This window comes from Sphaeramia orbicularis, chromosome 1, assembly GCF_902148855.1.
Source record: "Sphaeramia orbicularis chromosome 1, fSphaOr1.1, whole genome shotgun sequence".
Lineage (NCBI taxonomy): Eukaryota > Metazoa > Chordata > Actinopteri > Kurtiformes > Apogonidae > Sphaeramia > Sphaeramia orbicularis.
In genome coordinates, this window is record NC_043957.1 from 7,239,516 (window position 1) to 7,381,277 (window position 141,762).

Consider the following 141,762-nt stretch of genomic DNA (forward strand, 5'->3'; position numbering starts at 1 on the left):
ATACAGTTATTCATCTTTTCATGGTCATCAGATATGATGGGTTGGTAATGGTACGGTGGACAGAGCCGGGGGGGGGGGGCAGGCACAGCATCTCCTCACTCCATCGTGTCAGGTAAGGATACAAAGTCAGAAATGCGCATTTCTTCTAAACTGCCCCTCTTCAGATCCATTTTTTTTTACCTCCGCCAAGGAGGTTATGTTTTTGCCGGCGTTGGTTTGTCTCTCTGTCTGTTTATTTGTCTGTCCGTGTGCAAGATAACTCAAAAAGTTATGGACTGATGTGGATGAAAATTTGCAGGAAATGTTGATACTGGCACAAGAAACAAATGATTAAATTTTGGTGGTGATTGGGGGGAGGGACTTATCTGCCTCGGCGGAGGTCTGCACTCTCCGAGTGCTTTTCTAGTTTTACATGATTTCTCTGTTGATTTTCTTTAGTTCTACTCCATAAATGTCATTGTCTGTTCTGTATCTAATGGTTCAATAAATCAGTCATTAAGGAATACAACATGCTTTTATCACAAAGTATATAAACAATATTTAGCTTTTATTCTTACAGACCTTATTGAAAGAGAAATTCGGGTTCTCAGGAAAAGCACCACTTATCAATTAATCATTAATCGATCAACAAGGTCAACCAACTAATGATTAATGGATTAATCAATAATTTGCATCCCTAGTCCCTACCCAATAGTAAAGAAATGATAAACAACAGGCAAATGAACGTATTGACATGGCATGGAACTACTCACATAAAGCTGCTCATCATCTGTTTGGTGTCCTCTGAACTTCTGGAGTTGGCAAAGCTGATGAAAGAGCAGTAGACGGCGATCCAGGCACACCACTTCAACTGAAAGGAACAAAAAAAAACCCACCAGGTCCACACATCAGCTGGAATATACAAGGATCAGCAGAACGTCTGTTTCATAACATCACTGAATGGAAGTGAGAAGAAGGACTTTCCACTTGGCGGTGGGGTAAAAATTCAGTCGGACTTGAATCCTACTTGTGATGGTTGTGAAGCTGAACCGGCCACACTGTCTCATATGTTCTGGTTTTATTCCAAACTGAAAAACTTTTGGCAGTCTATATTTAAATTTCTTTCTCATGAATCAGGGCCTCATATTGAACCTGAGGCAACAATTGCAATATTTGGCATGACATCACATTCTTTTCATTTTAACCAAAAACATAAAAATCTAATTGCCTTCACCACTCTTCTAGCTCGTAGACTAATACTACTAAAATGGAAAGATAAACAACCTCCAGCATTTAAATCTTGGTTTCTGGATCTTTTACATCATTTAACATGAGAAAAAAATCAGATATTCTATAAGAGGATGTGCCACTAAGTTTATCAGTACCTGGCAACCTGTTCTGAATCATATAAAAGAGGTAGATCCCTCACTTATTCCACAGTAGTCCGATTAATACGAGTCTTTGACTAATATCTCTGTTCCTTATTTATTTATTTTTTATTATTGTTATTGTCAATTATCTCTTTTTTTTTTTTTTTTTAAATGGTGCCACAGGGTGGGAATGTTCATGGGTTTGAATACAAAAAACAACGACTGTATTATGCTTTTCTGTGACTCGATATGTAATAAAAACACTTTTAACACTTGGCGGTGAGGACAGCGCACGCAAATACACAACCTGGACATGACAAACGAATGGGGGGGGGGGGTTCTGCTTCCCAGTGCAGGACAATGGTGTCATTAGAGAAGCACTCAAACAAACAGATCTGTTTTTGTCAATGCTACACATGAAGGATTTAAAAGAATTCATGGTATTTCAACACTTTTCTCATACTTGTGTGGAGCACTATTTATCTATATTGTCATCTGCCCATTTTTACATTTTGCTGTTTTAACTGTATTTATGTGAAGCACTGAAGCTGCTTTTGTATGACATGTTACCGAACAAATCAATCTGAAATCAACTGAAGTGGATGAGGTTTCCATGTACCTCAGAGAGTCATTTAGAGTCTGAATGAATTTAGATTCAACACTGAGACAATCAACATAAATTTACCAAACTATATTATCAAAATGATGCCTTGTAAAATAAATTAACAGTTTAATATCCTCCTGAGACCCAACAATGCATTTTTGTCCTCTGTAGTTGACAAGTGTTTCACAGATTTACTTTAAAATAATAAAAAAAAAAAACATAATGTCCACTGAAAAGGACATTATATAAAAAAAAAAATGTATCTGAAAAAACTGTTGCATCATGCTGTTTCCAATTAAGGCAATTATTTAATGTAAAATAGCAAAAATGTTTACTTACTGGATGTCAGGAGGAGGATATAAGTGTAACAAAACCAATGCAGAATGAACACCGTTACCATGGCTACCATGGGTTTTTGTTTTACATTTTGTCATATTTTCCCAAAAGATTCAACAGCAGAGGAGTTAAAAAAGTCTCTGTGTAGGACAGTGGTGGCCAACCCTGGTCCCGGAGAGCCACTATCCTGCATGTTTTATTTAGATGTTCCCTCTTCCAGTCCACCTGACGGTCATTATCAGTCTTCTGCAGAGCTTGATGACAGGTTTTTCATTTCAATCAGGTGTGCTGGAAGAGGGATACATCTAAAACATGCAGGATAGTGGATCTCCCGGACCTGGTGTAGGATCATCACATACAATCACTTATAGGCCAATATTCAAGACTATCATGTTAACTTTACCTCTTCCATGTTTTACATAAAGTACTTTTAAGCTTGAAGAGGGGGGGGGGGGTCAGGGGGAGGCCCATGGATGCATAGCCAACTGCTCTACAACTGTTAAACACTAAAACATCATACTTGCAGTTGTATTTGTAGTAGTAGTATTAACAGTTATGGACGTTTGTTCTAGCTATTGGTAATTATATAAGCACCAAGTATTAACAGTGGATACACTTTGCTGAGTAAAGCAGTTAATTAAATTAAATACTTGCATGAGCTACATTTGTGTATTAAACTTACTTAAAACATATTTGTAATTGTATTCTCAGATAAGACACAGTTTTATCGCCAGACTAAAGCTGTTGAAACCTTGCGTGTATTCAGCAGTGTCTTTTACCTCTCACTGCTCTGCTAGTCTTATGTTTCTAAAGTTCTTTATGTGTAGAGCAATGACGGAATGCATTCTGTACAATGTAGTGAATTAACCCTCTGAGCCAACACAGCTATGAATGACGACTTAAAGTTTGTTCAGAATGGAGTTAAATGATCGAAAAATAAAATCAGTTGTATTTTAATCAAATACATTCTCTGATACAGACAGATTAATGCTCCTGACCAAGGTACTGATGAAGACCTGGTAACTGATCCTGATATGTGCTAATACTAGGTACTGTATGTGTGTGTGTGTGTGTGTGTGTGTGTGTGTGTATATCAGGGGACAATAAAGTGCCTTAACCTTAATACCAGTATTCTCTAGTTTACTCTGCTACATTTTATGTGTAAAGATACTTCACGAGGCACTTTTTATTTGCTCATGTCTGCTAACAAACCACACTCTTAAGATCCCACAGGACTCAAAAGTATGCAAGTAAATTAAAAAAATGTTTGTTGAAGCCCAGCGTCAGGAGTTTTCACTTTGTGCACCATGATCACTATAGTGCATGAGTGCAAACATATCACCAGTGTTTCCTACAAAGAAAAATGCCAACATGACATCGAGGTTTGTGGAGGTTAATACTTACCACAAACAGGTAAAACGACTATTTTCTGTTGGAGATACAATTACTTACTCAGCGTATACACTCCTCAGCCCAGTGGCCACAAAAGCCCCCCCAACCCCCTCTCTCTCTTTGTTAGTTTGTCTTGTCCTGCTTTGAAAAGCAAAAGCTGCCCTTCAGCTTTCTATCTTAAAAGGTGAGTTTACCTTTAATCTTCTAAATGGAACAATTGAGGTGGACCAAGGTCTGCCCTTCAGGGGCAAAACCCCTTTAGGATAGACACACAAACCAAAACACACACACACACACACATACACACACACACACACACACACACACACACACACACACACAGGCAAACACAGGAGACACAGCAGCATCAGTATGAACGTGTGCATTTGTCTGTTCTGTCAGTCACCTTGAGCATCAGCCCACACATGCTGAAGATCATTCCAAGCAGGTTCATGTAGTCTGGTGTGGGATCCTCCAGGGTGGGGTTGGTCTCTGTACTGGGGGGCTTGTACCTAAAACATCATAACACAGACATTAAACATTAGTTTAAAAAAAAAAAAGACATCTGAAGTACAAATTTGCTCATAATAGCGTGTTGGTCTTTTGTCTATGGAGGTATTCACCAACCCAACCAAAACAATCCACTGATGCACTGGTGAACACCCTTCATAATCTTACTAGCTCATGTTCTTCACATTCTGAGGCTCAAGGTCCTCCCAAATGGTACAGATCAATAAGCAGGTTCTATGATCCTCAGCAGATTAGTTTCCATAGTGATGCGTTTCCACAATGCCAGAATAGAGAAGTGCTCCGGCCCCCAGAGATACTCCAAACATCTTAGAGAGGTTTGGTCAGTCTTTTCTATCCCAGATGTCTGAGACTGCAGCCTGTGTTAGATCCATGTTTATGAGTCCTGGTCCCTGTTTTAGCCTCAAGAGCTTCAGCCAAGTCAGACAGTGATGACAGACACCACAGCCAGGCTGGTTTTCCCGAGAGTTTTTGTTTTCTAATTCATTCCAAAGGTGTAAAAATGCGACCAAACTAGCCAAGTCTGGGATATCGAACTCTAACCCAAACTAATGAGACTGAAGACTTTTACATCAAGATTTCAAAATAACAATGACAGTAGTGTGTATTTATTCCAAACAACTCCACTGTCATGAGTAAAGGTTTACAAAATCATTGTCACATGTCCCTATAAGTATGTCATCTCACCTCTACATGAAGGGTGATCACACTGTGTACAGTGTTCACTGTATGCACTGCTGTGACATGATCTCATACAATGAATAAAGTACATTTCTGTATAAGTCTGTCTCTCTAAAATAAGGGGCGTGTCCTCATGTTAGAGTTACACCTTTAAAATACATACCTTTAAGATGATTACTAATTATTACACAGTCTCAGAAGATTAGAAAAACACATCTGCGACTTAGACAGGACTTTATAATCGTTATATTTTATATAACAGAGATACAACCGCTATATATTAAATATTTGTGCTGAATAAACGTCCCAAATGACAGATAATCCGTTTAGGCTTTACTACCGAAACGTGTTAAAAGATTGACGCTAGCTTGTTAGCATCCCTAACTAATGCTAATATCTTTAGATAAACGTGTCTACCTGAACAAAACACTCACCTCAGTATCTTATTTTGTCTCCTCGGATCTGCCATGTTGTTTGAGGACATAATATGTACAAAAAATACTCCTTTAAATGACTTTTAATAACGTGTAAACTCTGGTGACCGACACACAGCTGATTCGCTTCCGGACGAATGGAGTAAAAGCGGAAAAGGGGTTTTAATTTCCGAAAAGTGTTTTTCAAAATAAAAGCATGGTATATTCAATGGACCCAGATAATACGAGGCTATAATAGTAAAACTTTTATTTTGATAGAAGTGTGTACTCCCAGCGTTCATTGCGTGCACCGGCTAACATGCTAGTTTAATTGAATGGGAGAGTCTGTTGGTGTAAATAAATGTTTATACAAAGCTTAAAAAGTACGAATGAATGTTTTCTACAACAGGGCACTCAAGATGATATGCTGCTGAAACTGGACCGGTTGGTACAAAGAGTGAGTGAGCGAATTAATTAGTACGAAAGGCTGACGTTAGTAGAAATTATAAAGCTAACACATGCTGTCAATACAAATATAATAGTCTTCAAATATAAGTGTTGATGTTTTCTGTCTTATTTAGTTAGAAATATAAATCATAGTTAAACCTAGATTTAACAAATATATACTTAAAAACTTTAAAATGAAATGCGAATGGTAAACTGTATAAACCTGTGGCATGATCAGCATGTGCACAGCTGGATATAGTATATATAGCTTTGTTGAGTTGTGTTTATTTTGATTTTGCACTTCTTTTTGCTCTGTGTGCTTTTGTACTTTGCTGCTGTAAACCTGGAATTTCCGTCTATGCGACTAATAAAGGCACATCATGTTTATGGAAGTAAATCTGTGTCATCAGATTTAGAATTATAAAAGACATTGAATTTGTAGCATTGAATTTTTTTAGCACTGAAATTAAGTATCTGATTTTTTTTTTTTTTTTTTGCACTGAAATTAAGTATCTGGATTTTTTTTGCACTGAAATTAAGTATCTGAATTTGATTTTGCACTGAATTCTGCTCCCTTCCGAAAGCTGCATCCCCAGCCAAAGGTGATATAGTTTTCGGCAATATCTGTTTTTATTGTTATTTATTTTGTGTGTTGTCTATTTAAGATTTAACTTCTGAAAGTTTTATATGCCTTACAGTTTGCACATTCTTTAATATTTAACAGATTAAAACAAAAAACAAAAAAAAAAAACGTAACTGCAGTATCTTACAATATTATTAATTACTTAATTGCTACACAGCTATGATGGTGTTAAGAGGTTGAATAATGCACAATTAATTTCATACCCTACAGCAGGGCTCTCAAACTCATTTTCTTTCAGGTTCCACATTCAGCCCAAGTTCATCTCCAGTGGGCCGAACAAGTAAAATAATAACAGAATAACCCATAAATCATGACAACTCCAAACTTTTGTCTTTGTTTTAGTGCAACCCCCCCCCCATTAAATTATGAAAATACTTACTTTTATAAACTATTCAAACAAAAAAGATGTGAATAACCTGACAAAACTGAAATTTCTCAAGAAAAATACGTACAATTTTAACAATATTCTGCCTCAACTTATCATTTATATATCTTCATTATGGATCAGATCTACAAAGACACTAAACACTGAAGAACAGGCAGAAAATTGTCAAAACTGTGCTTAATTTTCTTTAGACATTTCAGGTTGTTCATATTTGTTCAGGTTATTCACATTTTATTGTTACAGGATAGTTTGTAAAAGTAAATATTTTCATAATTTAATGTTATTTTTTGCATTAAAACAAAGACAAAAATTTGAAGTTGTCATTTTTATAGACATAATGTAATAAAAAAAATTCACATCAAACCCAGAAGAAAATCTGGAGTCATTCTTTTTTGTCGGTTATTCTGCTGTTATTATTTGACTGTAGATCATATTGGTCTGTATGTGGAACCTGAACTAAAATGAGTTCCACAGTCTTGACTGTGGAATTTTTGCACTTTGCAATTTCATCCCAGGGGCCGGATTGGAACCTTTGGTGGGATGCATTTGGTCCCCGGGACACATGTTTGAGACCCCTGCCCTACAGTCAGAAAAGAGAAAAATTAATGAACCAGAGTGAGCAGGGAACATTTCTCAGCAAATTGCGACTCGATGAATTTGGTACACATTCTCCTCTTCATGGCTGACATGTCTTATCTTATCTTATCTTATCTTATCTTATCTTATCTTATCTTATCTTATCTAACTCGCAAGTGGAAATTGTTATTTACATATGTTGTTGATATTTGTCGGTGCAGGCTGTTCCATGGCGTTTCCTCAGCCCAGACCTCAGGCTCCGCAGCTTCCTCAACATCTCCTGAGGACCATAGACTGTCAGCAAGGAGCCGTCAGAGCTGTCCGCTTCAACGGTAAAAGCCTGAATGTGTATCACAAGATGAGATGAAACCCAACAAAACTGAGAGAACATGAAGATAAACTCTGTTGGAGGTTTTTTTCTTCTCTTTACAAAGGAAAAAACCTCCAACAGGAGTGGGATCAAAGTAGGCATCCATCAGCCTAGACCAGTTGGACTGAGTGGAAAGAGAATGGAAATGAAGAAAAGAAAAAAGAACAAACGGCAGTGTGGAAAAACCTGTGGACACATGTGAAGTAAACTAGTGCATTGACCCACTGCGGTCAAACCAGCTCTGACTCTCTGTTTATTACCTTAGATATATATATATTTATCACAAACACTAAAAACTACTTTTACTGTGTACTTTTGGAGTAATCATACTCCAAACTCCCTTCCAGGCAACATTAAGTGTTTTCCTTTAAAGTAGTGTCAAAGATTAAATTTAATGATGAATAAAATACTTTTCTCCAATAATTACCTCATGAATCTAGTATATTTGGTATTAGTACTTAATATATTATTATCACAAACGCTATGAACTACTTTTAAAAATTAATTTTCAGAACGTTTTTTTTTCTCCTGCGACGTATAATAAAATATAAAAAATTAAGGTAGCTTATGGTTGTATTTGAATATCTATAATATTTTTATTTATCTCATCTAACATTTATTTTCTTTTGCACTGACAGTAAGACAGTGAAATGATGTTGTGTTCATGTGAGGAGTGAGGTGGGGTGGGGGTACAGACTATGGATTTTAGTTCAAACCAACACTGTACAAATGAATATTGAATGTTTAATATGTACAAAAAAGTCCATTAAACATATAGTTCTAAAATAAATTGTCACAGACTTTTAAACGGCAGCATCCTCCAGATTTCAAACTAACACTTTGCTCTTTCTTGTTCTGTTTTGGTCAGTTGATGGAAACTACCTTCTTTCCTGCGGCAGTGATAAGTCTCTAAAGCTGTGGACTGTGAGTCGAGGGACGTTACTGAAGACGTACAGTGGCCATGGATACGAGGTTCTGGATGCTGACGGGTGAGGAACTTAACACCGTCTCTTCACTCATTTCAGCGTAGTTTACAAACTCTGCAGCAAAGATAAACTGATGACACAGGTAGAAGCACAGATTCAAAATGACAGGTTTGCACAAATATCAGGTGTCTTGTTTCTTTGTCAGTGCTTGAAAAAAACAGAAAACCTTAAGGATGCAGTGACAGTCGGGAAAACCGTGAACTGTTTGGTCTACCCTCCATGGGACAATCTGCCTTTATGGACCACGGGTTTTCAGTTTTACAATTGATTTCTCTCTCTCTCTCTCTCTCTCTCTCTCTCTCTCTCTCTCTCTCTTTTGTTCACTCGACATGCATGTGAGCACGCAGCACAGGGAAGCCCCGCCCCCCCGTGAGAGACAGCGGACAGACAAGTGGCTTTAACAATAATAATAATAATAATAATATAATAAATAGCATTTATAAAGCACTTTTCATTCAGCAGAATCTCAAAGTGCTACAGAGAGAAGACAGTCTAATAAAAAATAAAATACTACACTACCGGTCAAAAGTTTTACAACACCCCAATTTTTCCAGTTTTGTATTGAAATTCCAGCAGTTCCAGTCCAATGAACAGCTTGAAATGGTAGAGAGGTAAGCGGTGAACTGCCAGAGGTAAAAAAAAAAAAAAAAAAAAAAAAGGTAAGGTTAAACAAAACTGAAAAATAATTTCAGAATTATACAAAAACGCGAACAAGAAATGGGTTAACAACTTAAAGCAGTTCTGCAGCAATGGAGGTTGATCAAGCCTCGAAAGGCTTTAGGTTATGAGAAAGGTTATAGGTTATGAGACAGACAGATAAGGTGGGGGGGCATTGCCTTGATTCTCCTGAATATAGCAGAAATGTGTAAAACTGTTCATGCATGGACTCCTTCCAAGTTCCCGTTCAAATGTTCTTGGCTCTTATATGCCACAACACATTCCTGTTATGTCTAAATTGTAAATTCTGAAACTTACAGCTGCCAAAGTTCAGTTGCACAGCAAAAAGGCAATGTTTATGCCTTTTGTATTTATTTATTTATTAATGCCCTTATATTTTTGGTACTTACAAGACATACTAAGTTGAAAGTAATTAAATTTTATTTATTTTTATTTGTGTTTTATTTATTTTTATTTGTGTTTGCAATTGCCTCTCCGGAAATGTTTCTAGTCAAGAAAATACATTTTGTTGTATATGCACAATATGAATTTAAGAAATAAAACTGTTAATTATCACACAAAAAAAGGAAACCAGTTGATCCTTCATTATTAAGCGAAATACCTTATTTCCTCTTGTGTGTTTATAATTGCTCTTTAACTAAGCAAAAATAAGTTTTAATCCGATTTCTTGATTAATCAAAGGAATTTTCAGTAGAATGCTCGAATACTAAAATACTCGATAGCTGCAGCCCTAATCATAACACTGAAAAATGTAGGTCTGTCCTACAGAGAAATGTCCAAGAAAGTCCAGGTGTCAGTAAGTCCAGTTTCCTTCACCATCCAAAGGCACTCAGAAACTGGACTGGGAAATGCAGACAGGAGGAGGTCCAGCAGAGCCCTGTAGGAACTGGTAGCACCAACTTTCGAGGCTTAATCAACCTCCATTGCTGCAGAACTGCTTTAAGTTGTTAACCCATTTCTTGTTGGCCTTTTTGTATAATTCTGAAATGTACATTATTTTTTAGTTTGTTTAACCTTACCTTTTTTTTTTTTTTTTTTTTTTTTTACCTCTGGCAGTTCACCGCTTACCTTTGTACCATTTCAAGCTGTTCATTGGACTGGAATTGCTGGAATTTCAATACAAAACTGGAAACATTTGAGTGTTGTAAAATTTTTGACTGGTAGTGTACATCAAGAATAAAGGACTTCAGCGAATGAAACAGAGCATCATGGTGGGTCATAAAAAGCCGGTCTAAACGGGAATGTTTTTAGCCCCTTTTTGAAGGAGTCCAGTGACTGAGGAGGTCTGAGGTGGTCAGGGAGGGAGGTCAAGATATGGGGGGGGGGCAGAGGAGAAGAGGGAGGTCCTGGAGGTAGTCGGGGGCGTTTCTATGGAAGCAATTGAAGGTGATGAGGGTGGTCTTATAATTAATTCTGAAGGGGATTAGTAGCCAGTGGAGGTTCTGGAGAACGGGACTGATGTGTTCCAGTTTATGGGTCCGTTTGAGGCTTCTGGAAGCGCTGTTTTGGATGGACTGGAGTTTTTGTAGCTGTTTTTTGGGGATCCCATAAAGAAGGGCGTTACAGTAGTCAAGCCTTGAGGAGACAATAACATGGACAAGTTTGTCTGTGTCTGTGTCACTGGCTTTAGACTCAACACACATCAGAGTCCTGCACAGATCCACCACTTTTCCAAAACCCAGCCGTACCCGCGTGCATTCAGTTTTTGCTGACAAACAAAATAAAAAATATAACTTTGGGAGAAAAAAAACTGTTCTCCAAACACAAACCGAAACTGAATTGAAACGGTGGCCCAAAAACCTTGGTCCCGACCGAACCGTGGACTACCTGTACCGTTGGACCTCTCGTATAATTTGTGTTTATTTCTCATTGTGCTTGTTTCCACAGTTCCTACGACAACAGTCAGCTCTGCTCCTGCAGCTCAGATAAAACTGTCATCTTATGGGACGTCGCCACAGGACAAGTCACACGGAAACTCAGAGGTCACGCAGGGGTCAGTTTTCCTCTTCATTAGTTTAATAGAAGTGAAGTAGTAGTTTTATTCGGTCATTAATTATATGGAAGTAAATCTGTGTCATTGACATTGAATTTGTAGCACTGATTTTTTTTTTTTTTTTTTCACTGAAATTAAGTATCTGAATTTTTTTTGCACTGAAATTAAGTATCTGAATTGTTTGTCTCTGAATTCAACTATGTTCATAAATTTAGAATAAAAAAAAAAATTCAAATGGAAAAAATTCAGATACTTAATTTCAGTGCAAAAAAAAAAATCAGTGCTAGAAATTCAATGTCTTTTATAATTCAAAATCTGATGACACAGATTTACTTCCATACAAACCAAACCAACATATCCGTTGTTCCATATATAATACAACTGAAAGGGTTCAGGCTGAAGTTCAGACTTATTTTGCCGAACCATATTTACAATTAACACACTGTTTACACATGAAAACAAACAAACAAACAAAAAAAAAAGTTCAATGTAATCATTGCTAAATATACAACAGAAGAGAAAACTTAATTTAATTCAAGTAAATCATGTTTTGCACTTGGTTTTGTTTTCATTTTGTATTATCTTTGGATGTATTTTGTTTGGTTTGTCTGACTTTATACAATATGATTTTGTAGCTAGTTGTGTATAGATAACCATTAAGGCTATTATTATTTAGAAAGGGGCAGGAAATACAAGATTTTCTTCATCCTGCTCCTTTTAAAGCATGGGTGTGTACATGTTTGTTCACCTGATGATTAGTGAATGTCTGCTGATGAAATGCACAACCATGAACGAAATGAAATGAAATGAAATGTCCTTATCTCAACTACCAATATTGATCCTAGTCTTTTAAACAGCAACATATATACAGCATTCATCCATGTTTGTTCATCTTTTTTATCCGTCTTTTTCATCCCAGAAAGTCAACTGCGTCCAATTTAATGAGGAAGCAACTGTCATCCTGTCTGGTGAGTCAGTGTTCACCTATTATAACTACAACTACTATGGAAGTAAATCTGTGTCATCAGATTTTGAATTATAAACGACATTGAATTTCTGGCACTGATTTTTTTTTTTTTGCACTGAAATTAAGTATCAGAATTTTTGCACCTGAATTTTTTGCACCTGAATTTTTTTAATTCTAAATTTATGAACATAGTTGAATTCAGAGACAAACAATTCAGATACTTAATTTCATTGCAAAAAAAAATTCAGATACTTAATTCCAGTGCAAAAAAGTTCAGATACTTAATTTCAGTGCAAAAAAAAATCCAGATCCTTAATTTCAGTGCAAACAAAATCAAACACTTAATTTCAGTGCAAAAAAAATGCAGATGCTTAATTTCAGTGATAAAAAAGAATCAGTGCTACAAATTCTATGTCTTTTATAATTCAAAATCTGATGACACAGATTTACAACACAAAACCCTCCTGTTACTGTGTCAGGACACATTTACTTGTGTGTCTACCTGGTGCAGGGTCCATAGATGGGACAGTGCGGTGCTGGGACACCAGGTCCCGCAGGTTTGAGCCCATCCAGGTTTTAGACGAGGCCCGGGACAGCATCAGCAGTCTGAAGGTGGCGCAACATGAGCTGCTAACAGGGTCAGTGGATGGAAGAGTGAGGCGCTACGACCTGAGGATGGGACAGCTGCATGTGGACTTCATCGACAGTAGGTTTTCCTTTCCATTTTCAGCTTTTACAGCATTCAACATGAATAATCTCTTTAGCCTCATATATGGAAGTACATCTGTGTCATCAGATTTTGAATTATAAAAGACAATGAATTTTGTAGCACTGAATTTTTTTTTTTGCACTGAAATTAAGTATCTGTCTTGTTTGTCTCTGAATTCAACTATGTTCATTTAAAAATGCTTGAATTTGACCTTGAAAAATGTGTCAGAACCCTGGAGTTATCACACAGTCCTAGTCACAAACCCACAAACCACATGTGTACGTAGCTTTCCCTCCGTACAGTCAGAGTGGTACTGTTCTACTGGACCCCCCCCCACAGTGGGAGCCCAGCCCTAACGGTGTCTGTGTGTGTGTGTTTCAGGTCCCATCACCTGTGTGTGTTTCAGTCAGGATGGACAGTGCACACTGAGCTCCAGTCTGGACTCAGCAGTCCGACTGTTGGATAAAAGCACCGGAGAAATGTTGGGAGAGTGAGTGGCCTTCAGTCCTACGTACAACATGATGTGCTCCTCAGCTTTCATTTTACTTTTGTTTTTAAAAAGTGGTATAGGTCGTATATTCCTATCTTTCAACAGCAGAACACATTGTACCAAACCACACTTACGCCGCGTTTCCACTACGTGGAACCGGCTCGGCTCGACTCGGTATTCCTGGAGACCGTTTCCATTACAAGATACTACCGACTTTACAGTACCTGGATGCGGTGCGTTACTTCCATGTCGTCTGTTCAGAGAGTTGCTGATAAAGTCGCTCGTTGCGTTGTCTCGTCTGAATTTTTACGTTAGCCACCAAAGACTGAATCTCCTGGCCCGACCATGGTGTAGTTTTGGGCTGTTATCATGTGGATTAACGTACCGACATATTTACTGTCCACTTCTGCATCTGTTTTTTGTAAAACGACAGGTCACAGAGAAAACTGTCTGACCAATCAGTGGTCTGCAGTGTGTACACGTCACGTTTTAGTATCTGGTCCCCAGTCCTGGAACCTCGGTGGAGGTGGTACCAAAAAAGTAGTACTGGGTACCAGATTCCAGGTCTTTTTTTGTAATGGAATCGCAAAAAGGCTGAGCTGAGTCGAATTGAGTCGAGCCGATACCACACAGTGGAAACGGGGCATTAGACACACCGGATTCACACCGACTTCCTTTGGTTCGCTTAAAACGGACCAGAGTTCATTTCCCCTGAAAGTCCAGACTTTTTTTAGGTGTGAACACAAACAAGCGAACTCTGATTGGAACCAAACAAGTGGACCAGGACCACCTAGAAAAGGTGGACCTAGGTGGACCCGGAACATCTAGAAGAGGTGGACCCAGACCACCTAGAAGAGGTGGACCCGGAACATCTAGAAGAGGTGGACCCAGACCACCTAGAAGAGGTGGTCTGGGTCCACCTCTTCTGCTTCCAAACGGACTCTGGGTCGGTTCAGTTCTGCTGTGAACAGAACCGTCCTCCAGCCCAAACAAACCAAGAGACCATGAGCCTTTTTGTTCTTGCTGAGCCACCGTAGCCTCTGGAAGGCGCCGAGCCTCATGGGTAGTCAGAGCTAACAGCAGCACCCATGAGTCATGGACAGACGTGGACCAATGAGGACGCTGAATGTCTCATGGACATTTGGTCCCATGTCCATTTGACCAAACCGGCTCCAATCAGCTGATCTGGACAGTTCACATTATTTTCAGACATTTGTGTCTGTAAAAATAGAAGACATATTCCGAAAACGATAACTGTACGTAGGACCTCCATGTTTGTTTTCATCAACACCCACCGTCTCTGACTGACCCCACCCCCGACTTTTCTGTCCAGTGCCAGCGCAGTTTGTCACATGCTTCTGTTTACGGGTCAAAACACAGTAATGTCCCGTCAGAGAGCGAACTTTAATTAATTTCCATTCCAACATTTATTTCAATATAAAGTAGCTCGTTGTTTTGGATAATCCCTTATGGTCCAACTAAAGCAAAAATGAATTTAAAAGTGAAAATGTGGGTCATTTAGCAACACTAATCAGTCAAATTGTCTCTAAAATGTCCCATCAGAGAGATTTCAAATACTGTGTTTGACCCTTACGCATTTTGGTCCAATAGTAAAAAGAGCAATGAGCATGTGATCGAACCAAATGAAAAAAATAAAGTCCAAATTTGATCCAAATCAGATAACTGGACCAAAGGACTTTCCAGGTGTGAATACAGTTTTAGATCTACTAACACCATGGCCTAATCCCAGTTCGCCCCTTGGCCCCTCCCCCTGAACCCTCCATTTTGCACATTCATATGAAGAGGAAAGGGTGTCCCAATTCTCAATGAGTTGGAGGGGAGGGGCTAAGGGGGAGGGGCCAAGGGGTGAACTGCGATTGGGCCTTAGTATGTTGTTCAAATTCAAGTGTATACGTATCTAACAGGAAGGTTTCTAAGACATTTATTGAACTTTTATTGAGACCATACTTTTTTTGTGATGTTAATGCTGCTGGTAGAATTTCACTAATTTGTGTTTTTTGTTTGTTCAGGTACAAAGGACACAAGATGAAGGGCTACAAGCTGGACTGTTGTCTGTCCAGTAAAGACACTCATGTGTTGAGCTGCTCAGAGGACGGTCACGTCTACTGCTGGGACCTGGTCGAGGTCAGGCTCATTTACAGATGCATCTTACACACAGCCTCAGGTTTACTTGTTTTTTTGTTTGTTTTTTTTACTTTGATTATCTACATTTAAAAAACAAAAACGACAAAGAAAACAAGTGTTCAGAGAACGCAAACCTCCGCCAAGCACCCCGAACGGTGTGCATGTGTTGATCGACAATTTCTTTTTAAATTAAACAGTTTCCAGGTTGTTCCATACAGCAGAAAAAGTTGAAGTTTGGTACCAGTCATGTGTATGTCCAATTATATTCAATTCCAATCAATATTTGTTGAGTTATAATGAAAAATATGTGGTAAATGGGATTTTCAGTGTTAAATGTAAATGTCCACAGAGTCCACATTCCACAGTGGATGTGGACAATTTTGTGCCAGATACAAGATATTGTTCTAAGCTACGGGTGGATCAAATTGGAGGCTAATCGGAGTCGTTTTGAATTTTTGATGAATTTTGGGAAAATTGCTCAATGATGACAGATAGGAAAATGGTAGATTTTGTGACCTTGCTGTGACCTTGAACTTTGGCCTACTTGGCCCAAAATTTAATGGGTTGGTCCCAGGGCCTAGGCCTATCTGTGGGGACAATTTGGGAAAAGTGGTTGGAAGAGTTTTCCCGTAAAGTTGCTAACAAACAAACAAACACGCAAACAAACAAACAAACAAAGCAAAGTGATCACAATACCTCCTGACGGAGGTAAACATAAAAGAAACATATTGGTAAAGGAGCTGGATTGAGTGTGACTTGTAGCCTCCCGTCCCCTTATCCCAGTGGTTTCCAACCTTTTTTTTACTCCTGACCCCATTTTAATGTCACAAATTTCTGGTGACCCCAGACATTCAAAACAGAGACTTTTTTTTTGGCTAAAATTAATTAGTTTTTGATCCTGTAATAGTTTTCTGTCCTCTGTTTCAAATCCAGGTTAATGTTAGAGGACATTTAGTCTATATAATGTATATTATTGTGGATGGAGGCAGTAAATCTAGGTGTAGATTACTGCACAAAGGGAGAATTGGATTTTCCTTGGTCAGGATATGTACAGTCAGTCCATCTTGGATTTACAAGGCTGACAGTTAATACTGAACAAACAATGACTCAAACTATGAATTATGAAAGAGCTGCAGCATCTGAAAGCGACCACAATGAACCTTTGACAGATAAACAGAACCACAGTGCTGCAGTTTCACAACCACAGTTTGTCTGATATGGACTGGGATTGGCTCTGTCAACCCAACACAGATTTTTTATTAGTAAGTTTTTATTTTTATCAATTACTAGAAATTTCAGGCGACCCGATGTGGCATCCTGACCCCAAGGTTGAAAAACACTGCTTTATCCCATCTTCTTCTACTGACCACGAAGTCCCATTAACCTCCACAAAATAACTCCCAAAAATCTTACACATATCCAAATAAACCCAGTCCATTTTATAGCAGCATTCTTAAAGCTCTTCATTTCTCCCATATTACATATCACACTGGGAGAACATGCAGACTCCACACAGAAACAGTGTTGAGAATAACAGTGTTAAAAATAGCTGTGTTACTAACGCTGTTGTTATTTTCCAGTAACGGTTAATCTAACGAATTACTATTTGAAACGTTACAACACCGTTACTGTTACCGATAGTAAAATGCGGTGCGTTACTTTTTACTGATATCAGCTGTTATCCGTCCTGGCTCGCTCAGCCAGGCACAAGAGATGTGACGTTCACAGACGAGTCAAGTCTTTTGAGCGGCTCTTTTCAGTGAATGATAAGAACCGATTCGTTGCGAGCCGTTCATTAGCGAGCCGTTCTTCTATTCAAATTACCCACACCGTCTTCACCTGAACGACTAATGACATCTACAAGTTTGAGTTGTCCACAGCACACCACATTCAATTGAACACAGCAACGTGCGCAGCTAATTTAGGGGAGGAGTTATCAGCTAATTTAGGGGAGGAGTTATCAGTGACAGTCTGACTGACTGGACTGAAGACATTTACTGCTGGATCAGAGAGGAGCGACTGAAAAAAGTGGAGATGTGGGATTAACTGGAGGAGCATCTTCTTCCTATAAATGCAGATCCCCTTATGTGGTGGAAAAGCCGGGCCCTGGTGGACCCCAGCTTTACAAAAGTCACGGTGTAGAAGATCTGTTTAGTGGGAACATCGGTTCCATCTGAATGAGTATTTTCTCTACGACAGGACCAATATAATCAGACAGAAGTCGCCTCAAGTTAGATTGCTTGTCTTCATTAACTTAAATTTGCAAAAGGATAAGGAGAGGCAGTAGAACCCATAAAGGATGACACTGCTTTATTATTTCAGGGATGTTTTTAATTTTGTTCACACTCCAATAAATATGAAGTTAAATGAATTACCTGTCTGCTGTTCTACTCTATGCAAGTGGCCCATGAAACACGCTCAAAAATCAGTTTTCTTTTACATATTTGAAGGTTTTTCAAAAAAGTAACACAATAATTACTTACCTTTATGAAGGAGTAATTCCATTACTAATTCAATTACTTTTTTGGGAAAGTAACTAGTAACTATAACTAATTACTTTTTAAAAATAATTTGCCCAACACTGCACAGAAAGGTCCCACCCCTTAACCCACAGGTGTCAAACATGCAGCTCGGGGGCCAAATCCGGCCCGCCAAAGGGTCCAGTCCGGCCCCTGGGATGAATTTGTGCAAAAATTGCACTAAAGATATTAACAATCATTTTAGTTCAGGTTCCACATTCAGACCAATTCAGTCTCAGGTGGGTCATAATAACCTTTAAATACTCACGACTCCAAATTTTTCTCTTTGTAAATGTAAATATTTTCATGTATTTACACTAAAACAAAGTATAATATTGCAAAAATATCTGAATAACCTGAACAAATAGGAACAACCTGAAATGTCTTAAGAGAAGTAATTGTAATTTTAATAATATTCCACCTGTTACTAAATGTTTTGTGTGTTTGTAGATCCACTGTGATCTGTAATTGCATAATGTACATGTGGAAATGATAAACTGAGGCAGAATATTGTTGTGTTCATACTGTGGTTCGTACTCCTCTGCTTCCAGGGGTCTTTGTCGTTGAAACTGCCCGTGGGAAAAGCTGTGGTCCAGTCACTGTCGTTCCACCCGTCAGAGACCCGCCTCCTGACGGCCATGGAGGGCCGGGTCCAGGTCTGGGGTTCAGAACCAGAGGAGACGATGGACGATCCGACGCAAACGTAGAAACGGTGGAAGTAGATGAGACGCATTCACTGCAAACACCCAAAAGGACGGTTTCCTATTTCCCCTTATGCATATGTGAGTGCAAACGTCACTGAGGCTGAAAATATCTGGTGTTTTATGTCAAAGGGACAAAGAAAAGAACACATTCATGAGAAATCTGGTCATTAATCAGAAAAAAGAACTGTCACTGTTTGAGGGAAAATCCTAACACAGAACTACAGCCACACAAACACTGGTCAGTTTGATTAGTTTTATTGTTTTTTTGTTGTTGTTGTTAGTTTAATAGATAATTGGTTCTGTTTACACGAATGCTAAATATGCATGATCAAAGTCCTTTAATTATAATTAAACCAGTTAATTAGACGTCAGCTCCACATACAGTGTTTGTTTTGCGGCAGAGATGTATTTTTATACAAACTAAATAAACATTATCATTTAAATAATATTATAATGATGTCATTTGTCTCTTTATGTAGATGACACTCAACAAGAAACTGTAGTTTTGTCAGGTTTGGATTTATTAGGAATTGTACAAACAATGAAAAAAAGAGATAAAAACATAAAATAATTTAATCAGCACGGCAATAGAATGGCATCAAATAAATAAATAACTTATCTTACATAAATACAATCTTGGATGGACCGGGTCTGCAGAGTGGAGCTACATGGATTCCAACACAAACACAATCTACGTTTGTATTTTCCTCCAAAAATTGCACAAAAGACAAATACAGATTCAAATAAATACATGTCAGCTTATTGGCAACGTCAAGTAGTTTCTTGTCGACTCATGTATTTACATTTGAAGAGCTCATTTCTGACACTTTATCTGCATCTTTTATCAGACAAAATAAAACTCACGTCAGAAATCTGTCAAGTCTCATGAGATCTTCAGTCTGAGTCCAAACAAACCTACGGAAGTAAATCTGTGTCATCAGATACTGAATTATAAAAGCCATTGAATTTCTAACACTGATTTTTTTTTTTTTTTTGCACTGAAATTAAGTATCTGAATTTTTGCACCTGAAAGTTTGCATCTGAATTTATTGCATCTGAATTTTTTTAATTCTAAATTTATGAACATAGTTGAATTCAGAGACAAACAATTCAGATACTTAATTTCAGTGCGAAAAAAAAAAAAAATCCAGATACTTAATTTCAGTGAAAAAAAAAAAAGTTCAGATACTTAATTTCAGTGCAAAAAAATTCAAATACTTAATTTCAGTGGAAAAAAAAATTTAAATACTTAATTTCAGCGAAAAAAAAAAACCCAGACACCTAATTTCTGTAAAAAAAAAAAAAAAAAAATCCAGATACTTAATTTCAGTGCAAAACAATTCAGATACTTAATTTAAGTGCCAAAAAAAAAATCCAGATACTTAATTTTAGTGAAAAAAATAATTCAGATACTTAATTTCAGTGAAAAAAATGCAGTGCTACAAATTCAATGTCTTTTATAATTCAAAATCTGATGATACAGATTTACTTCCATACAGATCACCCAGCGTGAGGGGAAAGTAGCTTAATTTTGTGCTGTTAGAATAGTTGTCGGCCTTGTCAGCAGTTATGGATGTGGAAATAACCTTGTGGTTTCTCAGAGACTGGACCTGCAGACCTGTCCAATAGAACGGCTGTTTGGCCCGGTTCAGCCCACGCAGCTGCAGGCGGACGCAGACAGCTGCTCCACCTTGTGCCAACGGTGCGAGTTATCCAGGAAGGCCATGTCTTCGTGGTGGGTGGGCCTGCAGCAGGGGGCGTGGTGCCACAGTTCCCCTGGCGCCGGTGCCGGCAGCACGCCGCTCAGCAGCAGGTTGGAGAGGGTGAGGTCGTGGTTGGAGCGGGCGCGCGGACACGTCCCGCCGCAGTACTTGAACAGGACGCTTTCGTCCGAGTCGTAGCCCAGGCCCAGGTCTCGAACCTGCAGCAGGACGGAGCGCAGGCCGCACTGGGAGTCCGGCGTGGAGCGACGATGCCGGAGCGGGACCACGACGGCTGAGGGACCTTTGACCCCCCTTTGGGTTCCGTCCTCAACTGCCCCCACATGTCTGTTCTCATCTGCAGACATCAGCGCTGATGTCCATTCTGTTTTCTGATCTGGAAAGAAAAGAAGGATTCTCTGTTTAATGAAGCCATGAACCCTTTACAGGACACTCACAGAAATACTCTGAAACTCAACAGTTCAACCTTCAGTCAATCAATCAAACTTCATTTATTTAACACCAAATCATAACAAAAATTATCTCCTGACACTTTACGTATAGAGCTGGAATAACCCAGACTCTCCACCTTTGAACCTTAGTGTGTTATTGGAGGACAAAACAAGACTTCAGTTCATTTGTGTATTTTATTTATTTATTTATTCCATGTAGAAAATCAAGGTCAGTGAAGTTACCATATTTGGTTCCTTGCCCATAAGTGGCAAAAATAAATCCAAGAAGTGAATATAAAAAAATACAAGAAAAACACATGTAAGGTGAAAGGAACCTGTATTTGATCCCATTACAACCTGCCTTTGGTCCCATTAGAAAAGTTCAGATACTTAATTTCACTGCAAAAAAAGTTCAGATACTTCATTACAGATCCTAAACTATGATAACCTTGATCTACATCCTCCCCACAGCCATCAGACTGTAGAAGACACTAGAATAAATAAAGTCTTATCTTGTATCAGTCTTAGGGCTGTGTATCAGCAAGAATCTTTTTTTTGCACTGAAATTAAGTATCTGAACTTTTTTGTCTCTGAATTCAATTGTTCATAAATTGAATTCATTTGTTCATAAATTTAGAATTAAAAAAATTCAGGTGCAAACATTCAGGTGCAAAAAATTCAGATACTTAATTTTAGTGCAAAAAAAAAAAATCAGTGCTAGAAATTCAATGTCTTTTATAATTCAAAATCTGATGACACAGATTTACTTCCATAAACATCCTTTACCCAGTTGTAGAATTGGCGTTTGAACCAGGGGTCATAGGTCATGGCCCTGTCTGTATGGTGCCCTACTCACCAGTCAGGGGCCTCAGCCTTCGGCCTCGTCCCGTCTGGAGGCAGAACAGGATCAGGATCAGCTTCAGCGTGGACGTTGTCATCTCTACGCTCTGCTCTGCGTTTGTGCGTCTGCGGGTGCGAGTGATGCTGAAGATGCAGGCGAGTCGCGACCTCCGATATATAGCCCTCTGAGGTGAAGGGGGGAGTTTGGGGGGGATGAAGGGATGAGACGAGGAGGTGAAGGGGGGAGACAGACACTAACCCGTTACTTGCCAACAGTCTTTCCCACTCACCTGGGTCTGGTCTGACAGGCAGCGTAGGAGGGGGGGGCGGGCGGGCGTTTGACCCAGAATTCGTCCTGTTTGGGATTATCAAATTGGTGTAAATCACAGGTTTATTGTTGAATTTCCCCCCCAGATGTTTTTCCAAAAGGATGTTGGCCCTGGCAGTATGGATCCACAGAGGTTTGGGGTTTTAAAACCTTACTTTTAAAGGAGCGGATGCAGTGATGTCACTTTGACGACGCTTGGAGGTATGTGGGATGAATGAATCAGAACTGACACAGAAAGAGCAGAAGGAGGCCAGAAGACCAAGAGCCTTTATCAGTACGTGAACACAACATGGTGTCATCCATAAAGAAAGACGAAGATAAGGGATAAACATGTCAGATGAGTCAGAGCGAAAGTATCTTAACCATTTAAACCATGAGACATTGCTTTTTGACGCCTGGTTGAACTCCAAAAACAGTTCCACGGTCAAAACTTGGAAAAACAAAAAAAAAACAAGAAAAGGACTGGCACAGATCTGTGTCGTACCCCCCCCCCCCCCCCGATCACCACCAAAATGTAATCATTTCTTCCTTGTGCCAGTATCAGCATTTCCTGAAAATTTCAGGAAAATCCGTCAACTTTTTGAGTTATCTTGCTAACAGACAAACAAACACGCAAACACACAAAGCAAAGCAATCACAACACCCCCAGGCAGAGGTAACAAGTGTTCAGAGAACGCAAACCTCTGCCAAGCACCCCGAACGGTGTGCATGTGTGGATCAACTATTTCTTTTTAAATTCAACAGTTTCAAGGTTGTTCCAAACAGCAGAAAAAGCTGAAGCTTGGTACCAGTCATGTGTCTGTCAAATTATATTCAATTCCAATCAATATTTGTTGAGTTATAATGAAACGTGTGGTAAATGGGATTTTCAATGTTAAATGTAAATGCCCACAGAGTCCACATTCCACAGTGGATGTGGACAATTTTGTGCCTGATATAAGATATTGTTCTAAGCTACGGGTGGATCCAATTGGAGGCTAATCAGAGTCACTCTGATTTTTTTTATGAATTTTGGAAAATTGCTCAATAATGAGAGATAGGAAAATCGTGGATTTTGTGACCTTGCTGTGACCTTGAACTTTGGCCTACTTGGCCCAAAATTTAATGGGTTGGTCCCAGGGCCTAGAGAAGATTTGGGAAAGGTGGTTGTAGCAGTTTTCCTGTAAAGTTGCTAACAAACAAACAAAGCAATGTGATCACAATACCTCCTGGTGGAGGTACTAAAAAAATTAAGGAAAATCATGACAATGAAAACGACAGTAAAAACAAATGTTTTTTTAGTTGATTTATTACCTCCGCCAAGGAGGTTATGTTTTTGCCAGAGTTTGTTTGTTTGTTTGTTGGTCTGTCTGTTTGTTTGTCTGTCCGTTAGTGTGCAACATAACTCAAAAAGTTATGGACAGATTTTGATGAAATTTTCAGGGTTTGTTGGAAATGGGATAAGGAAGAAATGATTAAATTTTGGTGGTGATCGGGGGTGGGGGATCCACGGGGGGGCCCATTTCCAACAAACCCTGAAAATTTCATCAAAATCTGTCCATAACTTTTTGAGTTATGTTGCACACTAACGGACAGACAGACAGACAGACAAACAAACAAACAAACCCTGGCAAAAACATAACCTCCTTGGCGTGGGGGGGCCCACGGGGGGGGTGGGGGGGGGCACTGATCAGCCTTGGTGGAGGTCTGCGCTCTCCGAGTGCTTCTAGTTTCAAATATGGAAATGATACAAGCTTCCTGATTGCTACTAATTGACTTCTTTGCACAACATAATATAGAAATGGAAATTCAAGGAAGCATAAAATAATGATACACACAAAAAGAAAAAGAAAAAAAGTCATATTCGAAAAGGAGTGAGAAGCACAGTTTATTAGCTCTCACCCCTTTGTCTAAACCAACAATATGTACAGATATACATACATATATACACCCATATATGTACACATCTATCTATCTATCTATCTACACATATATGTATCAGTACGTGAACACAACACAGTGTCATCCACGGAGGAAACATAAAGAAAGACGCAGATAAGGGATAAACATGTCAGATGAGTCATAGAGAAAGCATCTTTACCCTTTAAACCCTGAGACATTGCTTTTTGATTCCTGGTTGAACTCCAATAAACAGTTCTTAGACTTGGAAACTTGGAAAAACATTTTAAAAAAATAATAATAATAAGGAAAATCATGACAATGAAAACGACAGTAAGAACAAAAATGGACAGGAAAACAATGTAAAATACATAAATAAATACATAAATTGTGAGTCGGTCTCACTCACTGCTCTGTGTTTTATCCCCCATCATTCCACAGGCGTTGGGGGTGAACTGAGCATGCTCAGATGTCTATGGAAAGAACAAGGTGTGTTCTATCAGCACAATTCGAAAATGTTCTTATTGAGCAAATGGTTTAATTTTTATGAATATTTAAAATGAATCCTACACTCAGAACGTGTCAGCACCAAGATTATTATCATTAACGAAAACTAACGAAATGACGAAAACTAGAATTGAAAAAACCATTTTCGTTAACTGAAATAAATAAAAACTATAATTAAAAGAAAAAAACAATAACTAACTGAAACTGTATTGTGTGTTTACAAAACTAACTAAAACGGATAAAAATTATGGATAAAATTCCCTTCATTTTTGTCTTTGTCAATGTCGGATTGATACGAAATCGATTTATTTTGCTCAAGCAATTTTAGCTAGCAGCACCATACGACACTTGACGGTCCGTCACTTGTGTTCACTTGTGGTTTCCAGTCGTCTTCTGGTCCCCACTCTACCTGCAAACATAGAGACTAAAGTTGGGAGAAAGCAGCAGAGTCCTGTCTGGGATTTATTTGAATACGACGGAGAAGAAGAGAAAAGATATGACAAAACTAAAATTAATACTAAAACTAAACTAAAACTAAGCATTTAGAAAAAAATGAAAACTAATAAAAACTAGCAAACCTGCTCTAAAAACAAATTAAAATGAACTGAATTAGAGAAAAAAAAAGTCAAAACTAAATAAAACTAAACTATAATGAAAAATCCAAAACTATTAGAACCTCGGTCAGCACAGACACATCAGGGCTTAAAGGGTTCATTTAACGTCTGATTACTTTACATTACTCTGTTATTGGAACGTGTCTAATTCAGGTTTGATAGCGACAAACGTAAAAAAGGAAAAAAAAAAATACAAAAGGGAAATCGGGTTATAAATAGAACAAAACAGGGCCTGTTTGAGCAGACATTCCACAGTAGGTGCCTGAAAAGAAGACAGAGCCGCTCCATAAATTCAGGGATTTCATCAGCAATGTGTGTCTGACAGTTGGAGTCTGTAGAATCTGCATCATGTAAGGAATGAGGGGGCATGTGTGAGTGAATGAATAATGGGTCAATAATGTAAAGCACTTTGAAAAAAGCGCAATAGAAATCTAATCCATTATCATTATTCTACGCAGGTGCTTGGTCTTGGTGGTGCTGATGCCACCTGGCGTTCATACTCCATCCATAAATGGGACATTTCACACACTGTTGCGTGTACGTCTGCATGCAGATTTTTCCCCCAAAACACACATCTAAACGCAGAAATAGAAGCGAGAACTCAACCCCACTTTTGCATTTTCTGAAAATTACAACAAACGTCACACCACGACATGACAGAGCTAAACCTTTATGACAAACACACACACGTGCGTGGACAGTGCTCATGTCCGTTCATTTAACCCTATTATCCAGGGCTGTCAAACTCATTTTAGTTCAGGGGCCATATTCAGCCCAATTTGATGTCAAGCAGGCTAGGCCAGTAAAATAATGACTTAATAACCTATAAATAATGACAAATCCAAGTTTTTCTTTTTGTTTTAGTACAAAAAAACCCCAATTAAATTATGAAAATATTTACATTTTACAAAAAGGAGGTGAATGACCTGAAAAAACAGAAATTTCATTTGAAAGATGAATGCAGTTTTAACAATATTATGCCTCGACATATTATTTATGCATGTGCATTACACACTGTTCCATAAACATTTGGTAACAGGCAGAATACTGTTAAAATTTTGGAGTTTGGAACTGAAATTTGAACAATTTCTACAATATTCCGTCTGTTATTATTAACACAACTCCAGATCACAGTGGATCCATAAATGCACCAAACATTTAGTAACAGGCAGAATATTGTTCAAATTGCACATTTCAGGATGTTCATCTTTGTTTATATTTAAGTATTTATTTGCATTTTATTGTGAAAGAATAGTTTTGTAAATGTAAATATTTTCACAGTGTAATGTTATTTTTTTCACTGAAATTTTTTCCACATAATTTTTCATAAAGAAAATTTGTCGTTGTCATTATTTATGGGTTATTGTGTTGGTATTTTGACTGTAGATCACATTGGTCTGTATGTGTAACTGGAAGTAAAATGATTTGGACGACCTGGACTGTTCAGGTTCATTTTTGCACTTTCATCCTGTGGGCCGGAATGGAACCTTTGGCTGGGGGGGGGGGGGGGGGGGGGCAGATTTGGCCCCCAGGATGCATGTTTGACACCTGTGGTATTATCAAAAGTTTCTCTTCCTTCTGTTCATGCTCTGCTCCTGTTTCATTCTCCGTTGCGTTTAGAGGAGTGTGTCCAGTCCAGTCTTTGGTTTATTTATCACTGTTTAAAGCCTCATTTCTCATGGATTATGGCTCCGTTGAGATGAATTACAAGGGAATTGTCTCTAAATCTTGAACTAATAATGGTTTCGGGAAATTTACTGCAGAGAATTTCAATAATTCTTTCCAGGTTAAAGCTTTGGAGACACAAAAAAAATCTATGGTATTTTCCATGGAAAATAAATGTTTTTTTTTTGTTTTTTTTTAAACGCCAGCTTCCTCTGATTGCCTGGTCTGTTCGACAAATCAGTGTCTAATTTAAGAAAGTTGTCTGTAAAATGGTGGACGTTGTGACGCCTTCCTTTAACCCAGGGCTCTCCAACTCATGTTCTTTCAGGTTCCACATTCAGCCAGATTTGATCTCCAGTGGGCCGGACCAGTAAAATAACAACAGAATAACCTAGAAATAATGACAACTGACAATTTTTGTCTTTGTTTTAGTGCAAAAAACCCCATTAAATGATGGACATACTTACTTCTATGAACTATCCAAACAAAAAAATGTGAATAACCTGAAAGAACTGAAATTTCTTAAGAAAAATCAGTGTAATTTTAACAATATTCTGCCTCAATTTATCATTTCTCCATGTGCATTCTGGATCAGATCTACAAAGACACTAAACACTGAGGAACAGGCAGAAAAGAGTTCAAACTGGGCTGAATTTTCTTTCGACATTTCAGGTTGTTCATATTTGTTCAGGTTATTCACATTTTATTGTTACAGGATAGTTTGTAAATATAAACATTTTCATAATTTAATGTTAGTTTTTGCACTAAAAGACAAAAATTGAAGTTGTCATTATTTATAGACATAGTGTAAAAAAATTTTCACATCAAACCGCGAAGAAAATCTGCAGTCATTATTTTTTGTCGGTTATTCTGCTGTTATTATTTGACTGTAAATCATATTGGTCTGAAGCCACATTGGAAAATATCAGATCTGGATCAGATTCAGGACCACATATGAAAGTGATCTGGGTCAGATTTAGGACCACATATGAAAGTGGTCTGGGTCAGATTTAGGACCACATATGAAAGTGGTCTGGGTCAGATTTAGGACCACATATGAAAGTGGTCTGGGTCAGATTTAGGACCACATATGAAAGTGGTCTGGGTCAGATTAGTGCTGTTCAAACTGCCTTTAACTGATCAGATCCAGGTCACATATGGACACAAACATCAGATTTTTGCCACATTTGTCTGCAGCGTGAACGGAGCCATAGTTTCCCATGATGCATCAGGTTTTTCTTGCTCCATCAGCCTTTAACGCAGTCCAGTTTGGAAACAGGAAATGGTTCCATGTTCTTTCAAACTGTATGAATCCTTTGTGGATGAGCTCTTCTGTACATTCCTGGATGAGCTGGTCAAGCAGCCGCTCCATATAGGGCTCGTCTGAGCTCAAACGGGGCAGGAATGTCGAGAGACGCCTTCTTGTAATGATGGGAAATATTCCGAGAGGATTTAACCTCGGAATCTGAAACATTGCTCTGAGTTGCTCCTGTTTATGCCATAAATCTGTTGGTCCGAGCAGAGCTCTTCAGCTGTGTATTAACCCTGCTCCAAGAATCTGCAGGCTTTTCATTCCAGCTTTTCTCTGCATCAGGTGATTGGATTGATATGAAAACAATTTGTTTCATTTTAGCTAGTGGCACCATACGGTACTTCACGGTCCATCATTTGGTTTAGAGCTGAAAACATGGAGACCAAAGCAGCAGAGTCCTGTCTGGGATTTATGTGAATACGACAGTGAAGAAGAGAAAAGACACGACAAAACTAAAATTAATACTAAAACTAAAACTAAGCATTTAGAAAAAAAATGAAAACTAATAAAAACTATCAAACCTGCTCTAAAAATTAATTAAAATGAACTGAATTAGAGACAAAAAAGTCAAAACTAAATAAAACTAAACCATAATGAAAACTCCAAAACTATTAGAACCTTGATTTGGCTGACAGTCAGGTTTCCACTCTGGACTCCTGGAATGAGACCAAACCAGGCTTCTCTGCTGTAGCTCATTTAAGGGTTTATTTACTTCATCTACTAACTCCTCTAATTCTGTAGGGCTGAATTTAGCTTTGTGCTTTTGTCTCTCCAAAGTCTTCATGCTGCAAACCAACAAAAAACATGTAAAACCCTCATTTAAATAGGGCAGTCTCCAACACGTTTGCACCTGTCGTCATTTTCGCAGTCACTCTTAATCACCCGTAAACCACAGTTCAACCCCACAGGCAAAATTCTAGTTTGCACACGCAAAATTTGTACCATTAACTGTTAGAGTTAATAGTGCATTTAAATATTTTAGTCCTTTTTAGGTTTCAGTTTATATTGATTATATCTTTTTTTATACCAGTGATACTGAAATGTTGTCAACAGTTCCATAAAATAGAGTTCCTAAGTTAAAAAAATGAGCCTATTTGAGAAATGATCGATGAAAGTTTAATGTTTGACACTGGTGTGGACTTTGGGTTTGGTCTGACCCACATGTGTGAGGAACAGGTCCAGGGTCGGTACCAGGACCAGCTCCAGCAGGACCAAGCAGTCTGGAAAATGACTGAAAAGAAAAGACTGTAATCAGGTCTAAAATAAACCAAACTGATGTAATTATAAGACCTGATGCCTCTGTGAGTGCATCCACTGCTTTTATTCAATACAGCCATGTAGTAATTACACTACAAATATACTGAGGATACTGTACAATATAGAAAATGTACTTTAACATACAAATGGCACAGGGAGTTAACGGTCCAGAGGCCATGTGAAAAAGACAAAAAAAGTCATTAAGATACAACAAAGGCAGGAAAAACATCTTCTGCTGCTTCAACGATGGCTTCATGTTTTTTTTTTTTCAGATATGAAAAATAAAAGACTGTGTATAAATAAGTGACTTTGAATCCGTAGCTCCATTAGAACAGTGCTTCAAGACTTTGAACTAGGGTTGTTAGAAAATATCACTTCTACAATATATTGTGATATTTCATTCCCAATACTGTATCGATATTAAAAAAGTACTGTATCAATATTTTTAGGTATTTATTCAAATGCAGATATTGTGGAGGTTCATTGTAGGTTTTTTGGTGTTCTTTTTTGTTTATATTGTATTTATTCTTATTTAACACTTTTATTAAATCATGTTCGTTCCTTTATCGGGATTGAACTAAAATACTGTTGTGATGTTAGTTCTGAACTAATAGAATATGAACATTTGAACAGGATCTGAAACTAATGTCTGTAAAACAGAATTTCAGTTTAAACACAGGAACATTTTGTGATATAGCATTAGATCCTGTTGGGATCAAATAAAAATGTGTTTAGTGTTTGTGCAGATTTCTGGTGTAATTCAATTTTTCAAGGAAATAATAAAAAAAAAAATAAAATAAAAAATTGCCTTTTTAACAGTATCATGATACATTGTATTGTGATCCTAGTATTGTGATTTGTATCATATCACCAGATTCTTGCTGATACACAGTCCTTTTTGTCATACTGCGGGCTGGATTGGAACCTTTGGTGGGCCAGTTTGGGCCCACGGGCCGCATGTTTGACACCTGTGCTTTAGGCTGACGCCATTTGGAATAGGGCTGTGTATCGGCAAGAATCTGGTGATACGATACAAATCACAATACTAGGATCACAACACGATATATCACGATACTGTTAAAAAGGCAATTTTTTCTTTGTTTCTTTTTACCTCCGCCAGGAGGTATTTTGATCACTTTGCTTTGTGTGTTTGCTTGTTTGTTTGTTAGCAAGATAACTCAAAAAGTTATGGACAGATTTTCAGGAAATTTCCAGGAAACGTTGATTCAGGCACAAGAAACCAATGATTAAATTTTGGTGGTGATTGAGGGGGGTGGGGGGTAGAGGGCAGATCTGTCTTGGGTGCTTTTCTTGTTTTTAAATGATTATTTCCTTGAAGAAATTAATTACACCAGAAATATGCACATATACTAAACACATTATGCACATATACTAAACACATTTTTATTTGATCCCAACAGGATCTAATGCTATATCACAAAATGTTCCTGTGTTCAAACTGAAATTCAGTTTTACAGACATTACAGTTTCAGATCCTGTTCAAATGTTCATATTCTATTAGTTCAGAACTAACATAAGAACAGTATTTTAGTTCAATCCCAACAAAGGAACTAACATTATTTAATAAAAGACTGTTAAATAATAATAAAATATAAACAAAAAAGAAAAACTAAAAACTAAAATGAACCTCCACAATATCTGCATTTGAATAAATACCTAAAAATATCCACACAGTACTTTTTAATATCATTACAGTATCGTGAAATGAAATATCGCAATATATTGCACAACTGGTATTTTCTCACAGCCCCAGTTTGGACTCTACACGGTCAGAGGTGTATTCAGGGTGTGCGTCATGTGTCCATGAGCGTCCACCGCCGCTGTGCTGTGCAGTAAGGACGTGTCCTGCAGCAGAGACACCAGCTCCACTGGACCGGGCAGCTCCGCCTTCTGCGGACACTCTTTCTCTTTAACCCGTTTGCTCGTCGCTGCCTTGGCTTCGCTGTAGCCGCTTAACCTGGACGCCAGGGATCGTTTGGGTCGGGCTCTCCTGGGCTGCTTCCTGTCCGGATTGTGGGTGGCGGCGTGGCGCTGGAGGCCCTGCTTCATCGCAAATGTCTTCCCGCAGCCTTCGTGGGAGCAGGCGAAGGGGCGGAGCTCCTCGTGGAAGGAGTTGATGTGGCTCTGCAGGTTAAACACGGTGGTGAAGGACCGCTCACAGCTGTCCCTGGGGCACTTGAAGACCCTGCGGGTGTCGGAGTGGACCTGCTGGTGCTGCTTCAGGAACCAGGAGTCCTTGAACACTTTGTTGCACTGGTCACATTTGAAGACAGGCCTGTGCTGCTCCTGTCTGTGCTTCAGGTACTCAGTCCAGGTCTTTCCAGTGAAGGTGCAGCCCTGCTCTTTACAGGGGTAACCTCTGTGCACCTGGGAGGGGAGGGGGGGGTTGCAAAAAAAAAAAAATTCAGATACTTAACTTCAGTGCATGTGTATGTGCATATATAATTTTATTTATTTTCAGACTGCTCCCAGCCTGTTTTGTTTTATTCTTTTGTTTTATGTGTTTAAAAAAGAAAAAAAACAATAAATAAACACACATTGTACATACACACACACACACATATATATATATATATATATATATATATATATATATAAATAAAGGATATTTGACAAAACTGCCCCACAATATAAAACAGACTGATACATGTGTATTGTCATCCTGTCACCCCACACACACACACACCTGGTATATTCTAGGTGTTATTATTCCTCTAACCCACTGACAGTTGGAACCATGCTTTCATTTCCACATGTTCGGACCCATGTGGCCCCTCTGGGACCAGCTGCTCCTCCTAACCCACCCCATGTGGCCCCTCTGGGACTAGCTGCTCCTCCTAACCCACCCCATGTGGCCCCTCTGGGACTAGCTGCTCCTCCTAACCCACCTTCTCGTGTCTCTTCAGTTTGCTGGGGACCGTGAAGCTCATGGTGCACCCTTCTGCGGTGCACCGGTAGGGGGGGGGCAGCCGGCTGTGCTGCTCACACATGTGCGCCTTCAGCTGGTGGTTCTTCCGGAACTCCAGGCCGCAGCCGTCCCACTTGCACGCGTACTTCTTGGGCTCGTGCACGTGGACGCGGCTGACGTGTCGGACCCGGTTGGCGTTGGTGGTGAAGGCCTCGGTGCATCCGTCCTCGGAGCAGACGAACGGTTTGACCCCGGTGTGGCTGAGCTCGTGCCTGGCCAGGTGGTAGGGGCGGCAGAAGGACTTCCCGCAGCCGGGGTGTGCGCATGCGTGAGGCCTGACGCCAGTGTGTTTGCATAAATGCGCGTCCAGTTTCCACTGTTTGTTGTAAGCGGCCGAACAGCCCGAGAACGAACAGATGAACCGTTTATGAGGCTCCGGTTTGGACTCCATGTCTGCGGAATCCAACAGGTAGAACAGAACCGGAACAGAGGAGTTAACACCGAGTGGAGCCGAACACGTTTCTTTCGGCTTCTTCTTCTTCTTCTGCTTGTTTTTCTCTCCGTCTATTGGCAGATCATAACCACAGTTACAGGTGAATACCGCCACCTACTGTACGGAGTGTACATCATCAGGGTTTAGTTCAGTGGTTCCAACCTTTTTTTTTTTCTTTTTCACATTTTTTTCCTCCAACATATTTATTTGTTTAATGTTGTACAAAGTACAGTAAGGACATGACAAGTACAATGCAATATTAATATACTAACATGACATGAACAGAACATAGCCAGTGGACAAAACATACAAATAAAAATAATATATCAAATTACACAAAGTTCAAATCTGTCACATAAATCAGTGGTTTTGATGGCTTTTCTATTTTTAGAGTACTGAATATTTGAAATATTCTGGGTAAGCTCAGTTTTAAAAATTAAAAAAGAAGGTTTGAGATTTGAGAATTTGGATTAGTGAATATGGTATTTTGCCAAAAATATAATTAGATTGATTATGTAATATTGATCTGATTTGTTAGCAGGATATGAGAAGATACCAAACAATATTTTTGAATAAGTAAAAGAAAAATCAGAAATTACATTTTGACAAATAAAAAAATAGACATCTTGCCAGAAAATATTTGAGAAGGGACAGGACCAAAAGAGATGATATACATTTTTGTCTGATTGATTACAAAAGGAGCAATCCACACTGATATCCTTTTTATATCTTTGCAAGAACAGTTTGCAAGGACAGAAATGATTAATTAATTTGAAAGAAACTTCTTTTATCTTGTTTATTATTAAATATTTAGTGGGTAAACACCAGATTTTCTTCCATTTTAGGTTTGGAAAGAGATTATTCCAATAAGGTACCACATTTGGAACAGAGACAACATTTTTTTGGAATACACAGAGGTTTCCAACCTTTTTTTTTTTTTTTTTTACTCCAGACCCCATTTTAACGTCACACATTTCTGGCGACCCCAGAATTTTTTCTGTATTACTCTTCTTTAATATTTTCCCATTCTTGATGTGTAAATTTGCTTTGTGCCAAAAAAACAAAACAAAACAAACAAACAAAAAAATTCCCTGCAACATAACGCCATTTCATCCTTAATATAATTTTATTATTGGGTAATTATCATATACACTGTGCAAAATGGAGAAATAACAAGCCCTCTTTTTCTGGATTTACAAACAAATTTAAAATGTTTATCTTTTCCCTAAGAAAATTAGAAAAAAAGCAAAACTGCAGTGAAAATAAGCCAGGACATTGCTTGTTATCTATTATTTTAATTTAAAAAGTCTTCTCTGTTGCATCTCTACTTCTATATGTTAATTTAAAATGTCTAATGATTTGCACTGTATTGTATTTGAATGTATTTTTACTCTTGCCCTACATATCCCCATGATTTTTGTACTTTATTTGATTTATGTTGATTTGTATTACTGTATTATTACCATCGTTGAAAGTTTGTAATTTTCACAAGTTCAATTAAATTTAAAAATAAATAAATAAATAAATAAATAAATAAAAACGCCATTTCCGGAAGCTGTTATCTCACTTCCTGTACCCATCAGCCCTCTTATGTTTGGATGTTGTTGTACAGACGCTGCAAAAGATTTAGTAAGTAACCTGTATTTTACTGTTAATAAAATCCTGGTCAACTCAGACAAATACACGTTTATGAATTTTAATACAAAAAGTATTTGATTACAGTTGTAACCCAACCATGCGCCGCTTCTTTTTGTAAGAATTAGCCGAATAGTGGTGCATACGTAGCTAGGTGGCTAGTGCTAATGTTGGCTTGGCTGCAGACTAGACTGAGACATGTCACCACACTGAGCAAAAATCTGAATAACTGTATCGTTAAAAACATCCAACAGATGTTTCGCTTTTGTAAGAGACTGTAGTATTTCAGTCAAAGAAAATTCGGGACTGTCTGAATCGAATGACAAATGACAGTAGTGGTTTTGGTGCCGGTCTACAGGTGTTGTGCCAAGGTCCGGATCCCCACTCAATATTGTTTCCCCTGGTCACAGGAGCACAAATGAGATAAAAAGTTTGACTCGTGAGATACTAAGTCACAATTATGAGATAGAAAGTCATAATTATGAGATAAAAAGTTTAAATCATGAGATAAAAAGTTTAAATTATGAGATTAAAAAGTCATAATTATGATTATGAGATTAAAAAGTCATACTTATGAGATTAAAAAGTTTAACCAACTAACTCAGGGACTGTTTCTTTGTGTATCATGCAAATAGATGTTTCATTTTACAAACTGTTGGTGATATTAAAGTTCGTCACAATTTTCTGTTTTGTTTAGTATAAACGGTTGAATCCTTCTCTATTGATAAGAGCCACAACGCACCACTATGGTAAGTTTGTTTTTTTATTATATCAGTTTTGTTTATCTGTTTATATCTGTTTGTCTGTGCAATAAATGTTTTTATATGTTTTAACTGTGTTTATGTTTTGTCTTTTTTTTTTTAACTCTGTGACCCAGGGAAACGCACAAAAATTTGATTGTACCTATACTGCAATGTATCTGTGCAAATGGCAAAAAAAAGTCTACTCTATTCTATTCTGTTCTATTCTATTCTATTCTATTCTGTTCTGTTCTGTTCTATTCTATTCTACCTGATATGATGTGTACATTGTAATATTTTCACTCTCAATAGACTTAAATGTCACAACATTAACATTAACAAAATTGCTTTAATTTATGTTTTTATTTACTTTAACAGGGTGAAAGAAAAGGAACAAACAAATACTATCCTCCGGATTTTGATCCGGCAAAGGTTTGTACTCCCACAAGCTCTAGTAGCGGCCTGCCAGAAAAATATTATTTTTTTACCTTGGCTTCTGTATTAACATGATAATGAACTTCTGTCACTACTGTTTTGTAGCATGGCTCCCTCAATGGCTACCATAAAACTCACGCCCTTCGGGAGAGAGCCAGGAAACTGTCCCAGGGCATCCTCATCATCAGGTTAGATATGGACTCGTATTCACTGAAAGGAGGAATGGAAAATAATAGGGGATAATAGGGAGAATGTTGAACGAAAACGAAGACTCACTTGTATAAACTGAGATATCGTAGAATATTTATGGCTCTTTATTTGAGTTTAAGTTAGTAATTGATACACTAAAGCAGTGATTTTCAACCTTGGGGTCGGGACCCCACGTGGGGGTCACCTGGAATTCAAATGGGGTCACCTGAAATTTCTAGTAATTGATAAAAAATTTAAACTTACTAATAAAAATTTACATTATATAGCCTAAATGTTGCCTAAAATTAACGTTTATTTGCAACAGATTATAGCAAACTATTACACGATCAAAAACAAATTAATTTTAGCAAATAAAATGTCTCCGTTTTGAATGTCTGGGGTCGCTTGAAATTTCTAATAATTTATTTTAAAAATTTAAAAATTAGAACTAATAAAAATTTACATTATATAGTCTAAATGTTGTCTAAAATTAATGTTTATTTGCAACATAGCATAGCAAACTATTACATGATCAAAAACAAATTAATTTTAGCCAAAAAAAAGTCTCTGCTTTGAATGTCTGGGGTCAACAGAAATGTGTGATGTTAAAATGGGGTCAGAAGCCAAAAAAGGTTGGGAGCCACTGCACTAAGGCCTAGTCAATTAGGGGCCAAAATATGTTAGAGCCATTTTTTGTGCTTCAGTTAAAAAGTCATATTTATATTTGATTTCTTATGTATAATTTATGTATATTATATGAATGTTAAGTAATAGTAGCATAAGTCTTGACATCATTGTGTGATGCAATCCTGTTGGCTGCTAAGATTATAAAACGTAAAGAAAGACAAGCGGAACCGGAAGCCTGGAGCCCAGGAGCATCACAGTCTTTTTTACCATCATGTAATTTAGGAATTAATCTTTCGTTTGTACAAATTTAAGTTTTAAGTAAAGACAAGAATAGAGCTGAAACGATTAATTGACTGTTCCAAAAAAAATCATTCAACCACAATTCTCCTGAATCACAGCTTTGTTTCCTTCATTTCTTTGCTGTTAAACATTGGTTCCACTGTTGTGTTTCACACAGATGCTTATTGTTACGCACAAAGAAGCTTCAGTTCAGGAAAACTGCAATAGAATATTTCCCTTCAATCAATTGGAGTTGATTAATCGAGTCATGAATTTCTGCATTCACTTCAAGCACCTAATCGATTAATCGTTTCAGCTTTAGACAAGAAACAGAAAACTTGGAATTCCAGACCCTTTGTTTACTGATATGTGACGCGTACAGAAGAACTCCGAGGTTCACAGCTAGTGAGTTATACGCCACACTCACAATAAGAATAATAATAATAATAATACATTTTATTTGTATAGTGCTTTTCATGGAACTCAAAGACGCTTTACGTACAGCAGATAAAAACAGAAACCAAGCACATTAAAAACAGATAAAAGCAGGTGCAAAAGGCAGGTATACGGATATAAAACAAGTAAACATTAAAATTAAACATTTAAAAGCGATCTTAAATAAATTAGTTTTTAAAAGGGATTTAAAGGTGTTGAAGTCAGAGCAGTGTCGGATAGAAGGTGGAAAGGAGTTCCAGAGGGTTGCAGCAGCAATAGAAAAAACTCTGTAAATAAAATAATGAAAAATAATGACAGGATCTGACAATATCTGAGTTATTTTAAGACGCTTTAATAAATAAACCTAAAACATATTGGTAATGCATTTATGATAAAGTTAAGGTTGTGGATAGTTTTAATTCCAACACAAGTGTTCAGAGAACGCAAACATCCGCCAAGCACCCTGAACGGTGTGCATGTGTGGATCGACTATTTCTTTTTAAATTCAACAGTTTCAAGGTTGTTCCAAACAGCAGAAAAAGCTGAAGCTTGGTACCAGTCATGTGTATGTCAAATTATATTCAATTCCAATCAATATTTGTTGAGTTCTAATGAAAAATGTGTGGTAAATGGGATTTTTAATGTAAAATTGAAATGTCCACAGAGTCCACATTCCACAGTGGATGCGGACAATTTTGTGCCAGATACAAGATGTTGTTCTAAGCTATGAGTGGATCAAATTGGAGGCTAATCAGAGTCTTTTTGAATTTTTGATGAATTTTGGAAAATTGCTCAGTGATGACAGATAGGAAAATGGTAGATTTTGTGACCTTGCTGTGACCTTGAACTTTGGCCTACTTGGCCCAAAATTTAATGGGTTGGTCTCAGGGCCAAGCCTTATCTGTGGGTACAGTTTGGTTAAGATGGTTGGAATAATTTTCCCATAAAGTTGCTAACAAACAAACACGCAAACAAAGACACAAAGCAAAGTGATCACAATACCTCCTGGCGGAGGTAAAAACGAAAATATGAAGTTGATATAAAGTCAAGTATCCAGTCCCGAAGTGTAATTGAACTCCACATGTTTGTCTGTGAAGGTTTGAGATGCCCTACAACATCTGGTGTGATGGCTGCAAAAATCACATTGGCATGGGTAAGTTTGGAGAAAGCTATGCTCCAAGTCATCATCATCATCATAATAATAATAATAAGTTTGGTCCAGTCGGATATGACATCATAACACCGTTGTTGCATTTGTACAGGGGTTCGATACAATGCAGAGAAGAAGAAAGTGGGGAACTACTACACCACGCCAATCTACAGGTAAACTCACACCAACCAGACCGTCTGCTCAAGCCATGAACATTTACTGTGGTCCAACATAATCAAAATGATGTTGGTTTTATGAACAGTTCATGTACAGCTGAATGTCATGAGTCATATTTACGTCAAGAGGCTTTTCAATTATGGCAACCTTTAACTGTAGACCAGGGGTCTCAAACTCATTTTCTCCCTCCCCCCATTTGTTCCCTGCACCAGTATCAACATTTCCTGAAATTTTCATCCAAATCTGTCCATAACTTTTTGAGTTATCTTGCACACACACACACAGACAGACAGACAAACCAAAAACATAACCTCCTTGGCAGAGGTAAAAACAAAGATGAACAACCTGAAGTGTGCAATTTGAACAATATTCTGCCTGTTCCTAAATGTTTTGTGCATTTATGGATCCACTGTGATCTGGAGTTGTGTTAATAATAACTGATGTAATATTGTAGAAATTGTTCAAATTTTAGTTCCAAACTCCAAAATTTTAACAATATTCTGCCTGTTACCAAATGTTTATGTAACACTGTGTGTAAATGTACATGTATAAATAATAAGTCAAAGCATAATATTGTTAAAATTGCACTAATTTTTCAAATGAAATTTAATTTTTTTTTCAGGTTATTCACATCTTTTTTTGTAAAATGTAAATATTTTCATAATTTAATTGTTTTTTGTTTTTTTTTACTAAAACAAAAAGAAAAACTTAGATTTGTCATTATTTATAGGTTATTGAGTCATTATTTTACTGGTCTGGCTCACTTGAGATCAAATTGGGACTAAATATGGCCCCTGAACCAAAATGAGTTTGACAGCCCTGCTCTTGGCTGTTAATATCTCCAGTGTAATTTTTGCACTTTGTCATACCGTGGGCTGGATTGGAACCTTTGGAGGGCCACTTTTGGCCCACGGGCCACATGATTGACACCTGTGATCTAAACGTAGCCTCAGCAGAAAACAGAAGACACATTGTAAAATATGAAGTATATACTCCTAAACATCACAACAATCCTATTACAGAATGTTTCCTTTTTAATTTTTTTTTTTGTTTGTTTACATGTGTTCAATTAACCACCAGGTTTAGGATGAAGTGCCACCTTTGTGTCAACTACATTGAAATGCAGACCGATCCACAGACCTGTGACTACGTCATAGTGAGTGGAGCCCGAAGGAAGGAGGAGCGCTGGGACATGGCGGAAAACGAACAGATCCTCACCACAGGTATGCACTCCTGTTCTGTTCAAGAACAAGTAGTTTGACGTACAGATACAGTTTAGTGTTCATCAGCTGAGGAAAAGAAGAAAGCAAAATGATTTAGGACCACATATGACAGTGGTCTGGGTCAGATTTAGGACCACATATGACAGTGGTCTGGGTCAGATTTAGGACCACATATGACAGTGGTCTGGGTCAGATTTAGGACCACATATGAAAGTGATTTGGGTCAGATTTAGGACCACATACGAAAGCGGTCCGGGTCAGATTTATAAAATACAATAAAATACAATTAAAATACCATTAGAAATACAATAAAATACAATTAAAATATCATTAGAAATACAATAAAATAAAATTAAAATACCATTAAAAATATTATTAAAATACCATTAAGAATACAATTCAAATACCATTAAAATGCTATACATACATAAAGTGCAGTCAGTTGTAGCAGACTTTGTCAGTTCGGAATTCAAAAGCCTGCTTGAACAACAGTGTCTTAAGCTTTTTTTTTTTTTTTTTAAAGTCTCCACAAAGTCCACAACTTGTTCAGAGTCCATTCCAGCTTTAGTGACAGTGTGTGTTCATGGGCCCATTCACTACAATTCACTACTTTGTAATATTAGGGGGTTTTTTTGTGTGTGTTTTTTCTACGATCCTCATGAATGTTGTCTTAAATGTGTTTTGTTCAGAGCGAACAGAGAAGGAGAAACTGGAGACAGATGCCATGTACAAGTTGGACCACGGTGGGAAAGACAAGGAGAAACTGACGAAGGCCCTGCCCTCTCTGTCAGAGATTCAGGACCATCAGTCTGGATGGAAGGATGACTTCCACCTGAACAGCACCCTCCGCAGGAAGTTCAGGGTAGGGCACTGATCTGTCCAGGAGGCAACTGCATTAATACTTAACTTTGTCGTCACTACAGGGAGATTTGCATTAATATGCCTAATAATAAAAATAATAATAAATAAAAAAAAACTTACTGTGAAATAATAACAGGGTTTGTACGGGTGCTTGAAATCCTTGAAAAGTGCTTGAATTTCAGTTGAAGTGCTTGAAAGTACTTACAATTCTAACTCTGATGTGATTTATTTCTTTCTTTATTTTTTTATTGCAACTTTATTTATAATTTTTCCATATCAACAACATTGACATCATTAAAGCATATCTTATAAAAGTTGTGTTGGAGGTTTTTTGTCCCAAGGTGCAGGACACAGTTTTATAAAAACAGCTTTGTTCCTGTTGCCGTCACTGAGCTCAATAGGAAATAGTGACATTGCCCTTTATTTACTTATTTTAGTTATTTATCCTATTTCTTTGCTCTCTTTATTATTATTGTGACATCTAATTTTTAAATTTTATGTTCTTATCCTGGTTTTTATCCCAGAGACTGTTTTTATCTTCTTGAGGTTTTTTATTGTGTTTTATTGCATCTTGTTTTTATTTATTTGATCTTATTTATTCATTTTATTCTTTTACTTCTCCATGCTGCTATACTGATGAATGATGGAACGCTGAGCACTTTCTGTCTTGACACTTGATCAAGTACCTGCTGAACAGGTTCAATTAATGCCAAAGCAATCACTATGTCTGCAAAACAAATCTACCCATGGGTAGAAATAAAGTAACCTTGAACCTTAAACATCCAGGTGGCATCCCCACAAAACACATCCACATAAACAGTCAGGTATCAAACAGGCAAACAGAACACCAAAAGAAGAAAACAAATATACACAAGTCCAAAAAACAGACAGACCAAAACAAAAAAGACTCAAACCAATCTGTGTTGATCACTCTGGTGATAACACCAACATTCTGGACCTCAGGCATAAGAAAACAGTCCCAGCAGTCAGACTGTGGGCTGTGAGAAGACTAGGATGGCATTCAATCAGAGTTATTGATGTATTTTTAATATGAACTCTGCCAGGTTAGATGCCAAGTCAAAGCTGCTTACAGAGAGGTGAAGCATTTTGAACATGTGGTGCCAGGCACAACAAGCCCTGCCCCTCAAACATATGTCACCCATTATAAGTAAATGGGAAGATTTTAAAAAATCATGTAAAATTTGAACTTTCACCTTCTTTTTCCAAAATGTAATGACATTTATTCTGGGTCAGTGGTAATCTATAAACCCAATTAGGTATGAATTCAACCAATAGTTTTACTGCTACAGTGTAAAACCTTGCTTGTTAGTTTTCTTTTTTTTTTGTAAATGCTTAGTTTTAGTTTAGTTTTAGTATTAATTTTAGTTTTGTCATATCTTTTCTCTTCTTCTCCGTCGTATTCAAATAAATCCCAGACAGGACTCTGCTGCTTTCTCCCAACTTTAGTCTCCATGTTTCCAGGTAGAGTGGGGACCAGAAGACGACTGGAAACCACAAGTGACGGACCGTCAAGTGTCGTATGGTGCCGCTAGCTAAAATTGCTAGAGCGAAATAAATCAATTTTGTATCAATCTGACAGTGACAAAGATGAAAACAAAGGGAATTTTATCCATAACTTTAATCCATTTTAGTTAGTTTTGTAAACACACAATACAGTTTCAGTTAGTTATCATTTTTTCTTTTAATTATAGTTTTTATTTATTTCAGTTAACGAAAGTGTTTTTTTTTTTCAATTCTAGTTTTTGTCATTTCATTAGTTTTCGTTAATGATAATAACCTTGGTGATAAGGCACTGTGCTGGAAAAATCTGAAAAGGACCCTTAGAAGTGCTTGAATTTGACCTTGAAAAATGTGTGGGAATCCTGTAATAAGATTAGAAAACCTGACTGTTGCTTATGAATGATGGTGTATTTGTCACCAATCGAGCCGTTTTGCTTGACCTGCTGTTCCAGACAGAGAAGAAAGTTCTGGCTGAGCAGGAGGAGAAGGACGACGCTGTGAGAATGCGAACCAACCTGTCCATCCCACTGCTGCCGGAGAAGGAGGAGGACAAGAAACTGGCCTCACTGCTCACCTACCAGGCCCCCGACTGTGAGCATGTGCACTGCTGTTCCACACACATTCACTGAACACATGCGTCAGGGTTAGGGTTACGCATTTACTGTTGGAAACGGAGGCTCGGGATTGTTTTGGAAACAGACTATTTTAGAATCAGCAATCAAACAGCAAGGCCTTTTAAACATGTCGACTTCAGAAAGATGTGTTTGAGGGTGTTTGTGTTTTGAAATCACACAAAATAGAAGGTCTGAGTTTATTTATAATGACAATTCTGTTTCATATGTTGTTTTGTCAATGGTAACACCAGTCTACAAGTCAAATGCTTCCAGAATAAAAGCAGTTCAACTGGACCAAATTTCAGTCACTAATAAAGAAACATCCATAGGCCTAAATGTTGGTTGGTTGTACTTTCACAGATACAGTCTGGGGCCAAAATTGGAAATTCTGACAATGAATGGCCTTGACCTGGTTGTACTACGACCTATACCAGCAAGGGCTCTGTATTGGCAAGAAACTGGTGATGCGATACAAATCACAATAGTAGGATCACAATACGATATATCACAATATATCATGATACTGTTAAAAAGGCAGTTTTTTATTTTATTTTTTTTAAATGATTATTTCCTTGAAGAATTGAATTACAGCAGAAATCTGCACAAATACTAAACACATTTTTAGTTGATCCAACCAGGATCTAATGTTAGATCACAAAATGTTCCTGTGTTCAAACTGAAATTCTGTTTTACAGACATTCCAGTTTCAGATCCTGTTCAAATGTTCATATTCTATTAGTTCACAACTAACATCAGAACAGGATTTTAGTTCAATCCCAACAAAGGAACTAACATTATTTAACCCTTTCATGCATGAATTATGAGAACCTTAATCAAGATTTTTTTCCTGAGTGTTTTTATTCCTTTTTAGGCATGAAAAAACAATGTTATTGTAATTGTATTTTTTTATGAACCTATTTTTCACGGATTAACAAAAATATCCACTCAGCTGGACACCATGCATTTAATTTTTGAAGCAAAGAAACATGCATTTACTGTCATACTGTGTGAAAACTATGAAATAAATGTTTTTTTTAATGTCGCTAATCTGATGTTTTCTCACATTTTAACATACTATAATAGTGGTTATTACTCACTCAAATAATATGCAAAAAACAACAAAACACAACATTTTTTTAAACTGTTAATTACAGTCTAATAACAATTAGCAACTGATGTACACTCAAATATGTTGCTACAGTTCCACTGTGTTGGTTGATATGCAACTACAACAACAAAACCCATGAATGTACAAGAGAACAGCTGTAGAGTAACTGTCCTCTGCAGTGACCACTATACATGAAAGGGTTAATACAAGAGTGTTTAATAATAAACAAAATATAAATAAAAAAGAAAAACTAAAAAACTAAAATGAACTTCCACAATATCTGCATTTGAATAAATGCCTAAAAATATCAATACAGTAGTTTTTAATATCGATATAGTATTGTGAAATGAAATATCGCGACATATTGCAGAACCGATACTTTCTTTTACCCCTAATTTCAGCGTGCTCTGAACTTATACAAAACTCATCCATATCCTATTTGCTGTACACCAACGTATTCACCAAATTTGTCATACGTCAGCATACGCTGCCTAAATCATCCAGGTGTGACAGGGCCTTAAGATGTATCACATTTAACATCTGAAGCAGATATTTTCTAAGAAATTGTCAAGCAGTGTTAATTATTAGTGTTCCAAATATTGAACTAATGTTGCAAAAACATACACTCAACTTGACACCATGTCCTTAATATTTGAAGCTTTACTGATATCACTGGTCTACAATTTTTTAGAAATGATTTACTTCAGACATTAAATGTGCTAAATGTTGTGTATTTTAATAAGATTAATTGGAAAATAAATGACAAAAGTGCCGGTTTGCTGATGTTTTCAAGGTATATGATTAAGTGTTATTACACATATATATTGGTTTATGTACATTTATAAAATAGTTTTAGAAATCTTGCACTAAATAGAACCTATAAAGTGAATGTATTCTAATGTGCAGACAGTGTTTTGAAGTAGATCTTGTAGCTCTGAGACAAATATTCCTTTTGAGTCAAACCCATTCTCTCGTTAATTCTTGAATTTCACATTTTGACCCAAGGCTGTATCTTGGAAAGTTCAGCCAACCAGCATTTTTGACTTGATTTTTCTTTATCAGTGACTCTCATGTGGTAAAATTTCATTACTTTTATTCTGGAAGCATTTTCCTTGTAGACCAGTGTATTCAGACTTGCACGTACTTGGAGGTAGATTCTGTTAATTTAAAAGTTATTTTGTTTTTGTCTTAATTTGCTTTGTTTTGTTTTATTTTGTTTCTTTGCACATTCTAAATAAATAAATAAATGAATAAATAAATAAATTTTAAAAAATGTCTATGAAGTAAAAACTTTTTTAAGGCTGCTAATCTGTTGTTTTCTCACATTTTATTATACTCTAATACTAGTCACTACTCAATTCATGGAGATAAAAAAAAAAAAAATCTGTTAATTACAGTCTAACAATAACAAGCCACTGATTTACACTCAAACATGTTAGTGCAGATCAGGTTTATCGAGAACAGCAAAGTTACAGTAATGGTATGAATTGCAGTGTATGAGATGATGCATAAGTGTCCACTAGGGATGTAACAATTACTGGTATAACGATAACCCGCTGTAAAATTGCAGACAGTTAGTATTACTGTTTAAATTCTAATTATCATGATAACCGTGTTTGATTACTGCACTTTTCCAGAGAAAACACCTAAGTAAAGATCTGCTTTTATGTCAAATATTTGAGTATAGTTTTAATTTATTACAATTTTAATTTTCTATACCTAATATTTGGAACCAATATTCACTTTTAAAGTCTGTGAAAAGGTTCGTTAAGCATCTGTGTGTTATTTATGCAATAAATTATATACATTTTTCAAATCGGATTTTATATTTTTTTGTTTTTTGTCCTTTTATGGTTTTGTAGTAGGCTAAAGTGAAAAAAATAATAGACAGATGATATAGATGAAGTTGTGCTGAAAAAAAGATACTGAACATGGGTATAGTAAACATTTGTTTATATAGTATATAAAGGCAAAATCAAAAGGACTGAAAAACGGACAAAATAGGCTCAGACCACTAAGGGTTAATATTTGAATGTTTCTGTAACAGAAGGTACATTGTGCCTATATTTTATTTGTTTGTTTTTTTTGTTTGTTTGTTTGTTTTTTTTTCAAAATACAACTTGGTTAAATTATTTCAGTGTGTGTACCAGTACGTTTTGAACATTTTGAGCACAATTTCAACAATACCACGGTAATCAATCATAAGTCAATCTTTATTTATATAGCACTTTTCATACACTGAGGATGTAGCACAAAGTGCTTTACATATAAGTTTAAACATCAGTACCACCCAACTACCCACTCACACACTTAAAAAGACTGACTGAGCACAAGAGGACCAGAAAGTAAAAGTAAAGGAAGAGGCGCTGTCTCAGGGAGCCATCCGCACCAGGAATAATGATAACCGTGATAATTTTGGTCACAATAACTGTGATATGAAATTTTCATATCGTTACATTCCTAGCGTCCACAAAATCCATGAATACACAAGTGAACATCTTTGAATAGCTGTCCACTTTAGTGACCACTATGCATGAAAGGGTTAAACAGTGTCAATATTTAATACTTCAAAATGTCGTCTTTTATTCCCTTCCTTTCTCAGCCTTCGAGGACAAACAGCACAGCAAACGTCAGGAGATCTCCAGTCGGTCGTGGTTCAACCCCTCCTCAGCTCCACTCGGGGTGGGGGGGGCTGCAGGCGGTCTGCTCCAGCGGCTGGGTCTGCAGGGCAAAGAGGCAGCGGTGGCCAAAGCGCTGGGCTCCACCCACAGCCCTCTGATCCGCAAACGCACAGGGCCCTCAGAAGTCAAAGGCCAACCCTGTGCTGCTGTCACCAGAAGGAGGTCAGACCCCGAGGTCAACGCACGCGACGGACAGAGGTCAAAGGTCACTCCCGCACAGGAAGCCTCAGACGTAGCGGTCGGCTTATCACCGGTCGGACAGGAAGCGACGGGCGGGCAGGCGGACGAAGAACCGCGGAAGGATCCAGACCGAGGGTTTGGAGGAGTCCCGTCCCTGGTGGCAGACTACAGTGACTCCGAGTCCGATTCCGAACAATGACCAGGCTCTAAATGGGACAGTTTGGGTGGTTTAGGACAGGGGTGTCAAAGTCATTTTAGCTCAGTTCCACATTCACCCCAATTTGATCTGCAGTGGGTTGGACCAGTAAAATAATAACAGAATAACCCATAAATAATGACAACTGCAAATTTTTGTCTTTGTTTTAGTGCAAAAAACCTATTAATATTGTTAATATTGCACTTATTTTTCTTAAGAAATGTCAGTTTTTTCAGGTTATTCACATCTTTGTTGTTTGGATGGTTTATAAAACTAAGTATTTTCATAATTTAATGAGTTTTTTTTTCACTAAAACAAAAACAAAAAATTGTAGTTGTCATTATTTATAGGTTATTCTGTTATTATTTTACTGGTCTGACCCACTGCAGATCAAATCAGGCTTAATGTGGAACCAGAAAGAAAATGAGTTTGAGAGCCCTGGTTTATGACACACACATGTTCGTGGACGGTGCTCATGTCAGTTCATTTCATCCTATTATCAAAAGTTTCTCTTTCTTCTGTTGATGCTCTACTTCTGTTTGGTTCTCCAAGTGTGTCCAGTCCAGTCTTCGGTTTATTTATCACTGTTTAAAGCCTCATTTCTCATGGATTATGGCTCCGTTGAGATGAATTACAAGGGAATCGTCTCTAAATCTTGAACTAATAATGGTTTTGTGAAATTTACTGCAGAGAATTTCAATAATTCTTTCCAGGTTAAAGCTTTGGAGACACAAAAAAAATCTACGGTATTTTCCATGGAAAATAAATGTTTTGTTTTTTTTGTAAAACACCAGCTTCCTCTGATTGCCTGGTCTGTTCAACAAATCAGTGTCTAATTTAAGAAAGTTGTCAGGAAAATGGTGGATGTTTTGATGCCTTTTCTGTAAACCAGGGCTCTCAAACTCATTTTCTTTCAGGTTTCCACATTCAGCCTGATTTGATCTGCAGTGGGTCGGACCAGTAAAATAATAACAGAATAACCTAGAAATAATGACAACTACAAATTTTTGTATTTGTTTTAGTGCAAAAGAACCCCATTAAATTATGAAAATACTCACTTTTATAAACTATCCAAACAAAAAAGATGTGAATAACCTGAAAAAACTGAAATTTCTTAAGAAAAATAAGTGCAATTTTAACAATATTCTGCCTCAACTTATCATTTATACATGTGCATTATGGATCAAATTGTTAAAATTGTGCTTAATTTTCTTTACACATTTCAGGTTGTTCATATTCAGATTATTCACATTTTATTGCTATTGAAAATATTTACATCAACAAAGTTTCCTTACAAATCTGAATAACATGAACAATCTGAAATGTCTTGTTTTTTTTAGTTTATTGATTTATTCAGAACATGCAATGAAATTTAACAAATATGTGAACCTGCAAAATATACATAATAGTACAAAAATAAAGAATCATAACAGTCTTAGACAGAAGAATAGCACAATAGTTCCATTTACATTTACCCAAAAAGAAAATTAAGCACAATTTTAACAATTCGGTCCATAATGCACACGTATAAATGATCAGTTGAGGCATGATAGTTAAAATTGCACTTATTTTTCTCAAGAAATTTCAGTTTTTTTCAGGTTATTCAGTTTTGTTTTGTTTTTGGATAGTTTATAAAAGTGAGCATTTTCATAATTTAATGGGAAGAAGTGCAGTTTAAGAAAAATAAGTGCAATTTTAACGATATTCTGCTTCAGTTTATCATTTACACATGTACATTACAATTTACATTACAGTTACAAATACACAAAACATTTAGGAACAAGCAGAATGTTGTTAAAATGGCATTTGCTTCTCTAAAGACATTTCAGGTTGTTCATATTTCTTTGGGTTTTTCCTATTTTTTGTAGAAGGATAGTTTGTAAATGTAAACATTTTCATGTAATTTTACTTTTTTTTTTACACTTAAAAAAAAGAGAAGATTTGACATTTTCAATATTTATAGGTTATTATGAGACTATTTTACTGGTTCTGACCCACTTTAGATTGAATTGGCCTGGATGTGGAACCTAAATTAAAACTATGTTGACTCCATTGATTTTCAAAGATCTACTGTGTAATTTTTGCATTTCACAAATTCATCCCACAGGCCAGATTGGGCCCCTTGGCGGGCCAGATTTGCCCCCAGGCCGCATGTTTGACACCTGTGGTTTAAGATTAATTAAAGGAGATTATCTTCATGTCACTGATGTTGTGTTAAATGTGTTGGTCAACACATCCGGCTACAATGGAACTATTGTGTTTTTATTTGACAAAACTTGTAAAATAAATGAATATGCAATATATGTAAAGATGTAAATTATAAGTGAGAATGGGGTTATGTTTTGAAACAGTAACTTCAGATGTCTTTCACATGGCCACAACAACAATAGAATAGAATGTCTTTATTGTTGTACAGGTACAACGAAATGAAAAAAGTGCAACTGTCCTAGGTGCCATAAAAAAGTATCAATGTATATAAAAGAGTATAAAAACTAAAATATAAAAGAAAAACCCTGACAGCCGCTTAAAAATAAAATGTGAAATACAATACAATGCCATGTTCAGGTGAATGTTTTCTGAGGGATAATTGAAACTAATTGAACCCCCCCATCACCACCAAAATGTAATCATTTGTTTCTTTTGCCAGTATCAACATTTCCTGAAAATTTCATCCAAATCCTTGCTAACAGACAAAGCCCAATGAAATCATAATAAACTGTGAAATACAATACAATGCCATGTCCAGGTGAATGTTTTCTGAGGGATCATTGAAACTATGTTTGCATCCAGTGGTGACCATCAGGTTTCAGCTGTCATGATGAATCAACAAAAACACCGACAGATTTTTAAGAATCCTAACATTTTGGAACAGTTACTGGATGGGGTCATTTTTCTTGAACAACCCTTCAAAAATGTCACTGATTTTGTTTGAAAATCATCCAATTTGTAAAGAAACAATCAATGAAATTTGTTAAACATAAAATACTTAAGACAAATTCTGTATAAAAATCCAAACATGCTCCTATTTTCCTAAAACAAACATTGCCAAGGTCTGCTCTGCTGATAACACACACACAATGGATGGCTAGCATAGCGGCGAACTTAGCATGCTAGCGTTAGCACGGACGATAAACTCATTAAAAACTCAACATTAGGACACTCAAAACTTCAGAGAATTCCTATAGGATGAGTGGGATTTTACAAAATACAAGTTCCAGAAGTTTGGCCTCCTTTGACTCATGAATAATATCTTGAATGAACTTTTATTAGAAGAGCTGGGCTCTACCACTCACTTCCGGTGTTCTGTGGAGTTGAGCGCATGCTCAGTAGCGCTAGGGAGCTCCACCCTTGTGGTTGTGCAGCCAGCAGCACTTGGACCTCCACTCCATTTTCACTTCCCGGGGTCGACTGAATCCGACGCCGTGTAAACGGCCCCTAAATGTGGTGTAGCAAGGCAGGGAGGAAACCGACAGTTTTCAAATTCGAACCTCATAATGAGGCTACTGCAACACACACTATTATAAGAAAACTTTCACAAAGTGAGATTTGCATAATACGGGACCTTTAACTCTGCAGAAGAAACTGTGGAGTTGTAAACACTGCAGTGTTTCATCACCTGATGGGATACAGTATGTAACAGACTGTCAATAATATACATGGAAACCAAAAATCCACATGAAGGAAGTCTGCTCTGACTTTTAAAGTAATACTTTCTGCGTTGTCCCTCATAAAAACAGCAAAGATCAGCTCAAACAAAATGTAAAATGTGGTACAAGAAGAGAGTTTAACATTTGGTTGATGTGTGCAGTGAAACATTTAGAAGGGCCTTAATGTTTATAAGTCGCAGTTGAAGGTTTGATGGGTTGAATGGCAGCAAGAAAGCCATTGCTGAGACTTCAGAAACAGAAACAGAGGCTTGTCTGGGCCATGGAACAGCACCAGTGGACTACTGAAGACTGGAAGAAGGGGTTCTGGACTGATCAAACCTGACACTGTTCAGTCTTCTGTTCCCAGTGTAAACTCAGACTCGTTTACTCCTCCACTATCTTCTCTGTGCTTTCAGCTGTTGTCCTGTCAGTCTCCTCTCACTCCAGCTGTTGACTCTCATAAACTTGTCTTCTGGTTCTGTTGTGTCTTTGGCTCTGCCACACCTCTTCTGTCTGCATTTCCCAGTCCAGTTTCTGAGTGCCTTTGGATGGTGAAGGAAACTGGACTGACTGACACCTGGACTTTCTTGGACATTTCTCTGTAGGACAGACCTACATTTTTCAGCGTTCTGATGCTCTGTGTCTCTTCTATCGTTAATCACCTTTTCTTCTTTTCCATTTTTATAGTAACACTCTACTTTCTGCAGTCCAGTACTGTTCAAATAATGCTCCAACGGTATGGTACCAAAGTGTGTTCAACACTACTTTTCTGCAGACACAGGGGGTTGAAGGAAGTCACAAACGTTGAGACACCTGGAGGAATTGGTAGCACCAACTTTCCAGGTTTGATCAACCTCTGTTGCTGCAGAACTGCTTTAAGTTGTTAACCCATTTCTTGTTCACCTTTCTGTATAATTCTAAAATGTACATTATTTTTCAGTTTTGTTTGACCTTACCCTTTTTTTTTTTTTTTTTTTACCTCTGGCAGTTCACCGCTTACCTTTGTACCATTTCAAGCTGTTCATTGGACTGGAACTGCTGGAATTTCAATAGAAAACTGGAAAAATTGGGGTGTTCTAAAACTTTTGACCAGTAGTGTATCTGGATTTTTAGCTTACCAGCCGACAGGCTGTTAGCTATTGTCGTCGTGCGGCGTCTGTCGTCCGTTACAAAAATTTCAATCATCTTCTTCTCTGAAACTACAACTCCGATTGACTTCAAACTTGGTAAACAGCTTCTTTATGATGATGTCAACAAAAGTTAGTGAAATTATTTGGATCCGGATCTGATTCTGGATTTGGTGCGACTTTGAAAAATGTCCCCATTATAAGAGATTGGAAGTGGATCGATGCAATAACTCAGTAAATATAAATGATATCCAGTGTAAATTTCTACAGTCCAGCCCTGATGGGGAGATGACCCAAACATAATGTCCACATGCTGATCAGGATCTTCTTCTGGATCCGAGAACTAACAGAAAATTTAACATGGGCTCTTATGGGGAAAAAATTACAATCGTCTTTTTCTCCCAAACTCCAGTTCTGATTGACTTCAAACTTGGTATACAGCTTCTGTATGATGATGTCAACACAAGGTATTGAAATTATTTCGATTCGGATCTGATTCTGGATTTGGTGCGACTTTGAAAAATTTTCCCATTATAAGAGATAGGAAGTGGATTGATCCAATAAATCAGTATCAATGATATCAGCTTGGAATTTACATTTTTTACAGATCTGATTGGAATATGACCAAAACATGGGCTATTTCTGTAAAATAATAAATACACATAACTGGGTGATAATAAATGGCATCTGGATACATTTCATTTCGAAGCTACAGGGCCATTGGTCCTATTTTTTTCTTTTTTTTTGCACTGAAATTAAGTATCTGAATTGTTTGTCTCTGAATTCAGCTATGTTCATAAATTCAGAATTAAAAAAATCAGGTGCAAAAATTCAGATACTTAATTTCAGTGCAAAAAAAAAAAAATCAGTGCTAGAAATTCAATGGCTTTCATAATTCAGAATCTGATGACACAGATACTTCCACAGTTGTACCACACAACTCCCAGTTTCCATTGTCCAATAATAACCCTGTCCACCATGAACAGAAAATGTCTTTAAAAAAGCCACACAGGTGGGTTTCATTCATTCTTTATTTGTTTGTATTAATCATTCATACTCCAGCAGGTACTTTTTTTGCTCTATTTACACTTTGCTTTCTCTGTCTGTGTGTCGGATGTTCTGTCTCTTGTACGTTGCCTGCATGTCACACAGACGTTTCAGTTCCCCCACAGGCATTTGGAAGGAGACACTCATGGAAAACTCTACCTTCAGTAGGAAATGGAAACCAACAATGGAAGGAAGTGCAGTTTAGGAAAAACATGGCTTTAAACACAACATAGGATAAAGAAAAAGCACTGACACCAACAGCGTCCTCTAATCAAGATGTCAACGACCTCTATGAGAGTAAATCTGTGTCATCAGATTTAGAATTATAAAAAGACATTGAATTTGTAGTGCTGATTTTTTTTGCACTGAAATTAAGTATCTGAATTTTTTTTTGCATTGAAATTAAGTATCTGAATTATTTTTGCACTGAAATTAAGTACACTGAACAAAAATATAAATGCAACACTTGTTTTTGCTTCCATTTTTCATGAGCTGAACTCAATCTAAAACTTTTTCTATGTACACAAAAGGCCTATTTCTCTCAAATATCATTCAGAAATGTGTCTAAATCTGTGTTAGTGAGCACTTCTCCTTTGTCCTTTGCTGAGATAATCCATCCACCTCACAGGTGTGGCAGATCAAGATGCTGATTAGACAGCAGGATTATTGCGCAGGTGTGCCTTAGGCTGGCCACAATAAAAGGCCACTCTAAAATGTGCACTTTTACTGTATTGGGTGGTCCAGGGGGGTCAGAAAACCAGTCAGTATTTGGTGTGACCACCATTTTCCTCACACAGTCTTCTTCATGAATTCTCTGAAACACCTTTGGAGATGGTTTATGGTAGACAAATGAACATTCAATTCACAGGCAAAAGCTCTGGTGGAGATTCCTGAAGTCAGCATGACCACTGCATATTCCCTCAAAACTTGTAACATCTGTGGCATTGTGCTGTGTGATAAAAGTGCACATTTTAGAGTGGCCTTTTATTGTGGCCAGCCTAAGTCACACCTGTGCAATAATCATGCTGTCTAATCAGCATCTGGATCTGCCACACCTGTGAAGTGGATGGATTATCTCAGCAAAAAAGAAGTGTTCACTAACACACATTTAGACAGATTTGTGAACAATATTTGAGAGAAATAAACCTTTGTGTACACAGAAAAAGTTTTAGATCTTTGAGTTCAGCTCATGACAAATGGGAGCAAAAACAAGTGTTGCATTTATATTTTAGTTCAGTGTATCTGGATTTTTTAGCAATGAAATAAAATATCTGGATTTTTTTTTTTTTTGCACTGAAATTAAGTATCTGATTTTTTTTTTTTTGTACTGAAATGAGGTATCTGAATTGTTTGTCTCTGAAATCAACTATGTTTATGAATTTAGAAGTAAAAAAATTCAGACGCAATAAATTCAGATGCAAACATTCAGGTGCAAAAAATTCAGATACTTAATTTCAGTGCAAAAAAAAAAAAAAAAAAATCAGTGCTACAAATTCAATGTCTTTTATAATTCAAAATCTGATGACACAGATTTACTTCTATAGACCACTGTCTCCCAGAAGGACGTAGAATTTATCACACTCAAATCAAGGTAATGCTAATTCATAAAATGACTTTTTAATGTTTGCTTCACTTTTCAGAATGAAACCCCAATGTTTGAATGACACAATTAAAAAAAAAAAAAAAACAACTTTCAAAACAAGGGACAAATGTTTTATCATTGTGCAGCATTACTACCACAGCCAACTGTGATTGACACCAGTTTGAACAGAATTATTTCCACTCAGCCGCCTGCACTTCAACCACTGGAGGACAGAAAAGGAGGATCCAAAGGTCCATTCCAGAGCAGAACATTTGGACACATGGTATTGGGATTATTCACCTACAAACACACTCACAGAAGTCTACCAGCAGATTCCTTTTCCAAAGAAAAGAGCGTACAGATCAGACTGTACACAGTTCAAAAAGACGTATCTTAGAATACTGTCTTTGCATAACAATGGAAACAAATGAAAAGTCAAAGTAAAAAAACAAATGTACAAAGTGAAACAAATGTAAACTATGATAAGTGTCAAAAAGAAATGCTATTTAAAGCATTATAGTATAACTGCCTCAAACCCCCACCCCCCCACCCCCGGGATATGTGTGGAACTTTACAGTTGGCCCTGGGGGAAAAAATTAAAGACTAAAGACTTAGCCAATTATGCTACGAGGCTGACAAGATTTTACATGTATAAAAAAAAAGCCAAATGGTAAAAGGAGTTACCATAGTGACCACCATCAACATCATCATCATCATCATGTGGGATAGGATGATGTAATATTCATGAACCAGACATGTACTCTGCACTGTTGGTAGTATACACAGTACTACACAGTACCTGTCAGTACACACACACACACACAGGGTTTTGTACGACAGTGTTCCAGGGTCAGACTCAGACCGGACCCACATGGAAGCTCCTTCCAAACAGGTGTGACTGTTACTGATCCCAGTAGAATTAAACTGGACAGTACAGACTCCATCAGAATCCAAAAGGAAGGGTTTGTTCAAGGCTTTGCAGAATGAAAAGGAGACCATCTGAGACCGCCTGAGCCAGTTCTGCTGACCCCAGGGGGGCCACTCTCTGCTCTAATGCAGTCTCTCATGGCTTTCTTTCCTTCCATGCAAACCCAAACTCAGAGGTCAAAGGTTAAAGCCATGGGTTTGGTTTTTGCAGACCCAGCTGTAAATATTCCTGTGGTTAACTGTGCACAAAGACAAACCCCCACCTCAGTTTGTCCTGTGGTTTGTGATAAAACACAGTGATGTACAAACTTCCCCCTCCTCTATTATTGTTGTCCTGTGTTTGGTGGCCATGTCCGTACTCTGTCTGTCTACTGCAGCTCTGCTAACCCCACCCCAAACTAACTGACCCTACCCCTTCCCCAAACCCTATCCCTTCCCTAACCCCTGACCCGAACTAACCCCAACTTGTCTAAAACTCTACCCAATCTGAGGGTCTCTGGGCATCAGATGGATCCTCAGGCTCTCAGGCCTCATATTTACTGCTCAGATGTTCCTTTTAGTGTCTGGCTGCGTAGATCCCTTACAAAATTAGAGAACGAATATTTCTTTTTTGATAACGCCCCATTGCCCAACGCAATACAGAAGTAACCATGGAGGTCACTGAAGGCAGCATTTGATTTTTCATGAATAAGCTGAGGTTCTTTAAGGGTCATGTCAGTTCTCTGACACTGCAGCCTTCTTCATTTGAAACAGACGATTGGTCTGCTCCAGGTTTAATGTGTGTACAAACGTCACCCAAAATGCATCAAGAGAGTAAAAGCTGTAGATGAACTGATGACTGTTCCGACCTGTGTCTGGTTTAAGACAGAATATTATGGAAGTAAATCGGTCATCAGATTTTGAATTATAAAAGACAATGAATTTGTAGCACTGAATTTTTTTTGCACTGAAATTAAGTATCTGAATTTTTTTTTGCACTGAAATTAAGTATCTGAATTTTTTTTTGCACTGAAATTAAGTATCTGAATTTTTTTTTTTGCACTGAAATTAAGTATCTGAATTTTTTTTGCACTGAAAATAAGTATCTGAATTGTTTGTCTCTGAATTCAACTATGTTCATAAATTTACAGGGTGGGGAAGCAAAATTTACAATATTTTGAGGCAGGGATTGAAAGACAGTGTATGACCAATTAGTTTATTGAAAGTCATGAGAATTTATTTGCCACAAGAAAATGTACATCATAGAAAATGTTTTTATTCTATGTGTCCTCCTTCTTTCTCATTAACTGCCTTCACACACTTCCTGAAACTTGCAAAGTGTTCCTCAAATATTCGGGTGACAACTTCTCCCATTCTTCTTTAATAGTATCTTTAAGAAAGTCGACATTGCTGGGTGATGTTCTATTGGTAGCATGTTCTAAAACACCCCAAATAGCAGAATCCAGAGGGTTTAGATCTGGGCTGGAAGGCGGCCATAAACATGATTCCCAAAAATTGCTAAAGTTGGATTTGTTGCTGTTGTCAACAAGTGTTTTGGTGTTCTTGTGTAACATTTTAACTTCAAATCATATTTTACTGCATTTCTAATGGTCTTGTTGTCTAACTCAAGTTCATTTGCCATTTTTCTCATGGATTTGGTTGGATCCTTTAGGATTTTGGATTTGAGAGCTTTAATAAAAGTTTTGGTACATTTTTTGTTGTTTCCTCCACTTCCAGGCTTTCTCCTAATAGTTTTGCTCATAGTCATTCTCTTCTTTCCATTATAAACAGTCTTTATGGACACTCCAACTATTTTTGAAATCTCCTTTGGTGTGATGAGTGCATTCAGCAAATCACACACTCTTTGACGTTTGCTTTCCTGATTACTCATATGGGCAAAAGTTTCTGAAAATGTATGGATAATAGTGTTAGGTATGATTATGACATCAATATATGTTTGGTTTCAAAACAACTGACATAGTGTCTGCTGAGAAAAAACAACTAAATGTTCATTGTAAATTTTGCTTCCCCACCCTGTAGAATAAAAAAAATTCAGATCCAAACATTCAGGTGCAAAAATTCAGATGCAAAAAATTCAGATAATTTCAGTGCAAAAAAAAAAAAAAAAAAATCAGTGCTAGAAATTCAATGGCTTTTATAATTCAAAATCTGATGACACAGATTTACTTCCATAGGATATGGAAGTGGACTCAACCCAGGACTGCAAAGACCACATTATGTGCAATGTCCACTATTCACACCGTTATGAAAAACAAAAAAAAAAATAGACAGATCACATATGAGCAACAGATCTGCTTTGACACACTGTGAATGTAGCCTTTGTTTTTGGCATTAAGCACTGACGGTGAGGCTTTAAGGTCAAGAATCACCACTTCAGCACTTAATTCCACAACTGTCTTCAATTTTTTTTTGTTTATTCACATACACTCACTTTTGTTACTGGTGCCCCGCTGTAAACAGAAAAATACAGCATTTACATCCAAATAAACCATGTCAGCCATTAAAAGGGAAAAAAAATAAAATACAAATAAAGTAAATACTGGTACCTGTAATATCAAGGGTTAACTTTGACCACAGTGGCTCAACTATAAGACGTCAAAAAGGCCTCAATGAAGAGGCCGTCGTTTGGTCTTTTGTCATTTTTCGCACACATTATGAACAAACCTAACGTACCGAAAAGAAATCCAGTCAATGCTCAGATGCAAAAGAATGGGATGATGGTGCAACAGGTGGAGAACCAGCATTAACATTTGGATTCAGAGGTTTCACTGAGCACATACACCACCAGGGGGAGCAAGAGCAGCAGACAAAGCAGACACAAGCAGGAGACCGAGGCAACACACTCCTGCTGCCTCCTCTGGAGTACCACTGAAGTACTGCTGAAGTATGCCTGAAGTACCGCTAATGTACCACTGAAATACTGCTGAAGAACCACTGGAGCACCACTGAAGTACTGCTGAAGTAGCACTGAAGTACTGCTGAAGTAGCACTGGAGTACCACTGAAGTACTGCCAAAGTAGCACTGGAGTACCACTGAAGTACTGCTGAAGTAGCACTGAAGTACTGCTGAAGTAGCACTGGAGTACCACTGAAGTACTGCTGAAGTAGCACTGGAGTACCACTGAAGTACTGCTGAAGTAGCACTGAAGTACTGCTGAAGTACCACTGAAGTACCGCTGAAGCAGCACTGAAGTACTGCTAATGTACCACTGAAGTATGCCTGACATACGCCTGAAATATGCCTAAAGTACCACTAATGTACCGCTGAAGTACTGCTGAAGTTGGTTGTACTCTACTCCAGCTCTACGCTACATTCCCAAACCTTCTTTCCTTCTTTCTCTCTTTCTTCTGGTTTTTCCTCTCCTGCTTTCAAAGCCATCGGACATCTCTTCTCTCTTGGTTCTTTCTCACCCAGTTTGAACTGAACTGCTCTAACATTTCCCATCTTATTTCCCCTCTTTCTCACAGTAAAGTCAACTTGTTTTGGTTCTAAATATTAGTACCGACTCACTCTCCCTTGTGGACATTTAGTACCTGTAGTTAAAGCTAACCTCTGTTCCTCTGCTGCTGCTGCTTCCACCAGCTCCCTTCCACATTTGTTTACGTGTCGGCTGATGTTTGAACCGGCAGCAGTGACTCAATAATCGACTCCTTGAAAAGTGGTTATCCCCACAAAATTAAAATTAAAAGAAAAGAACAAAAACCAATGTCCTCTACAAGCCCAAACGTCCCTTTGCACCTCCTGGAAGTGCTGGAGGAATCTGGTCCTGATGCTCCTTTTGTCTTCCACCACCATCACGTCTTCTTCTCCGCTCTGCTTCATGCCAGTCATGCCTCTTTTTCTCTGCTTCTCTTCTCTGGTCCTGTCACTTTTCCGTCAGTCCGTCGTCCTCTGTGATGCCCTGAGCTCGGAGCTCTTCCAGGACGTTGTCCAGGTGTCCAGGGTCAGGGAAGCCGTGGCCCGTCAGGTTTGAGCCGAACTCTGTCTTATGGTGGACCTATGGCGTGGAAAACAAGCCGTTTAATTTCACTCACACAAAAAAGTGGCGAACGGTGGTGGAAGTACGCAGGACCTGAAGTGGAAGTGTGACAGCAGGAGGTACTCCAAAGTATTGTGTAGTAAAACAGTCCCTGTCTATTTTTACTGTTCTATCTGAGGATTGGCTGTTATTATTTGTGTGTGTTACATTTGACTGATGGACATGTTTAAGGTGGAGCTCATCTGAGCTACTGGTAGTTTGACCGACTACATATGCCGCGGTTTCCACTACATTATCGGTCAGAAGTTTTAGAACACCCCAATTTTTCCAGTTTTGTATTGATATTCACGCAGTTCAAGTCCAATGAACAGCTTGAAATTGTACAAAGGTAAACTGTGAACTACCAGAGGTAAGAAAAAAAGGTAAGGTTAAACAAAACTGAAAAATAATGTACATTTCAGAATTATACAAAACAGCCAACAAGAAAAAGCAGTTCTGCAGCAATGGAGGTTGATTAAGCCTCGAAAGTTGGTGCTACCAATTCCTACAGGTGTCCCAATGGTTGTGAATTCCTTCCAACCCCCTGTGTCTGCAGACAAGTAGTGTTGGAACACACTTTGGTACCATACTGTTGGGAGCATTATTTGAACAGTATTGGACAGCAGAAAGCAGGGTGTTTACCTCTGGCAGTTCACTGCTGACCTTTGTACCATTTCAAGCTGTTCATTGGACTTGAACTGCTTGAATTTTGATAAAAAACTGGAAAAATTGGGGTGTTCTAAACTTTTGACTGGTAGTGTACGTGGTATCGGCTCGACTTGACTCGGCCTTTTTGCGTTTCCATTATGAAAAAGGACCTGGAATCTGGTACTAGTTTTTTGGCATCACCTCCGCCGAGGTTCCAGGACTGGGGACCAGATACTAAAAGGTGTAAACACTGCAGACCACTGATTGGTCAGAGTTGTCTCTGTGACCCGCCGTTTTACAAAAAACAGATGCGGAAGTTGACAGTAAATATAGCGATAGGTGAATCCACATGATGACAGTCTGTAAAACAGGGGTCACCAATCCTAGTCCTCGAGGGCCGGAATCCTGCATGTTTTAGATGTATCCCTCTTCCAACACAATTGATTCAAATGCTAAGCCTATCATCAAGCTCTGCAGAAGCCTGATAATGACCGTCACATGTGCTGGAAGAGGGAAACATCTAAAACATGCAGGATACCGGCCCTCGAGGACCAGGATTGGTGACCCCTGCTGTAAAACTACACCATGGTCGGTTGAGGAGGTTCAGACGTAAAAATTCAGCATGGGCTTCACGAGACAGCATGCAACAAGCGAATTTATCAGCGACTGAGCAGACGACACGGAAGTAACGCACCACATCACTATGACGACCAGGTACTGTAAAGTTGGTAGTATCCTGTAATGGAAATGGTCTCCAGGAATAGGACCTGGTACCATAGTCGTATCGAGCAGAGTTAGTTCCACGTAGTGGAAAAGCAGCATTATACTACAACATTACCACCATCATCACTGTCCTGTGAGAACTAAGCATCCCTAATAAGATACACCTCGTCCTTCAGTTTTTTTCACTTTCAAGACCAACAAATTAGTGGTTTCACTGAAAACCAAGGAGAACTGTAATGTGTAAACTAACTACAACGGTCAGACAAACCTAGTAGAGGAAAGAGAACAGTATCTGTCTTTCAGATTCTGTGGAGTAGAGGAACAAAGTCACATCGAATGGGCAAACTCAGTTGAAGGAGATGTAGTCGACCTCAAACATGCATTTCAGTTGCGCACTTGACAGAAATGGGGACTGGCACTTGTGACTTGAATTTGAGTCGCCACTAAGTTGCACATACCATGCTGTGTTCAAAGCAGAACCATGGGCACGGAGCACACATGAACCCCATTATAGACCTGAGACTGGACTTTGACTCAAAAACTTGTGAGCATCTCTGGTACTTTAAATATTCCGCTGCTGTGTTATATTCATTTTGAGCCCCAGTTAGTGTCTTGTCCTGGTGGGAGCGTACCTCATTCCAGATGACGGTGTCCGACTCTCCTGTAGTGCTGGAAGTACCGACTGAGAAGATCAACCTCCGGTCCCACGCCACCAGTAACAGTCTCAGCACCTGACGTACAACCAACACAGATGTATGTGAAAATCTCTTTGGAACATTTTTCAAAATGGACGTACACAGCTGACGGTTATCTCTGACGGGGGGCGGGGGTTACCTTGCGTCCTTTCTCACTGTCGGGGAGGTAGCAGTGTCGGGGGAAGCCTCTGGCCGTGTAGGGCTTCCCGGGGTTCGGATGCTCTGGTCCCTAATCAAAGGGAGGGAGGCGCAGAGTTTACATTCATTTCTGTGGGCATTAATGTTTGACTGAATGGAACTTCGAGCAACAAAATCTAAACAAGTGTGTGGATTTCTTCTGAGCACCTGAATGCCTGGTGGGATGTTGTAGATGATGCGTATGGTTTTGCAGTCAGGATGCCCAGGTAGAGAATGGGGGATGACGTGATACTCCATTTTCCCTGCTGGTTGATTTCCTGTCTTCACGCCATAGATGGTTTTACATGTGGGACATTGGAGACTGAAAGGCAACAAATATATATTTGTCAGCGAAAAACCATCAAACCTTGAGGAAAACAATGTTCAAAACAAAGACAACTTGAAGTTTTTGCATTTACAGTGTTGTATTTCACAGTGAATTCCAATTGTTTTGATGTGCTAAATTACAATATCAGAATGGTTAATAAAATCCATCTTCTAATATCTTTCCCGGGACTTTTCCAAGATTGATCCCAGAAATTTTAATACTGATTAAAACCACAAGCGGTATGAAGGACCTCGCCCGACCACCTCCCCACGCGACCGCCAAGGCCACCGACAGTGAGAGGATGCCGTACTGCGAGATACACACAGTTTTATACTTATGAAAATGAACGCTTCATCACAGGCTCGTCACAGCCACCACACCCAACATTTGATCAAAAATGCCGCTGATAACTTTTGATCACACGTGTGTAGGTGATTTTCACCAAGTTTGTTCCAAATTGGATGTAAACCCTAGGACGAGATGATGAAAGTATGAGGGGTGGGATTTTATAGGTCCACACTTCCTCCCAAAATAGCCGACTTCCTGTTGGGTTGAGCGCGGGGCCATAATGTAATTTTTTTTTTACTTGTCCTACCATGGGCTACATCTTTACCAAGTTTCATGTTTGTACGATGAAAAAAATTTGGGGAGGGCTCCCATCCACGTAATGTATTTTGATTTTTGAGGGGGGCGCTACTGAGTCATTTTGTGATATTTTTTTTGGCGGCTTCATACAAAAAAAATTTTCGCCGGGCTTGAATTTTTGGTCAAATAAAATTGACTTTTTGTTAACGTTAAGGGGGTCAAATATGTGTTCAAAGTGGCCAGGAAAAATGATAATAATAACTAGAAAAGCACTCAGAGTGCAGACCTCCGTCAAGGCAGATCAACACCCCCCCACCCAATCATTACCAAAATTTAATCATTTTTTCCTTGTGCCAGTATCAACACTTCCTGAAAATTTCCTGAAAATCTGTCCATAACTTTTTGAGTTATCCTGCTAACAAACAAACAAACAAACCCTGGCAAAAACATAACCTCCTTGGCGGAGGTAATTTAAGCCATCATTTCAAATCAATACATTAACTGCTGACTTTTTAGCGTTCTGCAGAAATGTTCAAAAATGTGCCTACCTACTGACTTTCTCAGACCAGAGTAACAACAGTGTCTGTGTGAAAACACGAACCCACCTGCCATCCTTGTTGCCATTGTTATACATGGCCACCAGGCACTGGAAATGGTACTGGTGTCCACACTGTGCAAGACGTCCAACCGACTCAGCCCTGGAAACAGGTCCCACACCGGGACCTTTGTATCCAGATGGACCCACCAACGGTTCCATACAGATGGTACAGTCCTAGGAAAGAAAAGGCATGGAAGGAATCACTGTCAACAGCCACTCTTACGCAGAGATCCCAGAAAAAAAAGGCCGCGGCCACCTTCGTGCCCACTGCAGTTGGTTTCATTCCAGCCCAGCTTCGGGCCTGGTATGGCCGGCTTCATGCCCAGAGGTGTTCCTTTTACACAGCAAATCGTGATCCCACCTTATTCACAGCTCTGTTACTACCTCCAGAGGCGTTACAAAGCCGTGATAAAGGTGGGACCAAACGATTCCACCATTTCCTTTACACAGACATTCCAGGTTAAAGGTAAAATATTCCTGCAACGGAAGTGCTGCGTAAAAGGGGCTAACATGTTCTCTCTTTCTGTAAATCTTATAATATGAAGCCAACTTCATGAAAAACAAGTATCAAAGTGTCATACCTCCTCTGGGGGACTTTTGACTTTCTGTAGATATTTCTTTACAACCTCCTCGGGAGTTTTTCCTGCACACAGATACAACAAACAAGTGGACAGATGAAAGTCTGCATGTATGTAAGCCCTGTGTGGGCTGATAACGCACGTATGAACCATATGAGGTCAGTGCTGCTGGTTGTTGGCTTAGGGGTTTGGGGATAGGGTTAGTCGTTGGCTCCCACCTTTACGAGCCTGTTTTTTGGTTAGGGTCAGGGTTAGTCATTGGCTCCCACCTTTACAAGCCTGTTGCTTGGTTAGGGTCAGGGTTAGGGTTAGTCGTTGGCTCCCACCTTTACGAGCCTGTTTCTTGGTGGTCTTCCTGCAGCAGTGGCCAAAGCCCGGTACAGGTTTGATGTCACTCTTGCTGACAGGTGGAGGATGCAGCACCAGTTTGGGAGGCCTGGTCAGACAAACGGGCAGAGCTGCAGCACTCATCAGGATGCCTGTGATCCCTGAACACACAAACGCAGCCTGGTTAGCGGACTGTGCTAAAAAGGACTTCAAATGGACTCACCAAAACCTCCTCAAACAACTGAAAAAGAAGGCAGAGTTTACAAATGCTACGTTTCCAGTACGTGGAACCTGCTTGACTCGACTCTGGTACCAGGTCCTATTCCTGGAGACCGTTTCCATTACAGGATACTACTGACTTTAGAGTACCTGGATGTCATAGCGATGCGGTGCGTTACTTCCATGTCGTCTGCTCAGATTTGCTGATAAACTCACTTGTTGCGTGTTGTCTCGTCAAGCCCATGTTGAATTTTTACGTCGGCCACCAAAGGCTAAATCTCCACTGACCATGGTGTAGTTTTACAGGCTGTCATCATGTGTATTAACCTACCGCTATATTTACTGTCAACTTCCGCATCTGTTTTTTGGAAAACGGCAGGTCACAGAGACAACTCTGACCAATCAGAGGTCTGCAGTGTTTACACGTCACCTTTTAGTATCTGGTTCCCAGTCCTGGAACCTCGGCGGAGGTGATACCAAAAAACTAGTACCGGGTACCAGATTCCAGGTCCTTTTTCGTAATGGAAACGCTAAAAGGCCAAGTCGAGTCAAGTCGATTTGAGTTAAGCTGGTACCACATAGTAGAAACGCAGCATAATACCCTGTCCCGTTGCACAGCACTTTGCCCCTCCTGCTCACTGATACACTGTACACCCAGAGATTAATGTTGAGTCTTCACTTTCAATCTTTTTGAACACTTAAAGATTTTGTGAAAAATGCAAAAAATTGACAGAAAGGCACATGTGTGTGAAATTTGTGAAAAAGCATGTGTGTGAAATTTGATAAGAATGGGCTGAATATGAGCTGTGACAGTGGTCTGACTGCTGCTCTGGGTTGACTATGTTCAGTGTCTTCTGTCCCTTTGGTTCTGTGTCCACTATTGACACATTCAGAATCCAAACCACAATAATAAAACCCTAATGAAAGACTCCTAACTGTGGACGTGTGTCCTCTGGTTGAGTGGGTTCTTACCAAGGTTACCATTAACGAAAACTAACGAAATGACGAAAACTAGAATGGTAAAAACATTTTCATTAACTGAAATAATTAAAAACTATAATTAAAAGAAAAAAACATAACTAACTGAAATTGTATTGTGTGCTTACAAAACTAACTAAAACGTATAAAAATCATGGATAAAATTCCCTTCATTTTTGTCTCTGTCAACGTCGGATTGATACGAAATGGATTTATTTCCCTCAAGCAATTTTATCTAGCGGCACTATACGATATTTAACAGTCCGTCACTTGTGTTCACTTGTGGTTTCCAGTCGTCTTCTGGTCCCCACTCTACCTGGAAACATGGAGACTAAAGTTGGGAGAAAGCAGCAGAGTCCTGTCTGGGATTTATTTGAATACGACGGAGAAGAAGAGTAAAGATACGACAAAACTAAAATTAATACTAAAACTAAACTAAAACTAAGCATTTAGAAAAAAAATGAAAACTAATAAAAACTAGCAAACCTGCTCTAAAAACTAATTAAAACTAACTGAATTAGAGAAAAAAAAAGTTTGAACTAAATAAAACTAAACTAGAATGAAAAATCCACAACTATTAGAACCTTGGTTCTTACCAGCCAGTGCAGGGTGAACAGGACTGGATCCATTCAGGTTCTTTACTGGGACGGTGGGAACGCTGCAAAAAAGAACAACAAACGATTTCATTGAGTGTTTTTCCAGAATTCCAACAAGTCACCTACGGTATGAAGGTGCAGTCGACTGGTCTCACTTTGACAAACTGAGGACTGTCATTGATGCAAAGAAAAACTATCCACTGATGCACACAAATGTTCTGAAGACACACCGAAGCAGCCTGTGATCCGTTCCTCTGTGTCGTACGTATCTGTCCACGTATCCGGACTGGACTGTCAGTGGGTGAGTGTATAAATGACCCCCCCCCCCCCGTCAGCCTGTGGGCTAATCCACAGACTTTCCATCTGCTCACAGCCATGTACGTCACAGCTGCTCACTCTGGATTACCTGCTTGGTTATAAAGCTCATCATCATTATCATCATCATCATCAACACACCCACACATTCAACTTCAGATCAGCATTTATACACTAGGACAGAGGTCGCCTTGACCCAAAATATTCCATCACACATTTTTTTTTTAAACATGATGGAAAATTTTGAAGGCCATCCGTCATTTTGACGGATTAAAAAACTGAGGGTAATCTACCAAAGAAAGGTTCCATACAACACTGAACAGAACCCGGACCAGGATCGCTGGTCTGTTCATAACAGCATCCTACCTTTGACCAGGACATGTCTTTAGAATTCTACTCCAAACACCTAGTTAAAAACTGTTTCTTCCAACTATGCAACATCTCCAAACTCAGATCTATGGTGTCCATCAATGAGCTTGAGATGATTGTTCACGCTTTTGTGTCTTCTGGCTTAGACTACTGCAACAGCCTGTTCACATGCTTAAACAAGGAGCTGGCCCGTCTACAGTTTGTCCAGAACTCTGCTGCCAGGCTCCTGACCCACACAAACAGGAGAACCCACATCACTCCCATTCTTAAATCTCTCCACTGGCTCCCTGTTCTATATCGTCTTCATTTCAAAATTCTTGTGCTAACTTTCCGGGCCCTACATGGCCAGGCCCCTGCATACATTGCTTCCCTGATCCAGCCCTACAGCTGGGCTCGTAGCTTGAGGTCTTCAGGACAACACCTGCTGATGGTTCCACACACCTGTTTTAGCACACGCGGTGACAGGTCTTTTAAAGCTGTGGCACCACGTCTATGGAATGACCTGCCTCTACATCTACGGTCCATGGACTCTGTAGAGAGCTTTAAGAAACACCTCCAAACCCTCCTGTTCAAAAAGGCTTTTCAGTCTCCCACCTGACCCAGGGCCACCACAAACTGATTACACTCTATGTATTCATCATAAAGTACTCCATGTGTCGTCCCCCACCCCCCCCAGTCTCTCTATATCTCTATCGCTCTCTCTTTTCTCCTCCTTTACTCTCTCTCTTTAACCCCAACTGGTCAAGGCAGAGAGCCATCCTTCAGGAGTCTGGGTCTGCTCGAGGTTTCCGCCCGTTAAAGGGAAGTTTTTCCTTCCACTGTCACCAATCACAAGTGTTTGCTCCTGAAGGATTCTGCTGGGTCTCTGTAAACTTAATTTGATTCTGATTTGAATTGATAAAGCACTTTGTGACTCTGTCTGTGAAAAGTGCTCTACAAATAAAATTTACTTACTTACTTACCTGTATAGAACCTACAGTGCCTGTGTGTGTGTGTGTGTGTGTGTATATATATATATATATATATATATATATATATATATATATAAATAAATGATTTATTGATTACACTGGTATGCACATTTTTGGAAATTGTCTGCTTCCGAGATAAAATTGGCTAAATCTTACATCTTTTGATAAGATGAACTGGAAAACAAATGATTAAACTGCTGACTGGCTAATGCTTCCAATATATTTAATGACACAGTTTGATCATGTACGTACATGAACAGAAATGTTGCGATGGACAGAATCCTTCTATCTGAAGTGTCCAGTGTTACCCTGGGAACCATTAAACTGAAGAAGTCTCATGACTTATTGGAACTAAATGTATAATGAAAATATAAACTGAAACATCCCTTAAACCACAGTTGTTCAGTCTGTGCGTGGTGCTGTTTGGTTTGGCTCTGGTCTCTTATTTGTGTTGTTTCCATAGTTTGGCTCCATCTCTGGTTCCTCAGGTCAAAAATATGAGACCATTGGATCCAAGTGTCACTCACTGACACTGATAAAAGCTGCTACATATGACTCAGATCACTGCTGGCTGTGGTTTATCCAGTGGAACAGAGTGTAGAATCCACTGGTTCAGTGGAACAGAGTGTAGAATACACTGGGTTCCAACCTGTTTTTACTACCGACTCCATTTTAACATCACACATTTCTGTGACAGTCAATCCCAAACTGTGGTTGTGAAACTGAAGCACTGTGGTTCTGTTTCTCTGTGGTTCTGTTTCTCTGTTAAATGTTCATTGTGGTCAGGTTCAGATGCTGCAGCTCTTTCATAATTCATAGTTTGAGTTCTCGTTTCTTCAGTATTAATTGTCAGCCTTGTAAATCCAAGGTGGACTGACTGTACATATCCTGACCAAGGAAAATCTAGTTCTCCCTTTGTGCAGTAATCTACACCTGGATTTACTGCCTCCGTCCACAATAATATACATTATATAGACTAAATGTTGTCTAGCATTAACCTGGATTTGAAACAGAGGATAGAAAACTATTACAGGATCAAAAACTAATTAATTTTAGCAAAAAAAAAAAAAAAAAAAGTCGCCATTTTGAATGTCTGGGGTCAGCAGAAATTTGTGATGTTAAAATGGGGTCACGAGCCAAAAAAGGTTGGAAACCACTGCCCTAACCCTAACCCATTCATCATGTCAGTCATATCATCTACCTGTGTGAATGTCTGAAAAGATTTCCTGTAAAAACCTACTGTTATTCAGTCCTATTCACAACAGCGTTGGCTGGCGTTACAACATGACTGAGCTCATGTTTCAATTCCAAAAATATTCCAGCATTTGTTCAGATTAATGCATTAAAGGAGTTTCAGATTCTAAAGTCTTCATACAGTTTGATTCACCAGCTGAATGCTGGCTATAAATAAATATGTGTGTCAGCTGATGACGGCAGGAAACCACCTGTATTAGATCTGTGACGACCATGTGACCTCACACACACTAAGCACCTGTTGCCAGTGACTAGATCTGTTGATGTTGACTGGGCTGCTGTGTTAGCAGGAAGCATCTTACAACGGGAGGTAGGGTTAGGGTTAGGTAGAAGAGCAACCAGTGGGATGAGTCAGCTGGGATCCTGGATAAGCTCCACACAGCTCAGTAACACACTGTCCAAGTGCCCCACTGATGGACAACCCTAACCCCACTGATGGACACATGACAACCCCATCCCTAACCCCACTGACGGACACATGACAACCAGAACCCCAACACCAACCCTAACCCTAACCCTGTTCCTAACCCTAACCCTGTTCCTGCAAAAAGAAGAAAAAGAAGAAGATGAAGAAAAAGAAGAAAAAAAGAAGAAAAAAGAAGAAGAATTACTTGGCTTGGGCCTAAAAAGAGGAGAAGCCTGAGAGCTTTAGGGCTGGGATGACCCCTCCCCTTCTGCTGGGGGAGGGTCTCTTAACCTCCCACGACCCCAGCTCCTCCCTCCTCCTGGATCACACAGTCCTTCCCTGGAGCCCAGATGGACATCAGCTGGACCATTGACACACCACACAATAACACACACCCACACAAAGACCCACAACCTCACACACACTCACACACAGTCACACAAAGACCAACACAACTGGTTTTCCCACTTTCCCATGCTGTGTTTCTTCACTAATTTATGGATCAACCCTTCAATGGGACATCCAGCGGGTTGTGACGTGCACTTTTCCAGGCCTGTGTTCAACAAACAAGACACTTTAAAAACCCTTGATGCAAATTCATGCAGCGGACAAACAGACGGGAAGGAACCCAAACACAAACACAACACTGTGTGGTCAGTCTGTCTGCTTTAGGACACAAACACACAGATTCAACAGGACTTCCAACAGTTCAGTCATAGTAGAGATGGACCTGTATGTTTTTATCCACAACTAAGACCAAACCCCTAAGCCTAACCCAAACACCAAACCCCAACCCAAACACCAAACCCCTAACCCAAACACCAAACACCAACCCAAACACCAAACCCCTAGCCCTAACCCTCTAACCCACAGGTGCCAAACATGTGGCCCGGGGGCCAAATCCGGCCCGCCAAAGGGTCCAGTTAGGCCCTTGGGATTAATTTGTGAGATGCAAAAATAGATATTAAGAAATTAACAATCACTTTGGTTCAGGTTCCACATTCAGACCAATTCAATCTCCAGTGGGTCAGACCAGTAAAGTTCTATCATAATAATCTATAAATACTCACAACTCCAAATTTTTCTCTTTGTAAATGTAAATATTTTCATGTATTTACACTAAAACAAAGTGTAATTTCACAAAAAATGTGAATAATCTGAACAAATGTGAAGAACCTGAAATGTCTTAAGAAAAATTAGTGCAATTTTAACAATATTCAGCCTTATACTAAATGTTGTGTGTATTTGTAGACCCGCTGTGATCTGTACGTTATAATGAACATGTGGAAATGATAAACTGAGGCAGAATATTATTAAAATTACACTTATTCTTTCAGTTTGTCCAAGTAATTCACATTGTTTGAAAGGACAGTTTGTAGATGTAAACATTTTCATTGTTTAATTTTACTTTTTTCACTGTAAAATACGGAGAAAAGTTTGGAGTTGACATTATTTACATATTATTATGTTATTATTTTAGTGGTTCGGCCCACTGCAGATCAAATTTAGCTGAATGTGGTCTCTGAACTAAAATGAGTTTGAAACCCCTGCTCTAACTCTAACCCTCTAACTCTCTACCCCTCTACCCCTCTAACCCTCCAACCCTCTAAGTCTAACTCTCTAACTCTGGTTTTTCTTCACCACACTGTGATCAGTTTGCTGACTTGGAACAGTTTGCTGACTTGTTCCTTTGTCTCCCCCCCCCCCATCACCACCACCCATTCATTCCCATCTGCCCCCCTGCTCCATCTTGGGTCCTGTCTGGGTCTGAGACTCTGCACACACATATCTTCAAACCCCCCCCCCGACATCGTCTGGGAGTAATAACAATGACTGAACCAGTGTCATTGTCTCCATCAGCCCTTTCACACACCAGTCACATTATGAATATGACATCTGGATCAGTTATTATGCTGATCAAAACTATGTTAGGGACTAAAACTATCACCAAACAAACACTTATTTTAGTTTTACTAAGTGTGCTTTATGTGAAATTGTACACCTTGTCAATCAAATCAATCAAATTTTATTTATATAGCGCCAAATCATAAACATAAAGTTATCTCATGACACTTTACATATCGAGTTGGTCAAAACCAGACTTTAAACTCTAAGCTTATTATGTCTATAATGCCATTTTCGTCTTGTTTTTTTCTTTTCCAAATATTTTAAACCACAAATAACTGTCTGGTTTGTCTACATACTAAAATATCAAAACAGTGAAAACAAAACTATGTGTACAATTATAAACTAAAACTTCCAGAATTAAAGGCCAAACCAAAACAATCAAAACTTACTGAATTAACTAAGACAACTGGGTGGTTCAACATAAGAGTGTTAGCAATAAAGAGAGAGAAATGTAACCTTAAGCCAAAAAAACAAGAGTCAGAACTAATAAAAATCAACAGACTACGAAGTAACAGAAGTAGAAGAAAAAATATTGAAGGGAAAGTCTTCAGAAGGATTCGTGAACAGAGAGGGGGAGGAGAAGGCTCAGCTTTGTGCTGCTAATGTGGTTACCGTGGCGACCGACAATGAAGTTTAGAGGGGCCCGATCTGCTGAGACGCCACGGCAAGGGGGGGGGGGGGGCAGGGAACAGCAAATCTACCAAACAGTTGGAGCATGGTTTTGTCCAAAAGTCCCATTGTCTGTGTTTCTAAACTGAAACAGAAAAAAAACAACCCTGGCTGTAGTTCGACTCACTGACGTATGACGGCATCGGAAACCTTTTGTTTTCTTTGAGAATCAACATTTTCTACAGGACACTATTGTAATGGCAAGTACACATATATTCCATATAAGTTTACATATATTCTATATTTCATATAAGATTGTTTGAATTTGTCTGTATTATATGAGACTTGTTAGACAAAATGCTCATATTGTACTTTGTGTTTTGTCGAATGATGACACCTGTGTGGAGGAGAGGTGCTTTCTCACAGACATTTATCATGGTCACCTTATCTCTTTCCTGTACTCCCAGACACCAGCCCGACAACTTTTTTAACTAGTTTTCTTATAAGAGACAAAGACTTAGTGTAATTTTTTGTACATTTGTGCAGACAGCTTGCCTCTGTACGATCTGTACCTGGAGCTCTAATTAAAATTGCACTAAAAAGACACTGATAGTCTAAATGACCATTTCTTATTTTGAGGATGAATGAGCAGAGAATTTTTTTTCCATAACACTATATAACAAAATACTCCCACAAATGTGGGCCATTGATTGCAAACAAGATTTGTTCATTTGCACTAGGGATACACCAATACCACTTTTTTTCCAGACCGAGTACAAGTACGAGTACTTATATTTGAGTACTTGCCGATACCGAGTACCGATACTAGTCCTTAATAATCCCATTCCAGTTGTTAGTTCCTTTTGTAAATGTGCTTTATTGTTGTTGTCATTAGTCTGACTGGAACAAAGTGCTGCTACTGACATTTAATGTGTTGGAATGAGCGTTTGTCAATTAATCCACCAGGGGGCACCACTCTGAATTAACCATCCTGGACAAATACCACGAAGAAGAGTAAAGTTTCATGAAGAAGAAAGTCAGTAATAACAAACATGGAGTCGACAGAGGTAACACTAATCTGATACTAATATTGCAGCGTTTTCTCTGGTAAGGTTTAAAAGCTTAGTTTCAGCAGGTAGAGAAAAGAGAAATGAGCCATAAGTTTGGTTTTTACTTCTGCTGGCGGCGGTCCGCACCGCTCCGTACCTCCATAGTATTATCAGTAGGATGGAAACCGGCCCTGCTCTGGGTAGTTGTCCTAAATGTGTCAGTAGTTTTCTTCTAACTCACACAGTGGCTCTTTGAACAGATCCTCTACCTCCACCGCTGGTATTCTCCATCTGGGTGCTCATCCGCCAGCACCTGGAAAATGGATGGAATGTACGCAGAGGATGGACAGAACGCTGCGTCCGTATCTGTCTGAGTCTTTAACGCTACTTGCAGTCAGTGTTACTTTTATCACTGTCATTTATTTGGTTAAATCTCCACACTCTTCACGCTCCCCACACATTATTCCTCCTCCTCGTAGCTGCTGCACTGAACTGTGAATGTCACACGGCCGTAAGTGGTATCAGTGCAGTTGTATCGGATTACTTTTGCGAGTACAAGTACACACACTGAGTATTGGAGCCAATGCCCGATACTGGTATCGGATTGGTGCATCCTTAATTTGCACACACAAAAAGTAATTTTCCTAATAAATTCATTCAAGACCATGTTGCAAAAATTAGTACACCCCAATGAAAGTCTTAGGAGCAAAGCTAGACTTTAAACTCCAAAATTATAAAGAACAGGAATTCAATCACAGGTGAGTCTAATTACTCATTAAACAGGTGTCAAACAGACAGCTGACTATAAAAAGGTAGTGCTTCACAAAGAAAACCCCATTCCATTTAATGTGATCAGCCATGGCACCACATGGAAGAGAAATGGCACAAGACCTGAGAAAGAAAATAGTTTCTTTACACAAAGGTGAAGGCTACAAGAAGATCAGCAAAGCTATAGTCATCAGTCCGAATACTGTAGCAAAAGTGATCCGAAAATTTAACAAAGATGGAACTTCAACAGAAGTTAACACCTCGACAGGAGCGTCTTCTGATGAGAAGGGTTGAAGAAAATGGCCATGCAAGTTCACTGCAGTTAGCTAAAGAGGTAGAAAGCCAAACTGGGGTGACTGTTTCCCATGACGCAATACGGCGCGTCCCACTGTGTCCCTGTGTGTCCCAGTGTATCCCACTGTGTCCCTGTGTGTCCCACTGTGTCCTGATGTGTCCCTGTGTATCCCACTGTGTCCCTGTGTGTCCCACTGTGTCCCGTCTGTCCCACTGTGTCCTGATGTGTCTTGTGTGTCCCAGTGTGCCCTGTGTGTCCCACTGTCTTCCAGTGTGTCCTGTGTGTCCCACTGTGTTCTAGTGTGTCCCTGTGTGTTCTGCCTGTGGTGGAGGATTTCTACTCACCCTGATGCTATGAGTGCTCTGGACTGGGCCATGGCGATCCGCTGTAGCGCTGGTCTACTCAGCCCTGCTAAGCTAGATCTCTGTGGTAAAGGGGCGTGGCACATTGTTGCCGTGGACAATGATGAGTGCTGTGGCTTCATCACCACGGGCGACGGAGATGGCACTGGAGAAGGAGGCGTGGTCACGCTGCTGGCGGGGGTAATTAATGTGGCAGTTGGCACCGACTCACCGGCTGACAAGGAGGAGTGTTTGGCTGAAAGAGGCGGAGGGTTGACACCAGGGTTGGATGATGGCGGCTGAGGGGGCGGGAGGGACGGGGGAGGCGGCCTGTTGGAAGACGAGCTGATACCCAGGGAGGAGGTGCCAGCGGTGAGGGCGGCCAGCGACTGAGCAAAGAGCTGTGCGTTCCTTCTGGGAGAGGCGGTGTTTTTAGAGATGGCTAGGCCGTGCGGCAGCGTTTGGTAGTAGTTGGAGTTGGAGTTGGAGTTCTGCTGCTGCCCTCGTCCCAGAGTGGCCGACTTAGACGGACTCGCGGAGCTAGAAGGCGTGGCTACGGCGTTCTTGGGCCTCTGCATGGTTAATGAGCGTCTGCCCAGAGTCTGCAGCCCTGCTCCTCCGCCACCTCCTCCTCCTGTGGTGGTCTTCACACTGAGGACCAGCATGCACTGCTGGCAGGAACAGGGCTGGCCAAGTCCACTAACTGACACCCCCCCATTGGGGTAGATGGCGTTTCCCACTCCCAAGGTGGCACCGGACACTCCAACACCAAGCAGGGCTCCAGTGAGGCCTCCCCCTCCTGCGCCTCCTTTTGGTAAAGGCAGAGGTCCGGACACTAAAGGGTAGGCCATGTCTGCACGCCTCTGGATCCTCCGACACCTCTGGCTCTGTCTGTTGACCTGCAGCAGCACATCACACAAAACCTCCTCAAGTCTCATCAAATAAATCGATCCAGATACAAAATGGGATTCTGCTGAGATTGTCTGCCAGTAGAACCTATGCCACGTTTCCACTATGTAGTATCAACTCAACTCGACTTGGCCTTTTTGCGTTTCCATTACGAAAAAGGACCTGGAATCTGGTACCCTGTACTAGTTTTTTGGTATCACCTCTGCTGAAGTTCCAGGACTGGGGACCAGATACTAAAAGGTGACGTGTAAACACTGCAGACCACTGATTGGTCAGACAGTTGTCTCTGTGACCGGCCGTTTTAAAAAAAAAAAAAAACACAGATGCAGGAGTTTACAGTAAACATAGCGGTAGGTTAATCCACATGATGACAGTCTTCAAAACTATACCATTAGTCAGGAGATTCAGTCTTTGGTGGCCAACATAAAAATTCAGCATGAGTTTGATGAGCAAACACACAACAAGCGAGTTTATCAGCAACTCTCTGAGCAGACGACACAGAAGTAACGTGCCGCATTGCTATGATGTCCAGGTACTGTAAAGTCGGTAGTATCCTGTAATGGAAACGGTCTCCAGGAATAGGACCTGGTACCAGAGTTGCGTCGAGTCGAGCCGGTTCCACGTAGTGGAAATGCGGCACTAGATTCATGGAATACTGCACATACCTGTGTCATGTTCTGATAATCGATGAGGTAGCAGAAGCCGAGCGGTGTGAGGTCCAGGCACGTCTGCTGGCGGTTGTGAGCGCTCTCGATGGCGATGGCCACCTCCATGTCGTAGGGCGTCCACGTGCCTGCGTCGTTCTCCCATTCCCACTGCCAACCCTGACCCGGGGCTGACGCTGGGTCATAAAAACTCCTCCGCACAGGACGGATGGTTCCTGAAAATAAAATGGGAAGGTCACCACCAAGAATTAGGAACTCTACTGTACGTGGGCTCAGGATAAATGTCATGTGGTGGTGTGTGGAAGTGCCTTTGCCTAACATTAGTGCAGGTCTGCTTGTGACCATGTGCACAATACAATATAATACAATACAGTACAATAACCAGAAGTAGGGATGCACCGATCCCATACCAGTATTGCGCATTGGCTCCGATACTCAGTGTGTGTACTCGTATTCGTACTCATAAAAGTAACCCAATACAACCGCACCGATACCACTTACGGCCGTGTGACATTCCCAGTTCAGTGCAGCAGGTACGAGGAGGAGGAATAATGTGTGTGGAGTGTGAAGAGTGTGGAGATTGAACCAAATAAATGACGGTGATAAAAGTAATGCTGACTGCAAGTAACATTAAAGACTCAGACAGAAACGGACGCAGTGTTCTGTCTGTCCTCTGCGTACATTCCATCCGTTTTCCAGGTGCTGGTGGATGAGTACCCAGACGGAGAATACCAGCGGAACTGTGGAGGTAGAGAATCTGTTCAAAGAGCCACTGTGTGAGTTAGAGAAAAACTACTGACACATTTAGGACAACTACCCAGAGCTGGGCCGGTTTCCATCCTACTGATAATACTATGGAGGTACGAAGCGCTGCAGACCGCTGCCAGCGGAAGTAAAAACCAAACTTATGGCTCACTTATCTTTTCTTTTCCTGCTGAAACTAAGCTTTTAAACCTTACCAGTGAAAACGCTGCAACATTAGTATCACATTAGTGTTACCTCTGTCGTCTCCATGTTTGTTATTACTGACTTTCTTCTTCTCTAAAAACTTTCTTCTTCTTTGTGGTATTTGTCCAGTATGGTTCATTCAGAGTGGCGCTCTCTGGTGGATTAATTGACAAACGCTCATTCCAACACATTAAATGTCAGTAGCAGCACTTTGTTCCAGTCAGACTAATGACAACGACAATAAAGCACATTTACAAAAGGAACTAACAACTGGAATGGGATTATTAAGGACTCTTATTGGTACTCAGTATCAGCAAGTACACAAATGTAAGTACTTGTACTCGGTCTGGAAAAAAGTGGTATTGACGCTTCCCTAACCAGAATATCAGAGCTCTTATGAGGACAATGAAACATAATGCTCCTCTTGTTCAATGATCAAGGTTCACTACGTTTTAAATGGTCTAACTGAAGTTTAACAAGTGAAAAAGTAGGTGGAGCTGACTAATACCCCTGCCCTGTCACACAACACTGGGCCCCTCCTGCTCACTAATACCCTGCCAACCAAGGGATTCATTTAGTCATAATTTTCAATCTTTTCAAAAACTTTTCAAAAATGTGTAAAAAATTTTTTTTTTAAATTTATCAAAAGGCATATGTAAAGAATGTGTGTGAAATTTGAAAAGGTCGTGACAAAATTCCTCAGATGCCCGAGTTCCCTCCCGACTCTGAATGTAAACACATGGTTTATGGTGGATGGAACTAAGAAACTGTTCACCGAAATGCAAGAGATTCAGCTGAGTAACGACAGACAGACTTACAGATTCATGATACTGAGGATATGACTGAGGTTTGACAGATTGGATGAAAAATTGGTCACAAAAGTCTCCTGCACCTTTAATCTGATGAACCAGGCTCTGACTCCATTCATTAATGCTTTAAAATCAAATAAACAAAACTTGCAAATTGTTGCTGCATTGGAAGTTTGGTTTTGTAGTGACAAAGCATTGGCTATGTCCATCAATTACCCTACATCCAACAAATCTTTTTTATTTGTAACATCACCACTCGTTGATAGTAAATGCTTAAAACATATACTAATGACACAGCCTAACAATGTTTTCACCACAGCAGCGAAGCAGCCTTATACGTTGTCCCAGTGGTGCATTTGAGGGCGTGATCTTAAGAGATTACACACAAAACACCTACAGAGCTAATGTCAGGCTTTTCTGGGGACAAAGATAGGTTGTCCTCTATGAGATACAATCTTGGTTTGACTTAGAGTCAAACACAGGACATAGATAAAAACATTTAACTACACACAAAATACAATAATGCCATTTGTCACTCTCAACACCCACATCTCTTGGTCTCCTGGTTTATTCATACATTCACAAAGAAATGTCCCTTTAGGGATCAATACGGCTTTGCATCAATCCTTTTATTGTTCACATAATGGAACGAGCATTTCTTCCTTCTTTAGTGAACACCTTCATTGCTGTGGTTTACTATGGAAGTAAATCTGTGTCATCAGATTTTGAATTATAAAAGACATTGAATTTGTAGTACTGAAATTTTTTTCGCACTGAAATTAAGTATCTGGATTTTTTTTGCACTGAAATTAAGAATTTGAACTTTTTTTGCACTGAAATGAAGTATTTGAATTTTGTTTGCACTGAAATTAAGTATCTGAATTGTTTGTCACTGAATTCAACTATGTTCATAAATTTCAAATTTAAAAAATTCAGATGCAAACATTCAGATACTTAATTTCAGTGCAAAAAAAAAAAATCAGTGCTAGAAATTCAATGGCTTTTATAGTTCAAAATCTGATGACACAGATTTACTTCCATAGTTTTCAGCCAGCTGCCATCATAACTACTTGTCCCTGTTGATTCTTAACTTCTTAACAATATCTGTAATGATTAATTGCAAAACTTACAACCCCAAATAAAAAAGTTAACACTGAAGTGGACCAGCGGGTCCACTTCAATGACCAGCGGGGTTCCTGTCCACACATCCCCCCCGGCTGTGTTGGCCAACAGGTCACACTGACATGCTGGTTGTGGGTGCAGGAAACAGCGGACTGAGGCTCCGTCTGCAGCCGCTAGCACCAAGCTGCTAACATTAGCCATGGAGCTTAAAGGTGCGGGAGACTTTGGTGACCAATTTTTCATCCAATCTGTCAAACCTCAGTTATATCCTCAGTATCACTAATCTGTAAGTCTGTCTGTCATTACTCACCTGAATCTCTTGCATTACGGTGAACAGTTTCTTAGTTCCATCCACCAGAAACAAAACATGTGCTTACAAACTGAGCTGGGAGGGAACTCGGGCATCGTTGGATTTTGTCGCGACTTGCATTGTGGGAAGCGAAGGCTCATGCAGCCGCCTGACAGCGGCAGCTGGAACAGACACGACGAGGAAACGGCAGGAGCTCCCTTCCCCCTATGCATATTCCTCCAGCCCAGGGCTCTCAAACTCATGTTCTTTCAGGGGCCACATTCAATTTGATCTCCAGTGGGTCAGACTAGTAAAATAATAAAATCGTAACCTGTAAATAATGACAACTCCAAATTTTTCCTTTTTGTTTTAGTGGGGAAAAAAACCCATTAAATTATGAAAATACTTACTTTTATAAACTATCCAAAAAAAAACCTGAAAAAAATGAAGTTTAAATAAAACTTAGGAAAATTTAGTGCAATTTTAACAATATTCTGCCTCCACTTCTCATTTCTCCATGTGCATTATGGATCAGATCTACAAAGACACTAAACACTGAGGAACAGGCAGAAAAGAGTTCAAATTGTGCTAAATTTTCTTTAGACATTTCAGGTTGTTCATATTTGTTCAGGTTATTCACATTTTATTGTTACAGGATAGTTTGTAAATGGAAATATTTTCATAATTTAATGTTATTTTTTGCGCTAAAACAAACCAAAAAAATGAAATTGTTAATTCTAGATTTTTTGCTTAATTCAAGATTTTTTTGGCTAAATTTGAGATTTTCTTGGCTTAATTCAAGATTTTTTTAGTTAATTGATGATTTTTTGGAAGGCTTAATTCAAGATTTGTTTTTACTTAACCGAAGATTTTTTTTGGCTTAATTCAAGATTTTTTTTTTTACTTAATTGAAGATTTTTTTTGCTTAATTCAAGATTTTTTTGTTAAATTTTAGATTTTTTTGGCTTAACTAATTTTTTTTTTACTTAATTGAAGATTTTTTTTTGGCAATTAAAGATTTTTTTTACTTAATTGAAGATTTTTTTGGCTTAATTGAACATTGTTTTTTTACTTAATTGAAGATTTTTTTTTGGCTTAAATCAAGATTTTTTTTTCCACTTAATTCAAGATTTTTTTTTTTGCTTAATTCAAGATTTTTCCTTAATTCAAGCTAAATTTTTTTATTTGCTTAATTCAATTCAAGACTGTGGAATTTTTGCACTTAGCAAAAACATCCCACGGGCCGCATTGGAATCTTTGGCAGGCCGCATTTGGCCCCCAGGCCGCATGTTTGAGACCCCTGCTCCAACTGTTTCCATGTTTCAGCCGTTTCCACGTCGTGTATGTTTCATCCATATAATATCATATGGTTGCACTCCTGCTGCCGCTGCAGATGGCTGTGCGAACATCCCTTTCCCACAATGCGCGTCGCAACAAAATTCCTCATATGCCCGAGTTCCCTCCCGGCTCTGAATGTAAACACATGGTTTGTTTCTGGTGGATGGAACTAAGAAACTGTTCACCGAAATGCAAGAAATTCAGCTGAGCAATGACAGACAGACTAACAGATTCATGATACTGAGGATAAGACTGAGGTTGGGTAGATTTGATGAAAAACTGGTCACGAAAGTCTCCCGCAGCTTTAAGAGCAGCTCTCGTTCCACAATCTCCTCTGTGAAGTGAAAACAAATGTCCTAAACTTCAATGTCCGGCTTAAGTTTCCCATTCCAACTCTCCTCCAGTAGTGTATTCAATCACTATTTTGTGCATTTTCGTTGCTGGCTTCATTGAAAAAAAATCCACATGGTCGGTGAGGGGGGGGTTAAGGGTGGGTTTTATGACAGTGAATATATACTCCGAAACTTTACAGGGAGCTCTATAGAGAAAACGGCAACAAAAACAATGAAGAACAAAACGATAAAATGTTACACTCCACTTTACGTTCCACTTTAAGAACATCTTTGACCCTGTTCATCCCATTCTCAAACAATGTTTTGGATACATTTTGTTTTTCATTGCACAGTCAAACATTCACTCACAGGACTGAGTCTGGTTCTGACTGGAAAAGAATATGGACTCAAGCACCTGAGAGCACGTCTGAATGCATCCTCAAAGCATCGTGACTATGTTCACATCTGGCATTAGGGTTAGGGTTTAGGGTTGATAGGTTGATACTAATGTCAGGTGTGAACAGGACCATAGTGAACACAGACTGGTTCAGGGTTTAGGGTTGATAGTGAACACAGACTGGTTTCTCTGCTGTATCTGTCTTTATCACAGTCTAATATAAATGAGTTTTTCATATGTTGTTGTCAGCTGTTGTGCCCTGGAGGCCTGGGTGTGTCCATCTGTATAAACATGTGACTGTGCTAAGGTGTGTCCCATAGTTAGCCAACATTAGACACAAGGAGGGGTTACTTTAACGGTTAACAACTGTTTCAGGAATGTGGTTTTAATACCAAAAGAGCACTGTAGTAAATGAGTAAAAGTACTGCAAAAGGCGTCCTGGTACCAAACCAGCTTACTTCTGCTGTGAACCTATGGACATGTCGTTTTTCCCTAGTTCTTTTGTCCGTCTGAGAATCTCTGTTGTCGTGTTTCCCTCTACACGCAAACGCTAAAACGGAGATTTGCCCAAATCTCCACTTCGGCCCAAGTTTTTAGAAACCGTCTTTTTCGGTGCGCAAGCCATTGTTGTCAAATAAACAACAGGCACAAACGCAGAGATGTTCCCTGAAAATAACATTAAACATGATTCTTTTTGCTCTTTTCTGTCATAAAAACAATGGCTTTGTGTTCCTCATATGTGTGTGTGTGTGTGTGTTGGCCCATACTTCAATACAATAACTCAGATATGGCAGAATAAGTGAACAATATCAAATTCTCATTGCTTTATAATCTAACACATATTTTTCTTTACTCAATACAAAAATATTTTTAGACGCTTTTTTTTTTTTTACATAAGCAATATGTGGCTTCCATGTTAATTTATCCAAATCCATTTGAGTGTTTCATATTTCTATTTCAGGTTTGACTAACTGTAGTAAACTAAGTCATCATCACATGACAGTCATTACCCTGAGGATACGTGCATGAGCACGTGCACAAGCATGAGCTCACACAGTCACACATTCTGTGTTTAGGAATCCGAACCTAGTTTAAAAAGCAGAAAGGCTTTAGAAACCACCAGTGGATTCAACTTGTAATGATGGTAGATCTGGTAGGACTGAACAAGTCATTGAAATATTATATTCAAGGCCGATTAATGAAGGTCAAGTGGAACACAACGCAATGCACCATCACAAACGAACATTACATCCACTATCAAAAATACAATCTGGAACACTGGCACATGTTGGTGTGTTCACATTGTGTTGGAAGTTGTGCTTTAATGTCGATTGCAGGTCTGTGTGTGTGTCTCTTCAGAACCCGGACCCTGTTCCTAACCGAACTTATGCGTCTGAATCACAAGCCACTTTTACCCAGAGATCCTGGAAAAAAGGTCAAGAGGGTTATTCCATATGAAATCAACAGATTTTAAGAAAATTTCCCACCTGACCTTCTCAGATTTTTCTAAATTTTTGCATACTTACAGGGTGGGGAAGCAAAATTTACAATGAACATTTAGTTGTTTTTTCTCAGCAGGCACTACGTCAATTGTTTTGAAACCAAACATATATTGATGTCATAATCATACCTAACACTATTATCCATACCTTTTCAGAAACGTCTGCCCATATGAGTAATCAGGAAAGCAAACGTCAAAGAGTGTGTGATTTGCTGAATGCACTCGTCACACCAAAGGAGATTTCAAAAATAGTTGGAGTGTCCATAAAGACTGTTTATAATGGAAAGAAGAGAATGACTATGAGCAAAACTATTACGAGAAAGTCTGGAAGATACTATTAAAGAAGAATGGGAGACGTTGTCACCCGAATATTTGAGGAACACTTGCGCAAGTTTCAGGAAGCGTGTGAAGGCAGTTATTGAGAGAGAAGGAGGACACATAGAATAAAAACATTTTCTATTATGTACATTTTCTTGTGGCAAATAAATTCTCATGACTTTCAATAAACTAATTGGTCATACACTGTCTTTCAGTCCCTGCCTCAAAATATTGTAAATTTTGCTTCCCCACCCTGTATAGAACATTATGTATGATGGGAAAATCCAAAATTTCAAGGCTTAATTGTAAATAGTTCCAAAGTTATGACCATTTGAAGTAGGTAGGGGGTACCCTAAAATTGCAACCAAAATTAAGACTTGAAATTTTCGGCTATTTTCAGGCTTCTATAACTTCTGAACAACCAGAGCTAGAGGTCTGAAATATTCAAAATCATTTCACAGGAATCTATAGTCCTAAGAAATGTGAAAATACTTACTTAAAATTTATAATTGCATGTTACAGAGAATGACAAAGTTGAGATTTTATCCATCACAAACTTCTAAAATGCTACTTTTGGCCACTCACTACGCAAAAACTAATCATCATATTCATTAGAAATTTTATGTGCTAAATCTTGGCTACCTAGGGAATGGATCTGTGTAAAATGAAAGTCCTATGTTATGTTATGCATGATATATGAACAGCTGAAAAACAAAAATATCTGCCCGACCTTTGGATTCAAAGGTCAATATCAGCATGTGGGATAGGTAGTATCACAAAATAAAAGACATCATGTGGAAGTACAGGAATTGCCCTAAATTTTGACATCAAGCACAACTTGCTTCTATAAATCCTTCTATGTTGGACCACTTGATGAAATTATATGGAATAACCCAAGAAATAACCTCTCACAGAAGTAACTTGCCAATTTAAAGTGCATTCCAGGGCTTCAACAGCCTCCAGATAGAGGCTGTTTTGGAGTCTGGAGGTCTAAGCTTGGATGTGCTATGGCCTCCTGCTGGATGGGACACGTGGAAAAAGTCCGTATGCGGGGGTGGGGTGGGGGTGGAATGTAGGGCTGCTTGATTATAGAATAAAAACAATAATCACGATAATTTTAGCAATAATTGAAATCACGATTATTAAAAACGATTATTTGTTAACCTTAAAGTTGTTTATTTTTTTCTTGCAAAACAATGTAAAATATACTCTTTAAACATAAATAAAACTTTTAAACACTAAAACAAAGTATGTTCACTTTTGTACGAAACAAAAAAAAATCTTTGAATGCAAATAAGTATTCTGTAAATTCAAGTATGTTTCCTTTTGTAAACAAATAGTGCACTGTAATTAAACTGCTATAGACTTGCCATAGAACTGTAGCAGTAAAAACAAAAAAACTCAAATTATAAATTTAAGTATGTTCAATGTAGTATGAAACATGGTAAATTATATATATATTCAGTGGCGTGCCTTGAGGTTTCAGTTCAGGCCTTCTGCATACATGAGTCATCTATAGAATACGCAGGTTGTGCACTACAACACAACGACCATGCGCCACACAGAAAACCAACATTAAGCCACAGTGTCACACCATGCATCCAAAAATACGCAACATTAAGTCAATACTAAAAAAGGCTACTCTGAGCAAGTGATTCCATACAATTGAGTTGGACTTGCCTTTTTTGTTTACTGAGCACTTCGCTGTGATTCTCCTGCCATTTTTCAAGACCGCTAGGTACAACTTTCCTGGTGAGGTGGACCTGCCGGCTAGCTGGCAGCAGTAGTTTAGAGGGGGGCGGGGCCAAGCAGCTCATGGTGGCTTGCATGCGCGTGAATTAAAACAACTCAGAATTAATAATCGTTTTTTTCTCGATTATATAATTTTTGGAATTGTTGAGAGCAATAATCGAAATTGTAATTGAATTTTGATTAATTTAACAGCCCTAGTGGAATGGTCCATGATGCCGACAGCAGCCACAGACGCACTCGGCAGCTCAACACCTTTCTGATTGGTTGTTTACTGTACACGGCCCACACTCATTTTTAAGCCCCCCTGGTGCGGGGGTTGCACACGCATATGTCCTCCAAACGTCCCCCCTTAGTTGGAACCAGAGGTGTTCCTTTTCCATAGCGTTCCTGAATCCTGGTTCCACCTTTATCAGGGCTCTGTTCCTACTTCCAGAAGTGGAACAGAGGTGAAACCAAATGATCCACCATTTCATTGACACAGACGATGGAACAGAAGAAAGGGGGAACATTCCAGAACACCAGTGGAAAAGGGGGAACATTCCAGAACACCAGTAGAAAAGGGGAAACATTCCAGAACACCAATGGAAAAGGGGAAACATTCCAGAACAACAGTGGAAAAGGGGCTGAAGTCCTTCTCCATTTTCGGTCCTGACCTCAGCTACATCTACACCTCGGCTGGACTCATAACTTTCTTTACCATTTTCTGTCGTCACCACCTGTTTATTTTCTGCCCGACTTTGTTCTGCCGCCGACTCCCTTCAGAGCCCCCGGTGTCTTTGTCTCCACTTTGTCTCACCTTGAAAGAGTCCTGTCCCCTGAGTGTCGGTGTTCAGAGTCAGTTTTCAGCTTCAGAGAGTGTGAGATAGACGAGCAGAGAAAGAGGGTGATGGAAGAGAAAAGAGAACAGAGATAATGGAAAAAGCACAGATCAGGTAAGAAGAGACAAGAGGAAGTAGTAAAACAAGAGTCCAACCTTAAGGGATGACAACAACAACTACAAAAGCACTCGGAGAGCGCAGACCTCTGCCAAGGCAGATCAGCCCCCCCATCATCACCAAAATTTAATCATTTGTTCCTTGTGCCAGTATCAACATTTCCTGAAAATTTCATCCAAATCCATCCATAACTTTTTGAGTTACCTTGCTAACAGACAGGCGAACAACACCCCCCCCCCCCAAACTGCAGCACTGACATGTTTTTTGAACATTAAATATGTTTCATTATCATTAAAACCTTTTATTTGAAATGATGGATCATGTGTTATGACCCTGTCTGTCAAAATGACGTAAAATAAAAATATCTAGCGCCACTTCTCTAAGTATGTGCATTTGTGTGTGTGTGTGTGTGTGTGTGTATGTATGTTTTTGTGTGTGTGTGTATTAGGGCATTAGTGACTCCAGGTTTTTTCAGATCAACTTATTTGTCAATAAAGTCGATGTCGAGTCAACTTGTTGTGTGATGATGTCATCATTCACTGGAACATGAACAATCTACAGTTAAGAGCAGAATAAAAAACAAAGACACAAGCATCAACAGTCCTTCTCAGATATCTAACCAAAACTAAACACAGGCTAACACCTGGAATTTTCTGTTAAATTTAAGTGAACAACATAAAGTGGGAAAAGGTTCAGACAGCAGCAGAAAAGACGCACAGCATGTTAAAGAAAAGAGCGCACTGTCTTCATGAAATAAATGAACAGAATGATCCAAACCCACTGTCTGTCCACAGTCTTCTTCAGTATTGGTGGTGCTTGCATGGTTCACAGAACATTACTGAGACCAGAGCTTTTCTAAATCAAGGTCAGTGTAGTTCCTCCTCTGAGTCGTTTTCTTCCTTCAGTCTTGGCCTTGCGCTAGTGATGCGGAAGTGTTTTTTTTTTTTTTAAGCCGCTTTGTGGAATTTTTTGACCCGCTCCGCAAATAAAGTGACATTTTTTGGACCCGCACCAACCTGAGCTGGGTCTGCTGATCCACTCATCACTACTGCTCACTGTGCTCCATGTTTTCATGTAGAAAGATGCGAGTATTGGCATGCGCTTGAATGAAGGCTCGCGTGGTGATGGAAGAGAGAGAGAGAGAATAACACGACTAGTCGACTCCTCCAAAGTAACGTCGACTTGTGCCACAGACGTCGACGAGTCAGCAAACCGACTTTTCAGTTAATGCCCTAATGTGTAAGTATGTATGTATGTGCGTGCATTTATGTGTGCGTGTGTGTGTGCATGTGTGCAGTGTTCTACAGTGAACTGTGCTCATTAGGCCTTGACATGTTCCATTCTCATATTCCATGATCAGGGTCTGGCGGTTTTTCCTTTGTGTGAGTGTGTGAGTGTGTGTGTGTGTGTGTGTGTGTGTGCGTGCGTGCGTGTGTGTGCAGCTGCCATTTCAGTGTTGGTCATGGGTTCATTTTCAGCTGCTTCACAACATCAGAATGTCTGAACTCGAATCCTCGCATTCAACAAACACACACTTTGTCCAAGTCACTAAAGTTCCACTTTCCAGTGTTTACTGACAAGGGGTTAGAGTTAGGGAATGGGGTTAGGGTTAGAGAACCGCATTAGGGTTAGGGAACCGGGTTAGAGTTAGGGAACCGCATTAGGGTTAGGGAACCACGTTAGGGTTAGGGAACAGTGGTCCAAACCCTCCTGTGGCTTCATCAGAGCTTTTCTAAGACCTTTCATGGACCAGTAAACTTCATAACCTGACATACATGAACTGTTGTGGTTTGAGTTTTTTTTTTCACCTCAAACAGTAGTGACTCTGAAACAGAAACACCAGTTCAGATGTCCAAACACTGACGTCCAAACACTGACGTCCAAACATGGAAGTCCACACACTGAGGTCAAAGCCGGACCCTTCACCTCTGGCACATGCTCTTAGTTTTTCAGTTTTGCTATAGATGAAATTAAGGAATTCAGAGTCCAACAGAGTCTGTCAGAGTTCACCAGAGTCCATCTGACTCCATCAGAGTCCACCAGAGTCCACCAGAGTCCATCAGAGTCCATCAGAGTCCACCAGAGTCCGTCAGAGTTCACCAGAGTCCACCACAGTCCATCCGACTCCATCAGAGTCCACCAAAGTCTGTCAGAGTTCACCAGAGTCCATCAGAGTTCACCAGAGTCCATTAGAGTCTACCAGAGTCCATCAGAGTCCGTCAGACTCCATCAGAGTCCGTCAGACTCCATCAGAGTCCGTCAGACTCCATCAGAGTCCACAAGAGTCCAGAGTCCATCAGAGTTCACCAGAGTCCATCAGACTCCGTCAGAGTTCACCAGAGTCCATTGGACTCCATCAGAGTCCGTCAGAGTTCACCAGAGTCCATCAGAGTCCATCAGAATTCACCAGAGTCCACCAGAATCCATCGGACTCCATCAGAGTCCATCAGAGTTCACCAGAGTCCACCACAGTTCACCAGAGTCCATCAGACTCCGTCAGAGTCCATCAGAGTCCACGCTGGGCATAATTTCAGCCCCACACCAGCAGTATTGGTTTTGTAAACTACATCAGGCTGTCGTGTATCTACAATACAAACCTGAGACAAATACACACTGGACGACATCCTGAAAGTCCACATCTACTATGAATACTATTCATGGAGGTCAGACTACATTCATGTAGAACTACTGAAGACAAGTTGGAAAAGATCAACAAACATGAATAAATCAGGAGCTTCATACAATCCTTGAAGGTCTAAATGCAAACATTTCACAGGTGGGCTTTGATTTATTGAAGTTGACCAGGGACCTACAGCCCCCCCCCCCCCCCCCCCCCCGCCCAAAAAAACACCCCACACACCATCTTACCTGTGTCCTGTCTGAACTGGTGCATGGACTGGAGGTCTATGATGTAGGGCGACAGCCGGCTGTCCACCTGGCCGAGGACCACGCTGCCTCCGCGGGGGTCGCTGCTCCGGATGGCCGCCTCTATCTGGTGGGAGACGGCGGGGCTGTAGGGCCGCCACCGGCCGTGCTCGTTCAGCCATTCCCACACCACCACCGCGGAGGCCAGGAGCATGTTGTTACTGTTGGCCCTGGACACAAAAAAGCACCATGAAACAGCAGGACAAGCGACCCACCGGGCTGTGTCCGGTCCCGGTGATGGTCCCGGTGGAGCTCAGAGGGGTTTTAGAGTAACAACAACAACAATAATACAAAATATTATTATTATTAATAATAATAATAATAATAATAATAATAATAATAATAATAATAATAATAATAATGAAGACTGTATTTGGGCAAACACACACACACACACACTCTAAGGAGCAGCTTTAACCGGCTCCGAATGCCTGTAAACACGGTAAACGGACCGACACCGGACAAAGGCCGGTTCCTCCGATGTCTTACATGGAGCCGCGGCGGAGCTAACGTCCGAAGGAGACACATGACTGCGGAGTCCGGAGCATAAACCACGGCCCAGGCCCGGAAGGAGACGGTAAAGGAAAGCACGGCGGCCCCGGGACCGGAGACAGTGTGTTCGGGCACCACCAACGGCCTTCGGCGGCGGCGGAGACGCTCCTGCCGCGGTCCAAAAAGCACCTCAGCCCGGAGCTTACACAGGAAAACACGGCCCGGATGGCGGGTTCCGGTACAAACACAAGCAGATCCTCATGGATCCGGACCGACGGAGAACCCACAGGGCGCAGATATCCACAGAGAAGAGTGTTTTTGTGGCAGTTTGGGCGGAACGAGGCGAAATGCTGAAGAAAAGTAGTGGATTCACACAGCGCAAACTCAGTAGAAACAACTGATCCCGGATCAGTTAGAACAGGTTCAACTATTCCAACAGCGCAAACGCAGTAGAAACAACTGATCCCGGATCAGTTAAAACAGGTTCACCTATTCCAACAAAGCAAACTCTGTAGAAACAACTGATCCCGGATCAGTTAGAACAGGTTCAACTATTCCAACAGCGCAAACTCAGTAGAAACATCTGATCCCGGATCAGTTAAAACAGGTTCAACTATTCCAACAAAGCAAACTCAGTAGAAACAACTGATCCCGGATCAGTTAGAACAGGTTCAACTGGTTCCACTGAAAACACCCGTGGAATTCTCCACAGGAGTAGTGTCTGTTTGGGTTTCCACTTTTCCAGACAGAACCAGCCTGAACATTGACACCCAAACATGTAGTTACATTAAAACACGGTCTGAAGTCCAAACGGCTCCGTTTATTCTCAACTAGTGTGTGGGTTTTCCGTCCAGCCCCGAGCCTTGGAACGCACCACTGACCTGTTGATGGGATGTTCTGGGTCCAGTTCTCTTGGTCCAAAAGTCCCGGACCGTCACCAGCCTTTATGGATCCGTCCTTTAGTTCCCACCATGGCTCTGGACCTGGCCCAGGTACCGTCCCGAACCTCCGAACTCTTTACATGAACACAAGAAAAACGGACTTCAAGGAAGTGGAGCTGGGTTTTTTCTACTGGTTTATCTACCCGAACCCGAACTCAACCCGAACCCTTTATCTACCTAACCCGAACCCTGTGAAAACATGAGCGCGTCCACGGTTCTGTTCATCCAAATATCCCATGTTTATCCATCAGATTTCCCGTCGACTCCGGCAGCGAGAACCTCATAATAAAGTGGGGTCTGGGGGGACAAAAGCACCCGGATCCTGGCCCCTCACCACGCCCAAAGACACCCCCCCGCCCCCAGGCCAATGGGAACAACCCCCTGCCCTCCTAACCCACAAGTATATGACTTTCTTTTTTTTTTTTTTTTTTAATTCATTTATTTTTATTTATTTATTTTAAATACACACACACACACACACACACACACACACACAGATATATAAATACATATATATGTGTGTGTGTGTATAATTATTAGGCCGTGTTATTAGGCCGTATTAGGTGTGTGTATAATTATTAGGCCGGAAAGAAAGAAAACCCCTGAAAATGTCTATTAATGCATTTATGAATTTTTTAACATTTTTCCCCCAATTTTTGGAGACAATAGAAAAACAGGAGTAATATAATTCTGCTGCTACAAATCAAATAGAAAATAAAATAAATTATTAATATTACTAAATATATTTTGAACATTAGTATTGCACTTTTCCCTGAAAGGTAGTTTCAAATAAACAAGAAAAATCTAATCACAGTTCTGTCAGTTCACATTCTGCAGAAAAATAACAAAAAAAGTCCACATGAAGTGCAACATTAACAAGAGGGTAAACTGGTATTCTGTTGAAACAAACTGAAGAGAAACTTTGACAACACAATGAACCAAATTATTAATTTTAGGACAGAGAACAAACTGTTTAGGACACTGTGTGTATTTTTGTGTGCCTGTGTGCACGGGGGATTTTTTTTTTTTTTTTTTTTTTGTCGGAGCCAGGGGGTAGGGGGGGCGCACAGTTATATACCTGGGGGTGCGGTCCATAACTAACGTAACGAACGCTGTCGTGAAACTTTACATACTTTCAACGTTCTATTTATTCCTCTATTATACAGCCTGCGTAATAGACAGACAGACAGACAGACAGACAGAGCTAGTGTCAATGTTTTAGAACTACCGTAGTTCACTGGGGCCAAACAACGTCTTATTAACGTCTCTTTCCTCGTTGTTGTCTTTCACCTGAACCTTAACTGATCCAAATTGGAATGTAATGATGGTAGAGGGTCTTCATTCTCTTCCTTCCAGGTTCACATCATATTTGTTGTTTTTTTTTTAACCTTATATCAACTGCTATTTCATATTTCGGGTCAATGTGTGCTCCTTTATTAAGTCCGTGTGAAACTTGCGTGGATTCAAATTTCCGCATCGAACGATGTCTTTCATTCCTTTTTCTTTTTCTCATCATACTGTGCCATTTCAGTACAGCTGTGTACCGAACCGAACAGGTGCGTACCGAAACAGTTCGGTACGTGTACCGTTACAGGCCTTATATATACATATAAGGCCTGTACATGTATATATATACATATACATATATATATATATATATATATATATATATATATATATATATATATATATAATTTTGTGTATGACTGTTCTTGATCATGTGTGTCTGATCGTGGAAGTTACTGCTGGATTCTGGACCTGATCCAAACCTGGACTGGACACATGCTAGTGTTTTAAAGTCCAGTTGCTGCCCCCTTGTGGACGAATAGAAAATTGTGACCATTTCCAGTCAAAGTTTTCACTCCAGAGCAGCTTTGCTCTTGTCCTGTCTGTCTCAACACACATTTGTGTTTGTCTCGGCGCAGTTCTTTTTGCCAGAAAAGCAGGTATTTAATCAGTAGTGACGTCAGCTGTTGTTATCCAGGCTCCATAGCTCAGGGGTTAGAGCACTGGTCTTGTAAACCAGGGGTCGCGAGTTCAAATCTCGCTGGGGCCTCAGCTTCTTTTCTACAGCAGATCTGATTGGAGTAATTCTAGCAGCACTTCATCACTTACAATTTATAACCTATTAACAAATAAACAAGTCAGGATAATAAGTTCAGTTCAAGTAAACGACACACTGTAAGCCTGGATAAGGTGAGTTTACTTTTCAATATTGACAAAAGTGGTTTCCTTAAAAAAGTTAAGTAATGATTAATGAACTTTTTAAGTACATTTAACGTAACATTTTTGTAACATCACTTGCTTTGCATAGTTATTGCACTGGAATAATTAAGTTCAATGCACTAAATTCCAAGTTAATTTTTGTCTAGTTCTACTGTGTCTAGTTCTACAGTGAAATATTACCACTGTGTCTAGTTCTACAGTTTAATATTCCTACTGTGTCTAGTTCTACAGTGTCTAGTTCTACAGTTAAATATTACTACTATGTCTACATCTACAGTGTCTACTTCTACAGTGTCTAGTTCTACTGTGTCTAGTGCTACAGTTAAATATTCCTACTGTGTCTAGTTCTACAATTCAATATTACTACTGTGTCTAGTTCTACTGTGTCTAGTTCTACAATTCAATAGCACTACTGTGTCTAGTTCTACTGTGTCTAGTTCTACAGTTCAATATTCCTACTGTGTCTAGTTCTACAGTTCAATATTACGACTGTGTCTAGCTCTACTGTGTCTAGTTCTACAATTCAATAGCACTACTGTGTCTAATTCTACTGTTTAGTTCTACTGTGTCTAGTTCTACAGTTCAATATTACTACTATGTCTAGTTCTACTGTGTTTTGTTCTACTGTGTCTAGTTCTACAGTTGAATAGTTCTACTACTATGAACACATAAATGTTGAATGTTTTCCCTGAACTTTCACACATAAAACCTGATGTTTAAGACTTCATTAAATTAGTTGTCGTAACGCAAGCTACATTCTGCTCTACAAAATGTATGCGACTTGTTATTGAATAAAAGAAGGGGAAAATACGTGGTTTTTCCACCACTGAAATACATACCGTTCGTTTTGGACAAACAACATATGGATATGATTTGACAGCTAATGCTAACGGTATGCTAACCACACCGGACATAACAGTAGATGCTAATTAGCTAGCTAGCTAGCTAAGCTACGTCAGTTAAGCGAATTCCTGTACGTTTTTATGATGTACAATTTAACAACAATTTTTACACGTTACCTTTGTCAGCAAATAACTGTCTTGTAGTACACTTTACCTACAAGTAGTCGCGGCAATTGCCATGACATAGTAAAATAACAATAGAAATACACCGGTGTAAACTAGTACCCACCCCTGTTAAAAACTCCCGGTGTTCATCTTCAGTCAGAGCCCGGATAGCTCAGTCGGTAGAGCATCAGACTTTTAATCTGAGGGTCCAGGGTTCAAGTCCCTGTTCGAGCGAAAACTTTTTTTTTTCATGCATCAGTAATGACTTTTTATAGCGGAATACGGAAGTAAATCTGTGTCATCAGATTTTGAATTATAAAAGACATTGAATTTGTCGCACTGAATTTTTTTTGCACTGAAATTAAGTATCTGAATTGTTTGTCTCTGAATTCAACTACGTTCAGAAATTTAGAATTAAAAAAATTCAGATGCAATAAATTCAGATGCAAAAATTCAGATGCAAAAAATTCCGATACTTAATTTCAGTGCAAAAAAAAAAAAAAATCAGTGCTAGAAATTCAATGTCTTATATAATTCAAAATCTGATGACAGATTTACTTCAATAGAAATCCCCACAAATGTCTCCCAAAAAGGTTAATTTAAAACAACAACAACAAAAAACGGTACTATACTTTTTACATCAACTAGTCTTCATCCCAACTAAACACAGAAACCCTTTATTGATTTCTGTAACTATCGCCAAGAAAATAATTTTTCAAATGACCTCATACATGACCTCATACATGACCGCATACATGACCTCATACATGACCAAATACATGACCGCATACATTACCACATACATGACCAAATATATGACCTCATACGTGACCACATACATGACCAAATACATGACCTCATACATGACCACATACATGACCGCATACATGAACACTGCATATATGACCTCATACATGACCAAATACATGACCGCATACATGACCGCATACATGACCACCGCATACATGACCAAATACATGACCGCATACATGACCGCATACATGGCCAAATACATGACCACATACATGACCACCGCATACATGACCACATACATGACCGCATACATGACCAAATACATGACCGCATTAATGGACTGCATACATGACCACATGTATGCAGTCATTAGGGACAGAGCTGGAACAGTCTGACTCTGGTGATGCCAAAATAAAAAGAAGAGAAACATTGAAAGTGTGGCTTTAGGGTTGATGATCAGGTTTATTTGGTTCTTAAGGTGTACAGAAGACATGTATCAAGAGTCTGTCCAACATTCATCACTCTGTCAACAGCACATTAAAGCCTGTTCTTCACACAAATAGAAGGGAATAGATGATCGCAGGATACATTGATCCAAGCATCTGTAAAGACAGACGACAGACGGTTACTGGTAGTTATACTAGTTAGAGTAGGTTCATCTGGGCTAACTTTACAAACTAATCTACATTACCATGGCCTGCCATGACCAGTACCAGTAATAACAGTAATAATAATATAATAATTATAACAATAATAATAATAATAATAATAATAATAATACAGAATCTGTAGATTCATACCTGGGTATGGTGCCAGACATGGATATGAATCTACTGGAGCATTCCAACCAAAAAAGTCCTGATGAAACCAGGAGCCGTCGAGCCACATCCACTGACCCTGGAGGACGACAGTGACATGAAGGGAAACTTTAAAGACAATCAACATGGAGACAGTGTTTGGTTTAAACCCACATTTCCCTCTGAAAACTCTGCGTTTATACGGCCCCGTATATTTATCTCATCACCTGTAGACGGCAGTGTAGTGGGACCATCCTGTACCATGAACCAATCAGAATCCAGAACCAAACGGTACTTCTGCTATGAACCTATGGAACCCATCCTGGTCCTGCTCCGAGACGTGGAACCAATACAGTCTAATACAGATGGATGAGCTGGTGACTTTATTTAGAACCACAAACTGCTTTAGTGATGAGACAGAGGGGATGGAACAGGGCTGGAACTGAACGGAACCGTGTTAGTTCTATAGTGGATAACAGAACTGTGAGCGGAACCGTGTTAGTTCTATAGTGGATAATAGAACTGTGAGCGGAACCGTGTTAGTTCTATAGTGGATAATAGAACTGTGAGCGGAACCGTGTTAGTTCTGTAGTTTTTTCGTGTTGTGCATGTGTGGGGGACTGCTCCAGGTCCATTGGACTGTGTATGTGGTATGACTGTACAATGACAAAAAAAGGTCGCTCTTATTGAACTGCTGCTTTGGACCTGAGCCGTTACATCATAGTGTCAAACCCAAATGAATGCACACATTATTATAACTGACAAATCTGTTTCTGTTACACGAGCTGCTGAGACTTCAGTCATAGCCGTAGAAATGTTAAGAAGACTTGAGTACATTTGGCCTTGACTATATTTGGACAAAAAGGGCAAAGCTACGGTGGAGGGCCTGTCCACACAGGACTTACGGACGTCTTTATTTACTTAGTTGTTTATTCATACTACTGTATCTTGCATTAAAGGTGCTGGAGACTTTCATGACCAATTTTTCATCAGCTCTATCAAACCTCGGTCATATCCTCAGTATTATGAATCTAAGTCTTTCTGTCATTACTCACCTGAATCTCTTCCTCATGGTGAACAGTTTCTTAGTGCCATCCACCAGAAACAAACCGTGTGTTTACATTCAGAGTCTGGAGGTAACTCGGGCATCTTCGGAATTTTGTTGCAACATCCATTGTGGGAAACGGAGGCTCGCACAGCCACCTGCAGCGGCAGCAGCAGCGCGACCATATGATATTATATGGATGAAAAAAACACGTGGAAACGTCTGAAACACGGAAATGGCTGGAGGAATATGCATAGGGGGAAGGGAGCTCCTGCCGTTTCCGCGTCACGTCTTTAGTAGCTGCCGCTGTCAGGTGGCTGCATGAACCTCCGTTTCCCACAATGCACGTCGCAACAAAATTCCAAAGATGCCGGAGTTCACTCCACCTACAGAAACACATGGTTTGTTTCTGGTGGATGGCACTTCGAAACTGTTCACTGTAATGCAAGAGATTCAGGTGAGTAATGACAGAAAGACTAACAGATTCATGATACTGAGGATATGACTGAGGTTTGACAGATTTGACGAAAAATTGGTCATGAAAGTCTACCACAGCTTTAATAGTCGATTTTTGTTGTGACAGAAAAAGTCCACTGGTGCTCTTCTCACCTGGAGATAGAAGCCACCCATCCAGAAGGGGTAAGATCCAGAGGTGATCTGACCCAGTAGATGATACTCCTGAGGGCTGTGCACAGACACCAGACTGGCCTCAAACTCAGCACAGAAAGTCTGGAGGAAAAAGGACAAGCATTAGGGTGAATGAGGACAGACTCAGGGTGACATTAAAGACTGGATTCTTGGTTTACATCAGCGTCACTCCATGTCAGTAGGTCCTGGTTGTAGAAATAACACTGGCCTTGGAAATCAACCCAGCCGTCAGGACACAGGCCTGGTGGTCCTATGAACATGAAAAAACACAACTGAATACATGATGACAAAATGCAACTCAAATACTTCTATCAGTTAAAAAAAAACTAAAAAACTTTTGAGAGCCAGAAACTAAAAATAACCTTATATATGGAAATAAATCTGTTATCGGATTTTGAATTATAAAAGCTACTGAATTTCTAGCACTGAATTTTTTTTGTGCTGAAATTAAGTGTCTGAATTTTTTGTCTCTGAATTCACCTATGTTTATAAATGTAGAAGAAAACAAATTCAGATGCAAAAAATCCAGCTGCAAAAATTCAGAAGCAAAAAATTCCGATGCAAAAAATTCCGATGCAAAAAATTCCGATGCAAAAAAAATTCAGATGCAAAAAATTCAGAAGCAAAAAATTCAGATCACACATCCGTGCTGACAGTCTTCCTGCATCGGTGTCACTTGACCAACCTAATGTAACTCAATTGGCCGGCTGTCGGTTCGACTTGAGATAGAATCGATTGCTTATCCTTGGTGTCCGGGATGAGTGATCAAAATTTTTTGCGTCTGAAATTTTTGCATCTGAATTGTCTGCTTCTGAATTTTTTGCATCAGAATTTTTTTTTATTCTAAATTTATGAACATAGTTAAACTGAGAGACAAAAAATTCAGATACTTAATTTCAGCACAAAAAAAAATTCAGCGTTAGAAATTCAGTGGCTTTTATAATTCAAAATCTGATGAGACAGATTTACTTCCAAACTTATAGTTCAATATTTGAGCACATGTGGGGGCAAGACAGATGTGTTGCGAATTTCATCATAAACAGATTCAGAGTCTATGTTTCCTCTGAAATTCTTTTCTATGCATCATTCCTTGGCAGCCAAGGCTCGGCCACCAAGGAGCTGTCAACGACCTCGGAGACCTCAGCCCTGGTCCCAGAGGCAGAGTTTAGTCCTTCCACCGTCTGACCATGTCCCCAGTTGGGGTCAGCAGAACTCCATCACCACTGGAAACAGAGTACATGCAGCCCTGTTCCCCCCCCCCGATACATAAAGAACATAATCAGCTGTTGTCCCTTTTTTTCAGCGCTTTAGAGTGAGTTTTGGCCTGGTTTTAAACGTCTGCCCTTTGGAGCTCCGTCAGTTTGTATCATCAGTGACTGCTGTTTTTTATTTTTGTAAACTCTGTATCAGTGGTCGACCTTCTGACCACAACAGGATCAGTGTGTGTGCTCTTTAAACCTGGACTTACCACTGTTGGACTCTTGGACACATATGGAGGAATAGCCCTCGTTGCATAGAGACGACATCCACTCCCCTGTGCACAGGTCAGAGGTCAAAGGTCAGAGGTCAAGCCTGGAACTCACTGATAATCACACATGTACATGCATGGATTATGAACGACTCTCACTCTCTCTCTCTCTCTCTTTCTCTCTCTCTCTCTCCCTCTCTCCTCTCTCTTTCCCTCTGTCTTTTTCTCTCTCTCCCTCTCTCTCTTTCCCTCTCTCTCTCCCCGTTTCCCTCTCTCTTCCTCTTTCCTTCTCTCCCCTCCCTCTCTCTCTTTCTCTCTCTCCCCCTTTTTCTCTCTCTCTCTTTCTCTCTCTCCCCCTTGTTCTCTTTCTCTCCCCTCCTTCTCTCCCCCCCCCCCCTTTCTCTCTCTCTCTTGGGCCAGTTCTAGATGTAAGGTGTTATGACATAACTTTTGTCATGATGTGGTGACGTATAAATTAAATTGGATTAATTGATGAATTGATTGATGTGACCTGCTTCATGGATGTTCCATCAGACCTTCTGTTTAGTGGAACACCAGTGGATCTGTGCTATGACTCTCTATGGACCCGTCTGAGGGGGGGGTTCTTACCAGAGGGGCTGAGGAACAAACATGGGCTTGTGTTGGGCTCAGTCTCAAAGGTCAAACTGTTGTTGTAGAACCAGGACCCATCGACCCACAACCACTGGTCCTGTAAAAAAAACACACATTCAACCAAAAGCACCATTCAACCAGGACCACAGACACACTAGAACCTCCTCCTCTCTCCTCCTCTCTGCTCCTCTCTCCTCCTCCTCTCTGCCTTCAGGTGTTTCTGTTCTAACAGGGCTCTGGGATCCAAAACAATAAGGACTAATGTCAGAATAGAGTTTATTATTATGGGATAGATATCAGTGCATTGGTTTAATTTGGGTTCAATTATTATCTTTGTTTCTAAAATGACTCTGACATGGTTTTGAATTCATTTCTCTAATTTGTTTCTCCCTGACTCTGATTTTCAATGTTCTTCCTCTAAATGTCTGTAATATTTGTCCACCTCTGACTGTAAATAATAATTTCCATCTACTGTCATCACATCTGACTGAGGAAGAAAAATCTACCATTAAACTACAGTGAAATATGGATGTTTATCAACTATATGGACATAAATCTGTGGACACATCATGTCTCCAGCTGTCAGATGTCCCGTTCAGGAGGGTCAGACACACAAACATCAATATTCTATAAAGAAATGCTAAAAATAAGCAACATTTTTCCAAACTAAAAAAAGAGGCTAAAAACAACCTTGCAAAAAAAATTTTTTTAATTAATCCAGAGAAGCTAAAAAATAAACAAAAAATCTGAGAAATGTTATGAGAGAATTTAAAAGTGGAGCAAAACTTCATGAATTTTTAAAAAAGAGGATAAAAATAATAGAAAAATTCCATAAATTTTGAACGAGAAGCTTAAAAAAAAAACAAAAAACTAAAATTTCCACAAATATTAATGACATGCTAAAAACGAGTGTGAACTGGTGAGAAAATGAAAACCAGGTGATATGATCAGGTCAGATCTATAAACCACCTGTGGTCTGTTTATGAACTTTATGGACATAAATCTGTCGACACATCATGTCTCCAGCTGTCAGATGTCCTGTTCATGAGGATCGGACACACACACACACACACATCCATAATCAGTCTGAATAATGCATGTTCATGTTCATGTTCATGTTCATGTTCATGTTCATGTTCATGTTGGTACCTGGAGGTAAAATCCACCCAGCCAAGTGCCTGGGGGTCTATTGTTGTCATTGTTGTTGAACTGCTGCTGGATGAAACCGTGCTCCTGGGGGCTGCGGACGGACACCAGGACTGCCCCCAACACAGCACAGTTAGTCTGGGGGGACACAGGGGGGAGGGGGGTCAGTTAAAGCTTAGTCTGAGACTGAGCAATTGCTGTAGATGCTAACCACTCACCCTAACCCTGGCCTTAGCCTTAGCCCTAACCCTAACCCCAACCCTAACAAATCACCCTGCCTGTTAACTAGTTCTGTTGGGTTAGGGTTAACGTTTACCTGTTAACTAGTTATGCTGGGTGGTTAATGTTTACCTGTTAACTACTTCTGTTGGGTTAGGGTAAACTAGTTCTTTGGGTTAGGGTTAGTGTTTACCTGTTAACGAGTACTGTTGGGTTACGGTTAACTAGTTATTTTGGGTTAGGGTTAGTGTTTACCTGTTAACTAGTTATTTTGGGTTAGGTTAGTGTTTACCTGTTAACTAGTTCTGTTGGGTTAGGGTTAATGTTTACCTGTTAACTAGTTCTTTTGGGTTAGGGTTAGTGTTTACCTGTTAACTAGTTCTGTTGGGTTACAGTTAACTAGTTATTTTGGGTTAGGGTTAGTGTTTACCTGTTAACTAGTTCTGTTGGGTTAGGGTTAGTGTTTACCTGTTAACTAGTTCAGTTGGGTTAGGATTAGTGTTGACCTGTTAACTAGTTCTTTTGGGTTAGGTTAGTGTTTACCTGTTAACTTGTTCTGTTGGGTTAGGTTTAGTGTTTACCTGTTATCTAGTTCTGTTGGGTTAGGGTTAATGTTTACCTGTTAACTAGTTCTTTTGGGTTAGGGTTAGTGTTTACCTGTTAACTAGTTGTGTTGGGTTATGTTTAACTAGTTCTTTTGGGTTAGAGTTAGTGTTTACCTGCTAACTAGTTCTGTTGGGTTGGGTTAGTGTTCACGCGTTAACTAGTTCTGTTGGGTTAGAGTCAGTGTTTACCTGTTAACTAGTTCTGTTGGGTTACGATTTACTACTTCTTTTGGGTTAGGGTTAGTGTTTACCTGTTAACTAGTTCTGTTGGGTTTGGGTTAACTAGTTCTTTTGGGTTAGGATTAGTGTTTACCTGTTAACTAGTTCTGCTGAGTTAGGGTTAGTGTTTACCTGTTAACTACTTCTTTTGAGTTATAGCTAGTGTTTACCTGTTAACTAGTTCTGTTGGGTTAGGGTCAGTGTTTACCTGTTAACTAGTTCTGTTGGGTTAGGGTTAACTAGTTCTTTTGGGTTAGGGTTAATGTTTACCTGTTAACTAGTTCTTTTGGGTTAGGGTTAGTGTTTACCTGTTAACTAGTTGTGTTGGGTTAGGGTTAATTTTTTTACCTGTTAACTAGTTCTGTTGGGTTAGGGTTAATGTTTACCCTTTAACTAGTTCTGTTGGGCTAGGGTAAAAATTTACCTGTTAACTAGTTCTGTTGGGTTAGGGTAAATGTTTACCTGTTAACTAGTTGTGTTAGGTTAGGTTTAATGTTTACCTGTTAACTAGTTGTGTTAGGTTAGGTTTAATGTTTACCTGTTAACTACTTGTGTTGGATTAGGGTCAGTGTTTACCTGTTAACTAGTTGTGTTGGGTTAGGGTAAATGTTTACCTGCTAACTAGTTGTGTTAGGTTAGGTTTAATGTTTACCTGTTAACTAGTTGTGTTGGGTTAGGGTAAATGTTTACCTGTTAACTAGTTGTGTTAGGTTTAATGTTTACCTGTTAACTAGTTGTGTTGGGTTAGGGTAAATGTTTACCTGTTAACTAGTTGTGTTAGGTTAGGTTTAATGTTTACCTGTTAACTAGTTGTGTTGGGTTAGGGTAAATGTTTACCTGTTAACTAGTTGTGTTAGGTTTAATGTTTACCTGTTAACTAGTTGTGTTGGGTTAGGGTAAATGTTTACCTGTTAACTAGTTGTGTTAGGTTAGGTTTAATGTTTACCTGTTAACTAGTTGTGTTGGGTTAGGGTAAATGTTTACCTGTTAACTAGTTGTGTTAGGTTAGGTTTAATGTTTACCTGTTAACTAGTTGTGTTGGGTTAGGGTAAATGTTTACCTGTTAACTAGTTGTGTTAGGTTAGGTTTAATGTTTACCTGTTAACTAGTTGTGTTGGGTTAGGGTCAGTGTTCACCTGTGCTTGAGGCCAAGTCATGGCGTTTTTCACAAAGTAGTAACATCGTCCACTGAACCACTGCCATCCATCAGGACAGAATGGACCAGACGGTGGAGGTGGGGGTCCTGAGGAGGGGGCAGTTCCAGAAGGAGGAGTCATATTTCCAGGAGGAGGAGTCATCGGAGACTTTGTAGTTCTTGCATGAGTACTTGTAACAAAGTTTGGTGTAGTCATAGTGGAAGTTAAAGGTGAACTGTTTGTAGTATCAGAGAAGCCAAATGTTGGAGAAGTTGGAGTCGTGGTTGGAGTATCGGTCGGATCACAACATGTCACAGGGTTTGGCATAGTCGTAGTAGAAGCAGGTGGAGTCGTGGTTAAAGTGTAGTTGGGATAGAGTATAACTGTGGATCCAGGAGATGTATGTATGTTGTCAGTCGTTTGTGGAGCGGAGCTGGAGAAGGCGGGGCCTGTACCTGTAATCCCCAGTGTTGCAGTATTGTGGGTGGAGCCGTCAGGAGGAGTCACTACAAACAAGGGTTCGGTATGAGTCGACATTTCAAAGGCTCATCTGTGCTAATGCTGCGTCCCAGGCCAGTTTTTGAGCCCGTAAGTCACGACTTGAAACCACAACTCACGACTTTGTAACATTCCAGGTGTTCCAAGTCATGCCAAACTGCCTGAGCGCAAGGAATTGTGGGAGTTAGATGTAAACAAACCAGCATGTCGGACCGTACGTTATGTTCATTTATAGTCATTTCTATCGCTAAAGGTGTTTGTTCTTTACTTATTTGAGGGAAACAGAGGAGGAAAAACAACGCATAAGGCAAGAGAAGCTGTTCTACCTTTGATGTTCTTTGCATATTTGGATTCATATTTGGTATTAATTACCTCCACAAGGAGGTATTGTGATCACTTTGCTTTGTGTGTTTGTTTGTGTGTGTGTGTGTGTGTGTGTGTGTGTGTGTGTTTGTTTGTTTGTTTGTTTGTTTGTTAGCAACTTTAGGGGAAAACTATTCCACCCATCTTTCCCAAATTGTCCCCACAGATAGGCCTAGGCCCTGGGACCAACCCATTAAATTTTGGGCCCAGTAGGACAAGGTTCAAGGTCACAGCAAGGTCACAAAATCTACCATTTTCCTATCTGTCATCATTGAGCAATTTTCCAAAATTCATCAGAAATTCAAAACAACTCTGATTAGCCTCCAATTTGATCCACCCATAGCTTAGAACAATATCTTGTATCAGGCACAAAATTGTCCACATCCACTGTGGAGTGTGGACTCTGTGGACATTTCCATTTAACATTGAAAATCCCATTTTCTACACATTTTTTCTGCTGTATGGAACAACCTTGAAACTGTTTAATTTGAACAGAAATAGTCGATCCACACATGCACACTGTTCAGGGTGCTTGGCGAAGGTTTGTGTTCTCTGAACACTTGTTTGTTCTTGTACTCATTGGAATGAAAACTAGCTAACACAAGAGTAGCTGCTGATTATACAGAGCACTTGCAGATAAATATCGTTAGATCAATACCTTGCTTTAATAAACAATCTGCATAAACACCTCATCCATGGGAGGGCGCCATTGCTACGTGACACCAGAACTCAGAACTGGGAGAACATGGATCTAGTACAAGTTCATGGGTGGAAGTCACAGGTTTGACTGACATTCCAGTGCATTTTCACCAGTAGAAGGATGGAAAAACACCAGTTACAGGTGGACTGGAACGCAGCATAACTTCAATTTGTCAAAGACATGTGAGTCCACACAACCAATCACAGTCCAGGATCTGAGACAGAGTGGATGGAGTCCAGTCTATTGGTTGGTCAGTCAGGGGGCGGGACCCTCAAACACACCCCCACCCCAAGCCCCACCCCAAGCCCCACCCCCACTTCTCTACGCCACTGTTAAAACAGCACAGGCACTGCCATGACAACCACATTTAGATAAACAGTCAGTAAACCAGTCTGTAAATGAATGTGAAGCCACATTTCCAGTACTGGTACAGGTACTATACCTGAAGGCCGTTTCCATTACAGAATAGTACCAACTTCAGAGTACTTGGTCATCTTAGCAACACTTTTTAATTTCTTCAGCTTCTCCTGACATCGTATGCAGGTCCTTTGGTAACCGTCTGCTGTCGTCTGCTCACAGTTACTAATAAACGCACTCGTTGTGTGTTGTGCGGTCAAGCTCACGCTGAATCTTTCCATGGTCCACCAAGGACAGAAATGTCTGAACCTCCTGGACTGACCTCGGTGTGGTTCTGTGGGCCGTCATCATGGATGAACCGAATGCTAGATTTACTGTCAACTTCTGGTTTGTTAAAAATGGGCGGAGCATGGATGACACAATGACACAGTGACAACTCTCTTACCAATCAGTGGTCTGCAGTGTTTACTGTGGAAGTAGATCTGTGTCATCAGATTTTGAATTAGCAAAGACATTAAGTTTGAAGCACTGAATTTTTTTCCACTGAAATTAAGTATCTGGATTTTTTTTGCACTGAAATTAAGTATCTGAATGGTTTGTCTCTGAATTCAACTCTGTTCATAAATTTTGAATTTAAAAATTCAGATGCAAAAAAATCAGATACTTAATTTCAGTGCAAAAAAAATCAGTGCTAGAAATTCAATGGCTTTTATAATTCAAAATCGGATGATACAGATTCACATGTCACATTTCAGTATCTCTTCACCCGTTTTGGAACCTTGACCGGGCAGATACTAAAAACAATAGTACCAGGTACCACATTCAAGGTACTTTTATGTAATGGAAACGCAAAAAGGCCAAGTTGAGTCGAGCCGGTACCACATAGTGGAAAGGCAGCTTAAATGTACCACATCAACAACCTGTACATCTATGCATAGATGTCAACTTTTACACAATGGTTTGTGCCATAAATTGTATTTCTGTACTCAACAATGGTTTAAACCACTATCAGAGTCTGTTACGGTCCAATAAAAACTGCTGTACTGACCTGGATCAGCCCTGACGGACAGAACACCCAGAAAACAGAGGACAACGAGCAGCGCCATGACCATGAACGACAGCGTGCTACAGGAGAAAAAAAGTTTAGAATCGTTTCCAAATAAACAGGTCCCTTCAGAGGAGACGGACATGCCCGTTAGAAGGACTGACCTGGGACTGGAGAGAACTGGGCCTCTACAAGAAGGTCTGAGCAGATCTGGACTTTATAGTCCTGCATCACATGATCAGCCATGTCAGTGTGGGTACTTCACCTGCACTATCAGATCCATCTAATCAGCAGTTCACACTCACATGTATCAGCGTTTGTTTGAGTACATTCTACAAACTATTCCACACAGATTAGTTCTGAGGAAAAAGATACCGTAAGATCAAAAACCCAGAGTTCTCCTATCGTCATGTTCAGTAAATACAGTTCAGACGACTGTGAAGATAAACAGTAATTATTCATCTGAGCCAATGACAACGCTGGAAATGTTTTCAGTGTGAAGGTGGTGATGTTCTGAACGTCACTGAGCTGAAGGAACAAGTGCTGCTGGGAAATATGAACGCTGCTAATCTGATGGTGAAGGTCACAACTGAAGTCGCAACGCTGCTGGTTCTGGAAAGAGGATCGAATTACTCCTGGAAAAACACCTTCACCTAATATTTACCACTTTAATCAGTGATGCGACACGTCATGATGACTCATTCGTCTGTGTAGTAACTGTATTTAGAAATGTCAAACGGACACATGATACAGAACGTTCTCATGTTTGGAATTACTCAAAGTTTTGTTTCCTACTTGGTTAGGGTTAGGGTTAGGGTCAGTCAGTGTTAAAGCTGGGTTTGGGTTAGGGTGCTTCAGGAGTATGGGGCCCGGGGCCCTCTGCTAAGGGCAGTCTGGTCCTTGTATGACTGAAGCAGGAGCCTGGTTCGCATTGCCGGCATTAAGTCAGACCTGTTCCAGGTGCATGTTGGACTCCGGCAGGGCTGTCCTTTGTCACCGGTTCTGTTCATAATTTTTATGGACAGAATTTCTAGGCGCAGCCAGGGGCCGGAGGGGGTCCAGTTTGGGGACCACAAGATTTCATCTCTGCTTTTTGCGGATGACATTGTCCTGTTGGCCTCATCGAACCTGGACCTTCAGCGTGTCCTGGGGCGGTTTGCAGCCGAGTGTGAAGGGAGTGGGATGAGGATCAGCACCTCCAAATCCGAGGCCATGGTTCTTGACTGGAAAAAGGTGGTTCGCCCTCTCCAGGTCGGCAGAGAGTCTTTGCCCCAAGTGGAGGAGTTCAAGTATCTTGGGGTCTTGTTCACGAGTGAGGGAAGGATGGAGCGTCAGATTGACAGGTGGATCGGTGCAGCGTCTGCAGTGATGCAGTTGCTGTATTGGTCGGTTGTGGTGAAGAAGGAGCTGAGCCGAAAGGAGAAGCTCTCGATTTACCGGTCAGTCTACATTCCTACTCTCGCCTATGGTCATGAACTTTGGGTCATGACCGAAAGGACAAGATCCCGGACACAAGCGGTCACAATGAGTTTCCTCCGTAGGGTGTCTGGGCGCACCCTTAGGGATAGGGGGAGGAGCTCAGAGTAGAGCCGCTGCTCCTCCACATCCAGAGGGGCCAGCTGAGGTGGATCAGACATCTGTTTCGGATGCCTCCTGGACACCTCCCTGGGGAGGTGTTCCAGGCATGTCCCGCCGGGAGGAGGCCTCGGGGAAGACCTAGGACACATTGGAGAGACTATGTCTCTCGGATGGACTGGGAACGCCTTGCAGTCCCCCTGGAGGAGCTGCAAGAGGAGTCTGAGGAGAGGGAAGTCTGGGCATCCCTGCTTAGACTGTTACCCCTGCGAGCCAGCCCCGGATAAGAGGAAGAAAATGGATGGATGGATGGAAAAAGCACTTTAAAATCCAGGACCAGTCCTATGGGCCCACACACACGCACGCACACATGCACACATACACATGCACGCGCACACACACACGCCCCTACCTATGGCATACATTTTTAGTGTTTCCTTGACCTGGAGTCATTGTGCCTGTGTAGGTTAGGGTTAGTGGAGGTGACAGGAGGAGGGCTGGAGGCTGCTCCTGATCCTGTGTCTCCACCTACGGGACAAACGGGCTCACTGGTCCTAAGAGGCATCATCATTGAGTCCCCTCAGCCTCTCTCTCTCTCCACTCTCTTCTTCTGTGTGGTGGTCCGGTCAGTGTGTGCTTCCAGTCCAGATGTGGGGGTGGTGGTGGTGCGGGGTGCTGCTGGACATGGGGGACTGCAGCTGTAACTGGTTGTATCCTTTTGATCCTGTCCAGGTGTTTTACCTGAAGCCCATGACTGCAGGTGTGGGGGTGGAACGGTCCAGAAAAATTCCAGTTTAGTCTGTTTTCAGTGCATGGATCTTCAGTTCAATACGTTTTCGGTACAGTGACAGACACCAGTGGGGGTGGGGGTATAGGGGGGTGCGCTCTGTAACTACCAACAACCGAAAGTGAAACTTAAAACATGCTTTGGCCCAGAACCCAAATGGTTCAGTCCAAACCAGTGCACCGTTCCAACCCTAGAACTGGGTGTTTGGGTTTGGATCTAGTGTTATTAGAGCTGGAGCATGTGATGATGAAAATGATGTTAGGGTTAGAGGGTTAGGGTTAAGGTTAGGGGGTTAGGGCTATGGGGTTAGGGTTAGAGGGTTAAGGTTAGGGGGTTAGGGCTATGGGGTTAGGGCTAGAGGGTTAAGGTTAGGGGGTTAGGGTTGTTAATTGTCAGGATATCATGCTCAGATGGAGGTTTCATGATTCATAGCAGATGTAAAATAAAATCAACCAGTTGGTTTTCCCTTTTATTTGCCATGAGGCAGACTTTTATTTTGACGCTCCCCAAGCCGACAGCGTACAGTGTCGATTACAGACTTTTATTTTGACGCTCCCCGACCCGACAGCATACAGTGACGACTGAATGTTGAAGTATCTGACTTTGTGTTTTTGTGAGACTCATTTTTGGCTCATGAATGTGTTCAGGAGGGAGTTGAAAAACACTTGGACCTGAACAGTTCTTTCTGAGCTCAGTCTGAACACGGTCAACACACCATTTTCAAAGAATACTCTGATTACTCCTCAGAATACTCAGCGGCCTGTACTGGGGTAGAATTCTGAACCTGTTCCACATCCATCCACTCCATGGGCCTGTGGGGTTTGATTTGGTGGCTTTGGCAGTAGATCTGAACATGACAGTGAAAAGCTGTGAGACATAAAGAAGCCTTGTAAAACTTCAGGGTTGTTAACGTTGACCTGAGGGTCAGCTTTATAGCAGAGTATAAATCAGGGGTGTCAAATTTATTTTCTTCCGGGAGCCACATTCAGCCCAATTTAATCTGAAGTGGGCTGGACCAGTGAAATAATAGTGTGATAACCAATAAATAATGACAACTCCAAATTGTTTTAGTGCAAAAAATAACATTCAGTTATGCCAATATTTACATTTACGAAATATCCAAACAAAAAGGATGTGAATAACCTGAAAAAAAAAACCTCGAATTTGCTAAGAATTAAAAGTGCAATTTTATCAATATTATGTCTCGAGTTATCATTTATATATATGCACAAATATTTAATAACAGCAGAAAATTGTTAAAATTGTACTTAATTTTCTTCATTTCTTCATTTTGTTCAAGTTATTCACATTTTATTGTTAAAGGATAGTTTAATGTAAACATTTTCAAAATTTAATGTTTTTTGCACTAAATCAAAGAGAAAAAATTGGTGTTGTCATTATTTATAGGCTATTATATTATTTTTGAGTTTGATGCCCTAACTTGCACTTTGCAAATTCATCCCGCGGGCCGGATTGGACCCTTTGGTGGGCCGGATTTGGCCCCCAGGCCGCATGTTCGACACCTGTGGTCTAAATGGAAAAGAAAAGCCCTCCAATTCAAACATTATCCTGACCTCACTGATCAACTCTGTTAAAGCTGTTGAAAAACAAAACAGACACTTTCCCCTTTGTGTAATTATACGTACAAACTAGAAAAACACTCAGAAAGCGCAGACCTCTGCCGAGGCAGCATTTACACCAAATATAATAAGTCCACATTCACTTTATCTGCATTATTAGATTCCTTAACCAAGAAAACAGACCTTTAGCAATTAGAATCACGTTGATATCATGATTAGTTCAGAATTTATAAACGAAAATCACTTTTTCGGTAATGGCAGTTTTCTCCTGGAACTACCTCCATAGTTGTTGAAAACACTTCAGATTTCACACTGTCATTACATCAGTAATGAATGTAGTCAGTAAACCAGTCTGTAAATGTCATGTAGAGTCAGTAAACCAGCCAGTAAATGAATGTACAGTGAGTAAATCAGCCAGTAAATGAATGTAGTCAGTAAATCAGCCAGTAAATTAATGTACAGTGAGTAAATCACCCAGTAAATGAATGTAGTCAGTAAATCAGCCAGTAAATTAATGTACAGTCAGTAAATCAGCCAGTAAATTAATGTAGTCAGTAAATCAGCCAGTAAATGAATGTACAGTGAGTAAATCAGCCAGTAAATTAATGTACAGTCAGTAAACCAGTCTGTAAATGAATGTAGCCAGTAAATCAGTCTGTAAATGAAATGAACACTTCAGATTTCACACTGTCATGGCTATATTTTGGTGTCTGTTGCATGTTAATACCATCATTTGTTCCCTTGTTAGGATGAAAATTCCAAAACTCCACTATTTTTTTTTTCCTCTTTTGGATCATGGGATCCAGAATTTTGTGAGGAGCCAGATCAATCTTCAATATCTTGTAGAACCTGTTGGGAACTTATTTTGTATTTTTTAACATAATAACTGGAGCACTCTGACTGTTCATTGTGGAGTTCCACATACATATGTTGAAAATATCTCCATCTGCTAATGATAAAGACTCCTTTTAAAAATTCCTGGATCCAGACGATGATTCGGATCATTCCCAAAATCTAATCATTTGTTACTTGTCCCATTTCAGACATTTCCTGAAAATTTCCTCAAAATCCATCCATAACTTTTTCAGTTATGTTGCTAACTAACCAACTGACAAACAAACAAACCAACCCTGGTAAAAACATAACCTCCTTGGCAGAGGTAAAATAAATACTAATTAAAATTAAACATGGTTTCAGATCAGTCCATCATTAAACCACCTCCACAGTCAGTGAAAAAAAACAGCAGAAATCAAATCTGAAAATCCAACCCCAGTGTCACCGGCTGCGTTTAATGACAGCTGGACCCAAACCAAACCCATATGTGTCCAGTTTGTCCTTGTAGGTGTTTCCATTGAACAGTGTTTGGTTCTGCTGTGTGGTTCTGGTCCAGTCCCGTCTGTCCACATGTGTTCATTGTGGTCCAGTTCTGTCTAGTTGTGTTCTGGTTCTGGTTGAAGGCAGATGTTTTCCTCAGTTGGATCAGAACCTCCTGGGTGTGTCAACTGTAGTGTGGGTTCATCTGGTTCTGGTTTTGCCTCAGTTGGATCAGAACCTCCTGGAAGTGTCCACTGTAGTGTGGGTTCACTGACCGTCTTCAACTACAGAAGAAGGGAACGCAGAACCGGCCCAAGGAAAAGTCCACATTTATGGACACAATGGCACCATGGATTTATGGGACACAACTGGACAGCAGGAATTCAACAACCAGGTGTGGATCCAGAATTTCCCAGTGACCCAGGTACCGTTTCCTGAACTGTGTGATGTTCTGGACCCTCTGGTGTCCCCAGACTGGTCCTGCCTGGGGGGGGCAGTTTAGAACTGCAACCGATTAATCGACTCAAAGTGATCCAAAAAAAAATCATTCAACCACAATTCTCCTGAATCAAAGCTTTGTTTCCTTCATTTCTCTGCTGTTAAACATTGGTTCTGCTGTTGTGTTTCACACGGACGCTTATTGTGACGCACAAAGAAGCTTCAATTCAGGAAAACTGCAATAGAATATTTCCCTTCAATCAATTTGAGTCGTTTAATCGAATCGTGAATTTTTGCATTGGCTTCAAGCACCTAATCGATTAATCGGTTGCAGCTCTAGAACACTTCCTCCACCAAAGCCAGTGTCTACTGGCCTGAACCAACTAGAACCACCTGTTCTGAGTCCAGGGTCATAGGGGACACGTTTGGACTGAGCAGAACCACCGGGACCACATGGATGACAATGTGCATCATGTGTTTCCATTACACTTTTACACTATACTTCTATATCCAAACGTCTCAAAAACCACCTCATGAGAGCATAAAAACTTTTTTGCGATCTTCGACAGTTTTTTGCGACAACCAGTTTTGGAGGCTAATGTAAACCCAGCTGGTGTTACCGTTCAATAGATGAAATATGGTAGAAAATAAAGGTCAAGCACAAAAAGAGCTTCAACTTTAGATTTGACATTTCAGTGACCATTTATGAAGAGCAGAAAAAACACAACATGTCCCTGACGTTGAACGGAAGCGTCCCTCTGACCGACCGTCTCATCTCCGGTGTCCCTTCTGCTTCTTGTTTCTGGCCGGCGTTCTGATTGGTTGACTAATGCTTCCGTTTTCCAGCAGTGCCGAAGGCACCGCCGCTGCCGCTGCAGGCGGAGACGTCGGAGGAAAAACATCCGCTTCCCCTTCAACGCTCGATTTGAAGGGACCAGCTGCGGAAAACTTTGGAGGACTGATGGAGGAAAGGAAGACAAAAAAAAATACCATTGTGGTGACAATAATAATAAAAACAGAAGGCAGTGTCTATGGTTAGTTCTTCCTAGGGATGTAACCATATGAAAATGTCGTATCACAGTTATTGTGACCAAAATTATCAAGGTTATCATTAATGACCATTACTGACCTGAACCGCCGCTGGTGGGTGGTCTTCAACGGTGTGTGGTGTGTGTTTACCTGATGGGTGTGCGTGGGCTGCTGTTGTGTCGGCGTACGGGTCGTGTTCGAGGTTCAAATGAAAAGCCTTCCTTCAGACTCTCCAACACCGACGGTGCCACGTAGGTGAAGCCCTGGCAGGGACAGGTGTTACTCAGTAAATGGTCGTGTTATAGCACATGATCAAAACCAGTGAGTGTGTGACTCACGGCGAAGGCGAGCTCTGCGCTGTGGCTGAGCGTGGAGTCGTCCGGACTGTCCACTGGAGTCTGTCTGGTGAACCTGGTGTCGAACTGACTCACATCCTCATCTGAATGCTGCAACGCCACAAACGGAGGTTTTCAAACACGGCACAGAAGGAGTTTTTTATGGAAGTAAATCTGTGTCATCAGATTTGAATTATAAAAGACACTGAATTTGTAGCACTGAATTTTTTTTGCACTGAAATTAAGTATCTGGATTTTTTTTTACACTAAAATTAAGTATCTGAATTTTTTTTGCACTGACATTAAGTATCTGAATTGTTTGTCTCTGAATTCAACTATGTTCATAAATTTAGAATTAAAGAAATTCAGATGCAAAAAATTGAGATCCTTAATTTCAGTGCAAAAAAAAAAAAACATCAGTGCTAGAAATTCAGTGGCTTTTATAATTCAAAATCTGATGACACAGATTTACTTCCATAGTTTTTCCAGAACCAGGTCCAACACCCATAGCATCAATGTTTTGTTGTGACAAGGTTCGTGAAAAATAAGCACATAAAGGTATTTCTAAAGAGCACAACAGTAGTTTGAAGACCTACCAGCTGTGGCTTGTATGGTGGCTCCACCCTCCTGTTTAGTAGCTCCTCCCAGTTGATGTGTCTGAAGAACGGATGTTTCTGAAGACCACCCAAACACACACCTGTTCATTACAACTCTGACAATCCTCTGAAACATCCAGTCATAGAAAAGCAGCGTACTATGAAATGGAGTTTTCAGTGGACCACCTTTACCTGATGGTTCAGTCCTAGTCCTGGTCTGATGAAACCACATAGTGACAGGGACAGTTTCTTACCTGGATGTCAGCACAGTCTGCTTTACCAGAGCCAAGTCTCTGGGCTGGATTCTTCTTTAAGAGCTAAAAAAAAACAAAAAAAAAAAAAAAAACAAAACTTACACTTATTACAGTCAGACATTTAACATGTGACATGGATGAAAACATTCTACTAAAAATGTGTGTAGATTGTTTTTTTAATATATGCAGTACACACAAAAGTCCATTAAACGTCATAGCTATAAAGTAAAAAAAAAAAAAAAAAAACTGACAAGGTCTGGTAAAGGGTGGTCCACAGGGTAAATAAACCCTGGTAAACCCTTAACCCTTTGGGTTCAGGGTCAGGATTCCAGTCAGTCTCTGAGTTCAGCCTCAGGGTTCTAGTTGGGGTCAGTACCTTTGGGTTGTCATTGGGGTCAGTACCTTTGGGTTCTCAATGGGGTCAGTACCTTTGGGTTGTCATTGGGGTCAGTACCTTTGGGTTCTAGTTGGGGTCAGTACCTTTGAGTTCTAGTTGGGGTCAGTACCTTTGGGTTCTAGTTGGGGTCAGTACCTTTTTGATGAGATCCCGGGCATCGATGGTCAGGTACGGGGGCAGGTTCAGTTTACACTTGAGGATTTTATCGATGGTCTTCTTTCTGTTTTCAGCAGTGAACGGAGGCTGAAGAAGGAAGGGATCATCAATACAGTCAGTACAGGGACCCAGGACTGAAGGACCAAGGACTAAAGGTCTATAAATGGACCCACGACTAACGGTCATTATATGGACCTAGGACTAAAGGTCTATATATGGACCAAACCCCCTAAAATAAAAAAATAACACCACTGTGTTAAAAAAATAACATGCAGATGTTCCCAGACCTGGACCAAGGTCTTCTATCTAATATATACATACAGACCAGGTGTTCCCAGACCTGGACCATGGTCTTCTATCGAATATATACAGGGTGGGGAAGCAAAATTTACAATATTTTGAGGCAGGGATTGAAAGACAGTGTATGACCAATTAGTTTATTGAAAGTCATGAGAATTTATTTGCCACAAGAAGATTGACATCATAGAAAATGTTTTTATTCTATGTGTCCTCCTTCTTTCTCAATAACTGCCTTCACATGCTTCCTGAAACTTGCGCAAGTGTTCCTCAAATATTCGGGTGACAACTTCTCCCATTCTTCTTTAATAGTATCTTCCAGACTTTCTGGTAATAGTTTTGCTCATAGTCATTCTCTTCTTTCCATTATAAACAGTCTTTATGGACACTCCAACTATTTTTGAAATCTCCTTTGGTGTGACGAGTGCATTCTGCAAATCACACACTCTTTGACGTTTGCTTTCCTGATTACTCATATGGGCAAAAGTTTCTGAAAAGGTATGGATAGTAGTGTTAGGTATGATTATGACATCAATATATGTTTAGTTTCAAAACAACTGACGTAGTGCCTGCTGAGAAAAAACAACTAAATGTTCATTGTAAATTTTGCTTCCCCACCCTGTACATACAGACCAGGTGTCAGTGTCTATTCTTTATATACAGTCCGTTGATACCATGTGGGCAGCGTCCTACCGATCCAGTCATCATGTCGTACATCAGGGCCCCCAGACTCCACCAGTCCACTGCTCTGTTATGACCCGACCGGGTCAGGATCTCTGGAGCCCTGAAAACAAACAGACAGAATGGAATCTCCAATGAAACATGATAAGAATGTGTTTGACCTGAGTGGATGGCCCATAATAGACATAAAAGATAACAATAATCTAAAACATATAAATTAGGGATGCACCAATACCACTTTTTTCCAGACCAAGTACGAGTACGATTACTTCCATTTGAGTACTTGCCGATACCGAGTACCAATACGAGTACTTAATCCCATTCCAGTTGTTTGTTCCTTTTGTAAATGTGCTTTATTGTCGTTGTCATTAGTCTGACTGGAACAAAGTGCTGCTACTGACATTTAATGTGTTGGAATGAGCGTTTGTCTATTAATCCACCAGGGGGTGCTGCTCTGAATGAACCATACTGGACAAATACCACGAAGAAGAGGAAAGTTTAATGAAGAAGAAAGTCAGTAATAACAAACATGGAGACGACAGAGGTAACACTAATGAGATACTAATGTTGCTGCGTTTTCTCTGGTAAGGTTTAAAAGCTTAGCTTCAGCAGGAAGAGAAAAGAGAAATGAGCCATAAGTTTGGTTTTCACTTCTGCTGGCAGCGGTCTGCAGCGCTTCGTACCCCCATAGTATTATCAGTAGGATGGAAACCGGCCCTGCTCTGGGTAGTTGTCCTAAATGTGTCAGTAGTTTTTCTCTAACTCACACAATGGCTCTTTGAACAGATCCTCTACCTTCACGGTTCCGCTGGTGTTCTCCGTCTGGGTACTCATCCACCAGCACCTGGAAAACAGATGGAATGTACGCAGAGGACGGACAGAACGCTGCGTCCGTATCCATCTGTGTCTTTAACGTTACTTACAGTCAGCGTTACTTTTATCACCATCATTTATTTGGTTCAATCTCCACACTCTTCACACCCCCCACACATTATTCCTCCTCCTCATGCCTGCTGCACTGAACTGGGAATGTCACACAGTTGTAAGTGGTATCGGTGCAGTTGTATCAGATTACATTTTCGAGTACGAATACGAGTACACACACTGAGTATCAGAGCCAATGCCCGATACTGGTATCGGATTGGTGCATCCCTAACATAAATACAAAAAAAACCATTTGAAGCATGTGCAATTTGAAATGTAGAATGATTATTATATTTGAAGAACTGAGGATGTCAGTGAATATTGTCACTGTTCTTGTGTCATAATGTACTGAGAGGTCTGACAACATCTAAGACACACAAGGGTTAAAGGAGTACACACACAGACCCACATGTATTCTATGGTTCCACAGAAGGTGTGTGTGACGGTGCCATCATGGATGGATTCCTTACACAGACCAAAGTCGGTCAGTTTGATGTGTCCTGAAAACAGACAGAAACAGGAACCAAAATGGATGTTAAGGTCACATTAGGTCCAAATACTGCAGTGGTTTATTTACTAAAAACAAACAACAACAGACTTGACAAAAACACCAAGAAAAATGCATGTACATGTAAACATCACTACAGTCAGACGGTAATAAACTTGATTGTTTTAGTTTAAAGAAGCAAGATTTAATCAGTCACCACAGTGAACTTCAACATCACATTTTACATATGGAAACATTCTGGAAGCAAAGACTTCAAATATATATTCGAGTCATGAAAACAGGCCTTATTAACTTAACCTTAAGGTGAACCTTAACCCTTGAATATTTCTGTGTAAATGTACTTTACCTTGGTGATTGAGCATGATGTTTTCAGGTTTGAGGTCACGGTAGATGATCCCGTTGGAGTGGAGGTGACCCAGAGCCAATGTGATCTCTCCGAGATAGAAACTACACACAAACATTATAACATGATTCAAATACGAATAATGTGCATCATGACCACACGCAATAGGAACCACTCACAATCAATGATGTCCTATAATCATGAGAATAGGAATACGAGTGTGACAAAACATCATTGTGGCAAACTATTGCGATATTTAATCTTACAAGGGATTATCAATGGGCTCTCGCTGTGAATGTTTTTTGTTAAATTATTATTAAAATACAGTCACTATAAACTTCTTTTATCGTTCTTCCTTAGTGAGTCAAGTCACCGTTTTGCAGAACATCCAAAGTGTGGACTCCCTTTGTCTTTTCCAGTGTGGATGGGACAAAGCTGCAGAAGGACTTCGCAGTATCTACAAACTGCCTCACCAAAATACGATCCACAGACGCCACCATAAGCATGCACACTGTACAGCAGGGGTCTCAAACTTAACTTACCTGGGGGCCGCTGGAGGAAGAGTTTGGGTCAGGCTGGGCCGCATTAAGTAGCCCACAAAAAAAAGGGTTTCTTTACTTCACTCGCAGCTAGTAACATGCACTTTTTGATGAACTCGCCTTCTTTGAATGTCTTTCCGGCCCTTGCCATCATCTCACCATGTAGCTGCTTCGACTGCTGCTTCATTCTCTTTCTTGCTTTCTTGAATAAATCTTGTTTCCTCAATAGACATTTTTCAGATTGGCCACCTGGTTCATTCTCTCATCTCCCTGGTATTTTGTAAACTCCTCAGCATGTCTAGTTGAGTTATGACGTCAGACGGAGACACGTTTGGACAGCGACATGACTGAACTGGGTGATGGTAGATATTTTCCATCCACTTGGTGTCACTGCGAAATATGTTTCAACTAAGTGACTAACGTTCATACTTCCTCAGGTACTTTGCAGTTGGCTAGCTTGACAATCATTGACAATAAATGCTGCCAGAAGCTGTCACAACACTATCTATGGTAGCCCGTAAGTGATGAAATAAGTAAAATAAAAATGTGGCAAGACTCAGCAAAAAGGTGCGTTTGATACTTCGTGTGGACCGCACTAACACTAAACTTTGATGTCAAGTAGGGGGCCACAAAATATCATCCTGTGGGCCGCAATTGGCCTCCGGGCTGCAAGTTTGAGACCCTTGCTGTACAGACATGAGATGGGATGTTTTCTGAATGAGTCCAAAATAGTGTCAGTGTTTGTCCAACACATGCAAACATCCTGTTTCCAGTTCTGTTGAACTTAAACAGTCATTGTATTTACTCTATTACTGTTTGTACTCTGGATAAATTATGCTGCAAAACATAAACTACGACATTTATTTCTTGGTTTGTTTTTGTTTCACCCCTATAAACACACAGATATATCGTAGGTTATTAAGAGCAATATCGATAATCACACTATCGCCATATCAAGATATTATCGTGATCATGAGCCATGTATTGCATATAGTATAGTATAGTATAGTATAGTATAGTATAGCATAGCATAGCATAGTATAGTATAGCATGGTATGGGACGGTATGGGACAGTATAGTATGGTATGGTATGGGACAGTATAGTATAGTATAGTATAGTATAGTATAGTATAGTATAGTATAGTATAGGATAGTATAGGATAGTATAGGATAGGATAGTATGGTACGTTACAGTGAGGTATGGTGAAGTACCCTGATATTCCCAGCCCTACTGAACATTGTAAAGCCCTGGTGTGCAGATGTTGGTGTGTTGTGCAGATGTTGGTGTGGTTGTGGTCCTTCTCACCAGGCCGTGTCCTCCATGAAGATGCCTTCCTTCTCCAGCTGCATGAACAGTTCACCTCCTGATGACGACAGGATTTCAGTCAGCTCCTGCCTGTTCCTTCTACCCTCCCACTGGGTTTGAACTGGTCCAACAGCTGCTGTTGAGTCTTACCACTTAAACACTCCAGTATGAGGTAGAGTTTCCCTCCGGTCTGGAAGGCATACAGTAGGTCCACGATGAATGGATGCCTCACCGTCTCCAGGATCTCCCGCTCCGCCCGAGTATGAGCCGTGTCTTTGGCGTTGCACACAATCTTGGCCTAAACACATCCCAGTTCAAGGTGGAAAAAGAGACCAAACGGCATCAACAGCGTCACAGACATAATAGAGCGGTGTCACTCATGACTTCATTCAAGACAAACGTCAGCTCTACCTTTTTCAGCACCTTCATGGCAAATATTTTTCCCATCTGGGCACCTTGAACCTTCCTCACCTGGAAAACCTGGAAGAGGATGTTTTGTTTTAAAGACCATGACACACAGTGTGGTGGTTTACAGCTGCTTCAGCCAAACTGAACCCAAAGACAAACTCTTCTTACAGGGCACAGGTGTCAAACATGCAGCCCAGGGGCAAAATCTGTCCCACCAAAGGGTCCAGTCCAGCCCTTGGGATGAATTTGTGAAATGCAAAAATTACACTAAGATATTAACAATCCTTTTAGTTCAGGTTCCACATTCAGACCAATTCAATCTCAAGTGGGTCATAATAACCTACAAATACTCACAACTCAAAATTTTTCTCTTAGAAAATGTTTTCATGTATTTACACTAAAACACAGTACAATATTGCAAAATACAAATATCTAATCAACCTGAACAAACATGAACCTGAAATGTCTTAAGAGAAGTAAGTGTAATTTTAACAATATTCTGCCTGTTATTAAATGTTTTGTGTATTTGTAGATCCAGTGTGATCTGTAAGTTACAATATACATGTGTAAATGATAAACTGAAGCAGAATATTGTTAAAATTACAAATTCTTTTCAGTTTGTTCATATTATTCACATTGTTTGAGAGGATAGTTTGCAGATGCAAACCTCTTCATGATGTAATTTTACATTTTTCACTCTAAATCAGGGGTGTCAAACTCATTTTAGTTCAGGGGCCACATTCAGCTGAATTTGATCTAAAGTGGACCAAACTAGTAAAATAATGACATAATAATATATAAATAATGTCAACTCCAAACTTTTCTCTATGCTTTAGAAAAACAGCAACTTCCTAATATAAACCTGTGGTGAGTTGACGGAGCCAATTCAAACTGTGGTTGTGAAACTGCAGCACTGTGGTTTTGTTTATCTGTCAAATGTTCATTGTGGTCAGTTTCAGATGCTGCAGCTCTTTCATAATTCATAGTTTGAGTTCTTGTTTGTTCAGTATTAATTGTCCTCCTTGTAAATCCAGTGACTGTACATATCCTGACCAAGAAAAATAAAATTCTCCCTTTGTGCAGTAATCTCCACCTGGATTTACTGCCTCCATCCACAATAATATATATTATATAGACTAAATGTCCTCTAAAATTAACCTGGATTTGAAACAGAGGACAGAAAACTATCACAGGATCAAAAACTAATTAATCTGAGCAAAAACAAATGTCTGTGTTTTGAATGTCTGGGGTCGAGAGAAATGTGTGAAGTTAAAACTGATTATTATCTATGACGTATGTGTATACACACACACACACACACAGACATAGACAGACAGACAGACACACACACACACACACAGACAAACAAACACACACACACACACACACACAGACACACTCACAGAGACAGACAGACAGACAGACAGACACACACACACACACACACAGACACACCTTTCCATATGCTCCTTTTCCCAACACGGTGAGCAGTTCGAAGCAGTCAGGGCCGACTCTCTCGCTGTCTCTGTTGACACTTTCACTGGTCAGCTCCACCTCCTCTGTCTGAACACTGATGAGCACAAGGCAGACAGTAAACAACACTATGGTCCAGTCTGGGAGGAGTTCTGCACACACTTATGAGGAGGGGCTGACGTAGACTTACTGTTCAGGTTCTGTCAGAGTGAAGTCACACACATCATCCTGCAGATCAGGAGACACAAAGTTAAGTGTAAATGTAATCTAATAAAAGCAAAAATACGTTTTTAAAAAAGTATTTTTATGACAACATATGAAACTTCACTTATATTACATTCTGTGTCATAAGCAGAGCAGTGATTGTGCAACTGAGCCATTTGGTACTTAAAAAAAGTAGATTAAAAAAAAAAGAACAAAAACTGTTGAAAGGTCTAACTTGTTTTAAGGTGACACCTTATTTATTTATTACTCTTGGATGTGTGTGTGTATACACACACACACACACACATACACACACACATATATATATATATATATATATATATATATATATATATATATATATATATATATATACACACACACACATATATATATATATATATATATATATATATATATATATATATATACACACATACATACATACATACATACACACATATATACACAAATATAGATATATATATATATATATATACACACATATATATATATATATACACACACACACATATATATATATACATACATACATACACACACACACACACATATATACACACACACACACATATATATATATATATATATATATATATATATATATATATATATATATATACATTCCATTCCTCATCTTTTCAGAGTATGAATCTATGTATTGTATTGGTTGTATTGTATTGTTTGTGTTGTACTGATCCAAAGTGCAGGTTCAAACACTGACCTCTGTGTCACTGATGTCCTCGGTCTCCAGATCTATATCAAACACTCCGGCCATCCTGCAACAGACACAACAGTGGAGTCTGAACCAGAGGGATGTGACATCACTACAACTATCAAACAACCACCACAGCCTTAACCTGTGCAACACACACACACACACACACACACACACACACACACACACACTGCCATAGGTGTGTTTCCATTAACTACATTTGTTTCAGCAAAATAACATGATGGGGTGCTGCTGGTGTCTGACAGTGGGATGGAGTCATTGATGGGGGGCTGCTGGTGTGTGTTGAGGTTAAATATAGCCAACTTGGGCCCAGTCAGACCTGTGGTTAGTTTAGCTTCTATGGCTTCTATCAGATGGGGTCTTGGCTGACAGTCACACAGATACTTCAGGTTTACAAATACATTAACAACCAACTGTTCAAAGTCACCCTGTTTATCGAAATCATGTGGTTTCAAGAGCTTTGATTGATGCCTCGTCCCTGTCACACTATAAGAGTAACACGCTCCGAGAGTTAACTTAGCATTAGCATTAGCACTAAGCCAGGTGACTACCAAAATACGGCGAGCAGAATTCCAGATGACAGCCAACTGTTTGGTTTGGCTGAGCTGTCCTGTGTCTGTCATAAGCTTTAAGGACCCAGAGGACTTGGACTTCCTTTAAAGTCTCACAGCGGGGACAGGGTTTGGACCGGCCACAGTCTACTTTGACAGATAGCGGCTAACATGCTAATGCTAGGCAGCACTGTACCTGTGCACGTTCCTAGATTCGGTGGCACCGCGTGTCAGTCAGTCGGTTGTACCTCACAGGTTCCACGGCGAAGCAGTGTTTGTGAAGGGCCAACAGCTGCGGGTTAGTCCACTTAAAGAAACTGGAGAAAAGACTGAGGTTTGAGCATGGACACTCCGGGATGTTGTTATAGCTGTGCGGTGACCTTTGAACTGTGACGTCATCAATGATCCTCACCTGACCCCTGGCACTACTTCTTCTTCTTTTCCTTTTAATGGCAGTTGGCAGCCAACTGAAAGGTGCATTTACCGCCACCTACTGGACTGGAGTGACAAACTAATTTATAGTACTTAACTGTGGACACACCTTTAGTTTATTTCAGTATATGCTACCAGAAACACAGTTTTTTTTTTCCATCCACAAAAACACAAAGTTTGAGTTTAGGACTAATGATGGGTTCAGATAATGAACTGACATCCTCTGTTTCCTCCTTTGGCCTCTCTGGTGAAAAACAGAATTAAAAATTCACAGGATGTCAATGTATTTCATTGTATATTGTCTGATCACACTACCATGACACTGTTTATATTATTAAGTCTTCTTAACCTCTGACAGCATCAGATGGAAAGGACCACAAACCTCAATCTAAACATACTGAAGCAGCGTTTGGCAGTTACACTGTAAACAACTGGAACAAAGAGGCTCAAATAACTGATTATTGCACAACTGTAACTCTGAACTACTTTCACTGTTCATTATTCTCTTCTTTTACTACTTTATATATTCTGTCATTTTATCTATTTGTTAGGGTTTAGGTTAGGGTTGGGGTTAGGATGCAAACATAACCCTGGTGTTTCTAAACTCTGCTGCTCTTTCATATCTGTGGAGGCTTTTCTTCACCTTCAAACATCTACTTTCAGTTTCTTTTCCCTGGAGTTTTGTGGTCATGTGGAAATAGTCTCTGGATCTTAGTTGGAACTGTTTGTGGTATGACCAACAAACATGTGGTGAAGGATGGAAGAAGAGAAAAGCAAAGACTGAACGCAGTGTTTCTCCAGAATAATGGTCACACAACCCTGAAAACATCCAAGACAGGAAACACAATGATCAGTGTGTTCCTGAGAAAGACCAGTTCTTCTGCCAAACACGTGGAAGTATTTAGAAGAAATGTGACTCAGTCCATTGGTTCTATCCACAGAAGAATAGAGCTGGAACGGAACTGGATCTGCATTGACTATTGAACTGACTTAGGACAGAACATTTACAGTAAAGTGCTGCCTCAGCAATATGTGTGAAGCATTGGACTGGTTTGGAATTGAAGCCAGTGTGATGTTTAGGTGCAGATGTCATCTGTTCTCCAAACCTCAGTAATGAAAACCACTTACACAAGTTACAATATTTACAGCAAATCAGAGCAAGGAAATACAACACACCTGTAGAAGAGGCACTAACCCTAACCCTAACCCAGGGGCTGCAGACTATAACACAGACTAATAATGACAGAAAATAAAAAAATAAATTAACTGTCTTAGTTTGAAGTGTGTCCCAGAGGTCTGGACCTGGACACTTTAGAGGAGGGGTGGTTTTCCTGGACATGTCTGGACAAAGTAAACCATAACAGATCCTGGGTTCTGGGTTCTGGGTTCTGGGTTCTGGGTTCTGGGTTCTGGGTCCTGGGTCAGGTTTATGTTGACTTCAGGAATCCGCTCCGCATGTTCTACATCACAGCTTTTCCTGCATTTTCCTGTGGGCGTGGAATGTGTGGAAATTCCAGAATGTGAAGGTTTGGCTTGATGGGAAAAAGCCCTGAGTGGGAAAACCCACTGGATGTGAAGTATAAAAGGGGAGGGGGCTTCAGCCAGCCCTTCACTCCCTTCTGTTCCAGATCTCACTGCCCTGGTCAGACTTTAACTCAGTCGGAATGTCTGGTTCTGCCAAAAGCTGCATTCTCCTCTGGGTTTCAGTGGCTGTACTTTGCATTCAGCTCCATTTAGGTGAGTTGAACAACCCTAACCCTGTTCAGTCATTACCCTAACCCTAACCCTAACCCTAACCCAGGGGCTGCAGACAATTACACAGACTAACACTGACAGAAAATGGACTGCTTCTGCTTCTGTCTCTGAACAGTGACGGTCCACTTCGAATCCCTTCTTCTTCTGCTTCTTCTTCTGTTTCTTTTTCTTGTTCTTCTTCTTCTTCTGTTTCTTCTTTTTTTCTTCTGTTTCTTCTTCTGCTTCGGTTTCTTCTTCTTCTTCTTTTACTGTATTTTCTTCCACTTCTTCTTCTTTCTGTGAACAGTGACGGTCCACTTCAAATCCCTTCTTTTTCTTACAGCCCATGACATCCACATTCGCTGTTTGTGCCATGAAACAGTCAAGTTCATCAAAGGGAACATGTCAGATTTCCAAGTTCTGGAACGGCGATCCGGCTGTGATAAAACTGAGCTGATGTAAGTCTATTCTCTGGGATTTTACAAATGTTTTGCAGATGTTGCTGCATTTACTTCTCATTTTGAGCCTGTTTTTTTTTTTTTTTTTTTTTTTCCATTCCCAGTGTTACCATGAGCAGACAAAACAACTCTACAGATAAAGTTTGCATGAATACTGAGGGGAAGATGGCCAAGGCTTTTCTGAGATGCTGGGAAAGGTAAGACCTAGGATCATTTCAGCCACAGGACCTTTAACTTTAACCCTTCCGTGGATGATTTCCACATAGATTGACTCTTAAAAACCCAACATGTCAGGGCTGACACACCCTGTGCATGTGCACTTCGGACAGCTCTGACTCTGTGTCTGTTTGTGCGGTTGAAAAAATTCCAACAGTTTCTGAAACCTGAGACGTTAAACTTTATTGGTTTTATTGGGTGGTTACAGTCATTTCAGTCACGTCTGTAGTAGAAGCTGGAGAAGAAGCGGTTTTAGCAGAAGTCTAACATGCAGTTGACAGGAAAGGACTGCAAGATTTTCAAAGTTCTAAACCAGGGCTCTCAAACTCATTTTCTTTCAGGTTCCACATTCAGCCCGATTTAATGAAAAATCCAGAACTATTAGAACCTTGGTCTGATCTGGGATCTGCTGAAGTGAACCTCCTCAGACCCAGATGTGGGTTTACTGCCCACATTTGGACAAGAGCTTCACAGCTTTAGAAAAAAAACAAAACAAAAAAAACAAAAACAACAACAACTGTCCACCACAAAGGACATTTCATAAAAATGTTAAAAAAATGCATCTGAAAAAACTGTTGCATTATGTTTCCAATATCATCAATTATTGAATTTAAAAAAAGCCCAAACTTGTCCTTTCCTGGGTCTGAGGAGGTTCAGTATCTTCTGAATAAAACTAGATTTAAAAAAAAAAAAAAAAATTCAAAATGCATTTCAACTTTAGCCTAAATTTGAGAAATAAAATCAGTCTTAAAAAATCTAGATATTTGTGTTTATGAATGAAAGGGTTAAAGGGAACTTACAGTTTGCTGCACAGGTCTTTGTTTATTGACTATCTTTGCCATAAATTCCCACCTCAGAACATGGGGGTCCGGTTCTGTTGGTGGTCTTTTCAAATGCATCCACAGCAGTGGCAGCTTTCAGAGAGGGGAAGCTCATTGTCGGCTTACGTCAAAAAAATTGTCAAGTTATTTAAACATATATGTGGCTTTTTAAGAAAATGGTCAGTGACCTTATTGTACCAAGTAGGCGTCTTGTCAGGTGTTGATCTGCCCTGCTGTTTAATTTGAAGTTTCTCCTCATAAGGAAGACTATCAAATGGCTTTGCCAAAATCAGGTCGACAACATCAGCATTGTCTGCCATCATGTGCACCTCGCTAGATAGTTCACTCCGACCTAGCAAACAGTATGATTGATTTAACTATCTACAAAACGATAATAAACTCAAACAAGAAATGATTAAATTACGTAACTGAAACAAGAAAACGTTGAAATTATGTTAAATTGAAACAAGGAAGTACAATAAGTGTGTTTTATTTACAGTGCAAGAAATGAACAAGTAATTTCATAGTGGTTTCTCTTTCTGATTTCACAGCAGAATGTGCGATGGTATTAAACTGAACTGTGTCAGTGAAGGAGTAGACCTCAAAATAGCTGTCAATCAAACGGAATTCAGCCTTTTGACTGATCCTCCTATCAGCACATGGAAGTTCAGCGTCCAGCCCAGCCGAGCTCCGCCCCCAGCTCCATTCACCCCCAGAGATGCTGAGCATCCGGGGGCGGGACAACATCGTGGCATTTATCCAATTACCATCCAGTTTTGAGGCAGTGCATAAAACTGTTCCACTCAGTCCCATTGAAGTGCATGGACGCTGAGCGTCTACGGGCAAATGCACTGAGCAGAGATCGAATGAGAAAACAGCGCAACGAGAATGTATGAGAAGTGAACAACATCGAGTCTGCTGATTTGTGATAAAGCTGATTCTGAATGAACTTGTCTGTGAGATGAACGTGTTCTAACACATTTGGAGTCAATGAAATGTCAACACAACCGTACATATTTGACCATCTCATTTTTGTAATTTTAGGGGAAGCTGAGCTTCCCTTGCAGTCTGTGAGAAATTGCCTCTGATCCATGGATCTGCTTGTCCCTTTAGTCCAACTCAGATTCAAAACCACTTCATAAATAAACCTGTGGGATCATCAGGACACATGCTCTAAAGTAGGACATGTTTTCAGGCTAAACGTGGCTTTAAACCCAAACTCCTGCTCCATGAATGTGAGGGGGTGGGACTGTACAAACCTCCAGATGTTTTCATTTGTACAAATCTCCAGATGTTTTCCATTTGGACTCAGCCCCTGTTTTCTCCCTCTTCCCTTTTTCTAGGATCAACAGAGATGAGAGTCGTAAGATGGAGTGTATCGACAGAAAAAGAAAGGCAGAGTGAAAGCAGCAGAGGGACAGAGGGGGGGCTGTGTGGGAGGCCTGGGGGGGGGCTGTAGGGGTAGTTATGGGTTATCCGGACCAGAGTCCCAGAGGTCTGAAGACTGAGAGCTGGGGGGGGAGCTGGATTTACAGCCTGGACAGTGACAGAGGGCATGCAGTAAAAGAGTTATGGAAATAGGGGGGGGGGGGGGTCGCTGATACAGATACTGTTAACACAGCTGTATTACAATGGGCGGGGGGGGTGGGGGTGGGGTCACTGGTACAGATACTATTAACACATGTGTATTATAATCGGTGGGGGGGGGGGTGTCTGTAATATAGCCAGTCTGTGTGTGAAGGCTACTGTTGAAATACGCACCTTTATTTTTGCATTGACATTATTTATGCACGTATTTATTGTTCAAAGTTTATTCTTATAATTGTGTTCTTTTACAAATGCATCAGAGTAAATAAAGAAGATTTCAATGTGATCCATGAATTGCAGTTTTCTTTCCCAACACTGATGGACAAATACTGGTCTGTTAAATGACTTCCTGAAGTGTGTGTTTGCAGCTGCCATTGGGTTAGCGTTAGCATTAGCATTAGCTCAAACCCTCAGGCTTGTCCATAAATCCACTGAAGTTTGTGAAGCTGAGCCCAAAACCACACCTACGTAGAAATAAAACCACACCTTCGTAGAAATAAAACCACACCTATGTAGAACTAAACAGCAGTTACTGAGCAGCCAAGACACCGCTGGACCTGCAGGACGGAGGAGGACATGGGGTCCTGGAGCAGATGAAGGCTGTTGACCGAGGTGGACAGTGATATGGTCCAACTGCTGAAACCCAAACACAGGCCTGGTTCAGACCTCCTCCAAGGGGAGGAGAGTGGGCGTGTCCATGTGTCTCCAGCTCTTCCAGTAGTATGTTCCCTCCAGTTTGTGTTGAATAAACTCTTGTATCTGTTGAATAAATACAAATGCAGATAGTCTGCTCTGACCTCAGCATTCACATCAACTCTATCGTGTGTGCGTTCACATGTTCTAAACTTTTATTTGTATTTTATTAGAACACATGTTGTGTCACGACACTTTCCACCCTGACACCAACAGAATCCACCAGGAGTAAACACCTGGAGACAGAGGACAGAAAAAGCACCTTTAACACGTAGAAACCTGGAGTAGACCCAGACTGTGGAGGACGGACCACTGAAGGACCACCAACGGACCACTGACGGACCAGTGATGGACCACTGATGGACCAGTGATGGACCAGATAAAGCTGGAGTAGACCCAGACTGTGGAGGACCACCACTCTGGGAACTTGATATTGAAGAACGGCCAAAGTTTTGTGCAGAATATCAGAGCTGGTGCAGATTTCCTCCAGGGAAATCAGAGCTGGTGTGGGTCAGAGCAGAGGAGTGTGGGAAAGAAACGATCCAGGATAAACTGTGTTCTACTGTGGGTCTGAGGGGGGGTTACCTGTTCACACACACACTCACACATACACACACACACACACACACACACACACACACATATATATATATATATACACACACACACACACACACACACACACATACAGGGTGGGGAAGCAAAATTTACAATATTTTGAGGCAGGGACTGAAAGACAGTGTATGACCAATTAGTTTATTGAAAGTCATGAGAATTTATTTGCCACAAGAAATTTGACATCATAGAAAATGTTTTTATTCTATGTGTCCTCCTTCTTTCTCAATAACTGCCTTCACACGCTTCCTGAAACTTGCGCAAGTGTTCCTCAAATATTCGGGTGAAAACTTCTCCCATTCTTCTTTAATAGTATCTTCCAGACTTTCTGGTAATAGTTTTGCTCATAGTCATTCTCTTCTTTCCATTATAAACAGTCTTTATGGACACTCCAACTATTTTGAAATCTCCTTTGGTGTGACGAGTGCATTCAGCAAATCACACACTCTTTGACGTTTGCTTTCCTGATTACTCATATGGGCAAAAGTTTCTGAAAAGGTATGGATAATAGTGTTAGGTATGATTATGACATCAATATATGTTTGGTTTCAAAACAATTGACGTAGTGTCTGCTGAGAAAAAACAACTAAATGTTCATTGTAAATTTTGCTTCCCTACACTGTATATACACACATATATACACACACACACACACACACATATACAGTATATATATATATATGTAGCATGGCTCATTCAGTCACCATCGTATGAGTATGAAGACACAGGACAACACTGTAGTACCCACAGTTTTTAATGCCTTTAAACAGATCAGTGGAGGCACATATTAGTGACACAACTCTGACACGGCTCCCAGCACGCAGGCTGCTCAGCTCCAACTCGGAGGCACATGGTTATAAAAGGATTATTATATTACAATAATATATGTGTTAGTGTGCTATTAATAAAAGGTATGTATAATAATCATGTTCAAGTGTATAATTAATATAAAACAACTACTACTATAATATAACTTTATAGGATTTAACATTTATCCAAAAATAAAATATTACATGCACAAAACAACATTAGTACACTTAAATTTCAAGCAAACAAAATGACAATGACAATAAAGTCAGCATTAAAAGTGCAGTACTGTTTTATATATGATTTCATAAATAAAAGAAAAGAACATGTGCAGACAAACCTTTAAACACAGAAGCGGAGGCATTTATTAGTGACACAACTCTTGATACAGCTCCCTATATGAGAAAACTGGGGGAAACCAGAAACAAAAACAACCCTTAATACAATTACATTACCATATTTTTACTTGTTATAAGTTTGTTTTCGTATTTTTAACTGTCATTTAGAGCTAGCTTAACTGTAAAAACTGCTAGCTAAGCTTATAGGGCGATCAAATGGAACTGTGACTCACTAGCACGCGGGCTGTTACACTCCAACTGAGGAGAGAGAGAGAGAGAGAGAGAGAGAGAGAGAGAGAGAGAGAGAGAGAGAGAGAGAGAGCTGCGCACATGGAGGGGGAGGTGTGTCTCAGTAATTACTACCCCCGAGCAACAAGTGAAAAGTGGAACCCAACAACCAATGGTATGAAAATATATTACAGAAAAATAAAACATGTCGTACTGAACTGTTTAAAGTTGTTCAAAAAATGAAAAATAAAATAATCTCTCTCTCTCTCTCTCTCTCTCTCTCTCTATATATATATATATATATATATATATATATATATATGTATATATATATATATATATATATATATATATATATATATATATATATATATATATATATATATATGTGTGTGTGTGTATATAGATATATATATATATATATATATATATATATATATATATATATATATATATATATATATATATATATATATATATAATATTATAATATATAATATTGAAATCCAGTAGGATTCCTAATCCTACTAGGACAGATAGTAATTGTAGTAAGACATTAGGATCTGAAGATTGGAATTCCAATCTGTCCTAGGAGAATTTACAGTCCTACTAGGACAGATTGTAATTCTATTTGGAAGTGGGATCTGAAGATTGGAATTTTGGAATTTCAGTCTGTCCTACGATTTCGCCATCACCATTCCAGCTGAATTAATTTCATATCTTAGATACAGTATATGGCCCTTAGGTCAATACACATTGTAACCAGGATGCCAGCTGTCCTATGTGGTCCAACCTTATTCAATGGCCGTTTGTAACTGTCATTGGTATGTAAATGAGACACATTTGTATTCAGAAATCGGTAGAATTTGAAAAACGTACCTGTAAACAACCCGTTGCCATGGCAACATACAATTTTATTATCATCTAATTGTTGCCAAGCCATTCAGAAAATGTACGATGTTAAAGTTGGCATTGGCATTTTGCTGCCCCCTGGTCTAGATGGTAGGGTTAAAAGTAAAAGAAACAACAATATTCTTACAAACCATGATTTTATTCAGAATTTACACAGACTTTGAATCTAATATTCTATAGCTAAGCTTCAAAGACTTTTTCTAAGACTTAAATGTGCTGCATACTACTCACTAGTTAAGTGACAATAACTTTAGTCAATAGTACTAACTTCAAAATTTCAAACAAGTAATACTATAGAGGTTTTGTCAGTTGTTTTTTTCTAATACTTAGAGGTGCTACATACTACTCAATACTGACAATGAACTTAGTCTATAGCGAACTTCAAAATTTCAAACAAGTAATACTACAGAGGTTTTGTCAGTTATTTTTCTAATATTTAAATGTGCTACATACTACTCAATAGTGACACTAACGTTAGTCTACAGCTAACTTCAAAATTTCAAACAAGTAATACTACAAAGGTTTTTCCTTACACTGATATAGATATGAAAGATATGAAAATAATTCAGCTGGAATAGTGATGGCGAAATTGTATGCTTACCTATGCTGAAATTGACTGGAATTTTGGCTGTGAAATGACTCAGTCTATTTTCCATACATTTTGATATAATCTGACATTCTCCTAATAGAATTCGAGATTGTCCTGACAGAATTCTTATATTTTTTGCCATATTTTTCCAATCTTCAGATCCCACTTCCAAATAGAATTACTATCTGTCCTAGTAGGATTGCAAATTCTCCTAGGACAGATTGGAATCCCAATCTTCAGATCCTAATGTCTTACTAAAATTACTATCTGTCCTAGTAGGATTAGGAATCCTACTGGATTTCAATCTCTACTGTGACATATATATATATATATATATATATACATATATATATATATACATATATATATATATATATATATATATATATATATATATATATATATATATATATATATATATATATATATATATATATATATATATATGTATATATACAGTACAGGCCAAAAGTTTGGACACACCTTCTCATTCTTCGCATTTTCTTTATTTTCATGACTATTTACGTTGTAGATTCTCACTGAAGGCATCAAAACTATGAATGAACACATGTGGAATTATGTACTTAACAAAAAAGTGTGAAATAACTGAAAACATCTCTTATATTCTAGTTTCTTCAAAGTAGCCACCCTTAGCTCTGATGACCGCCTTGCACACCCCTGGCATTCTCTTGATGAGCTTCCAGAGGCAGTCACCTGAAATGGTTTTCACTTCATAGCTGTGCCTTGTCAGAGTTACTTAGTGGAATTTCTTGCCTTATTGATGGGGTTGGGACCATCAGTTGTGTTGTGCAGAAGTCAGGTTGATGCACAGCTGACAGCCCTATTGGACAACTGTTAGAATGCATATTATGGCGAGAACCAATCAGCTAAGTAAAGACAAACGAGTGGCCATCATTACTTTAAGAAATGAAGGTCAGTCAGTCTAGAAAATTTCAAAAACTTTGAATGTGTCCCCAAGTGCAGTCGCAAAAACCATCAAGCGCTACAACGAAACTGGCTCACATGAGGACCGCCCCAGGAAAGGAAGACCAAGAGTCACCTCTGATGCTGAAGATAAGTTCATCTGAGTCACCAGCCTCAGAAATCGCAAATTAACAGCAGCTCAGATTAGAGACCAGATGAATACCACACAGAGCTCTAGCAGCAGACACATCTCTACAACAACTGTTAAGAGGAGACTGCGTGAATAAGGCCTTCATGGTCAAACAGCTGCTAGGAAACCACTGCTCAGGAGAGGCAACAAACAGAAGAGATTTATTTGGGCCAAGAAACCCAAGGAATGGACATTAGACCAGTGGAAATCTGTGCTTTGGTCTGATGAGTCCAAATTTGAGATCTTTGGATCCAACCGCCGTGTCTTTGTGCGACGCAGAAAAGGTGAATGGATGGATGCTACATGCCTGGTTCCCACCGTGAAGCATGGAGGGGGAGGTGTGATGGTGTGGGGGTGCTTTGCTGGTGACGCTGTTGGGGATTTATTCAAGATTGAAGGCAACCTGAATCAGCATGGCTACCACAGCATCCTGAAGTGACATGCCATTCCATCCGGTCTGCGTTTAGTTGGACCATCATTTATGTTTCAACAGGACAATGACCCCAAACACACCTCCAGGCTGTGTGAGGGATATTTGACCAAGAAGGAGAGTGATGGAGTGCTGCGCCAGATGACCTGGCCTCCACAGTCACCGGACCTGAACCCAATCGAGATGGTTTGGGGTGAGCTGGACCACAGAGTGAAGGCAAAAGGGCCAACAAGTGCTAAGCATCTGTGGGAACTTCTTCAAGACTGTTAGGAAACCATTTCAGGTGACTACCTCTGGAAGCTCATCAAGAGAATGCCAAGAGTGTGTAAGGCAGTCATCAGAGCTAAGGGTGGCTACTTTGAAGAAACTAGAATATAAGATATGTTTTCAGTTATTTCACACTTTTTTGTTAAGTACATAATTCCACATGTGTTCATTCATAGTTTTGATGCCTTCAGTGAGAATCTACAATGTAAATATTCATGAAAATAAAGAAAATGCAAAGAATGAGAAGGTGTGTCCAAACTTTTGGCCTGTACTGTATGTATATGTATATGTATAAACAAACACTGGTGTTTTCCTTTCAGACTTCCATGCAGATGAAACCCAACCTGAGCTCCATGAGTTCAAACCTGGTTCCATTCATTAAATGCTGCTGAATGGTTTCAGAGTGAAGGAACACTGGACATCCCATCACTGTGGAAGTCCAACCTCCTGCACTGACCGAACACTTCCATTTGGAGGCGCCAGAGTGTTGGATTACAGATGATAGAACATACAGACACAAAGAGTCTGTCTGAACAACTGTATTCAGAACCCTTCGATAAGTACATCTGTGTGTGTGTGTGTGTGTGTGTGTGTGTGTGTGTGTGTGTCTGTGTGAGTGTGTCTCTGTGTGTGTGTGTGTGTGTGTGTGTCTGTGTGTGTGTGTGTGTGTGTGTGTCTGTGTGAGTGTGTCTCTGTGTGTGTGTGTGTGTGTGTGTGTGTGTGTCTGTGTGAGTGTGTCTCTGTGTGTGTGTGTTTCTGTGTGTGTGTCTGTGTGTGTGTGTGTATGTGTGTATGTGTCTGTGTGTGTGTGCGTGTGTGTGTGTGTGTGTGTGTGTTTCTGTGTGTGTGTCTGTGTGTGTGTGTGTGTGTGTGTGTGTGTCTGTGTGTGCACTTGTATTTCTAACCTAGTGGGGTCCACCTCCTGAAATATCACTCACGCCGTGGGGACCAATTTTCCCCGTGGGGACCGAGTGCCGGTCCCCACAGGCACAAGCATTGGAATCAATAGAAAACAGCTTGCTGATATGCCTGGTGAAGTTTTAAAAAAAAAAAAAATCGGACCTCATGGGGTTCATTTTCCTGACTTTGTGTATACCCTAGTGGTCACACACGGTATTGCAGTGTGTGAAATTGCACTGGTGGGGACCTTTTCCTGAGAAAGTGTGAAAGTGTGTATCGGATTTTCCCCACCTAGTGGTCACACATGGAATTGCAGTGTGTGAATTTGCCTGGTGGGGACCTTTTATAGTCTGTCCATCTAAATGTGATCAGATATTAATATTATCAAATTATCTGACAAAAAATCAATGAGGGAATATATTCAACCCCTTCTAAGACTTTTAATTAACTAATGTTAATGCACTTACCCGTAGTCTGGCATGAATAAACTGATGTTAGTGCAGTTCACTGTGGCCAGATATGAACAATGTAAACCCACAACAGTTAGCAGTGGCCTGACATGAATAAACTGAGGCTAGTACAGTTAGCAGTGGCCTCATGGGAACAATCCAAACCCACAACAGTTAGCAGTGGCCTGACATGAATAAACTGAGGCTAGTACAGTTAGCAATGGCCTCATAGGAACAATCCAAACCCACAACAGTTAGCAGTGGCCTGACATGAATAAACTGAGGCTAGTACAGTTAGCAGTGGCCTCATAGGAACAATCCAAACCCACAACAGTTAGCAGTGGCCTGACATGAATAAACTGAGGCTAGTACAGTTAGCAGTGGCCTCATGGGAACAATCCAAACCCACAACAGTTAGCAGTGGCCTGACATGAATAAACTGAGGCTAGTACAGTTAGCAATGGCCTCATAGGAACAATCCAAACCCACAACAGTTAGCAGTGGCCTGACATGAATAAACTGAGGCTAGTACAGTTAGCAGTGGCCTCATAGGAACAATCCAAACCCACAACAGTTAGCAGTGGCCTGACATGAATAAACTGAGGCTAGTACAGTTAGCAATGGCCTCATAGGAACAATCCAAACCCACAACAGTTAGCAGTGGCCTGACATGAATAAACTGAGGCTAGTACAGTTAGCAATGGCCTCATAGGAACAATGTAAACCCACAACAGTTAGCAGTGGCCTGACATGAATAAACTGAGGCTAGTACAGTTAGCAGTGGCCTCATAGGAACAATGTAAACCCACAACAGTTAGCAGTGGCCTGACATGAATAAACTAAGGCTAGTACAGTTAGCAATGGCCTCATATGAACAATCCAAACCCACAACAGTTAGCAGTGGCCTGACATGAATAAACTGAGGCTAGTACAGTTAGCAGTAGCCTCATAGAAACAATCCAAACCCACAACAGTTAGCAGTGGCCTGACATGAATAAACTGAGGCTAGTACAGTTAGCAGTAGCCTCATAGGAACAATCCAAACCCACAACAGTTAGCAGTGGCCTGACATGAATAAACTGAGGCTAGTACAGTTAGCAGTAGCCTGATAATAACAAACTGATGTAAATGCACTTAGCTGTGGCCTGATATGTACAGTCTGAATCCGCAGTAGCTAGCTGTGGCCTGATCTGAACAAACTGATGAAAGTATAGTTAACAGTGTCCTGATATGAACACTCTACGACCACAGCAGTTAGCTGGCACCTGAAATTAACAATCTGATGCCACATTAGCTGGTTGTGACCGAATATGAGCAAAGCAGAGATAAAGCAGTTTGCTATGGCCTGATATGATGAATCAGTGACCACAATAGTGAACAGGGGCCTGCGATGAATAATCTGAGGACACAATAACTAGTAGTGGCCTCATATGATCAAAATAAGGGCACTAAGGCTGGGACTAGACAAGTCAACTTAGTCAGACGAGCATGAGCATGAACTGATGAAGCATCTTTGACGAGAGGTGAAACGTCTTCAAAGCCATAACCAAGTCCAGTTGTGTTCAGTTCAGTTTCTTTGAGATAACTGTGACCTGGATGAATGAGAACATTCATAGACCTGTTGCAGAACATGGCAGTGTTGTTTTTAAAAACTGCATGATGACATCAGCATAGCTTGAAAAAAGTCATTTAATGAATAATATTATTTGAGGCATTACGTTATGAAATATTTGAAATATCTCAGTCCAACAGGTTTAGTGACGCAGTGAAACAGTGACACACTTTTCCTGACTTTTGTGGTCCCCACTTCACCTATGCCCCTCCCCCACTCACCTGCTGCACAGAGCCAGGGGTTTGTAAAAATGCAGCATAAACATATAATAATATAAGAAAAATAGGATTATGACAGCAGCACATCTTAATTAAGTGTAATTTGGTGGTTAAGGGAGGACACACTTTTCCTGACTTTTTGGGTCCCCACTTCACCTATGCCCATCCCCCACTCACCTGCTGTACAGAGCCAGGGGTTTGTAAAAATGCAGCATAAACATATAATAATATATGAAAAATAGGATTATGACAGTAGGGCATCTTAATTAAGTGTAATTTGGTGGTTAAGGGGAGGACACACTTTTCCTGACTTTTTGGGTCCCCACTTCACCTATGCCCCTCCCCCACTCACCTGCTGCACAGAGCCAGGGGTTTGTAAAAATGCAGCATAAACATATAATAATTTTAAAAAAAATAGGATTATGACAGCAGGGCATCTTAATTAAGTGTAATTTGGTGGTAAGGGGAGGACACACTTTTCCTGACTTTTTGGGTCCCCACTTCACCTATGCCCCTCCCCCACTCACCTGCTGTACAGAGCCAGGGGTTTGTAAAAATGCAGCATAAACATATAATAATATATGAAAAATAGGATTATGACAGCAGCACATCTTAATTAAGTGTAATTTGGTGGTTAAGGGAGGACACACCTCTGTGGTCCGCACCACACCTGTGCCTGGTCTGACAGGTGGAGCTGTGGGCAGGACACACCTCTGTGGTCCGCACCACACCTGTACCTGGTCTGACAGGTGGAGCTGTGGGCAGGACACACCTCTGTGGTCCGCACCACACCTGTGCCTGGTCTGACAGGTGGAGCTGTGGGCAGGACACACCTCTGTGGTCCGCACCACACCTGTGCCTGGTCTGACAGGTGGAGCTGTGGGCAGGACACACCTCTGTGGTCCGCACCACACCTGTGCCTGGTCTGACAGGTGGAGCTGTGGGCAGGACACACCTCTGTGGTCCGCACCACACCTGTACCTGGTCTGACAGGTGGAGCTGTGGGCAGGACACACCTCTGTGGTCCGCACCACACCTGTACCTGGTCTGACAGGTGGAGCTGTGGGCAGGACACACCTTTCCTGACTTTGTGGGTCCCCACTTCACCTGTGCCCCTCCCCCACTCACGGGGTTCCCCCTCGGTGTGAGCAGGGGTCAGGGTGTGGGTCAGTGACAGAAGGCAGCAGCAGCAGAGGACATAGAAGGACGGATGGAGAAAAATAAAAAGAACGTGGACAAAACAACAGAAAACAGAACACTAGGTAAGTTTACAGTCTTGCACACTTAAATATTAATTAGACTTAGCATTGTGGCTAGCGTGTTTACAGCTAAAAGCTCACTCGTTTATATTAGCTAGCATGGTCGCTAATGCTAACATGCGCTAGCTTCACATTATAGAATGTTGGAACAGTATGTTTTAAACATTAGAACCGTGCACTGATATTTCACCGGTTTCACATGTATTGTTTGTGTTTCAAACCTGAGTTTTCTTAATTTAATCACTGATATTACAGTGGAGTGCAGAAAAGGGGGCGTGCCCGCGGTGCTGCGAGTATAAACAGACAGTGGAGAGTATTTAAGTGACGTCAGCTGTAGTCTATGGAGCTGGAGCTGTGTCACTGCATTAAAGGCTGAGTTTAAGGTTTAGATTTAGACTTTAGCACACAGGTGTCCTCTGACGCACTCTCTGTCCGCTGACGGGAGCGTGCACACCTGTGTGTGAGGGAGCGTGCACAACGCCATACCCAGAGCAGAGGAGAATAGTTAACACGTGACCGCCTCATATAAAAAAGGTAAATAACATAAGGCTATTAACCCAAATATCAAGGTATAGTTCTGTTCTATAGGAAAAGTAACTTTAAATGACTTCTGTTGTCATCTGGCGTTATATATAAAACATAAAATGAACTTGCCCCCTTTAATATAATGGTAAGAGAAACTGGATTTTTTTTTTTGTTTTGCACCTCTTAAACTGACCGCTCCATTACGTTTCTTGTTGCATATTAACGTGTGTCTGTGATTTCATGCAGAGTCCAGCTATGTGTAGCTAGTATCAGAAGCTCTCTGTCTGCACTGTATGCAACAGATAATATAAACAAAGCAGTCACCTGTCAGCTGACCAGACCAGGACCCCAGCAGAACTGTGCAAGTACCTGCTCTCCCCTGACAGTTATTGTTTTTGGACTGTTCTGCAGAAATAGTGTTCAGACCAGGTTTTCTGCACGCTTACAGCGTCTGAAGGACCATCATGAAAAATGCTTATCCAAGTACACGGAGTGGGAGACTAACCAAACACAGGTAAAGATGACTGACCTTTAATATTCACATTTGACACAATATTGCAGTCATATGTAGTCATGCATGCATGCATACTTGGCTGCTGCCTATAAGGAAATTAAAGAATATTTCCAGCTTTGTATTTTTTTTTTAAGGTTATTCGGAGATGTTCATATCCTGGTGGAAACCGTATAATTGTGTAATTCCTCATGCACTGTCCAGTTTGTGGTAGTGAGTGAGCATATGGCAAAAATTGCACATCACAATCATCTGTAAAATAGATTTTATACAAAGACTAACTTATTTCATTGGGCTTTTTACATATTATGTTCTAGTTGTGTTTTTTTTTTTTTTCATGGTGGTAATATTTGTATCTGTTTTAGTCCTCAAGACTGCCACACCAAAGAAGGGTGAATACCACACCACAGGAGACATCATCTGAGTTAATCCCACCCTCCAACAGCTTGGTAAACTCAGAGACCCATCCCACACACTTAACACAATATACTCGAGTAGTGCACTACCTTACACCACGTGTTCAAGGAAGAAGTTAATACAGTTCATCAGGGTTTTCTTGATTTTAGATTGCAGAGTTGTAAGATGGATCAAATGTGTGAATTACACAGTCAGTGGTTTTTACTGTAACAGCGGCTCTCAGTCACAGTCACTTTCAGCAGTAATATTCAGCCTTAGTTCATCCAAACAGCACCAAACCTTTCTGCACCAACCTAGTGTGTGTACTGACGGTTGGCCAGTATTCTGGTAACTGTAACTCAACAAAATTAGAAACAATACATGTAGTCACATCCGTATGTTCTGCCTTTTTAGCCCTTAGGAAGACCTCATAAAGAGGAGGAGGCCTCATCAGGACCGTCTCCTGAGGTCCTGGCACCTTGCAATAGTTTGGTAAGTATTCAAAAGTTACTGTTATTAACCAGCAGTAGTGAGAATACCTCCTGTAAAATTAGAGCATACTACATATTATACCACAGTGCATGTCCTGGAAGTTACTAATTATGTTTCATATTTGTATTCATATTATGGATATTTACACTATTATTTTTCCAACATAGGAAGCATGCAGTTTTGACCCAAACGTTCCACCACTGGAAAGAACTGACAGCATATTTGTAAGTCTGCATATTTAGTTTTGTCTATCAACCTCTATTTAACCTCATAGCTTTTAATCCTCAGACACTAACACCAAACCTTTCTACACCAACCTTGTGCCTGTACTGACAGTTAGCCAGCATTCTGGTAACTGTGTAACTCAGCAAAATTAGAAACAATACATGTAGTAGCATTCATTCATTTCATTTATTTCGTTCACGGTTGAGCATTTCATCAGTAAGCATTCAATAATTATCAAGTAAACAAACATGTCCACACCCATGCTCGAAAGGAGCAGGATGAAGAAAATCTTACATTTCCTGCCCCCTTCTAAATAATAATAACCTTAATGGTTAGCCATACACAACTAGCTATAAAATCATACTGTATAAAGTCAGACAAACCAAACTAAATACATCCAAAGATAATTTAAAAAATGAATCCAAAACCAAGTGCAAAACGACATGTGCAGAAAGTACAAAACATAGGTAAATATAAACCTGATGAAATGATGCAAAAACATTATACCAGAGCAAAATAAGTAAATAAATATGTCACAAAATGCAAAACAAATACGAAGCCAAATGTAAATCTTATAACTGTTCATATCATCTCATTGTTCTTTCTTTCTACACTTTTTTCATTTGGAATATGTTTTTACAGCCCTTCAGCTCATTATAAAGAGAATTCCAGAGTTTAACCCCACCACTGCTTCACAGTTGTCTGTTCACACTGGTGTTTGAGATGACCTTTCCTTCTGTGCTCTTCCTTCTCTGAAGTGAAGACAAACAGTTTTTGTAATTTAGCTGGTACTAGTTTACTTTTGGCCTTGAACAGAACAAGTAATGTCTGTAGCTTAACTAGCTCCTGCCATTTCAATAATCCAGAATTAATAAATAATATATTAGTGTGTTCCTGATCATCTGCTTTATGGATAATCCTGATAGCTCTCTTCTGTAGGAGATACAACGGCTTTGTGTTACTCTTATATGTATTACCCCAGACATTCACACAGTAGCTAATATATGGCCATATAAATGCACAATACAGGGTTCGCATCGCTCTGTAATCTAACAAATACTTTACCTTGTTTAAAATGAAAATACTCTTTGACATCTTTTTTCCTCACATGTGCAATATGGGACTTCCATGTCAGACCTTCATCCAATATTACTCCCAGAAAGCAAAGCTCAGAGAGTTTCAGCTAGATGGTAGAGTTTTAGGACGACCTTACTTTTTTAAATCAGATTTCTTTGTGGTTTATTCTTTCTTAGGACCCCAAATATATGGCTGGACATGGCAAGATGAATCCTCTGCTACAGGTATCCCACAGACTGTTTTGCCCATTAACTTTTTCAACACAGAATCACTGAGCAAGCATTGTTAATAGCATTATTAAAACACATTTTAGTTGGTAGATTTCTCATCCTGTGTGAGGTTTTTATTCATAAGCAAAGAAAGAAATCAAAGATTGTACATGGCAAACAAGATTATACCGCTACAACAATCAAAATTCTACCAATATCTTGTAAACTGGCTAAATTTAAACAGACATAGCTGCCCTGTGATTATTAATTTGAATAGTATCTAGTATTGGTTAATTTGTAGAAAAATACTAAAACAAAATGTGAAATATATATCAGGTTTGGTACCGCATCAGCTAGTACAACTGATGATGTAAATTATTTTAGTGTTTGTGTTATGTATTAATAAAAAATATCAGCTTTCAGGACATTGCTTAATGAAATTACACATCTGATTAATTGATGAAGCTGGCTGGTCACTGAATTCTTTGACATTACTAGTATGTGAGTCTGTTAAGTGAGTTGTAGTGACACCAGCCTTATAGTCTATGGGTCTGATTGTCTTTTTTTCTGTCTTCTTGTCTTAGAGAGCTCAAAGAGGAGGAGTTGGACACCTGCAGAAGTGTGTGCAGAGGAAAAGACTCTAAAGGTGTTCATAGACGGTGGGAAAGTTCCCAGGAAAGCAGACTGTGTGGCTTGCATCAAGGCCTCACCACAAGAGCTGAAGTCAAGAACCTGGAAGGCTGTTAAGTACTATGTTAAGAACCGAATAACAGCAGTTCAGCGTGAAGGAGCAACACGGTACTAAAGATTTTCTCAGGCTTTTGTTTTGAAAGGTTAATATTTCCCTTACCTCTACACTGGAGCTGCATCTTTTCTGTTTTGTTTTGAAAAACAGTTTCCTGTTGTTTTGGGGGGTTTGTGGATCTAAACATTATCTGAACAGCCTTTTTTTTATAATCACAGAAAACTGCAGTGCATTTAGTTTTGTTCAAAATTGTTATGGTTCATCACAACGTTTGTGTGGCATTATGTCCAGTTGGTGCAATTTGCCGAGCGTAAAATATGATTTAAAATCATAGTACTCAATTTGTTTAAAATATTCTGGGAAAACAAAGGCACTTTTTTGAAGGCTTCCATTTAATGTGTGGCAGACACGAATCAATATCAGAATGCATCACTACACTGAACACAAGTCTTAACTGGATTTTAGGGTCTCTACCATCATGTTTCAAAGCTAGCTGGAGGGAGAGGAAGATGATCAGGAAGTAGCTGAAGAGAGAGGAAGATGAGCAGGAAGTAGTTGAAGAGGAAGATGATCAGGAAGTAGCTGAAGAGGAAGATGATCAGGAAGTAGCTGGAGAGAGAGGAAGATGAGCAGGAAGTAGTTGAAGAGGAAGAGTGATCGGAAGTAGCTGAAGAGGAAGATGATCAGGAAAGTCGCTGAGATGAAGATGATCAGGAAGTAGCTGGAGAGAGAGGAAGATGAGCAGAAGTAGTTGAGAGGAAGATGATCAGGAAGTAGCTGGAGAGAGAGGAAGATGATCAGGAAGTAGCTGGAGAGAGAGGAGATGATCAGGAATAGTGTGGAGGGAGAGGAAGATGAGCAGGAAGCAGTTGGAGAGAGAGGAAGATGAGCAGAAGTAGTTGAA

At 39.9% G+C, this 141,762-nt stretch overlaps 7 protein-coding genes, 1 long non-coding RNA gene and 2 other non-coding genes across 16 annotated transcripts in view; 5 read left to right on the plus strand and 5 right to left on the minus strand.

The window, feature by feature from the left end:
* Positions 1-5,468, minus strand: part of wdr83os (WD repeat domain 83 opposite strand) — a 9,201-nt gene extending 3,733 nt beyond the window's left edge. The window contains exons 1-3 of the mRNA XM_030128477.1: positions 5,325-5,468; positions 4,088-4,193; positions 753-850 (exon numbers count right to left, since the gene is read on the minus strand). Coding sequence (XP_029984337.1) covers positions 753-850; positions 4,088-4,193; positions 5,325-5,374 — 254 coding nt within the window. The 5' untranslated portion in view covers positions 5,375-5,468. The remainder of the gene's footprint in view (positions 1-752; positions 851-4,087; positions 4,194-5,324) is intronic.
* A 143-nt stretch (positions 5,469-5,611) lies between these two features.
* On the plus strand, positions 5,612-19,667 carry wdr83 (WD repeat domain containing 83). Its single transcript, XM_030125191.1, has 9 exons — positions 5,612-5,760; positions 7,576-7,686; positions 8,593-8,713; positions 11,276-11,381; positions 12,301-12,349; positions 12,860-13,054; positions 13,439-13,547; positions 15,578-15,692; positions 18,763-19,667. The coding sequence occupies exons 2-9, from the start codon at positions 7,584-7,586 to the stop codon at positions 18,916-18,918; spliced, it is 954 nt and encodes a 317-aa protein (XP_029981051.1). The 5' UTR covers positions 5,612-5,760; positions 7,576-7,583; the 3' UTR covers positions 18,919-19,667.
* Positions 19,668-31,106: 11,439 nt separating this feature from the next.
* On the minus strand, positions 31,107-32,929 carry LOC115411515 (transcription factor IIIA). The gene is made up of 2 exons (XM_030124024.1): positions 32,378-32,929; positions 31,107-31,856 (listed from the first exon to the last, which is right to left on the minus strand). Exons 1-2 carry the CDS (start codon positions 32,846-32,848, stop codon positions 31,251-31,253), a joined length of 1,077 nt encoding a protein of 358 aa, XP_029979884.1. The 5' UTR covers positions 32,849-32,929; the 3' UTR covers positions 31,107-31,250.
* A 1,530-nt stretch (positions 32,930-34,459) lies between these two features.
* Positions 34,460-49,636, plus strand: yju2b (YJU2 splicing factor homolog B). Of its 4 annotated transcripts, none has more exons than XM_030122144.1 (11): positions 34,460-34,519; positions 35,223-35,274; positions 35,644-35,697; positions 35,806-35,888; positions 38,328-38,383; positions 38,493-38,553; positions 39,638-39,780; positions 40,470-40,642; positions 42,615-42,753; positions 46,487-46,985; positions 49,116-49,636. In XM_030122144.1, exons 2-10 carry the CDS (start codon positions 35,272-35,274, stop codon positions 46,942-46,944), a joined length of 1,170 nt encoding a protein of 389 aa, XP_029978004.1. In that variant the 5' UTR covers positions 34,460-34,519; positions 35,223-35,271; the 3' UTR covers positions 46,945-46,985; positions 49,116-49,636. The 4 variants fall into 4 exon arrangements, with proteins under 4 accessions (XP_029978004.1, XP_029977220.1, XP_029978773.1 ...); XM_030121360.1 differs by having other exon boundaries at positions 46,487-46,969; XM_030122913.1 differs by lacking the exon at positions 49,116-49,636 and adding an exon at positions 47,568-47,579 and having other exon boundaries at positions 46,487-46,969.
* Positions 49,637-58,671: 9,035 nt separating this feature from the next.
* On the minus strand, positions 58,672-89,958 carry LOC115433727 (E3 ubiquitin-protein ligase DTX4-like). Of its 2 annotated transcripts, none has more exons than XM_030156382.1 (12): positions 89,641-89,958; positions 88,211-88,437; positions 75,602-75,816; positions 74,031-74,926; positions 65,743-65,804; positions 63,949-64,110; positions 63,626-63,687; positions 63,052-63,218; positions 61,702-61,855; positions 61,496-61,585; positions 61,294-61,392; positions 58,672-59,269 (listed from the first exon to the last, which is right to left on the minus strand). In XM_030156382.1, exons 2-12 carry the CDS (start codon positions 88,419-88,421, stop codon positions 59,138-59,140), a joined length of 2,250 nt encoding a protein of 749 aa, XP_030012242.1. In that variant the 5' UTR covers positions 88,422-88,437; positions 89,641-89,958; the 3' UTR covers positions 58,672-59,137. The 2 variants fall into 2 exon arrangements, with proteins under 2 accessions (XP_030012242.1, XP_030011437.1); XM_030155577.1 differs by lacking the exon at positions 89,641-89,958 and adding an exon at positions 88,757-89,178.
* On the minus strand, positions 89,719-101,743 carry LOC115429795 (macrophage mannose receptor 1-like). The gene is made up of 8 exons (XM_030149520.1): positions 101,582-101,743; positions 99,406-99,540; positions 98,254-98,353; positions 97,645-97,710; positions 96,335-96,426; positions 96,138-96,257; positions 94,487-94,583; positions 89,719-89,774 (listed from the first exon to the last, which is right to left on the minus strand). The coding sequence occupies exons 1-8, from the start codon at positions 101,741-101,743 to the stop codon at positions 89,719-89,721; spliced, it is 828 nt and encodes a 275-aa protein (XP_030005380.1).
* Positions 91,684-91,756, plus strand: trnat-ugu (transfer RNA threonine (anticodon UGU)). Its single transcript has one exon. It is a non-coding gene; the product is annotated as a tRNA-Thr (tRNA).
* trnak-uuu (transfer RNA lysine (anticodon UUU)) lies at positions 93,095-93,167 on the plus strand. Its single transcript has one exon. It is a non-coding gene; the product is annotated as a tRNA-Lys (tRNA).
* Positions 101,744-110,909: 9,166 nt separating the features above from the next.
* LOC115437296 (ribosomal protein S6 kinase beta-2-like) lies at positions 110,910-121,388 on the minus strand. Of its 3 annotated transcripts, none has more exons than XM_030160843.1 (16): positions 121,196-121,387; positions 120,434-120,488; positions 119,675-119,712; positions 119,467-119,581; positions 118,015-118,083; positions 117,754-117,901; positions 117,604-117,661; positions 115,762-115,862; positions 115,317-115,407; positions 113,996-114,086; positions 112,985-113,092; positions 112,453-112,515; positions 112,199-112,276; positions 111,606-111,713; positions 111,418-111,530; positions 110,910-111,196 (listed from the first exon to the last, which is right to left on the minus strand). In XM_030160843.1, exons 2-16 carry the CDS (start codon positions 120,485-120,487, stop codon positions 111,010-111,012), a joined length of 1,422 nt encoding a protein of 473 aa, XP_030016703.1. In that variant the 5' UTR covers position 120,488; positions 121,196-121,387; the 3' UTR covers positions 110,910-111,009. The 3 variants fall into 3 exon arrangements, 2 of the variants coding, with proteins under 2 accessions (XP_030016703.1, XP_030017813.1); XR_003938034.1 differs by lacking the exon at positions 110,910-111,196 and adding an exon at positions 112,088-112,103 and having other exon boundaries at positions 111,514-111,530; positions 111,606-111,763; positions 112,135-112,276; positions 121,196-121,388; XM_030161953.1 differs by lacking the exons at positions 110,910-111,196; positions 111,418-111,530 and adding an exon at positions 112,088-112,103 and having other exon boundaries at positions 111,595-111,763; positions 112,135-112,276; positions 121,196-121,388.
* Positions 121,389-138,569: 17,181 nt separating this feature from the next.
* Positions 138,570-140,939, plus strand: LOC115416188 (uncharacterized). Its single transcript, XR_003934986.1, has 4 exons — positions 138,570-138,602; positions 138,770-138,826; positions 140,081-140,128; positions 140,698-140,939. It is a non-coding gene; the product is annotated as an uncharacterized LOC115416188 (long non-coding RNA).
* Positions 140,940-141,762: the final 823 nt, after the last annotated feature.

Bases quoted from the DNA above. Each gene is read 5' to 3' on its own strand.
- wdr83 (XM_030125191.1), top strand. From the start codon at position 7,584: ATGGCGTTTCCTCAGCCCAGACCTCAGGCTCCGCAGCTTCCTCAACAT. The intron at 11,382-12,300 runs GTCAGTTTTCCT...TTTTCATCCCAG, and splicing joins AACTCAGAGGTCACGCAGGG to AAAGTCAACTGCGTCCAATT. The intron at 15,693-18,762 runs GTCAGGCTCATT...CTCTGCTTCCAG, and splicing joins ACTGCTGGGACCTGGTCGAG to GGGTCTTTGTCGTTGAAACT.
- LOC115411515 (XM_030124024.1), bottom strand. From the start codon at position 32,848: ATGGAGTCCAAACCGGAGCCTCATAAACGGTTCATCTGTTCGTTCTCG. The intron at 31,857-32,377 runs GTGGGTTAGGAG...CTCCCCTCCCAG, and splicing joins AACTGAAGAGACACGAGAAG to GTGCACAGAGGTTACCCCTG.
- yju2b (XM_030122144.1), top strand. The intron at 35,698-35,805 runs GTTTGTACTCCC...ACTGTTTTGTAG, and splicing joins CGGATTTTGATCCGGCAAAG to CATGGCTCCCTCAATGGCTA. The intron at 38,554-39,637 runs GTAAACTCACAC...ATTAACCACCAG, and splicing joins TACACCACGCCAATCTACAG to GTTTAGGATGAAGTGCCACC.
- LOC115433727 (XM_030155577.1), bottom strand. The intron at 65,805-74,030 runs GTGAGTAGAAAT...TCTTTTTTGCAG, and splicing joins AGAGCACTCATAGCATCAGG to CGTTCCCACCGTCCCAGTAA. The intron at 61,586-61,701 runs GTGCTCAGAAGA...CCCTTTGATTAG, and splicing joins ACATCCCACCAGGCATTCAG to GGACCAGAGCATCCGAACCC.
- LOC115429795 (XM_030149520.1), bottom strand. From the start codon at position 101,743: ATGACTCCTCCTCCTGGAAATATGACTCCTCCTTCTGGAACTGCCCCC. The intron at 96,427-97,644 runs GTAAGTCCAGGT...TCATGTTCATAG, and splicing joins TGTCCAAGAGTCCAACAGTG to GACCACCAGGCCTGTGTCCT. The intron at 96,258-96,334 runs GTAAACCAAGAA...TTTTTCCTCCAG, and splicing joins TGACATGGAGTGACGCTGAT to ACTTTCTGTGCTGAGTTTGA.
- LOC115437296 (XM_030160843.1), bottom strand. From the start codon at position 120,487: ATGGCCGGAGTGTTTGATATAGATCTGGAGACCGAGGACATCAGTGAC. The intron at 114,087-115,316 runs GTGGGTCTGTGT...GTTTGTTTTCAG, and splicing joins TGTGGAACCATAGAATACAT to GGCTCCAGAGATCCTGACCC. The intron at 112,516-112,984 runs GTACTGACCCCA...GTTTTTTTTTAG, and splicing joins CCCGGGATCTCATCAAAAAG to CTCTTAAAGAAGAATCCAGC.